Consider the following 142,119-nt stretch of genomic DNA (forward strand, 5'->3'; position numbering starts at 1 on the left):
CAAGCATTCCTGAACATAGTATTTGTTTATTTATATTTAGGAGATTCACTGAAAACAGATGAACAGATGGGATACAAAGAAAGTGAGTGGGAGGGGTCACCCATCCTTCTACTCACTGATCAATAAATACTTTTTATTTATGCAAGAAACAAACAGCATTGTAACAGTGCATGTTAGAAATGACTGGACAGCAGCCAATAAGGAAAAAACTTAAACGCAAGATCCTAAAATTATTATTATTATTATCAACATTGCTGTAAGTTAACAAACCCTGACAAACATCAGCAGTCAGTATTTTCACGTCACTGACAGCAGAAGTTAGGTCCTCTCTGAGTCCTAATGACAAATCATTTTCAGTAACTGTATCAACAACGAACACTTCGGTCGGCCATGTTTGGACCTCCAAAAACAGTTTAAACAAACACATCAGTTTGTGTAAAACTTTGTTAACATCAAAGTAACTTTACAAAGTCTGCAACATCTGCAACTTTAGCTGCCTCAAAACGAAGTTCTATTGATGCAACAGAAACACAATAATGATATAGGCCTGAACGATGTGCCTAAAACAACTCGCATCCATGTTTCAAAGAAAAGTACATAGCAAGTGTCATATAATGAAAACCTCAAGAAAATGATGTTTCTGTCACAACAAAACTCACAGTAATAAACAAATAAAATATTCTTAGAAAGACAAACTGCTTCATTTAAAAGAAATCTGTTGGTTCAAACAAACCTGCCATTTTTAACAATCGTATGTATGACATATAAAAGACAGCACTTTGGAAAGCTGTAGTTAAGTAATTATAGATCGATGTATAATGATATTTATAGAATTAATTCGTTTTTTAATGAAATAAAGCACCCAACAACAAAAACATCTTTTAAAACAAGCAAACAGGAAAGACGAAGTATGTTGACATAACAACTGCATAATGAAGGTTTGTTTACAGCGTTTTTACACTTTCAGGTTGTATTTTCAGTGAGAGTACAGCAGTGACTTTGTATTCCTTCAAATCTTTTTCTGCAAAGTTCACATTATTGCTGTTTCTTTCGGTGGATCCTTTTATGATAATTAAATGCGCCACGAGAAGTGAAGACCTTCCCGCACTGCTCGCAGGAGAAAAGCATGTCTTTTGTGTGGCGGTTCCTGTGCACCTTTAAAGTACCTATTTGAGTGAAACTCTTCCCACACTCCTCACAGCTGTACGGTCTCGTTCCAGTGTGGATGCGTTCATGTACTGTGCACTGAGTCTGTGAACTAAAAGTCTTGTCGCAGTGTCTGCACTTGTATGGTTTTTCTCCAGTGTGAATACGTGTGTGGCGTCTCAGGTCTTGCCTCAAGGTGAATCTTCTCCCACACTGGTCACATCTGTGTGATTTCTCTCCGGTATGCATAACAACATGCCTTCTAAGGTTAGATGATGAAGAGAAATCTTTACCGCACTCCTCACAGGTGAAAATCATTTCTTTTGTGTGGATGTTCTTGTGGACCTTTAAAGTACCTATTTGAGTGAAACTCTTCCCACACTCCTCACAGCTGAACGGTTTCACCCCAGTGTGGATGCGCTGGTGATAGAAAAGACTCGAAGGCCATGAAAAACTTTTCGCGCACTCACTGCAGCTGTAGGGCTTTTCTCCTGTGTGAACCCTCTGATGATTCTTTAATTCTCCTTGGGTCACAAACCCTTTGTCACATTGCTGACAATGGTGCGGTCTCTCTCCAGTGTGATACCGTTGAATGTGAGTCGATAAGTTTCTCAATGAGATAAATTCACTGCCGCACTCCTGGCACATATGTGGTTTTTCTCCACTGTGCGTTTTCTTATGAACATTTAGCGTGCGTACTGTTTTGTATGTTTTCTCACACTGATCACAGCTGTACAGTCTTTCTTCAGTGTGACTTTTTTGATGACTCTTTAGTTGCTTCAGGTTGTGGAAAGCCTTCTGGCATTGCTGACATCTGTGTTTTTTATGCATTTCTTTGCCGGTCTTGTCCTAATTCAACAGAAAAACAAAAACAGATTATAACTCAGGTACTGGCAACATGGTGACACTTCCAGAAGTCAGCAGGGCTCTAGACTAACTTTTTCCCATGGTTGCACTGGTGCGCCAGCACCATTGGCGGAGCGGGGGGTGGCTTACTGGGCTTAAGCCCGGGTTGTTTTTTCAGAAACCCGGGGTCTTTTGGAGTGTGCGACCAACTGTTCGGGTAACAAAAAAAAAAAAATCTCTGCAACTCTCCGTGTGGTCAACAACAGACACACATTTTGCCCCTATCATGGACTAAACGAATCAGAGATAGTCAGGGGCGGGACCTCTCTGATTGGCCATGGTCCAGTTGAAAGTGCAGGTGGAAGAGAGAGGTGAGTAGCTTGAATAAAGCGATATCAATTCATTAACGGATTCCACACAAAGACGTAAACACAGAGTGGACGCATCAGAATCAGCTTTGTCTTTCTTGGCTTTCTCACCCGACGGCCCGTAGACGGACACGCTGTCGGAGCTTAGCGATCCTGATGTGTCCGGTCCGCGCTGTGTTTACGTCTTTTTTGCGCTGATTCTGAGCTGCAGGTTTTGTCTCTCTCCAACCAAAATTTGCAGAGCCAGCAGCAAAAGAAGCAGCAAACTGCGCTTCACATTTGATCAATGTCGTCATGAATTCCCTCTGACTTTTGCTGTTTTGCTTCCGCCACGATAAAAATCACACTTCCTGCACAGCTCTCTCTCTGTGTGTACTTCAGGAACAGTTTCCAGTCTCAAATCTCTGTTTTCTGCATTATTTGTTTGCTTATTACCCACCAGTCTACCGTTGTTTACAGCGCTGTCTTTTTCTTTTTTCACTTCAATGACCTCGGACAAGAAAGCCTAATTTCTGCTGTTCAATACTGAAGAAATTTAAACTTCTTAAAATTATGCAAAATTGCAGAATATTTTTAAGGTTATCTGCTATAAAAAGCCAGACCAGGAAAATCTCCTTCATGTTTTTCTGTGTTTTATTCTCAGTTACTTTCACACAAAGGCATCTGCTGTGATGTTCACAATTCTGATGAAGTCTCATTATAATATTTCTGACTGTCTGAGGCTAAATTGAATCAAATCAGGACTTTGAGAACCGGAATCGAATGGATTATAGAAATCAGTGATGATACCCAGCCCTAGTGAGCAGCCTAGGCCTGACAGAAGTGGATGTAGCTGTGGGTAATAAGAAAAGATGAAAAGAACGATTGATAACTTTTTTGTTAAGTTAAGGCCTGATCTGTCTGAAATTCATAGCCAGTGCTCTGACATGGTGCCATCAATCTTTGAATGCTGAAAAAGCCCAGTGTATCCAGAAAAACACATTATATGCTGCGATAAATGCCCAAGTGTCCCCTCTCCCCACTGCCTTTCAGCAGCATGCAGCAGCAAACAGGTCGTCAGAGGAGCCGAGATGATGATTAAGTTTAACATTTTCTACAATATTGACAAAGCACTTTAAGCACAAGATTGTTAGTTAATAATTTAGAAATTTTATATATTATGCTTTGGATGTTGTTCAATATATTTCTATGCAAATCAAGAGGAATTTCAATACACAGCAGTATATTCACAGTTGAAACCAGATATTTACATACACTTTAGTGAAAAAACATTAAAAAAAAACATAAAAACATTTTTTTACTGTTAAACATCAATTTAGAGTAAACTTTTGTTTTAGATAAATAAATATTGAAATATCTTTTGAATTAGTTAAATGTCAGAATAAAGAGAGACAGAGCTTCTATTTTAATCACTTTCATCATATTTAGGAGTACATATACACTAAGTTTATTGTTAATTAATAAGAAAACTGCAGACGACTCCATTCTGAGCTGAAGAAGCTTCTGATAGGTTTGTAGAGTCCATGTGAGTAAACTGGTGGCACAGCTGTGGATGCATATAAGGCAAAACACAGAGCCTGTTTCTTTGACATGGGAACATCAAGAGATGTCAACCAAAACACCAGGTAAAGGATTGTGGAGCTCCATAAGTGTGGCTCAATTTTGAATACAATTTGGTGCCATTTGCATTTAAGAAATACAGAGTTTCTCTCTTTACTCTTAAAGTTAACAAATGTGTTCAGTTCTGGGTCTGGTTGAATTGGGGTTTAGTCCTCGCGTCTTGATACAGCCCTGATTTTGTTCTGCCTTGCTGCTTAATTAAAAACACTAGTTTAAGGTGTCCTGCATATGTGATATATATTTTCTTCTTATATGAAGCTATTCTTTTTCAAACAAAACTCAAAACACGGCCTAGTAAACCTTAAACTTCACAGCATGCTTTTTCAATCTTTTGTAATGATGATTAACTAACAATCTTGTGAACACAAAGTTCTTTATTTGGAGCACAGATCTACAAGAAAGATAAGTTACTGAAAAAGTGCTCGAGCTTAAAGTGCTTTGGCAATGTTAAACTTAATCATCATCATCTTTGCTGCTACCTGCCGCTGAAAGGCAGTGAGGAGAGGGGACACTTGGGCAGTGCATTTATCACGACATATAATTTTGTTTTTGGATACGCAGTGCTTTTTCAGCGTTCAAAGCTTAATGGCTCCGTGTCAGAGCACTGGCTATGAATTTCAGACAGATCAGGCCTTAACTTAACGAAAAAGTGATCTTTTCATCCTTACCCAGAGCTACATCCACTTCTGTTGGGTGAGAATCGTTACTGATTTCTATAATCCATTCAATTCAGGTTCACAAGGTCCCGATGCGATTCGGTTCAATTTTAAAATCAGACAGTCAGAAGTATTATAGTTCTGATCATTTATCAGTACTGACAGTGTGAGACTTCATCAGAGGTGTGAGCATCACAGCAGATGTCTTTGTGTCAAAGTAACTGAGGACAAAACAAAAAAACATGAAGGAGATTTTCCTGACTTTTTATAGCAGATAACCTTAAAAATATTCTGCAGTAGAACAAAAACTGAAGAAACAGGAAAGGTGAGTAAAAGGTTTCTACTAAACATCTAAAATGCTCGGCTGTGTTTGATCATATATACTTTAAGATCAGTAAATATCCAAATGAAATGCTGTCAAAACAAGTCATCTATGTTTTATTATTCCCAGAAACACTCGTGTCCAAAATGACACCCTTCAGCTAACTGCTGTTTGGAAATCACATTGTTGGCGCAAAATATATTTTATGCTGTCAAACTGTTTCTCTGGCATTTTTCATAGATTTGACTAAAGAAATGAAAACAAATGATGTTTATGGAACATCCCTGTATTACCTCCTTATTTTATGCTTGAATGATTCACAGGCTAGAGTTACACGACTTAAACTGCCATTAGTGTTATTATTTAATTTGTTCTAATCTTTATTTGTCCTGGTTTTAAACTCTTTCCCTGCAGGCACACTGAAAATGGTGTTGGCTATTTTGCCTGGTAAGAGTACTGAGTGTGCAATGTTGTTTAATTAGTGTGTTATTAGTCAGTTATCAGAGACATTACAGAAAGTTTCCCAGATAAAAGTCGAGTGATACTCCTGATTCATTGCTAATCAGTATATGTTACAAACTCTCCATCGTCCAGCCCTACAAACAAGTCTCAGGTCCAGAGCACGCTCCACTGAGAAAAGCTGTTCTGTTATTTATTTCATGTGAAAATACAAATCATGAAGCCACTAATTCTTCAAACTCCAAGTCTAGATTTTGTCTCGCTTCTCTCAGGCTCAGCAAGCAGCAGCGCTTCGTCATGTGGTTTCTTTTCGTACGCTGCCGTGCTTAACTTAGAAAATGCTCCTTTTTTTATTTACAGCAATTATTTCTAGGCACCTTTTCGGGTGAAGCCATCCTGCTGCTTCTGTTCCCTCAGTGGTCCTGACCTCCGCCAACCTTCCTCTCCTCCTCAGGTATGTCACCTCCACCTGTGAGGTGCGAAATAAAAGACGAGACACGGGATTAGTTATTCCTACAGTTCTTGGACAGTGACGCCATTTTTGGGTTTTGTACATCGTTTAGATGAAACGTTAACATGTGACTGAAGTGCAAAGTTACAACTTTTATTTAAGGCGTTTACTTAAACTGTGACATGAGGCGTCTCTCATTGTCAGAGGCTCAGAAGTCACTGGATAGCTGACAGCAGTCTAATGTTGAGGCGAAGCCTGTTCACCTGGTATGTCATGATACAGGCAGCAGGTAAAAACCCTTTGTACTTGTAGCTGTTCACTGTGGTTTTAAACACCCACAGGTCATTTAATCTGGAACGCATCAGCCGGTGAGTCGGTGAACTTGTAGCTTTGTTAGGGAAACCACAGCCTGTAAGCAGTTAACTGCAGCCAGCTTCTAAAAAACACCAGCTAATGTTCCCGCTCCTCTAAGGGTCAGAGGTCACAGCGGCCCACGCGCGCGCGCACACACACACACACACTCGTTTTCATATCTTAGTGAGGACATCTTATTCACATGATGCTAACTGTAACCCTGACACTAAAACCACATTTTGAGCCTCAAAAATAACTTCAAACTCGTGCGGACAGACACGTTGTCCCCGTTAGTGACTGTTGGTCCCCACAAGTATGTTAGCATGACAATTTTCTCCCCCCGGAGCGCTTTTTCCTTACAAACGCGGCACTATTTAACGCGACAGGTTTTTTTTCTTCCACCAGAGAAATAAAAGAACACGTTTCTCGCCTGAGCTGAGTCTGACGTGTGTGTGTGACCGGGGGGACCGGGGGCGCTGAACTTACCTGCGGCTCAGCGCGAGGATGCTCCGCTGAAGTCGATGGATAGTGTATCCTTCCGCGGGGCTGTGAGGCTTCGGAGCGCGCGTGGAAGTTTGTGTCGATGACGAATTTAGCTACGTTAACGGTCTCGCGAGTTGGTCGTACCACGTGACTCATTTAAGAAACTGAAGATTAAAGACTTTTAATGGAAGGACGGAGAATTAGAGCCGCGGTGATACAACTTATTTTAGGAATAACGTGGTTCTACTGAACTCTTCGTCTGGCTGAGATCGCAGTTTTGTTCACTACGTTTTAGGTAAGTTTATAAAGAGTTTTACAAAAAGATGACCTGAAACAGAAATGTTAGAAAGTTTCTCTCAGAAGTGAAAAATAAATTCTGAAGTCTTTTATTCATGCTCGGGGACATTTCGTCCAAACAGACATTCAAATATACGATTGTTATTTTGTATCCAAAAAAACAGAAGAAAATAGGTCAAAATTATTCAACAGGATTGAAAATCTTTTTTAAAAGCTTGAGAAAAAAACTAGATCAGGGGAAAAAGCCTCTTCTTCCTCTTTTCTTGCCACCATAGCTCAGTGGTTTTGTGTTTTTCTAATGGTGTGAGTATTTCTGACAGCCCCGTATCACAGCTCAATGTGAAATAGCCACAATAAACTGGCTTCATCACAGTGAAATCACACACACATGAAAGCATCACACACACCGACAGCATCCTTTGTCATCATTACTGATGGGACCTGTGCAACAGTGTGAGGGACTGGTGTACATATTTACTGAACGGCTGCCAAAACAGTGGAAGAAGTTCACTTCATGCACATCAGCACTAATCAGAAATGTCAGATAATGTAAAACACAATAAATCAGTAACTGTGGGGTTGTTGTTAAAAACAGTTTCAATGTCAGGTTAAACTTTCAAAAATCTATAAAAGGTCTGCAGGGCAGTGGATCTGTGTCTTTTCGTGGTCTGACACCTGAATGCTGAGCTGCTGTGCTTCACCTTTGCAGTAACACCACATCCAGCTGATCGTGGAACATCAAAGAGGACTTGTTGCAGTGGTTTCAACCTGTCACAGCATCCGAGCTGAATTCTCAACTGCTTTACTCACTGATCACAAATCACTCATTGGTTCAAAGTAGAGCAGTTACAGAAGCATCCAGCAGAGGGCAGCAGATGAGGGGGGAGTCACAGACACAGGATCCACACAGCTCATCACTCCGAGCATGTGTGTGAATGTAAAAGCCCCACAAGGGACAAAGTTTGGAAATTAGCAATAGCCATAAACTCTCTGTTGAAATGACAGAGCAGGTAATACCAGGTCCAGGTTTCCCTCTTTCAAATGTAATTGCAAATTAAACAGGAGCTTTAGGATCATGAGCGCAGGGCGATAAATCCCAGTTTAAAATGAAAAACTGCATCTGCAGCCACGTGTTTCTGGATTGTGGCCACTTTTGGAACAGCAGGAAGTTTATAAGAAATAGTTTATAAACATGGTCCTATTATCAGCTCTCAAATTTTGAGCAAGACTCCAAAGATTTTCTTCAACGTCAAAGTGTTAATGTCAATGTCTTCAATGAATCTGAGGCGACTGGTGCATAAGCGGTTAAAGTGGAATTAAAATAACTGCCTAAAACTGCCGAGGTGCTCGCTGAGGCCAGAAATGGTCTCAGAGGAAGAAGAAGCCGTTCTTCAGGAAGGGAATCGGGGAGAAGAGGCTGAGATGTCCCACCATCCACCATCTAATACCATCTGGAAAGAGCCTGCTTGGCAACAGCTTCGTTTTTCAGCTGTGATCCCAAACACACCGCCAGTGCAGTGAAAGCATGGATAGAAAACACTATCATAGGATTGGCCTCCACTCAACAGTGTGGGATCATCATGATAAAGAAAGGCTGCCAACATCCAAAGAAAAGCTTCAAGAAGCCTGTTACTGAAGACTGTGGTGGAGATTATGTCACACATGTGTTCATTTTCCTAGTGCAATACAAAGGGATGAAGATTCAGCCCTGCAGAGCCGATGGTACTTCACTCACACATGAATTATAGTCTTTGTGTGGTGACAGTAAAGGTAACAGTGCTGCAAACACACACACACACACGGACTAATTCCCAATAAGCCAATCAGAGCTGCCCGCTAAAGGCTGCTGTGTGTTATTAAGGCTACACTGCTGACTCAGGAGGATCAGAGGAAAACCAGCACGGCTCTTTCTAATCTGCTCTTCCTCACTTTTCACTACTGCAATCACTACTTTCACACCACTCCTCACACTCTTTCTGTCCCCTTTTTTCCTCCACCATATTTCATCCTTCTCTTTATTTCCTCCTTCCTGTAATGCTGTTATACATTCTTCTGTTTCTCATTTAGCCGTTTCTTTCCTTTCTAATCGCTTCATTGATTAACTCCTCCTTCTGTGACACATTTCACTTCTTCTCCTTCTTTCCTAGCTTCCTGTTTGTCTAACTTGAACTCCTCCGTTGCATCACATTCACTTTTACATGCTGTTTTACGTCTTTGCTCAACACTGAAACAAATATTAAAGTTGTCGAGGTGGAGTTGTATATTTTCATGTGTAACCACATGGTAGTAGTTTCATTCCCCACCTCTGAGTGCAGGCGTACGTAAGACACACAGTATCATCCCTCCTCTAATCTCTTTATCCTGGTCAGGGTGACTGAGGAGACTCGTCTGCTGGACCCTCCGAACGCTCCACTCCTTCCATCCCTCGGTCCCTTTTCTCCTTTTTTCCCTCTAGACTCTAAACCAGTGAGGATTTAAAGGGTCCCAGCTTCCACAGGAGTGCGTTTATGGGAGGTTACTCCTCTGTTTCCATGGAGATGAGTTTGATGGGCTGCTGGTGGATCTAGGCCACATAACCACAGGTGTTGGATTATCAGCTGGTGAGTAAGGAGATAATGGACTGAGGGTAGAAGGCCGCACATTATGCAAGACATTTTTTAAACATCATACACGTTTTCGTTCAATAGAATTGATAACAATAAAAATGGAAACGTGAGGGAACAATGTAGGTTTATTTGGTCCAATGTTGATAGTGGATATGTTGTATACTCATGTGTGTGTGATCTTAATTTACCTGTTGCTTTTGTTTAAACTCTTGGTGACCCCACACTACAGCACAAAAACCTGCGTGTTACCAAAGGGTCTTTATTTACCTGAATCTTCATAAAACGTTACTAATCAGTTCTTAAGAAAGAACCGGTAATAATCTCTAATAAAAACAGTTTATGTTCCCGGGTTCAGGTCCATAAAGCAGCCAGTTTGGCTCCTAGTTAGCCACACATGGCCTACTTAGATGATAAGGTGTCAACAACAAAATCTGTCTTACCCTTATATTGCAAAATATGGCTCATACAGGTGTTGGCACTGCCTCAAAAATGCCATTGAGCTGCCAGCTTTGGATCCTGTGTAGGTCCTATGTGGTTCGACCAGTTAGGGCCAAACAACGCCTGGTAATGAAACGTCTTTCTAAAAACCATCCTTTCCACCCGGGTCTCCTTTAGTCTCATAGTCTTTGTAAAGCTCTAACCGTTAGTAATTATTCATGAAAAGAATGTTTAATAAGCTAAAATAAGACAATTTCGTGTTGTTTAAATACAATTATTTTAATACCATTTTGGGTCAAAGAAAATTTGTCAGACAACTAACTTTGTGCTGCAAACATGGTGCAGCGGGCCTACTAAATGTGGATCACAGAGGGATGCCAGAGGCTAATCAGTTCGGGTACCGATGACCACGTTATTGTCAGGTCTAAAGTTTTTAGCAAGGCTTGTATTTCTTTAGGCCCAGGAAGATTTTTAACATCAGCACTGAACAGCTGGGAAAGCAAACTTGTAATGATGTTGCATAAAGACAGTATTTTATGACATCGTGGTACCCGGTTGGACACATCCAAGTGTTCAAATAAAATGCCATCATGCTAAACTCACCGTGGATATGTCCTGACTGTATGACATTCTGTGTTGCAAAGGTTTCACCAAAATTCATTTTCTTCTCCCTTTCTGGACATAAATTAGCCAAAAGAAAAACATCTCCATGGCCAAGGTAGCACCGTTACTCCCACACCAAGTCTCCAGATTAACTCCACCCTCCATAGTTCTACAAGATATGGACGAGGAGCCAGGTGAAGTCGGTGCACAGGACAGGTGAGTATCATACAAATGTGACTCAAAAACTGTAATGAAAGTGATGATTGTGAGCCACCTGTGAAAAGTGTAGTTCAAGTGTAGCTCAGTGGGTCCTCGAAGAGGTTTTCGAATGGGTTTAAAATGATTCAGGGCCTCTTGCTAAATCTGTGTAGGCCATAGGACAGCAGGTTCATGGACTTATCGGGCTTGGGTACCAGCCAATGGCCTACCAGAGTTATATCCAAACAAACAACAAATAGTAACCTGAAAGACATTTGGACCAAAAATGTATTCACAGACAAATTTTCCAACAGGTTCTGGAGTCCTTTAGAGGATTTAGGTGCCCGTGGGCCTCGTGAAGAGACCCTAATGGACCTTTATCGTGATTCAGAGGCCATTAGCAGCTGCTGTAGTGTCTAAAGTTAAAGTTTCATAATTTCTTGAAGAATGACACCAGTTAGTGGCAACTGTTCAGGGTTATTGATGGATGGGAAGGTTAACGGATCATTTTCTTTGTTTCAGAGCCTCCCAAAAAGCTGGACCGGGGTTTCTCTTCAACGTCAATAACAGCAACAACAATGAAGAAGAGTAAGACACGCACACAGACTAAATACACTTACATGTAAAATGTATTGGCATATATAAACTTATCTCTTATATCCTGCTTTCCTGCAGGGAGGAGAAGAAGAAAAAGAAGAAGGAGAAGAAAGAAAAGAAAGAGAAAAAAGAGAAAAAGGAGTAAATTTGAGTCCATATCCAGATATATAGATTTTCACATAAATCTCAATATATTTCAACTTTAATGAACACTGAAAACTGCTTATTTGTAATTATCTCTCCTAGGAAAGAAAAAAAGGAGAAAAAAGAGAAGAAGGAGAAAAAGCAGAAAGAGAAAGAAGAAAAAGAGAAGGAGAAAGAAAAGGAGAAAGAAAAGGAGAAAGAAAAGGAGAAAGCCAAGGAGGCCCCGTATGTTTAGTTTATCTTCTTAAACAGAAACACTGGCTCTGTCTTGAAAAACTGATTTTATGAATGCTTGTGTAAGGCTGAAGTACACATGTGCTGCAAATACAAATTATATTTGGTTATGTGTTTGCAGTCCCAAGGAGATCACAGTGATTGATCCTGCAGGAAACATGTACTACTACTGGCTGGGTGTGATCACTATCCCTGTCATGTACAACTGGACCCTGATTATAGCCAGGTAACATGAAATCCACACTTTCTTACTAACAATGTGTTTGTGTCAGTGCTCTAAAGGCTTTGGTGCCCACAGCATCAGAAGAACAACAGCTTAATATCAACAATAAGTTCCCAGTGCCGTTAAATAAAAGCCAACAATGCCAGAGAGCTTGGTTACTTAAGTAACTACTGTGCTGAGTGACATGCATGTCCATTTCAGGGCATGTTTCGAGGAGTTGCAGACTGACTACTTGATCTTTTGGTTCCTCCTGGACTTCCTGGCAGATCTCATCTACCTTGGTGACATGGTCTTCAGAACTAGGACCGGTCTGAACACACACACACAGATTGTTGTAGACGTTAATGTAAGCACACAAATATAATGGTACAAACATGTACAAATTTTGAATGCTTATTATGTGATTGCAGGTTACCTGGAGCAGGGTTTGCTGGTGAAGGACGAGCTGAAGTTACGTGAACGGTACATGAAAAGCTTTCAGTTCAAACTGGACCTGGTGTCCATGATTCCCACTGACGTGTTCTACCTTGCCATCGGCGTCACCTACCCCGAGATCCGCCTCAACAAACTCTTCAGGTTTAACAGGTAAACAAGGGTTAATCACTGCTAACCAGTCTTTGGACTAAGTAGGAAGATATTTTTGAATTCCATGAATTTATGAACAACACTTCTTTATAGTTTAACTAAAAGTTGTTGTGATGTTTAACTCAAAGGTACAAATATGAATCTTTTCCTTTTCCTAAAAGTCAGAGATTTGATGATAAAATGAATAAGAATGATTTTCTAAGGATACTGAATACACACATAATGTCACAGAGGTTTTGGACTGTCTAACCCTCACTACTGCTATTCTGCAAACATAACTAAGAATTTCTCAGCAGTGACAAGACTAACCTCCTATCATTTCAGGATGATGGAGTTCTTCCAGCGCACAGAAACCAGGACAAACTACCCCAACGCTCTGCGTATCTCCAACCTCGTCATGTACATCCTCATCATCATCCACTGGAATGCCTGTCTTTACTACTCTTTTTCCAAAGCCATCGGTGGGGTTGTTGGATTCATTCCTTATCTGGATTTAAGCCCCGAGGAAGCCCTGATAAAGGCTGTAACATATTAATCTGTCCTGTCCTTTCAGGTTTCGGTTCTGACAGGTTTGTGTATCCTGACCCGACCGATCCAGAGTTCGGTCGTCTGGTGAGGAAGTATGCCTACAGTATGTACTGGTCCACGTTAACACTCACCACCATTGGAGAAACACCACCACCTGTAGAGAACTCTGAGTACTTCTTCGTCGTCACAGACTTCCTGGTGGGTCCGGCCTAACTTTAGCTTTAGTATATGACTGTGTAGCATGTGGCTAAAAAAGCCCAAGCCTGAGAGCAGATGCGTTGTGGGGGATTTACCTGAAGAGGTTTGGTTGGTTTTGAAAGCTTAAACAGACAGATGGTAAGATGTTAGGCATAATTTGACAATATTTCTTTACTGATACAATACAGAGATTATAAAATAGAAAAATCTGCGTTTGCTTTTATATTATTTATTTAATACTATATAAAACAACAATAAATAGATGTTTATGGATATCCTGTGCTTTTCTACAGGTGGGTGTGTTGATTTTTGCTACCATTGTCGGTAACGTTGGCTCCATGATCACCAACATGAATGCTGCCAGAGCTGACTTTCAGGCTCGCATTGATGCCATCAAACAGTACATGAGTTTCCGAAAGGTCAGTTAGTCTGTGATTTTTATCATAATGGTCCTTTAATAGTATTTGCATCTGAAATAAAATATTTTTTTACATAAATCTAATTGGAAAATCCCATTTGAGTTGCTTCAGCTTGTACATAACACCTGCTTCGCTTTTTTGTCTTTTTTTAATGACAAAAACGACTCTTACTTACCAGAAAACAGATTCTGTATCAATGCACCTGATGATCAGTACACCAGTAATGTAGCCCATCAAAGCACTGCTTGAGCCCTTCCCCCATACTTCTGTTTCCAACCCAGGTAACAAAAGACCTGGAAAAGCGAGTGATCAAGTGGTTTGACTTCCTGTGGACCAATAAGAAAGCAGTAGATGAGAGGGAAGTGTTGAAATACCTCCCTGACAAACTGAGAGCTGAGATCGCCATCAACGTCCACCTGGACACACTGAAGAAGGTCTTTGCACGCTCCTAAGCACCCCTCATAAATACAACAGAAATGTAAAAAGTCTAAGCATGAGGTCTTCTCCTCTGTGTGGTGTGGCAGGTCCGTATCTTTGCGGATTGCGAGGCTGGTCTGTTGGTGGAACTGGTGCTAAAACTACAGCCTCAGGTCTACAGTCCTGGAGACTACATCTGTAAGAAGGGTGATATTGGCAGAGAGATGTACATCATCAAGGAGGGAAAACTAGCTGTCGTTTCTGACGATGGTCTCAAGCAGTTTGTTGTTCTCAGCGACGGAAGCTACTTTGGCGAGATCAGCATTCTTGCTATCAAAGGTAAGCCTTATGACTTTATTAGCAAGCTAATCCTTTCGGTCACAATGGCAGTAACTAATGCTAGAATGATAATGTGCTAATGCTAGAATGATAATGTGCTAATGCTAGAATGATAATGTGCTAATGCTAGAAAACCAAAACCTTTGGACGAACTGTTTAAAAAGATTTTCCCAAATATGTACAAAACTTTAGAATGGGTTTTGCTATTGAGCCAAAGCTGGTTTAATATTTAATAAAAGTACGTTTGTTTCTGCAGAAAACTGGGGAAAAATGAAAATCCCATAAAATGTTATCGATGGATTGGGCGCTGTTTCCTTCTGACTGCTTCTGTTACCTAATCAGCCTCGCGTCTTCTCCAACAGGCAGTAAGGCAGGAAACAGGAGGACAGCTAATATCAGAAGCATCGGTTACTCCGACCTGTTCTGTCTTTCCAAAGACGACCTGATGGAAGCCCTGACAGAATATCCTGATGCTAAAGCTCTGCTCGAGGAGAAAGGAAGGCAGATTCTAATGAAGGATGGGCTGCTGGACCTCGAGGTACAGTCACATTATCTCGTTTAGAAACATTAGCAAACATCTAGTCTACAGAAATAAAAACTTTATTAAAACGAACTCTGTCCTCCAGGTGGCAGCGCAGGGCCCAGACCCCAAAGAGATCGAGGAGAAGGTGGACCGGATGATGAGCACCCTGGACTCCCTGCAGACCCGTTACGCCCGGCTGCTGGCCGAGCACGACGCCACTCACAGCAAGCTCAAACACAGAGTCACCCGGCTGGAGAAGAAGTTGGTGCCCCCACAAGCTGATCCGTCAGGTGAAGCTCCACCCCCAACACCTGAGATAGAGGCAACCAAATAAGAGGAGAAGTAAGGAGAAGACAACAAAGAAGAGGACTGGAGTGTTCGATTTTAGAGCTTGAGTCAGCTTGATGGGTGGAGATCAAGATGTTTGAACCTCAGGTGGAAAGTTGGAGGAGTTTCTGTTAAAGTTTTGAAGACAAATTGGAAAAAAGAGGACAAAATCTGTTTCTTGCATTCAGATTGATGTAACATCCCTTCACATGACATCTTCTAGAGATAAACTTCTCTTCGTAAAGTATCGACCACCTGCTGGATTTGTGATGTCAGCACTTACAACTGGAAGTGGAGCTGACTCCAGATTACACTCAGAGAGCACAAGAAGGACAACTAGGCCTCAAAAGAAACTAATGTGACACCATGTAGTACTGTTTCCATGTTTAAGTTGTAAAACATTGTAACTGTAATGTATATAAATAATGAGCAGTAACTTTTCTGGATGTTACAGAGGTTGTTCATAGTTCAAGCTTTTGCTTTGCAGCAGTGACTCCTAAAGTGCGACGCAGTGCCTCCCAGTGACCCTTGAAAGAACTGCAATGTTCAATTTTGTAATTACAAAAACATTTTTTAAGAGATGATTTAAAAACAGCCATGGGATTTAAATTGCACCTAATATTTTGTCATTTACAGTTCAACTAAAGCAGTGGCTATCACACGGGAAAGGGATTTAAAGCTTTAAGGTGAATTTGGGGTGAGGTACAGATGATTTGAAGATCAGCCCAGTTTGTCCCAGGGAAAAACCCAACATTATTAAATGTGTACATACCAAAAATGGTCATACATATTGGTTTGTGAAGACTTTGCTGTTTTCTACCACAGCATACTATAATCCTTTCTGACTGTAATAAATACTGTCATTTACTAAATAAATATTTTTTATTCATTAAGACTTCAAAGTATCAGCTCCCCCCATAAACACACTGGGAGCATGTTTACTCAGGTCAGAGTGGGAAGTAGGCGCCACACAATCAGAGTTGCCCCCTGCTGGCTATTAGAAAGAATGCAGGTTTAACACTTAAGCGTTGCATCATTTTTCATACTGGGCAGCTGCATCCATCTTCACATATACAGTCTGTGGTTAGCTGCTGCACACCTGAATAAACCCCAGACTCAAAGCATATAATGCTCTCTACATCCATCGCCTTTTTTATGCTGCGACTTGTGCTTTTTAAACTATGCAAAAAATATGAATGATAATTATGTTGAATCTGGAACAAAAAGCTGAAATAAAGATATTTTATAAGAAAATCAGAATGGCTTGTTTCATTTCCAGTGCATTCTCCTCATTATTATTATTATTGTTGATTAAAAGTACATAGAAATGTTGATGAGCTCAGATGGAAACTAATGTAGGTAAATGTGCTGTAGGAAATGTTAATACTACCGCGGAGCACGGGATCGATAAAGTTTGATTTGTTGATCACATTTTTGTATTATTGATCTAAGACCCTAGCCCTAAATGAGCTTTTTATATTGTTAATAAATTAACAACCAAAAAGTAACTAAAGTTGCAGCTGTGCAGTGACACGTATGTGTGTGCGTTTGCGTACACGTGTGCGTGTGTGTGAGGTTGTGGGATATGTAGTTTTACTCCTGGATAAATCGCTAAACAGACGACGTTTGGTTGTGAGAACTACAAGAACCGGCATGCACCGCGTTGCACTACGCATGACAATCAGGCACCTGGCTCCACTGTGCTGAGTGTTGAGGTGTGTTTAGCTCATAACTGCTCATTAAATGAGGTTTTCTGATTGTCTTTGGAGTTAAATATTAACATTCCGGAAGCTTGTGTGGATAATTAGAGTTTGGTGAATGTTGTTTACCGGAAGTGACGCTTGTTTCCGCCTGGTTTTTCTTGGAGTTTGAATGGCAGTTGGGTTGCTGCAGCTAGCCGGCTAGCAGCACTTTTGAAGTGAATTTGGCCTTTAACGTGAGCATGCGCGGTGTAAACGTGTTGCGGTGTATGTGCTCAGGTGCAGCGGTCAGGTGCACGGGCGGAGAGAGACACAGTCCGGCTTCGTGTCGCTGTGACTCAGCGGGACAGCTGGGGTAGTCAGGTAACCGCTAAAGACCCAGCCAGGTGTCAGGTAAAGCTGTCAGGCAGCTGTGAGCACCTGAGGAGGGCAAGCTGAGGCTGCGCAGAGCCTCCGGTGAGGCTGAGGCAGCTCTGAATCACGTATAAAACCCCTCTGCTGCGTGGAAACGTGCCCTAATGCGCAAACCAGGGTCCAGCCAAAAATCTGCTAATTCACCTCTGCAGCATTAAATCCACTAACAAAGGCACGCTGCTGCTGCAGAGACAGATAAACATGAATGAGTGGCAACATCTGCAGACGTCGGGCTCAAAGCTGAACTCCTAAAGTTCCTGAGAGAGGTGATACCTGGTTAAATGCATGCAAGGCCAAAAGTACTGTAATAGTTGAAAATTGTACATATATCAATGCTCTCATTCTATGTCTACACCAGAGACCTCTCAGAACTTCTGTTTTTACTGCTGCAGTGTTTTCATTGGATTTTCTACTCGTTTTCTAAGCTTGTTGATGTATCCTTGAGTATTGGTGTGTGTTTGATGGTACAGAGGAAACTCTTGTGCTGCTGCATCCATACAAAGTCAGGCAGATCAGTGAAAAGTTCTCACCTCAGCCCCAGCTCATTGTTTGTGTCCAAAAAATAACTTTTGAGGATTTGATGAAGCCATCCAGTATTTGCACCCTCAGAGTAAATCCTGGTGGAGGCTGAGTTGTAGTACTGAGAAAATCTCAGAAGGTGCATTGTGGGTAAACTGATAAACTGTGAATCCTTCTTTCAATCATTTCTCACATATGTTGCTCTCTGTAGAGGCAAGAGGCAGTTGCCATGGAGCCCGCCTGGCGACAGCAGGGCCGCGGGCGTGGCCGGAGTCAGGAGGCTCAGGTTGAAAGGTCGCGACCCCTGCAGAGGGAGAGAGAGAGGCCAGGCACTGCTACGGGAAGAGGAGTCAGGACGAAGACGGGCTCTGCGCCTGAACCTCCGCATGGTGATGAAACACTCCATGAACCACCCCTGTCGGCTGTGTGGCTGGTGTGAGTTTATTAATTCTTCCCTGTGGTCCTCAGGTTTGGCTGTCCAATCCAAGTTTGAGGAGATCAGGAAATCCAACCAGGCTGCTGCTCAGCGATTGGTCGAGAGCCACTTCAGCTCCTCCTCTGATGATGAAGACGACAACAGCATCGATGATGGAGACCACAAGGAAGGAAAGAGAGGGAAGATCCTGGCGTCCGCCTTCACCACCTACACCGACCAGACAGGTGAGCAGCCAGGCATTGCCGTGGCAACACCACTGTGAAGATCAACTGGTTAAATTGATTGTTTTACCAGTGTTTTTACCGGGTGTGCAGATGTTTGAAGACAGTAAGGTGAGCCTGGTATGAAGCTGCGCAGATGTTGTGGTATTCCCGCTCACTGTGTGTGTGTGTGTGTGTGTGTGTGTGTGTGTGTGTAGGCGGGGATGCCACTGGCCTGCAGAGGACCGGTCAGTACGTCAGCGACCTGTTTCAGTCCGGAGCGCTCACCTGTCTGATCTGCATCGCCTCGGTGAAGAGGACACAGGCGGTGAGACACGTGCACTTTGATCTCACTTTTATTTTTATTTTTATTCCTATTTATTCTATTTATCCCCTTCGTATATTTTATTTATATTGTCTCTGTATTTATATTTATGTGTGTGTGTGTGTGTGTGTGTGTGTGTGTGTGTATATATATATGTATATATATATATATAGAAAATATTCTGTAACTCTGTAACTTCTGTCGGTGCTGTGCTTTTTTGGAAATCGAATTTCCCAGAGGAACCCACCCGAGGGATTAATAAAGTTCTATCTAATCTCCTGCTGTGTGTTGATTCAGCTTCACTGATCTGACGTCACCTCTCTGGTTTCTGAAGAACATTTAACGACAGCTTGAGGCCGATTTTCTCCTTTTGTCACATTCATAGAAGCAGATCTCACAGAAAGTCAGAAGCATTGTAATCATGTGGTTCTCAGGTTTTTGTGCTTTTTAAAAAGAATTGTTCCATCTTGTCTTTTTCTCTTTAGTTTTTACTTTTTGATTGTATTTATGTAAAAGGTTTAAGTAAGTAGTTGGAAAAAGTAAATATCTTTGAGAGGTGTCTGGGGTCATTTTGGTTACTTCAAGATGTTTCTTTGATAATTTCTCAGACATCCTCTGTGTAAAAGTTAGTGAACTATTTTTGACCCTGGAGACTGTTTGCTTTCATCACTTATTTCCTTCTCTAGTCAACCACTACTAGTAGATAATACTACATTACCCATGAGTCTCAGCTTGTAGTGACTTTTTCCAGTATTTCTACAAACCTGTGAATTTGTGTGATTGGCTGGTTGTAATGTGATGTGCTCTTTACACAGTTTGTTTTAAAGTCTTATAAATATTAAAAGGACCAGAGAGGGAGACCACTTTAGACTGAACTCTGATATCTGGTGTGTGCATCCAGGTGTGGAGCTGCTCCAGCTGTTTCTCCCTCTTCCACCTGCCCTGTATCCAGAAGTGGGCCAAAGACTCGGTCTTCCTCGTCTCCTCAGTCACCGATGAAGACTTTGGTCAGAAGCAGCACCCGTGGCCCTGGTGAGGAACAAAAGCCCTTCCACTACCACTATAGCCCAACGTGATAAATCCATAAACATGGGCGAGGGTTAAATATTATTTGGCATGAGGGTGAATCTTCAGTACAATTACATCATTTTAAATGGAACTAATTACTGATAAGCTGGTAAAATCACACTGATAAAGCTGTCTAACCAGAGAAAAGTTCTGTGTTACATTTGTGTTTAAAATTGATTGTTGGAAATAGTTGGGTTTTTTTGGTTTTCCTCTTTGTGGTTTCTGTTTACTAGCTAAACTTGTCTGTATAATGGACTCGTGTTTTCTAATGTTTCATTTGTTAGTTAATAAAAAATCTCACTTTGAGATTGGGCGGTTGTAAGGAAATAATCATCAGTTAATGCGTCTGATTGTCTCCCCTCAGTCCAAAGTGCCGTGCAGAGTATCCACCCAGTGCCACCCCCAACAGGTACGTTTGATTTCTTTATCCTGTGTGCCCAGTTTTATCGACCCGCCCTTTAGAGTTACCACAGGCCACGCTCAGTGCTAAATCCACTCTGCAAATTCACTTTAACAGTAACATAATCAAGTAGCATTAAAAACAAACATTAAGCGATAATGTGGTCAGATAATTGCATTAAAACAGCACAAACACAGTGCAAAGGTTCAAATCATGGGCTCCAGTTACCTAACAGCTATAGCTGCCTGTGTCATTAAAAGAAAACACACCAATAATAATGCAAACTTTAAGCCTTAATACAATTTAAAGAGGTGAGTTTTTTAAAAAGTAGAGGACCAATAATAGAGCCCTGTGGAACTCCACGAACACTCTGTGAAGCTTCTGCAGGTTGTTTCGGCTGTACAGCTGTTATAAAGGGGGTATGAACAGCTTTCCTGGCTGTAAAGTTGGATATTGTAACATGTCAGCCTGTGGAGAGTGAGTGCTTGAGTTCATGTTTCATCCCCACAGGCTGAAGCAAATATGGCTAAAGTACAGATATTTGATATTTTGACTCAAATGTGTTAAATATAAATGTGAAATGTTGTTTTATTGAAAGTATTAGTGAGAGCTTGCCCCACCGACTCCTAACAGGCTCCAAGAATATGAACACAGACTTTTAAATTCTTTGGTTTTAAGGTTTGACTCTTTCAAATATCTGACGTTCATTCAACACTTTGTCCCTGCTGGAGGTGTTACACGGTCGTTGAATCTATTAATGTCAAAATCCCTACAGAACTTTCATGCGATCATTGTGAGGTGATGCTGCTTAGTGTTCCTGTATCCTCAGTATCGGTTTGTCTTTCCACAGTCTTCTGTTTCATTCAGTTTTCAGTTCTTTCTGGAAACGATTTTATAACTATAATCTTTTTTTTTTATTGATTTTTTTTATTTTATTTATTTATCGCTCTTTTTTTTATTTTATTGATTTTTTTTGTTTCCTGTGTTTAATCAAAGTTTCAAAGTTCCGAGTTAAATCCATCTTGAAGCAGACAGAGAGCAGTAAGCTGTTTAACAGATTCCATGGCTGAACACTGAAGCACTGAAATACACTCTGTTCACTCAGGCCCATGTTAACATTTCCAGCTTTACAGCACAGATAAACATGTTGACATTCTGACACAAAGATGTTTTGGTTCACTTGTTTCAGTTTAAACTATATTAAGGCTGGAAGTTGTTGTTGTTGGGGGCGTGGCCTCTTTGACTGACAGGTGGCTGCTGTTGTTCGTGCTGTTGGTGCCTTTTGGAGCTTTTTGTAATGTGTTGTTAATTATAACAACGGGCCATTTAGGAGTCTGAGCTCCAGTTGTGGGAGGTTATTTGGACGTGAGCTCTGACGAGTGAAGTGTCTGTAACTTGCCACCTGCTGCAGTGTTTATCGCCCCATAGGTTGGAGAGAAAGAGCAAATGTGCATCACTTTGTTGTATCTCATGTGAACGCTGTCCAGCTTCACACAACGCGGCTGTGCTGCTGCTCTCCAGCAGGGGGAGCCACACTCCACACTGTAGTTTCATGCTGTTTGTGCTTCAATCTCAGTATTACTGTTAGAAATGCTTAATTTATATTACATATAGTTTTTTTGTAATTATTTGTCATGGATTCATTTTATTGTCTTTTGAATTTAGGTTTTCAGTTTAGTTTCAGTCACTTTAAAAGTTTAAGCATGTCTCACCTGTGTCTCTTTGTGTCTCTGCTGACTGGGTTCTTCCCAGCTGAGGATTTTCTGTCCTTAATCTTTTATCTCAGTAAATAATCACTAATCAGACTGTGGGAAGTTTTAAACACATCACATGGTACAGGTCGGTGTGTTGAAGGCGCTGAATTAAAAAAATAAATGTTGGCTGTAAACTTCAGAGTTTAAAAGCTTTTGTGTGGTGTGTTCAGGTACACGTGTTACTGTGGGAAGCTTCAGGATCCTCCAGCTGATCCGTGGCTGGTTCCTCACTCGTGCGGCTCCATCTGTCAGAAGGAGCTCAAACCTGCCTGTGGACACACCTGCCTGCTGCTCTGTCACCCCGGTAACCAACCACACACACACACACACACACACACACACACACACACAGAAAGGATAAATGGAGTTATCCTGGAAATCCTTAAAAACTGGGCTTCGTCCCCAGAGGACGAGCAGGTTTACAGTTTTGCATCCTCAGTAGACACATCACACAAACTGCTCTGAGCTGGGAGCGTGGAAATGTTCCTAAAGCTGTGTGTTTCAGGCCCCTGCCCTCCATGTCCAAAGATGGTGTCGGTGTCTTGTCTGTGTGGCAAAGCACAGCCCCTCCCCCGTCGCTGTAGCAACAAGGTGAGCCTCGCCGTCTGCAGGTTTACAGCATGCTGTGGGTGTTGGTGACATGCTCACTGTGTGTTCTCTCTGCAGGCCTGGTCGTGTCAGCAGCCGTGTGGAAAGTTGTTGCTCTGCAAACAGCACACCTGTTCACAGCCGTGTCACACAGGTACACACACAGTCTCTCACACACACACGGAGTCATGTGTGAAGCTTCACTGTGACTCAACACAGTCCCGAGTGAGCTGTCCAAAATGCCCGCCTGAAACCCCCCCCTCTCCTGTGTGTGTCAGAGTGCGCGCCCTGTCCCAGAGTCAGTGTTCAGAAGTGTGTGTGCGGCAGAGAGAAGGCAGAGAGGCCCTGCGCCAGCCCCCGCTGGACCTGCCAGCAGGTGTGTTTGCAGTGTGTCAGCAGCAGCGCACAGCTGGATTTGTGATTGTTTATTGCCAGAATCTGCAGATGTTCCAGACGAGATGTTCTGTGTGGTCTTTGCTCGCTGGGTCAGAAAGTGTAACATGAGTCATTAAAGCTGTGGAGACGGTGTGGTTCGTCTGATGTGTTTAGTTTTATTCTGAGAGCAGGAAGCCCCGCCTCCTCTCACTCACCTGTCTGTCTGTCGCAGGTGTGCGGCGCTCCGCTCTCCTGTGGGAACCACACCTGTGAGGAGGTGTGCTGCGATGGCGACTGTCCTCCATGTCCTCGCTCCATCAGCAGGACGTGTCCATGCGGAAAGACCAGTGAGTGCTCACGCAAACACACACAGGTTTCCACTCCATGCTACTGTTTTCTAAGTGTGTGTGTGTGTGTGTGTGTGTGTGTGTGTGTGTGTGTGTGTGTGTGTGTGTGTAGAGTCGTCTCTGCCGTGTACAGAGGAAGTGCAGCCATGCGGCGACACGTGCGATCGCCGTCTGGCATGTTTGAAGCACACCTGTTCAATGAGGTGTCACCGAGGGAGCTGCGAAACCTGCAGACAGGTCTCTGACACACACACACTGATCACACACACACTGATCACACACACACACACTGATCACACACACGCTGAGCCCCGCTCTGTGTCTCTGCAGGAGGTGGAGAAGGAGTGCAGGTGTGGCCGATACAGGAAGCAGATGCCGTGTCATAAAGAATACCTGTGCGACTCCAAGTGTCCCAAAACCAGGAACTGTCAGAGACACCAGTGCAGGAGGAAGGTCAGTCCACGTTCTCATTAGAAACTATCAGTCTGCACGAACTCACACCTGGCTGCAGGAGATGCTTCACCTGTTTCAGCTCTCACTGGTTAGCATCACATTTGTGAAGTCTGGGCTTCTAGATTATTGAAAAAAAAAAAGATAATCAGGATTATTTTAGTCATTAATGTGGATGAAACAATTCAAATGAAGGCGAGCAGAGCGGCACAGTAACCAGCAGAGGGAGACAGAGAGCTGCAGCCACAGTACACACTGTTAGTAATCCTCCTGGTTCACCTACAGAAACCCTTCAGCAGGTTCCCACACACGACTAGATCGACTCCCAGGATAAAATAAAACTTTCTTTAAGGTTTGTGGTCCTGGATTTAATCCGTATGTGGGAAGCTGAGCCTTGGAGCTTTCATCTTGGCTCCAGATCAACTGAACTCAGCGAATTTGAGTTTTTATGAAGCAGTGAAACAGCACGGCTATAAAGAAAGCAGGTACACTTGATTTATACCACAAAACAAGCAGAGCTGCACAAAGAAATCATCATGTCACCAGTAAAACTCCTACACATGGCCTCTAGGGTACAAACTGTGAGTCTGCACAGGTGGGAATCAGAATAGTGAGGAAGCGATGCAGCAGGCAGGAACAGTTAGACCCAGAGGATGTGTGTGTGTGTGTGGATCGCCCACTCAGTGTGTAGTGTCTCAGATTTGTTCCACTCTGAGTGTGATCACATTAATGTTCCACCAAATCCTCTGATGGTTCCTGCAGTGAAACATCTGGAGCCTCTGGAGTTGTTATCTTCTCGGTGTTAAATAAATGATTTTCCATCAGCTGCGGGGAGGCTGGTTGCATAATGACACACATAAGACCCTTCATACCTCCGCCTTCCTCTTCTCTGGTGGATTAAAGGTCTCGGAGAGAGCGAAGGCGAGCTCAACGCAGGGTTGATGAAACGTCTGAGCAGTGATTGAAGGACCCACTCGCAGAGGGAACCCCACGCTTTCGTCCCGGTGTCTCGCTTTGATCGTGACGGCAACGATGTCTCGTTTTTGTGGCGTAAATGTCACCCTGATGGCATCGGATCAGTTTAATCTGATAGGAAAAGGTTGTCTGACGCCACGTCTGACATGTGACATGATGAGGTTTAATAATCCGCCCGCTGTCAGACCCGTGGGGCCAACCTGCTCAGATGTAAATGGGCGCTTTCAGTCATTTTAATGTTCGCTGTCTCATCCTGTGGCTCAGCCTGTTGTTTGGTACCAACAGCATTTAAATACTTAATGAAGCCCAAACAGCTGCAGATTTTCCCTTTTTATTCTGGCACCGTAAATGTTATTGCACCTGCTCTTTTATAAAACGGTCTCGTTAGCTTTCATTTTCCCATCAAACTCCTCGTTTTATCTCATAAATCTACTTCATCTGTTTGCTTCTCAGCAGTGAGCCCCGCTCTGAAAGCCCACAGTCGCTCTTTGTGTAGTTCAACAGCGTGTTCGTAGAAGTAAGAGATGTTTATGAAGCTGTGGAAGATGGTTAGCAGCAGCTGGTGTCTGCCACCTGAGACCCCTCTACTCCGTCTGACCCAGCAGAGCGTTTATAACGTCAGCGTGAAAATCTCTTTCTCAGTGGAGACGTGACATTTACAGGATTTTAAAGCTGGAAAAATGGATTGTGCCAAACTCCAGTCCAGCTACGTGGGAGTCCCAGTTACATCTGAACTCACCGAGGCAGTCAGAAACCTGCAGCTTCTTCAATGTGCAGAGCTCAAAACGGCCGGTTCTTAAAGTCCCGGCTCCCTGCAGAGGAGCGGCCGTGACGTTAACCTGATCAAATAAACACTGAGTCCACACGCTTCATGACTAACAGAGTGTAGACAGCAAGTACAAAGTAGTCGGCTGATTAATATAACTGTTATTAATCTGGAACATTTGGGGGCGGAGCTCATACGACCTTTGATACATTAAATCACAGGAAGTTCCATTTCCATAATAAAAGCTCCTTATCACCTGACGGAGGCTGCAGGGTGGCGGGGGCCGGCGCTTTCTCTCGTGAGATGACCTTTAGGGTGCAAAACCCAGACGAGCCTGCATCCGCCCTCCACCTCTGTTAGTCCTGTGTGAACAGAGTTACTCGTAGCTGTGTGAAATAACACGACGCGATGACGTCTGTTGCACATGTTTGATGATTTTGGCGCCAAACAGCAGAGCAGGACGAGCTGCGGTCGCCTGTATTAAAGAAGTAGAAGAAGAAGTGCCTCAGAGATAAACCTGTTTCCCACGATGCTTTGTGTTTCAGTGTTGCCCCGGTAACTGTCCCCCCTGCGACCAAAGCTGCGGCCGAACCCTGGGCTGTCGGAACCACAAGTGTCCCTCAGTCTGTCACCAAGGTAAGTAATCTGATTACATTTAGATAGATTACGTGCAGAATCACAGCGGCATTCAAATCAGTTGGAATGAATGGATCAGTGATGATCATTCGTTTGGTAACAGGCTCAGGTTCATAGGTGATAACAGCTGCAGCTCCTCTCGTGTCCACCGGAGGCTCCAGCAGTCAGACTACCTGTGTTAAACGTCACAGCAGAAACAAACACGTTTAGGGGCCAGCAGTAAAGAAAGTTTGAGTCTCTGAGCAGACGTGGACGGACCTGAAACTTCTCAACACACACGTCACATCACATTCCTGTCTGTCAGATAGGCTGTGAAGTGTTGAAGGATTCACAGCTGGATGAAGGTGAGAGGTCAAACCGAGAAGTTCTGGCCTACTTAAGAGACTGTGTGTGTGTGTGTGTGTGTGTGTGTGTGTGTGTGTGTGTATGAGTGTGTGTGTGTGTGCGTGTGCGCTGACATTTCTTCCAGCTGATAGCACAGGAGAAAACACACACTCTCTCGAGTCCTTGATAAAGGGAATTAATGACGATCAGCAGGAAACAGGTCAACTTTCTCCCAAACATTCAGCTCTGTGTGTGTCTGTGTCTGAATAACAGACAGCTTCCTGCGTCTATTGTTCCCTGATTGGGCGATAACAGATAATTTATTCATCCATCCGCCTCTGGATTGGCTGAATAGATTAAAGTCAATTTATTGGTGTGATTGCGTGCTGATTGGCTGCTCTGACCTTTCAAGAGGGAGCAGGGAGAAGGTTGCAGCACTGCCAACGCATTGCCACGCAGATAACAGCTGCCACTGGTGTGTGTGTGTGTGTGTGTGTGTGTGTGTGTGTGTGTGTGTGTGTGTGTGTGTGTGTGTGTGTGTGTGTGTGTGTCCGTCCTCACTCGGTATATTTTGACCTGCAGAGGTGAACTTTGATATTGTGACTGGTGTAACTATGGAAACTATAAAACCACCCCACCCTGTGTTTACTTTTTAACATCACTTCAGTGGGAACGTTGTTTCCCACAGATGTGGATCCTGTTTGTGGTGTTAGGGGAGGACATGTTTTCTTCAGTCAGTGATTAAAGTTTGCAGAGATTTTAATTGCTGATTTCTTTGCAACAAGTAAATAACAGGCCGACATAATCGGCTGCCTCCTTGCTGGACTGCAGGACTCCACCACGCTGCCCTGGTTTCAGGATATTTCAGGACAGCCGGTTTTGTTCGGTGCTCTCGGGACCTTCATTTGGTAGGGGCACAGGTCATCAAGCAGTGACCTCTGACCTGCACTTGGGTAGTTTACGTCAAAGTCAAACCGGCTGGAATGCACCTCCGAGGTTCTTGGCTGCTAAAGGGTTGAGTGGTGCTCGTGGTTTGGGTGGAGTTGCAAGTTTAGATCTTCATGTGTGTCGAGATCTTGAAAAAGTCAAGAGAGGCGCAGAGGGGAAGTGAGGGGTTGGCGTCTGTTCCAGGCTGATGGTTTCTCTGGTTGACCTGCGTTTGTATCCATCAGCTGCACGTGGTGACAGCAGGATGGCTGGGCTCTCCCAGGAAGACACAGGTAACCAGATTCAGCTGGTTGGTTGAGTCTCTCATCCTGCAGAGGAACTCAGTCTCGGACTGCAGCTGGTTGTCTTTGTTCCACTCTGCGGCCTCTGATCGGCTCATGAACCTGTTCTAACCTCTTCACATCAGCCCGAGCAAACTTCGAGCTTCCAGTGCAGAACAAAACTAGCACCACCAGCTGCAGCCCAAGAGGATGTCCCCTTTAAGTTCAGCCTACATTACTTTGTCCATCGATGGCACTACAGATGTTCTCCTGCCCCACAGTCTAAAATAAGCAGAGCTCCTGGTTTGGACGTCTCTCCTTTAGAAGGAAAAGCATCTGCTGTTCAGGCTTTATCTGCACAAGCTGTGAGACACGAGTCTCCCACTCAGTCCTGTCTGTTGCCAAACATTCGGTGTGTTATTTTAATGGAAGTCTTCACAGCAGTGAGTGTCGACTGACGCCGTGCAGGCAGACCTGCCAACGTCTCACAGAGCAGCAGCAGTTTATCTGATTGCTGAACAGGAAAGACTCGTGTTTGTCATGAATGTGTTTGTAGTAATATTACTAAACATATTAGACAAAACCGGATGAGGGAATGCTTTCTGTAATCATCGAGTGGAAGAAGATATATATATCTACGAGCCCCGGCTCAGACACTTCACCTGCCGCCTACTGGTGACGGCCAGAGGGGCCGATGCCGCGATATGGCAGCCTCGCTTATATCTGTGTGGCTTACAGGTGGGCGGTCTGCTCAGCTCAGTGGAGGATTTCTAATAGGAGGATATGATAAACTCTGTTACTGATGATCACGTTCCCCCCGGTTTATCTGAAAATGAGTGCATTTGCCCTTTAATGTCGCCCTCTCTGACTCAGGCAGCTGTTATCCGTGTCCAGAGTCGGTGGAGGTCCGGTGCACGTGCGGCTCGACGGTCCTTGTCGTCCCCTGTGGCCGCGAGAGGACCACCAAACCACCTCGCTGCAAGGAGGCCTGCAGGTAACCACACACACACACGCACACACACACACACGCACACACGCGCACACACACACACACACACACACACACACACACACACACACACACACACACACCTGTGCTTTAGATCCTGAGGGCAAACCTGCAGTGAGGAGGTTAAAAGCGCAGCACTCCTATGTTTTCCTGCAGTCTTAAATAACAGTTCTGCAGTTATGCAACGTCTCCTGAGAGCTTTGATTAAAACGTGCCTGAGAGCCACAGCCGGTTATGCTTTAACTGAGTTTTAATTGTTTTTACTCCCTTATTCGTCGTGCTCTGCTGTAACGAGGCCGATCGTTGACCCGTAATGAGCTGCTCCTGTTGGCTTTGGCTACGGGCAGAGAAGAAAAGCAGGAATCAGAAAGGTCTCACTAAAGTTTCATCTGCTGTCCTCAGGTGTCCTCCGTCCTGCCACCACCCGACCCGAGAGGCTCACCGCTGCCACCCCGGCACCTGCCCCCCCTGCAAGCAGCCCTGCCTGCTGCCGCTGCCCAGCTGCAGCCACACCTGCCCGCAGCCCTGCCACGACGTGGTGCTGGTCAAGTCCCAGCAGGTAAAGGACCACCTCAGGTCCTCTTGTTTCTCTGGGATCTGTGCTGATCCCAGGCTGTGTGATAAGAGAGGAAAATGATGCACAGCCTGCTGACCTCCAACAAAACCACCAAACACTGAGGTGCAGGCAGCAGCTGTGGCTTCAGATGCTTTTACTCTGAAAGCGCTGAGACTATTTTATTTTCCAGATTCTTTGTGTTAAATAGAATCAATCACCAGAATCATTTCAGAGCTTTAAAAGTGAATAAAGTGAATTAAACGAATAAAAAACAACGACTGCTTTACTGGAAAGTAACTAAATACTTTATTACTTCCATTTCCTGTTTCTTATACAGTCAGATTTAGCAGGAAGTTTCACTTTGTGTGACACTGCACGTGTATCGTGGTTTAGATGGTTAGTATGAAATATAATTCATAAATCTGAGTGCGTCTTTAATAATCTGCAGATGTTCTCAGAGTTTTGGTGCTTAAAGCTGATGCTGAAGTACTTTTTATTCAGATCTGGATGCCGTGGACTCGAGCGCATACTTCTGTGTGTTTGCGAGCGCCGTTGTCAAACATCTTATCAACATCACGAGCCCCATAAAGCAGAAAATGTCCCGTTTCCTCTCAGAGAGAAAACACAGGACAAAGTGTTTGTGTTGCTCCACCAACAAGTTTTTTCTCCGTGTGGTTTAGGTTCACTTAGCTGGACCGTGGGAGCAGCCGTCTGAGCCCGCGTTTGTCAAGAAGGCTCTGCCCTGCCCGCCATGCCAAGTCCCCCTACCGACGTAAGACGCACACACGCACACACACACGCGCGCACACACGCACGCACGCACACACACACGCACACACACGCGCACACACACACGCACACACACACACACGCGCACGCACACACACGCACACGCACTTTCTTCTCAATCACAGCAGCAGGTAGACGTGAGCTCTAACACAGAGCAGTCTGCAAAACAGGATTAGTGGTTGTTGAGTTAACACCTATCCTGCTCCAGTCTAGGTCGTACTTTAGATAAGAGGTTAACAGGTATGACATCAGCACCTACTGACCAATCAGATCTATGGAAAATAGCATCACCATTTCTGAGATTGTAGCTGGTCAGAGACGGTTAGGAGGAATCTTACCCTGGTTTTTTCTGTTCGTCAGACTGTTTGAAAACATCTTAATGTCGTACAAGTTTAAACTGGTTATGTTATCCTAAGCAGCATCACACAGACCTAGAGACCTGTCAGGCATCCATGACAACCAGCGGTCGCTCGGGGAAAGCGTATATTCCCGACGTCAATCTCCTTGTGAATGAAAGTTGGAATGACTGGTTGCTGGAGGTTGCTGGACTTTACTGGCCGGTGCTTCAGTCTGTTTAACGACAGCTCTTCATTCACGTCGCTCTATTTCACACATGCTAACTCTTTTAAATGGAGTTTGTAATTGACAACCAGCGTCATGTCACAGTAAAAGAGCCCCGATAACAGAAAGATGTCCTGGATACGGTGAACCTGCTTCATAGTGCATGCTTCCCGCCAACATGTGAACCTGGTCTCAGAAAAGTGTTTTTCCTTTTAGGATTGAGCTGTACGTCCATGAAAGGCAAACATTTGCTGCAGAGCGGTGAAGAAAGCGCGGTCACATGTTTCTGATCAGCATCGCCAAAGAAGCAAACGTGGATCGGTTTACTTTTCAGAACGTTGAACATGTGCAGAACCAGAAAATCAAAGTGTTTCTGTACCGGGGCGAGCGCACAGTGCTTCACATTTCCTTAAATTAGATTTCAATGAATATGTAAAACATGATGTAACGCGCCGGGCTCCCTGCAGACGCCGAACCACGCTTAACCGAGGAGCTGGAGGCCTTTTAAATAATTAAAGTGTTTTCATCATGTGGTGCCCAGAACCCCTAAACACACACAGAAATCACACCCACACACACACTGAGGTGCTTTGGTCCCGTCACGAATCATTAGACCTGAGATTAAAAAACACTCCGCCTGCCAGCTGCCTGCAGCTCAGTGACGCAGTCAACAACCAACATCAGCCATCTGTGTGGGTGTGTGAGAACCGCCGTATCCCCCCTACACACACGCACAGACACACGCACACACACACACGATGTTGAGTCAAACTTCTGCTGGAGCCGGTCGTCCGCGGCTCTCCGTCGGCATGTCGAGGCAAAGCGAACACAAATGAACCGGGGGTCGCACAGAGTCACGTTTTCTAAAAATGTGCCAGAAAGTGATCATGTGATGTGACCAAGCGGCCGTGAATGGTGGGAGTCGATTGAGTTGAAAGAAGCGAAGTGAAAAAGCTGTTTTCACCATCACACAGCGTTTACACGAACTGACCGAGGTGACGTGAGGTCGGCGCGTAATGAGCCAAAGTAAACGATCGTTTAAAAAAGTGATTGAAGTCGGTAAAAACAAAACAGACACATGTTTGAAATTAAGTGGAATAAATGGAGTTTTTCACAGTAGTGACAGGATGTGAGCTGCTAACCGGAATAAAGTTAATGAACGGAGCAGAAGCTGAGGCAGCTGGGAAATATACAAATAACAAGGATGCTCGCAAAAGAAAGGACGGAATAGATGAAGTTTGAAGTGAAAGTAAAAGCATGAGCAGCTGGAAAGTGGGTGATTTTAAATTGATGGGTGATGATATGTTGTTTTACAGTGTGAAAAAAGTATCAGATAAACTAAGTGATGCTGTGGACCAACTGGAAAATATGGAAGTAAATGGGAAGAATGGGAGCGAAGGGACTTTATGTGAGAGAAGTGATGGACTGTGATGTAAAACTGACGAGGCAAGTGTAGATATGGAGGTGAATTAGATGCATGGAAGTCGATGGATAATGTGCAAAGATGTGATAAAAGTTCATTAAAATGTGGAAAGAACAGCATCGGAGCAACTCTGCAAACAAAGCAGCGTGTATCAACACTTTGTCTTCATCTGCGCCGACGGAAAAACAGGAAGCGTTAGATAATCAACCAACAGCCGAGCACATTTCAACCCAACCCCCCGTGATGTTCTGTAAACATTATAAAAGAAAATAAATGCAGTAAAGTCCATTCTGACTTCAGCGCACATTCAAATAAAACAATTCAGCCATTAAAATACTAATTGAACAGTAACGAAGTCAAAATAAGATGACGTATATAAAAAGCCAAACTCAATTTAATTAAGTCAATGATTTTATTTATTTTTGTTTTCCTCCATCACGTCTCTCATCATCCCTCGACCTCCAGCTGCTCCAGCTTCTGACCTTTTCTAAGGTCACTGTCAATCTCTTCGTCCACTGGAAAATATGGAAATAAATCAGCTGAATGGAAGTGAATGGATGCCTGCAACGGGTGGATACGTTTAAGGTTAAAATAAAAAGCAAAGTTAAAGGAAAAAGCCCCAAACGGCTAAAAAATGTTTACGAGAAGTCTGGACTCACAAAAAGCAGAATACTGTGATCGTAAAACCATATCCAAGTTGTTTGTTTAAACAGATACACCTTTTCTTCTTCTTATTATTATTATTATTTAAATCTAATGAAAAATATTCTAAATATTGTAGTGAATTTGGCACCAACACGTCGTCCCAGCAAAAGAGAACAGCTGAGATGTTAGAGACGATCAGCTGCAGGGAGATGTTAGAGATGATCAGGTTGTTTTGCAGCAGGTCAGTGACATGAGTGGGTACGAGAAGAGCATCTTATAGAGGCAGAGCGTCACCGATCGGAGGAAATAAACTGCATCTACAAATTGTGGAAGAATTTCATAAAACTGCACAGACTTTGAGTATCTGATCGTCTGCAAACGAGCGAACGCTGAGTTTGAGTGGTTGCAGTAAACATTTGAAGCCTAACGAGGACACTCGTGTGAATAGTGAGTGGAGGTGAGCGGTGCAGTGAGTCTTTGTTTTTGTCTTTCAGGGCCTGTTTTGGAGAACACGAGGTAAGAGCCAGCCTGGTCACAGCCTCCATCTTCACTCTTCTTCTGTTTCTTTAAACTGTAGTGACGATGATGCGGCTTAACGCTTTCAGCACTTCTTCCTCTCTGGTCATCGACACTGGTTTCCAGCACGAAGGCTCCACGTATCTGTCTTTGTAGATTTATTACTTCCTCCCTGCACTCCTCTTTTTATCTGTGCTACTTTCCCACCGTCCTTCCCCTCCTTAATGTTTTCCTTTCCATCATGTTCCCTCGTTCCAAACGCCGTTTATTATTAGTTTGTCCTTCTGACCTCCTCTTCCTCATTCACTCCTTCCTCCTTCTATTCATCTGCTTTGTCCTTCTCTGTATCTCTCTCGCTCTTTTAAGTCTCTTGCGTTTCATCTCATTTAGTCGTTTGGTATTCAACACACTCGTATACAGGCGCTCGTTCACCTCCAGACGAGGTCATCAGATCTAATGATGGAGGGTCTGTGCTGAACTCTGTTTGTGCTCGGCAGGTCAGCCCGGTGCCGTGTCATCGTCAGGGTCGTTTCTCCTGCAAGCGACCCTGCGGACGACCTCTGACCTGCGGCAACCACTCCTGCAGCAGAGAGTGTCATCTGGTTAACAGCAATCCAGTAAGGACCTTGTTTAGATGTCTGTCAATGAAATCTGATGAAATGATGAATGATGGCACCAACAGAATCCTTTGCACACATCTAAGAAAAGTCCTGCTGAAGGTGGAAACAACAAACACACCACTGAGCACCACTGGACTGTGAAGCAGGAAACTACTGACCCAGCGAGCGTTGGTGGAGCGCTGTAGTTGTATTTCAAATGACACTGGATACTGGTGACGAAAAAGCAGGGCCGTAAGCAGCTGGTTATACACAGCGACCCAAGAGTACGACCTCCCAACAGGAAATGTATTATAGTTTTGTTTTATGTGACAAACTACACGTTTATGATCACCTGACTGTGCGACGGGTGTAGCAGGTGAAGGAGTGCAGTTAAACAGGCCTTTACATTACAGTTAAAATCACTGAGTCTGGTATGAGCTGCTTGGAGCTGCAGCCTGACGGTGGTGATGTTTACAGTTAAATGTAAGTCCCACTGTCTGGGTTACCACTAACACATTCAAGGAATTGCAATCAAGTCCCTGATGAAGGTCAACAGGACTGAAATGTAATTTATTACAAGATTTAGTTACTCTGTTGTTAAAGTGTTAAACACTCATGTTGTACTTTACTGAGAACACGACCTGGACTACAGGATGTAATGCTGCTGCTGGCGGCACCTTGTAGCAATACATTCAATACATTCACACTTAGACTTCATCAGTAACAGTATCTTATTGGAAGAGGCTGAAAATCCCCTTGTTTTTGTTTGCACTAGTAAAGCTACAGTCACCAACAAAACATCATCCAGTATGATCACAAACATCCTGGAAATATTGTGTTTAATTTTGAGTCTCCACTAACAGCCACTATGACACTACCCATTGGATTCTGCCATCGCACAGAAACCTGGTAACTGGTGCTCTAATATTCAAATAAATCCTCAAATTTCACCAAAACTGGAGCTCAGACGTCTTGAACCACCTGTTGGTAAAGTTAAACACAGCAGCCATGTTATTGGTCAGATAAGTGCATTAAAAATGCTCCAATGCGCCGTGGTCACGTCCGGGGACTCCAAATAGCTGATGTCATCATCCACCTGTCAGTTACAGAAGCCAGGCCTTAATAATACAATCTGTAAGCCCAATTAAAATTTAAACAGGTAATTTATAGAGTACAGTTGTTAAATATGAGGCACCTTGTGCTTTTGCAAGCATGTATATATTTTAGTAATTAAAAGGTAGAGGATCGGTAACAGAGCCCTGTGGAACTCCGCGACCTGTGAGAAACTGTGAAGTGTTCTGGTGTTTGTTACTCACAGTAATCCTACTGGTTGCTTCACCTGATCTCATCTCTCTGCAGTGCGAGGTGTGTGAGGAGGGCTGCTCTAAGCCCCGCCCATCCGGCTGCCCTCACTCCTGCCCCCGCCCCTGTCACCCAGGCGCCTGCCCCCCCTGCAGCCAGATGATCCGCCAGCGGTGCCACTGCAAGATCAGCCTGCTCTACGTGGAGTGCACGTCAGTACAAACACATGATTTATCATACCTGAATAAACAAAACCAGTCACTCACTACATGATGTAAACAAAGGCAGAGTGATGGCATGACTGGAAACATGAACGGCCTCGTTTGAAATGACAAAACAAAGCACGATAAAGTCACGACTGCTGTGTAAAGGTGGCAGACTCATCAGAAGCTTTTTCTTCTCTTAACTTCCTCTTTTTAAATCAAAGCGGAGCTTCTTGCTGCATAATTTGAAGCAGAAGGAACAAAAATGCTTGAGACTAACAGGATGGTCGATGTTAATGCGTTTAAAGAGAAGTAATATCAGTGTTTTATATGGAGAGGGAGCCAGCTGTCAGACTGCAATGATGAGTAAGAGCAAGTCTCGCGTCACCCATCGTTCTTTGTTTTGCTTAGAAAATGTGCGACAGTGATTTATTAAAACGTGGAGCTGGATCAGGGGAAGCGACAGGCCCTGTGTCGCGCTCAGACACCGTCCAGCTGCTGCAGATAGCTTTTTAGGTCTGCCACTTCTTCTTTTGTCCTCCACGTGTCCAGTTTCCTTCTTTAAGGACACACTGTGCAGCATGCTGAGATATGCCAAGCTTTCAGCTAATAGCACTTTGGGAATCACCTTGTTGGTACAAAAATCCCATTTGATGTCCGTAAAACTGTTTTATCTTTGGCATTTTTCATAGATTCAACTAAAGGAATGAGAGCGAGTGATGTGTGTTTGTTTTTTAGGGAACAAAGACGCCATTTAAATTTGGTTCTTTGTTAGGTTTTCTGTTATGTGCAGCCGCAGCACTGGAATGATTTACAGATCAGTGGTTTAACAAATAAGAAACATTTCTGGGAAGGAAAAACTGCCTTTAACAGGATGAAACCTCCAGCAGAGCCAGACTCAGGGAGGGGGGCATCTGTGAGAGGTGTGAGGACGAAGGCAAGCTGAGGGAGAGAGCCGGAGATTAATAGAAATGAATAATTCAATGGACAGAGGTGGCAAACACACAGTGAGGAAAGATGAAACACCCGGTGTACACCGAAGGTGCTCTAGTGCTACAGTTCTCTAAGCTCATTAAGATCAGATGTGGCCTGATTATTTAAGACCTTTCATTGCTTCTTTAAACCTGACAACAAAGTGTGGGGTGGTTTAAGACCTGCACAGGACTGTAACTCTGTGGTCTGACTTATTCGTCAATAGAAGATTTATTTGAAGCACTCTTGCCTACCTTCATGTGTAAAATAATGTCTGTATGAGTGGAGGCGTGTTTGTTTAAGAGGAAACTGAAGTCCTTTTTAAAGTCTGGCACATACTCAGACACTTGGCGACTAATCTGGAACTTCTCCCGAGTCTTCGGTGGCCCCGAGGGGCAAAACACAACAACAGAACGAGTGTGAAGTTGTTTTCTGTAGGGCCCAACTCACTTCCAGCTGTGGTTTCCAAACCGTGCCGTGAGGCAAGTCCAGGCTTGTTCCAGCTGGATGTTTTTAACTGCGACATCGAGCTTCACAAGACGTTCTGAACAGTCGGTTCAATTTCAAACTAATTCAGGCTGTGAAAAGAAGGCCCGGCGATGTGTGTGAGGCTGTTTTCTGTTGATATAAACACGTGTGTGGACAAGGTGTTTGAGACCCGCTGGCCTGCACATTAACACGTCTGAAACACGAAGGTCAAAGGTGAGTGCTGCTCAGGTGAGGCCTGGATCAGTGAAGCTGTGTCAGTGAGCAGGCTTTCAAGAGGGCAGCCTGAGAGCGTCGCTGCTCCAGGTGTGTGTCAGAGCCCGTCTGCAGGTACCGACGCTCAGCCAGTGTCACTGTGCAGCAGCATAAACACAGAGGCTCCTTATCTGCTGTGAGCTCCGGGTGATCAGCAGCTCATCACTAATAAAACGTGTGTGAACTAACAGTGTTACTGCTGACCGATCGATCGCTCTCTGCAGGAAGCTGACCGCAGCCGACGAGCAGACCAAGGAGGCCCTGAGCTCCTGCAACAACCAGTGTCCCAAAGAGGTATGAGCGCCGACCCCACTCCATCTGTGGTGTCCTCCCTAAGGGCCCCAGTGCATCATGGGACTAGTTTATCAGCCTTTGAGTGCCATTGAAGTGTGACTGCTCTGGAGGTCCCAGCTCTTTCCATTCTTGCTACGCTCCTTTCCTCTTTTCTTCTTCTTCCCGCCTCCTGTTTTTCTCCCCCCTCCTATCAATCGTCAATAATCGTCAGTGACACAGCAGAAGTAACACAACGCCGTCCGCTCAGCGCCATCGCTCTGATCGCTTTAGCCATGTGGCGCCAGCTGAACACCAACAGTCTCGCTCTCGTGCTTTCCTTTCACCTGGGAGTGATTTAGTGTTTTCATTCTGCGACTTAAACACGCACAAGCACAGTTGAAGTAAAATGTTTGAGCAGTGCGGTGGTTCGTGTGCGTCCTTCTGTCAGAACACTGTTTTCATTCAGCTGTAACTTCAGCTCTGAAGAGCCAAGACACACACACACGCGCGCACACACACGCACACACACAGCAGGAATAACAAACATGGAGCGGCCGCAGCGCTGTGGTGTTTAGACTCTCTTCTTCTGCAGGTTTCAGCCTCTCAGTTCGATTTTCTCTCCGTTCAGTTGGCTGATCTGAAAAATGATTTATCCCAAAATGTTCCCGTGAAGTAAGAAACATAAAGTGTCTAAAGACCCTTCAGGTGTTTATTTCAGCGTGTCGATCGGTGTAACCCTGTGAAGTCCTGAAGCAGTGGATGTGTGTTTTCATAAATCATTACAGAAGAAAAAGAGAACTTTTCTTTTTTTCATATCGTACAGAAGTTAAAGCATGGGGATTTGAGTTTACCTCCACATCAGGTCTTCTAGGAACTCTATGAAGAGTGTTTCCTCTCTGTCTGTGTGTGTCTGTGTGTGTGTGTGTGGGGGGGGGGGGGGGCATCTTTGAGCCTGTAAAGGCCAATAAGACTGCAGCATGCGAGATGAGCCTCCCTGAGGAATTATCATCCTCATTATTTTATTATCTAAGCTTCATCCTGTACAACTTTCATCACCTGATCTGAGCTCCTCCCTGTGCACTGCATTGCTACCAGCACATGTCAGACTGTTGGTCACTGTGTGGCTGCTGCTGCTGTCAGCATTACAAATGTCCAGGTGACACTTGAGGTATCTGGCACAGAGGTGGCGTCTGTGACGCTTTCATGAAAACAAACTCCAGCTGATGGTTCTTAAGCTTCAGTGTTTTCTGTGCTGCTAAGCATCAAAGACGTCAGACGCTGGCTTGGACTTCGCCGGGTTAAAAGAAATAAATTCAGAAGTCGGCTCGTCTCCTCTGGAGATGTTGAAACTCTTCACAATCATTTCAAAACAAAAAAGAAACCACAAAAAAACTTGTTTGAGTTTCAGCCTTTAGTTTATGTGACATTGCTGAGAGTCCGATACAAGCTGCGGTCCAGCTGCTCGGAGCTAAAGACTGATGGTGGTGACGTTTCCTCCACCGTGAAAGGATCAAAGCGACCGTGGGGGCGGAGCCAGTGTTTCATTTCACTGTTCGACGGTTGCTTCATGTTTCTCTTGGACAGAGCTGAAGTTTGCTCTGCCTCGCTACAGCAGCAGCCACAATTAATCTGTGTGTGTGTGTGCGTGTGTGTGCGTGCAGCTGAGCTGTGGCCATCGCTGTAAGCAGGTGTGCCATCCAGGTGTGTGTGAGGAGACGTGTCAGCAGAAGGTGAAGCTCCGGTGTCCCTGCAAGAGAATCAAGAAGGTAAAACCAAAAGTAGCACTCCGCACTGTGGCCACTTTATTAGGAATACCTGTGCAGTGTAAGTGTTGATGATAATGTAACTGTGGACATCTGTCAGGATCAGAAGGGTTGAATCTCTACTAACCATTTCCACACTGCAGGACTCTGACATTAGCTTTGTGTGTGTGTGCGTGTGTGTGTGTGTGTGTGTGTGTGTGTGCGTGCGTGTGTGTGTGTGTGTGTGTGTGTGCGTGTGTGTGTAGGAGGTGCTGTGCTCGCTGTCGCCTCAGTTTGCTGTTGAGTGTGACGACATCTGCAGAGAACAGCAGAAGAAAGTCAGCCAGGTATAAACACACACCTGTACAGACTCTGAGTGGTTCACACCTGGACACACAAACACTGACACTCTGCGTGTGTTTGTGTGTTTAGCTGAAGGAGGCGGAGCAAAGAGCGGCTCAGGAGGAGGAGCAGAGGAAGCTTCAGGTGAGTTTCATGCTGTTCCACCTGCACCACCTTTTAGCTCTGGAGAAGGTTCAGACTTTCAAACGTTCATTTCAACATGTAAAGCTAATAACTGCGAGTGATTAATGACGGTGGATGTTGAATTGATGTGGTCGGAGTCTGTTCAAACTGTGTTATTGTGCAGGAGGAGCTGGAGGCGTTCGAGAAGCGGCAGCAGCGAGGAGGGCGGAGGAACAAGAAGCGGGGTAGAAGGGAGGAGGTGGACGACGAGCGCTCAAAGGCGGCAAGGTGGTGGAGGAGGTGTGCCGCCTTTGTCCTTGTCCCGCTGGGCGGCGCGCTGCTGTCTGCCGCCACCTACTACTACCTGCAGGAGTCGGCCTGAGCAGACGGCGGCGTGCAAGCTTCTGTTTCCTGCCGCCATTCAGACGCTCGCTGCGACTCTTCCCTTGCGAACCTTGTGTTAACCATAGCAGCAGTGGCTTTAGGTTAGGTTGGATGGTTAGAACTTTGAACACAGCGCTGCCTCATGTTTCAGAACAAAAGGAAGTTTCTCCTTTTTCATTCAGTGAAAAGTTTAATTGATTTTTAGTCTGAAAGCAGTGAAGAAAAACGTTAAAATAGCTGCTTTAAGTGTGACTCTGACTAAATTGTTGTGAGAGATGAGCTACGTGTGGTTTGTCACTCCATCACATAAAGTAAGACTTTGTGGCTCTGGAATAATCTGATGTGACACAGTGACCATGGTAACAGGCATGACTGACTCAGGCTGATCAAAACTTATGGGAATGTGATTTTCCCCTCTGCTACCTACCAAATATCTCAATTATGTGAAAAAAGGTCAAATTATTTGGCCTGATCCTGATCCAGTGGTTCCCAAACTAAGCAGCACTGCAGTTTAATAATGTCCCATGAGGTTCCAGTGAGCCAGTCCTTTGTTTATTTGTCTAACATTACAGAAATAAACATGTTTACAATCTGATATAAATATATTTTTGGGTTCTATAGCATAACACATGTACAGAAATGCAGTAACCAACAAGGTAATTGAGAGTATCAAAAACCTGAAACCTGTAAAAATAACCTTCAGTGGAAGAAGGGGGCGGGGCTAAACATTGTTTGTGGAGTTCCACATGGCTCTATCATAGGTCCTCTACTTTTTTCTTCTGGTTTAAATTATATTCTTGTTTTTCAAAGTATGCTGTCTTTACCCCTTCATCACAACTGTAAGGTTGTTGGCTCTTATGATGTCTCACCTGTTTAAAGGGTTGACGTTTGCATTAGTGGGTCGTGGTCTCTGTGGGACCTCTAGGCTGTCTTTATGCTGTTGGAGCCTTTGGAGACTGGGTCTGTTTCGTGGTGGAGGTTTAACTGGGACAGAAATAAAGATTTGGGAACCACTGGGTTGGTCTAGTTTCATCATCAGTTTCATGCACACTGACATGGAGCAGTGTTAGATCAGGCAGGCCATGAAGTCAGCTCATGCCTCACTACACATCAGTGTGGGGCGATATTGAAACTGCATACGTTAGCTTCTGTGTCTAGAAGCTGCTTTGTGCCCACCTGCAGACCAGCTCCTGCTGTCCTGCTGGGTGTCTTCACTGATGTGTGTGCATGCCTGCACAGAAAGCATGCACACGTGAAAACTGAGGTTGTAGTAGAGAGACTGATGCTGCAACAACAACACAGCCTAATGATTCCTGTTTTCATCCTGGTAAACCTCTAATCAACCTTTAATATTCTCCATAATTGTTTTTTAATGTGTTTCAAGTTCAAAATGAAAATAAGAGATGAACATTTTGACGCTTAAGTTGTAGTAATTGATATCTTTGGTTCCCTTTTCCTCATTAATGTACCTTCATTATTCTCCCTAATGTGTAATCTTTATGTTTGTGTAAGTTTAAAGTAGAAAATGAACAACCGGAAGTTTCTGACTGGAAAAATCTGAAATAAATCTAGAGTCATTTTTGTGAGGAATCCATCAGATACTGGAACTCAACTGTCTAATATTCATGCTGAAACGTTTCAATTGTTTTGATTTTGATTTAAAAATGTTCTTTCTTATTTTTCATTCTTTTGTCCTAAAGACTTAAAAAATAAATCGAAATGAAACAAAAACCCCTGTGTTCATTTTCCTAATTGAGCTTTTTTGTAACCTTCAGAATTCTGTTAGGCAGACCACGCCCACTCTTCAAACTAATGCTGAAGTATGAACGCCAGTTCTGCTGTTTCAAAAACATTCCCGTTATAAGGAAGTCAACAGGAAAATGCCTCTTGGCTACTCTGTTGTTCAAAGTCAGATCCACCGCTCGCTCATCACATACGGTGTGAAATCACAGGAAAAACAAACTAATGGGCTGCGTCACCGTGGTTACACCCATTTATGTTTGTATTACGCTTCTCAGAGTAATTAAAACCACCTTCAGCTGCAATATTAAAGCGATGCAAATGTTAAGATATCAAAAATTATGATCTCGTCACATCACAAATATGAGTCTTGAGTACAATAAGTACTGCTGTATATCTTCATCCTACAAGTTTTAGGATTATGACTTTTCAGCATCAAAATAAATGTAAATGTCTTCTGTACACACACTGTACATAAATGATGGACGCTGTGATGTCACTCATTGGTTAATGAAGCCTCAAGCTGCCTTGGGAAGTTGGAGGTGGTGAGAGAGGGACGTCGTGAGGCCAACGATGCGTCGTGCAACGAGCACACTCTCTCTGAACTTCCTGTTTCACTTAGTTTGAGCTGAATACCACAACCGATAAACTTGTGAAATCATTCAGACTTAATCAGGTCACTGAGTAAAGGAGCAGCGTTCAATAAGCACAAGTCTTTCTGTTCTCCAATCAGAAGGTTTGATGCACTTGTGTGCTGGCTTCAGTTCAGAAACAAAAACTATGTCCATCACTTTACACCAACCACCTTCTTTTTTTTGGTTAATGTTCTGACTTCCTGTGAGCCCCTCCTTGCTCGTTTGTAATCCCCCTTGTGTGACCTTTAAAACAAAGTTTCAGGAAACGCCCCTCTCACTGAAGCTTGATCATGGTGAATGTTTACAGAAGGAGGCGCTCCATCCATGGTTAAAAGCATTTCTTCCCCATCTGAGTTTGCAACAGCTGGTGACAAAATCACCACACAACAGATTTATCTGCAACATTGTAGTTACATTATAGAAGATCGTAACTATGACTACGACCATCAAAGTCATCAAAAAAGAAACATTATTACAAGTTAGCATCATGAATACGTTACATGTATGTTGTAAAGGGTGCTGTCAGACTTTTTTTTAGCATTTAAAACATTAAGCGAGCACAGACAGCCTCTGTGGGGTTCCACTCCTCACTGGTGGGTCACAGCTCTGAAAGACTCCTGGAAACGCCCCTGCTGTTGAAACTGGGGCACCTCTTAATACTCTTAATGCACCTGTTTACCTCCATCCTATGATAGTAAACTCCACCCATCTCATACTCTCTATGCTGCTTCTGTTTGTCTCCAGGGCAGACCCATCTCCACCCACCCATCCACCCTCTCCCTGCCACTTCCCCAGGTGGATGCAGATGTAACCAGAGAGTTCAGAGTCTGATTTGTGTTTGTATTCCTGACAGAACTTTCGGAGGTGTCTCGGACCCCGTTGGGGGTACCCCCTGCTGAGGAGCGCACATGTGCGGCAGCAGCTTTGAAGCTGGCGCTCAGGGCGGCACGAGGCTCCAGCCCTGCACCTGAATCCAGGAGCTTTAATCCCACGTTAAGACCTCCTCACGTGGGCACGACCTGAGCTGTGTGACAGTAAACAGCGGAGGGGGAGGAGACGGGGTAGGGGCGGAGCCAGCGTGTCTCGTGCCCGGTTAGTTAGCGGAGCAGCTCGCGGGCAGCAGACAGAGGGATGGTCTCGCGCTCGGCGCTGGGCAGCAGCAGGTCATGTTGTCCGCGCGGCTGGAGACCTGCCCGCGTGTCACCTTCAGCGGAGCGGGAACTGCGGCGGTGAGTGCCCCCCCTCGCTCTCTCTCTCTGTGTCCCCGCTGTCTGCGGAGCTCTCTCTACCTCTGTCCCCGCTTCTGCTGCTGTCCTTGGTGTCCGTCCTCTGTCCTCTCCGCCTCTCTGTGCTGCTGCTGCTGCTGCAGACTCTTCTTATTCTGCAACACTTCAAAGATATTTCAAGGCTTTAATCAGAGAAGCGTCAACAGAAAACTGACGCAAATATGTTTTTATTTCTGTTTTATTTCAGTCAAATCTCATTGAGTCATCTCTGTTTGAAACCTGTCACAGAAATAATTACAGATTTATTTTCTGTTTAAAAAAATCTATCAGCTGCTTACCAAAAAAGGTAAGCAGTAACATAAAAAAATGTTACTGTCACATTTGTGCAAAAGTCAGTGCACTTTTGTCTCCTGCAGTAACATTTACCCGAGGGCACAGGTGTGCTCAGGAGCATGAAGCATGTAGGAAACAGGATGTTGTTCCAGTATCTGACTTTTAATGTCGTGTAGTGATGTAGTGATGTCCGTCTGTGTAGAGTTTTCAGCGAATGTGAGCTCTGATGGTTATAAAACTGCACCCAGCTACACTTTCATTTCTTTATTAATAACTCTGATAAATTTAATTTCTTCTTAATAAACTTCATTTCTTTTCTCAATGACACCTTAGATTTGATCATGTTTGGGTGATTCGTGGATCTCTGTTTATTCATAAAGACTTTGATTTATTTTGATGTAAAATTTAAGAAGTCATATTAATTGTGGCTCCAGCTGAAGCTCCTCGGGTGGCTGACGCGTCTCCGTTTCTACAAGATGATCCAGAAAACAGCTGAAAGTTCACACACACGCTCAGCTCTCAGACCTGATGATGTGCACTCGTTTACCTGCTAAACACGGTCGTCGCCGTCCTCCTAATCAGTACATTTGTGATGTTTCGGAGACTAAATGATTACAAACTTAGTTATTAACAGATAGTTGTAGTGCTGGAAGAATTAGAGCAAGTTTAATAACTACGGCTAATAATTAAAATAATCACGTAGTGATTTACAAAACAAAACAAACAGTTATTATTTTTGACTCTTTTTCTTAAATAAAAACATTATTAAGATTAAGATATAATGATAATGTTGTAGAAAGCTGACATTTAAACTGTGTTTTCTTTATGTTGTGTGACAGTAAACTGGGTGTTTTTGATGATTTAAATATATCAGGCATCAGAAAATATCAGAACCAATAAATATGAACAGTTTTAAGAATTTACTTTATTAACCTCTTAAGCCCAACGCCCCCTGATACGGGGGCAAAATGCAGGAGATCAGGTAGGCTTGGGGCTTAAGAGGTTAATGCCTGAGGATTGTGTGATTTCAGTTTCCCCAAGACATACGAACAGTAACCGACTGAAATAAATAAAATACAAATAAAATTACAAAATATATACAAATAGCTCAATTCTAAATATGTGTTGCAGAGATTAAATATATATGATTCACATCGTACTCCAAGCTGTTGTTATTCTGATCTTAATTTTACTCCTTACTTAATTTTACCCTTCAAAGTAAAAGTCCTCGCCTAAAAGTCCTAAAAGGTGTAAGATGTACATAACGTGCATGTTTGGTTTGTACTTTATTTAACCCAAATAGTGAGCTTCTTGTTATTGTCATGCAATAAAAAGAAAATGATCCAAGCTGCAGCTCTCACACACTCTTTCAGATGCACATGCACGGCAGACGTTGTGGTAATGAATCAGCCAATCAGCACATTAGACAGAGCAGCTCCACAGAGAGAGAGGGTGGTGGAGTGAGCAGTATTTAAGGCGGGGGGCTGCTGTGTGGTGTCAGGTGTCGGCTCGTTGTCATATCTCTTCAAAAATAACTTCGGCGTGTCCAACGGAAACTCTGAGAGGGCAGAAACACCCTGAGCACCCACACCTCTGCTCTCTGTAAAAATAACCTTCAGTGGAAGAAGGGGCGGGGCTAAACAGACAGTATAGAGCCAGAAGCCTCCTCTTTTGTGCTCTAATAACCTGAATCCTGGTGTTTTATGAGTCCTCTGAATGTCTCTCTGTGTCCCACAAAGAATCTGGCTCGAGGACCCCAGGCGAGGATGGGCGGGGAGGCGTGTCCCCACAAGCTGGGCTCCACCAATCACCTTCGGCTTCTCCTCTACATCCTGATTCCCACCGTGAGCCTGCTGGCCGGCCTCCTGCTGCTCGTCCTGGTCCTCACTGGTAGAGACACACACACAAACACACAGTCTGGCTGATGACCTCTGAGGTCAGAGGTGTTCTCAGTGACCTGACAAAGACTCCACCCTTCACTTTCAGTCTGGACACGACCCTGATATCACTCCATCCCCCTCCTTCTCTGTCCTCTAATCTCCACCCGTCCTTTGTCTCTTTCCTCCCTTTTCCCTTCTTTTTCCATCCCATTCACACCATCATTCCTTCTTTTTTATTTGGCTTTTATTTCATTATTTCTCTTTTTACGTTCCTCAGTTTAGTTTCCTCCCTGCTTTCCATCTTTCCCTCCGTCGCTGTTACGTCCTCCTTCTTTCCCCTGAGTCATCCTCCTTCTTCCTTCATCCCTCCTTTCTCTCGATGAAGAGGAGCTACAGAGGGATAAGGGGGGAATGATGGAGGCACGGAGAACAGACTGATGTGTGTAGGAGGAGAAGTGTGCATGTGTGTCACCATGACAGCAGGGAGTCCCTCAGCCAATCAGCATGAGGATCAGACTGAAAGGATTTCAAATATTTACGCAGGTAGTAAAAGAGACGCGGCAGCATCTGTCCATCCAGACCTTCACCATCTTCCTCCTCCTCCCCCAGCTATGGTCTTCACCTCCATCACCTTTTCAGCCTCCCCCCTCATCGTTTCTCTTCCTCCACTGGATTTTCCTTCCTTTCTTTATTTTCTCGTGTCTGCTTTGATGATTCATTTCTTTCTCAAATGTATTCAATTCAGTCTTATTTCTCTCTCTGAACACACACACACACACACACACACACACACACACACACACACACACACACACACACACACACACACACACACACACACACAAATATCACAAACATTGTCTGAATGAATAAACTTTTTTAAAAAATTTGAGAACTTATTTTCATTCTCCTCGCAGTGAGAGCTCCGCTCCTCTTTCTTCTTCGTTGGTTTCTTCTCCCTCTGCAGCTGTTTTTCTTTTGTCTTCTTCGCGACTCATTGCACACAGTGTGTGTGTGTGTGTGTGTGTGTGTGTGTGTGTGTGTGTGTGGCTTCTCTCCCCATTACACACTTAATGGTCTTTGCAGTGCCTCCTGCTTGCCTCCGTCTGTTTTCAGCTTTAATGTGAGGCTGTGAGTGAGGGCCTTCACATTCACTCTTCAGCAGTTTTTATTTCTCAGCCTCTGACTGAACGATGATCCACAGTCACACTGTGTGCACAGCACACCTGGTTCTCACTGCTGGACGGTGTTGTTGAGTCTCCACAAGCAGCAGCAGAAGGTTTCAGAGTGTTCTTCTGAGCTTTATCAAAAGCAGCAGCCCGCAGCCTCACATGTGTCCTCCTCAGGGGCGTGAAGTGAACTTTCTGCTGAGCGCAGCAGGAAACCAATCACACCGACAGCTTTTAGTACTCCTGGTTGTTGCAGATATCTGCTCCTGTATCTGCTGCAGGCGTGGGGGGAAGGAATCAGGCTGTTTTTTTAATCTAATCAACAAATAAAAAATGATAAGTTCAGTTTTAGTCAAATTAAAGTCAGCGTGAGAACATCAGCAGATAAAATCTGGTTAATTCATCTTCACTGCAGAGCTTTTCTCTGGTCCTTCACACCAGCTCACCGTCTGACAACCATATTTGTAGTTCAAGATCTACTGACCAATGATTTTGAAATGGCTCTGCTGCATGCAGGTAAACAGCCTGAGCACAGAGCAAATGAAGGAGGGCTTTCGGTAAATCGCAGTCTGAAAACCATCGACTATCATTTTTGGATCCATCCATCCTATTCAAGTTGTCACAGATCCGGCGGCAGGGTACACCTGGACAGGTCTGTCTGTCCCAGCGCTCCGTTTCTTGATTTCCTTCCTGAATTTTTTGTGGCATTCACTCTGATTAATGGCTCCAGCTGTGGGACTTACACTTTGGCACCAGTTTTATTTATTTATTTAATGGAAGTCAGGCGCCGCTTTGCTCAGTCAAACAGAGACCACTCACGTTCATTTTTGACTTATTGGCTGACCTGAGATCTGTGTCTGTAGGCAGAGCTTCAGTAGCTGTTTATCAGTAGCTATATTATTTATATACAGTGATGAGTGGCCTGTTTCACAGTCATGTGGTGTAGATTTCAGAGATACACTTGGGACTCGTACCCACTGATATTTACAGCACATGCATTCGCCCACCCACTCCCCTCCTTACACTGCAAAAAAACAACCTCCAAGTGCATGACTTATGTACGCAAACATGTTCCTTCACATACGCGAAGACGTCTCTGTCATAAACTGATGTAACAAACGTGCAAAATGAAAATTCCTCGTTTGATTTGTTTGTTGTTTGAGCTGAGAGGAATCTCACACATGTCGGCAGTAATTCGCTGTGTAGTGTTTGAGGGGGTGAAGCCGATGATCTGTCAGTGACTCATTTGTAACATTTATACCAGAAATGCAAATATGAAACCCACGGCTGTGTGTGACAGAAAATATGTAAAAAGATTACCATGGTAACCAGCTCTGTCTGACACGGCTGTGCTGTCTCATTAATAGTTTTTTTTTCTTTGCCAGAAATGTCAGGTTGTTCAAGTTCATAAAGACGGACGCGGCCGGGGACGAAAAACAGTGCTTTAAAAACTCTAAAGTAACAAAGGGAGGAAGAGAGGAAGGGGTGGGGTCCAAAATGCACCCAAACAACAGAGACTCACTGTGAGATCGACACTGTAAGATGTACTGTAACCACACACCAGCAGGGCGAGGGGCAACAAGGAAGTCTGTCAAGGCAATATTCAAGACAGGAAGAGAAAAAAGGCAGGAAGTGAAAACAGAGAAAGCCAAAGAGGACCTGACCTTCAAAATAAAAGAGAAATGAGACTCAAAAGCAGAGAGGGGAACACATTTATCAACTCAAAAGCTTCTTTTCCATTAAGAACTTGGGATTCCTGTCCTTCATTTTGTGGAATTTTCCATTCTCGCCATAACTGAGAGTTTTGCTTCTGGGGTCCTTTATTGATGACACACCTGTGGAAAAGAGTCAGTATGTTCATGGACGTTTAGGTTAAATGTGACCATGCCTGGAGAATACAGAGATTTAGGTTTCTGTGAAAGGAGAGCACTTTTTAGCTTTTATATCTTCTAAATTATTAAATTGTCAAATTATTTCCTTAAAACTATTTGAAATGTGTGACACCACACAGCACTCATTCGTTCATGAACTGAAGCCTTAAAGCCACGCTCATGGACGTTCATGAGCGTGGCTCAGAATCATGCCTGAACCGCCTCCTATGATTGGCTGATACCTGTGTCTTCCTCTGCAGGTATATTTGGCAGCACTCACTTGGACCCCAGCCTCCTCCCCTCACCCAAACCCATCGCCGACAGCAACCCTGGTTACCACAGCAACAGCACAAGTGACCCCTACCCCTCCTCCTCATTCACGGTGGAAACCGTCACGTCTTCACCGCAGAACCGCAGTGAGAGCACACCTGCCGCCACCGGCGTTCCCCCGGTGACCTCTACTCAGGCTCCGCCCACTCAGCCATACACAACGCCCCCTGATTGGCTTGCTTCTGTGACATCGCTGAGCACCGCTTGGCCGAGCAGCACCGCCTCTGCACCCGACACAGGTATCAGGTGTGAGCAGGAAAGATGGAAGCAGCAGGGGGTTGTGGGAAACGTACGCAGCTTTTAAAAGACCTGAGTAATGCCAGGGCTAAGGATGAACTACAAATCCCACAGTCCTCTGCAGTCTGTGTCCTTCCTGCTATCTGTCTGTCTGTTGCTGTTGTTGTGTCCTTTCCCGTCAAACAGTAAAATCTTATTAGGCTCCATTAGTGTCGACTGGACGAGTTGATACCTGAGAGTAGCTGCAGAGGATGAGCTGCATTCAGATCTGCTGTCCTCTACTCTCCTCTGCTGACCTGATGGGCTGAGCGAGAGTGTGTGTGTGCATCTGTGCTGATAAATCGTTTGTTGGGTTGCTATTTTAAAATTCCCCTCGTCTCCGTCTCTCTCTGTTCCTCTGCTGTCCTTCAGTGTCTCTCTGTCTGTTCCCATGTATTAATGTGCAGTCGAGGTGAATGCTAATGAGCCTCAGTCTGTCCTGCGCTCTGATTGGACACTGGACACTCACCAGATTTGGTGGACGTTTGACCTCCTGCCCAGTTCGGCCACCTTGTTAAAAAAGGTCACGCTCTGTGATTAACCGACTCTCTGATGACTTAGATTTCTCCCACTGAAACAACAAGTTAGGCCCTGAAGGTGTCGGTGGTGTCACCTGGCTGTTTGTCCTGCTAATGCTAGCTACAAGTGTCTTATTAAAGCACTGACATTGATACATCCAACTGTGGACAATCCAACCAATTACAGGCGAGGTTTAAACACAGAAAGACCTCAATTTACTGTCATTTGTTATTAGTTATTTGTTATCTTTCTAAGTTATTTGCCCCTAAAAATCTCAGAAGGATGGTCTCACTTATCCTGGAAGGCATTAGTTTGGCCTACTATAAGCATCCATCCATCCAGACGCTCGCTTTGATTATAACCATAGTATTTAAAAATAAACACTGACATTCCATGAAAATCATGCAGGTGAAAAATACCAGTACAGTTTTGGTTAGATCAAACACGTATTAAGCACGGGTGCTCCCATTGGCTTTAGGTCAATCCAACCCACTGGCACAGTCAAAAGAATTCAACAGTTCCTGAATGCAAATGTTTCTGCATAGATTTTTCAGTGATATTAGGGTTATTATGGTAATCCCAAGTAGGGCGTCACATCCAACTCTTGGCAAATAACCCAGAGAAGAAAAGCAAACAGCAAAACAAAACAATAAACAGACAGTAAAAACTCAAATGTCTGATAAAATGTCTGTTTCCTGTAGAGCTCCATCACACTCCCTCACTTTCAACCCAACCTTTGACTGCTGCAGCACCATGCCTGTGATACTGTAATGACCCGAATTTCACTGCTTTCAGGAACCATTGGAATTCTTTCAATTGACCAAATGGTTCAGGAGTTACGGGAGCTACAGGTGTAAAAAATATAAACCACCTGTCTGACAGGTTAGATTTCAGAGGATTCAAATCTGATAACTGTGAGTTTCACCTGCTGGTTTTGGACTCAGTGTTGTTTGCCATCATTTTCACAAGATCAGCAAACTTTAGCCACCAGACGCTGCACGTGCAATTAACTCCAGAGCAGCCATCAAAATTCTCCAGAAGACTCCAACAGAACAAACACAATCCAAGGGACCAGTTCAGGGACTCCAGTTAGCTGAGGTGAAGTCTAGCAGACAGCTAGCAGCAAAGAGTCTGTGACAGCTCTATGAAACAGTGAGGATACTAAGCCAGTAATAACCCATGTTTCTATCTAGAATTAGGTTTTTATGCCACTTCTCTCACACTAAGCACAGCTTCCATCTGGGTAACAAAACACAACAATGACAGTGGTATTGCTCAACGTCCACCAAACACATCACGCCATGGGCAACAATGAAGTGAAATATCACTAATAAAACAAAGATCTGTGAAAACCAAACATGCACCAAAAAGTTGTTGTTGAGAAGCATAAAATATTAGAAACTATAACATAAGCATGTTTTATAACGAGGCTGTAATGACGACAGCAGCCTGCAGGGGCAGCGTTCGGGGTTTGATCCTGGTGACCAGCTGTCTCTGTGCAGGTAGCTGTCAGCTGATCGTGGAGCCTCAGTGTCACATGTTGCCCTACAATCAGACGTGGCTGTCCTCCTCCGTCGCCGTGGTGAAGAGCTCAGAGGTCGACATGTTGCTAAGGTAACAGTTACTTCCACTAAAAGTCATTGAATTATCTACATACAGCTATTTCATACTGCAAAGAAGACAACACAATTAAAGGCATCACCTCAGGTTGTGTCATGTCAGGGTTTCATTGCTTTTAACATTTAAATGATCCAAACGATTCATCAGTGAATCGATGAGTAGATGAGTGTTAGCTGGGCTCCTGGCGGTGACTGAACGCCAGTGTGTGTGTTTCAGGTTCTTCAGCTACCTCAGCAGACTCTCATGCTACAGACACATCATGCTCTTTGGCTGCTCGCTGGCTCTGCCCGAGTGCATCGCAGCTGACGGCGCACACAACAGGTAACACACACACAAACCTACAGTCAGCTGTTTCCATACACAGACCTTACTTGGCCTATTTCACAGCCTCTCCAGTTTCCATATAAGCAGCTCGTTGCTGTGGAGTCGTCAGTGTCGACCTTTCTGGACTTGACCTGGGATTGAAGATTGATTGAAGAGTCTGATGTGAGCTGGAGGGCCGCTCTGACCAGACGACAAACATAAAAAACTAAAAAATATAGAAACTATTTATATTAAGAGAAAGGTGGTGAGAAAAAACAAGTCCTGCTGCACTGTGCAAGCTGTTTATTTGCCGTCTGCTTCTTCTCAATCCACAACATGTCCACCTATTTTAATCTGTCCAGAACTGAAGCTGATGTTTGCTCCTTTACTTGTTACCACAGATTGTCCCTTATATTATCTGTAAGCTTCTTTGCTGTGACTAGAAAAGCAGCCTGAACCCTGAGTGGAACTTTGAGAAGATTGAAATATGGTCTTATCTGTTTCTCAGATATCACAGTCGTCTCTGGACACTCATAAAACTCATAATTAGACAATTAGAGCTCAGTGTTAGGTTGCTGTTTGATCGCAGTGTCAAATGTTCTCATCAGCAACACTATCCAGCTGCTCTGCTGCTCAGGGTGAGGGGAGATCCCAGGGCATTAATAAACCGTCAGCGCGCTGCACGCTCAAACAGGTGGCGCCCTTATTATGTCTCAGTTTCAGCTTTTAGCACAGTGCCAGAGGCTCCAGGTGCAAACTCGGTCCAGAGTGAAACAGCGTTTCTTCTTCCCTGTCCTCGTTCCCTAGCATGCTGCTTTGTTCAAACAGCACGACAGCATGTTGGATTAGTTTCAGCGAATGTCCAGCTGCTGCTGACAACAACCAAACCATAGGAGGAAGCTACAGTCTGATAAGACACAGAATAAAGTGCATCTCTCCAAAGCTGTCAGGTGACCGTCAGGAATGTTGGAGGTACCAAAATGCTCAGGCCTTCTTTAAAAGCCTCACAGTGCCGAGCAGCTTCTTTCAGTTTACCTAAACCTTGAATCTCTAATGCGAATGTTGTCTTTCAGTTCCAGCACATTCAGCAAAGACTGAACTTTGTCTTCCTATAAAACACAAACAAGAACATGAAACTCAGCTGTTCACACAGTAAGTGGGACAGCAGCTGTATGTGTGTATATGGCTAATAATAACACCCTCACACCCTCCAAACTCAGAGGACACACACACACACACACACGCACGCACGCACACACCTTCAGTGTCAGTGGTTTCAACTCCAGACGACCTCTGACAGGAGGATTATGGGACTTTTAATGTTTTAATGATGCTACCAGCTAACTGCTCCCTGACGTCCGCGTATGTGTGTGTGCAGGACGGTCGTGTTGCCCTGTGCGTCTTTCTGCGAGGCAGCGAGAGAAGGCTGCGAGCCAGTCCTACAGATGTTCAACGCCTCCTGGCCTGACTTCCTGCGCTGCTCCCAGTTCAGCAACACCACCTCTGCTTTGTCACCACCGTCATCACCATCATCACCTTCGCCAACAGGTCTCCTCACGTCACCTGCCTGCTACACACCGCGACAGATTAAAGGGAAACCCTGTGAGTACAAACCACACATAAAATCCTTCACTCAAAAACTGGAGCTCAGACCTCAGGGACCGCCAGTTGGAAAAATGAGCCAATCAGCTAATGTATTAGCTCAGATAATGTCATTAAAACATTCTAAAGGCTCCAAACTCAATCCAGAGTCCAGGTCAGGAACTCCAGTTAGCAGCTATCATCCACCTGACCCGTAATAGTACAAACTTTAAGCCTTAAACTTCTTAAAGGTGAATGAAATTTCCACCTGTTGTTATAATCGTTATCTACAGAGACCAGTTTTTGACCTATTTTTGTAGTAAACATGTTAATTTCTCCTATAAAGTTTTAAAATGGGAGTTTGTGGAAATGGACTTAGACAAGAATATGATTCGAATCTGAATAAAAGGTAGAGGACCAATGATAGAGCCTTGAGGAACTCCACAACCTGAAAACAGTCTGTGACGCCCTGTTCTCACAGTTAATCTGCTGGTTACTGCACTGAGTAAAAATGATTTGGGTTTGAACGTTTTCAGGTGAGATCTTGAAGTCACCAGTAAATACAGTTTCCATTTATGCTAGCTATTACGATGCATGTAGCCAAAGTCTTTTTTCCACAAAGTCTCATGTATTCAAACTTGTACAACTTCCCCGTCTGTATATCTGTGAAACTCCGAGCTTCTAATAATGATACTGAGACATTAAAACTGCAGTAAAAACCAACACAGTCACACATTCGTGTCTTCGAACCAGCTTCAAACCACATCGTGCCAGCTTACAAAAACTGAGAGGCACACAACCTAAAGACATGGGAGTTAGCAAAACGTGGACATGATGTCAATTTTCACATCAACGTTGTTCACGAGGCAGTGCGAGTATAGAATGACCCTTACAGGCTTCCTTTACATCTGCATTCATATTTTTTGTCTCGGTCTCTCATTAAGTTATACTTCTGGTCGTGACTGAAAACAGTTTCTCTATTGGCCAAGTGGACATTAGAGGGACTGCAACTTTTTATACGTAATAAATATCGTTGTTGTACATCACTGCTGTACTCTCTCTCTGATTGGTTGGCAGCCGTATGTGGCGGGAAAGATCATTACTTGTGTGCGACTGGGATTTGCATCCCTCAGAAACTGGTGTGCAACGGCCACAACGACTGTGATGACTGGAGTGACGAAACACACTGTGGTGAGCGCACACACACACACACACACACACACACACACACACACTGTATTGTGGTCTGTGTAAATAGCAGGAAACGTTTCAGCCCGTTGTCATGGTGTTCGCAGGTGATTGAGAGGATGACAGTGGTATGGTCGCTCTGTCACAGAAAGGTGGTCGCCATGGTAATATAAAGAATCTATAGGCAGCGACTATCAGAAAGGCAAAAGGGGAGAGAGAGAGAGTTTTGTCTTTGTCTTTTAATGTCTCTCTCCCTCTTTGTGACCCCAGCCTTCTTTTAACCAGCAGAGGTTTATGTGGCTGTAAAAGTCACACATGACAACGAATGAAGGAAGAACGACAAACGGCTATAAAGTGAGAAACCAACACAACAGGAAGAACTGAAGAGGACAGGAGGGAGAGGACGAGAAGATTAAACATGAGACAGTTTAACCAATATTCATCAGGTCTCCTGTGACGCGTTAGTTTGAAGTTCACATCCTTTATTTGGAGTCTTTACCTGTTTCACATTCCCTATGGAAATGTTATAACAGACAAACTGCAGGGGCACGAGAGAGCTGATTTCAAATCTACATCTTCTAGTATTTAGAACTATTTATAATTTTTAGGGTTTTAAGAGGTTAAAGACAAAAGAAAGTGCAAAAGAGGCCAGACTTAACCATTCATAAATGTGAAGAAAAGAAAAAGCAAAATAAAAACAGGGAGCCAGAAACAAAACAAGAGGAAACAAAATAAAGAAATCAGTCGAATGAACCACAGTGCTGCTGAAAAGCTTCAAGATTTGACAAAACAGGTTATTTAAAAGGTTTGTGGATTGTTAAAAAATGTTCCATTACATCTGTCTTCTGTTTTTTTACTCTGTGCTCTCTCAGGAACGTGATTATTATTATGAAGAAAAATAAATATCTAACATGAGATAAAGGAAAGCACGAGGAAAAGTGTAATGAAAAGAAAAAACACATGAAGAAGAAGTGCTGATCATGTCTCTCTCTCTATCAGTGTGTGCAGATGGCGAGTTTCACTGTAACACGGGTCGGTGTCTCTCGCCCGCTCTGGTGTGCGACGGCTATGACGACTGTGGAGACCTGAGTGATGAGCTCAACTGTGGTAAGACCATACACACACACACACACACACACACACACACACACACACACACACACACACACACACACACACACACACACACACACACATCCATCACAGAGTATCACACACTCAGGGTGACGCAGTTTGGCAGCTCGGGATCAGCTGTGAAATCAGAGAGAGGGGAAGTGTGGACCGGGGGAATCCACCACCTGTCCATCTGACACACACAGACACACACACACACAGAGACACATTTTTGTATCTCTGTGAGGACCCACGCTGAAAGCATCACCAGGCTCAGCTGAGATAAACAGTCTGAGATCGAAGCCAGTTATCATTCCTGCACTGAGGCAATGCAACATATCAGTCTAACTGCTAAATTACAGGAACGCCACAAAGCTAAATTCATTAAAAGTGGAGCTGCTCTGCTCATTTTTACCTTTGTATTTCTGTTCTTCATACACTACAGTAGCTTTACATGAGTTCAAAATCAACTTTTTAAAAAGTATTATTTTGGTCCTCTGTGCAGCCAGTCAGTTCATCCTCTGTCTCGAACAAACTTTAGCTCCTCTTTAAAGCCAGCTATCTTCTGATATCCCTCACCAGCAGAAGGATATAACAGTATCTAATCCCTCTCTGGGACACTAAAGATCCAGGATAGGGACAAAAGGGAGCACTTAGAGCATTAAATCAATCAAATTTCCGAGTCTCATCATTTCATATCGTGTCTTTGTATCCCTATCCTTTAAATAAAGGCTTTAACTGTAATGTTAAATGTTAATAGAAGATTAGCTCAGTCCAGACTCTGGAGGTCGTTCATGTTATTTATTTTATCTGAGTGTAGCTAATTGTATGTTTACAGTGTGTGATGTGGCCCGGGAGCACCGGTGTGGTGATGGGCGCTGCGTGTCCAGAGACTGGCTCTGCGATGGGGACCACGACTGTCTGGACAAGAGCGACGAACTCAACTGCTGTGAGTGACAGCTAGCTTAGCTTTGAGACATCAGTCATGTTTATAACTGGTGATTAATCTAAAGTTGTGTTCAAATCGATATTTAATTGATTAGGAAAATAGTAGCCATGGCAACTGCTGACTTTTTCCATAGACAGTGTTGGGAAGGTTACTTTTAAAATGTATTCCGTTACAGAATACAGAATACATGCCCCAAAATGTATTCTGTAACGTATTCCGTTACGTTACTCAATGACGGTAACGTATTCTGAATACTTTGGATTACTTAATATATTATCATGCTTTTTACAACAACGTGAATGTACTATTGCTGTGTGATTTATTACTATTACTGAAGGTCCGCGACTCCGAACTGTAGTAAAGGGACCTCTGACTAATACGGCGGGGTCCCTGTCGGCTCGTAGCCGAGAAATAGCTTTACTTTGTTGTGTGGGTCAACTTTTCTTGCGAGAGACAGAGAGAGGCGTTGAAAGGCTGCTCCAACAGAACTTATTGTTTTCGGAGGAAAACACGAACACGGTGTACAGTCGAGTCTTAATAGCTTACTCACAACTGGGCTCGTCAGGCACTCTTCTTGGCTGCAGTGGTTATTATTATAGTTACATGCTTCCAGCTCCCGTTTTTCCTCGATGACAACTCGTACCTTTCCACTCCCCTTTTTCTCCCTCCTCGCGCTCACAGACCCATAACGTGTATGGCAGTCCATTCTCCCTGCAACACGGACTACACTGCCCATGATGCTACATTCTTTAGAGCTATGCTTGTAGCATTCTGCCTGTTAGCTTAGCACAACAACAACAACAACGAAAAGGCGCTCTCTCACCCAGGAAACACACAGTCGCAGAGAGAGAGAGCGTCGCCCTGTAACCATGGCAACCGTAACGCTGCCGCCTGGAACAACAGAACGTAGCTGTCAAACAAAACCCAAACAGTCCTGACCCGCGACAAAATGAAACAGGGAAGTACCGCAGTGTAATCCATTTATTTCAACAAAGTAACTGTATTCTGAATACCACCTTTTTAAACGGTAACTGTAACGGAATACAGTTACTCATATTTTGTATTTTAAATACGTAACGGCGGTACATGTATTCCGTTACTCCCCAACACTGTCCATAGACAACCACAGAAGGATTTAAACTAAGAAATGAGAGGTTTAACTTCGCTCATAATTTAAACAACTTACTACTTACACTTTGTTTGCTACTGGTTGTTCCCATTTTCACAGCTCACTGAGCTCAGCAAAACTTTCCAGTGGTACACACTGCCCTCTGGTGGTGCTTTCATGTGGTGCACTACCAAAAAACAGCATCTTTGGATCAGTTAAAAGAAAAAAAATGGAACTGCAGCAGGAACAAATGTACATATAGATGAAAGGACTGAATAGTGAATGTGAAGAAAGCTTTAGTCTGCCTCACATGGTTTCCACTCCGAGGGAAACGTGACAACTTGTGAGCGCTCAGCTGATTTACTGCTGTGTCACGTGTTACTATAACTCATCAAAAATGACAGTAAGTGTGTGTGTGTTTGCAGCTTGTAAGAGTCAGGGTCTGCTGGAGTGCAGGAACGGTCAGTGCATTCCTTCCGCGTTTCGCTGCGACGGCGAGGACGACTGCAAAGATGGCAGCGATGAAGACAACTGCACCGTAGACCAGAGTGAGACTCTGTCTGTCATTAGAAGCAAAATCACACTAAAAGAAAGTTCAGACAAACTAACCTTTTGACCATAAAAGCTGTTATAAAAGACAGAAGATCATTCAGATGAACAAACATCTCACACATGACTTGGTAAATCTTAGATCCCTAATGACTAAGATAATAATTCATTTTCAAAGCTAATCACATCCTAATCGTCACCACAAGACAACACTTTTATTCATAAAGCAGCTTTCCTGCACAGAGGCAGATTCTTAAAACTTAAAACAAGTTACAGGAGCCAAACTGTTATATATACTGACTGTTCTTCAAACTAGACACAGTTCATTAGCTATCAGGGCCTTTTTGATTGGTTTGACTCACTTTGTAAAGTCTCACCTTCTGCCTGCATGTCACCCTGTCCCAGCAATCCTCCTCTGTCACACATCTCCAACATCCTATTTCCAGTATTTCCACTATAGCGCCTTACCTGTGTGTGTGTGTGTGTGTGTCCAGGTCAGGGTGGATGTGTTCCCGGTCAGCCCAGCTGTATTGCCACTTCCTGTCAGCCCATGTGTGCTGGCGGCAACGCCGTGTGCGACCCACAAAGCAACAGCAGCTGCAGTGAGTCATCAACAAACTGTCCTCACAAAGATAAATCTGACAATGAGAAGCTTGTCACATTTAACCCTTTATCACCCAAGTATCATACCTGGATTTACTTTTTAATTTTGGCTGTAAAATTACAAAAAACTCATCTTTCAGTTTCCAGTTGAATTTTCTATTTAACCCAAAATGCGGAGTTACAGTAATGAGGTGCACAGATGGTAAAATGCAGGCGGTGATGCCTCTGTGTTCACACAGCAGCATCTTCTGAATCCAATATCCTAATCTGATACTCCTAATCTGATACTGCGAATCGCCCAGTGAAGCTTGTGCCTGGTACATCTGTGAGGCTCCATTAATGCCGACCCATATCCTCATGTTTAGGAACAACATCTGCTTCATCCAGATGATGTTTTTTTGTTTTGTTTTTAAAGATTGTTTCAGCATGATGATGGCAAACAAATCATTTTGCTCATATTTCAAAAGCAGGTCTCTGTAGTAAAAGAGTCTGACTGTTAACCTGTCCTGTCTGCAGGTCAGACCTGCTATTGTCTGAAAACATCTGGAGCTTTATCAGATGAAAAACACAATAAAGGAAGTCCAGAGCTTTGAGCAGCTGGAATTCTGTATGAAGCAGAAACATTTAGCTCCTGAGGAAATGGTCTCATCAGTCCCCACACACTTAAAATCACATTTTCACATATTCCTACATGACTTTAAAAACATTCTGCACTGTGTGTTTCCTTCTTTTTACTTCTTAGCTTTTATTTTGATATTTTAAAGTAATTAGCTTCTAACTTACAGGCTGAAGTTGATTCATGCTTGGATGTATTTTAAACCTAAAAATGGAAGTTAGTCATGTCGTATGCATTATGTGGGTGACAGTGTGTAGGTTTCCCTCTCGTATTAGTCTTCACTCTGCGCTCTGTGTCCCAGCTCGCTGTGAGCCAATCAGCCTGGAGCTGTGTATGAATCTGCCCTACAACCTCACCAGCTTCCCCAACTACCTGGGTCACCTGTCCCAGAGAGAGAGCTCCGTGTCCTGGGAGTCCTCTCTGTTCCCCGCTTTGGTCCAGACCGGCTGCTACCAGTACCTAATGTTCTACGCCTGCACGCTGCTGGTACCAAAGTGTGACCCGGTCAGCCTGCAGAGGGTGCCGCCCTGCAGGTCAGCGCACAGTCAGCTAGTTAATCATCACTTTATTCCTCTGGAAGGTTTCAGATACCTTTCCTCTCTCCTTCTCTCACTCTGTCCTCACCCTCTCGCCCTGCAGGTCGTTGTGTCGTAGTGCAAAGGAGAAGTGTGAGTCGGTGCTCAGCATTGTGGGATTGCAGTGGCCGGAAGACTCAGACTGCAGTCAGTTTCCAGAGGAGGGAGGAAACACAACCTGCCTGCTGCCAGAGGCCGGAGTCGACGGTACACTCCGTTTGTCCCGAAGACGGTCGCTGAAACTTTCTGCTCCTAAAACTAAAATCTTCTGTTCGATGTGTGTTTTCGTGGTGACAGAGTGCTCTCCGAGCCACTTCAAGTGCAGGTCAGGTCGCTGCGTGCTGGCAAGCAAACGCTGTGACGGACACCTGGACTGTGACGACCACAGCGACGAGGACAACTGCGGTGAGTCATGTCAGAGTCATCGAGGCCGCCGCGGCCTCATCGAGACGAATGCTTCAGCAGTTTAGTGCAGCAGGTCATGATCTCACCTTTCTGTCTGTCAGGCTGCTCTGAGCGTGCTCTGTGGGAGTGTCCCGGCAGCACAGTCTGCATTAAAGCCAGCATGATCTGCGATGGGTTCCCAGACTGCCCCCAGCTGGTGGACGAGACCAACTGCTGTAAGACTCCCTGATGTTGATGTTATTATGTTTTGTTCTGCGCTGGGCCAACAATCCCCTTCCTGACTGTATTATTAATGATATCCATTCATATTTCCTCAGCGGTGTGCAGGGATAACGAGCTTTCCTGTAACAACCATCAGTGTGTCCATCGCACTCTGTGGTGTGATGGAAAGAAGCACTGCTCAGACAGCTCCGACGAATGGAACTGTGGTAGGATAGTCCCACTTTTAAAACGTTGGGTTGTTCTTTAATATGTTAACAGGGACACCTGAGTGCAGCTTTGGTCCTTCTACTTTTCATCCTGCAAAATCAATCTCTGTGTCTGCTTATTTATACATTCACTAACTATTGATAATGATGAAACAGCAGAGAGTATTTGTAGTAGGAAGCTGTGTATCATCTGCGTAAAGTGAAGTTCAACATGATAAAGTTGCACAGGGAACATTTATTTACTGGTTTTAAAAAAAGGAATTTCGGACGTGACTTATAAATATTTTACAGTATTTCATCTCTGATGAGTATTTACTATCCAAACATGCGCTGATCTGTTCTCTCTGCAGTGTCTCTGTCCGATCGATTGGGCTCTGTGCTGACGGTGTTTAAGACGGCGGCAGAGTATCAGGTCTGTGCAGATGAGTGGAACGACGAGCTGAGCGAACTGACCTGCAACCAGCTGGGACTAGGGTAAGGTTAGTAACACACGCACACGTTATTAAAGACTTTCTTCACATTCAAATATTTTTATTTATGATGTGGAGAGAAATGAGACGAGTCCCCAAAGTGTGAAGTAAAAACATCCAGTTGGACTTCCTGTCTTGTGTTTCCCCGCCTGGCTAACCAGCTCCTTGATATTCGTTCAGAATCTCACCTCCGACTCCAGCTGCATCATCCCGGACTGCAGCTGACAGGCTCAGACTGTCCTCTGCTCTGAAAATCAGTTTTGAGACGGCTCAGTTACTGCAGTTCAGAACAGTGGAGTTGGAGTCTGCCCTCGGGATGAGAAACTGACTGGAGACACGTTATTCTGAGGGAAACTCTAAATACATACACAAACCATCTAAAAGTAGTTTTTAGACGTGCACTGGAGGCATTGATCTTTGTAGACATTACCCAGAGGAGCTGGAGGTGAAAACAGATGTCTGACTCACAGATGGGCTTTATCCTGTCAGATTTATCCTTGTAAAAGTAATTATTTGTGGATTTATTCTGTGAGAATAGAGCAGGTAATTGTCAGGTGAATTCGGCGTTCTGTCTCGTGCACACTCCACCCAGACAGCTTCACTGACCCAAAGCAAACACATTGTTTCCTGCAGTGTGAGCATTTCTGAGTTTCTGATGGAATAAGCATATTGTGTTTGTCTCTGCAGGGTTCCCTCCTCTGTTTCCAGGGTGCCCGATCAGCCCGGCATCCAAGGCCGTCGACGCTGGTTACACGTCCACCCTGAGTGGCACCAGAGGAACGGTTCTGCTCTGCAGGCCCGGCTGGAAAAGAGAAGGTAAGAAGCTTGTGGTGAGTCGGTCAAAGAGACCAAACTGAGGCTGATTTAATAAGAGGGCCTCAGTCCAGCATTGAGTTTATCTGCCGGTCACTGATGTTAAAAGCTGTCTGCAGTATCTGGGCTGAGCCCATCAGGCAGGAAACAGGACACCTGTTCAGGCAGGATGTTGTCTTACCTGGCTGTTTTGAAGAATCACTGTGAGCTGGTGTCGCGGTGATGTGTTTATAACAGATGTTTCTCTGTCTGTCCTGCAGTCATGCGTGTCACTCCAGGCAGAGAGTTTCAGTCCTGTGTACCAGAGAAGGTAAACCTTCTACTTTTATCCCTTACTTACTGATTTCTCTCAAATCAGTGTGTTTGTAGAAGCATGTTAAAGTGGACGTGTTTAACCTTTCCCTCATAGTCTTGCTCTGGTGGTGGATGCTCATAAAATAATAATGAGGTCAATAATGGTGCGCTAAGGTTTTTTTTCTGCTCTAGCTCTGCATGATGTCACAGAGAGCATCTATATCGTTATCTCTGATGTTCCAGCCATTCAGGGTTTGACTTATAAAGGATGGAGCTAAAAATGCTCGTTTTTAAGGGGCTGCACAAAGGCCCAGTGTGAGATAAAGAAGTGTGATTTTGAAGCTACTGTAGTTGAGTTGAAGAGTCAAACGGAGGTACTTTGTATGAGCAGGAGTAGATCAGCACTGTCACTCCTCCTGCTACCAACAGATGGAGCTCAAATTTAAAAGTTTAATCTCAAAAACTGTCAAAGCAGCCACATTCAGCGCTACAGTCACTTATACACCGTTATGTATGAGGCCCAGCTGTTGATGCTGATCAACAGCTGGACCTGCACTCAAGGTTTCAGTGTAGTTTGGTATTTTGGAGTTCAGACGTCCAGCTGCTGTCTGACTGATGTTGACTGTCAGATTCCAGAGATGGTCACCTTCTGACCAATTATACTGCGTTCTCTGTCACAACCTGCATGTTGTCTGTAGGTTGACTGAAGCAGACATAACAATTATAGATTGTATAAATCACAGCGTGATGCAGAGGCCTCGTCATTTTAAAGCCTTTACCTTATAACTGTATGGCTGCCACCATATTGGAGCCTGAAGTGACGATCTGTTAGTACAATTAACCACACACCAGGTATATCAATATTATTATTATCATCATTATTATTATTATTTATCAGATAATTGCATTAAAAATGCTTCAAAAAGGCTCCAACTGTACAAACACAGCTCAGGAACTCAAGTCGCCGTCCTGCTGTCAGCCAAAGAGGCCACGCCCCCATGAATATAACTTTAATAATTAACATGGCATCAGAGACCAAAGCCGTTTTCTGTATTAGGCTGTAAACATGTTTGTTTCTGGTGTAAAGTGGACATTTAACACGGGAGTCTATGTGGGCTGTTGCCCTTTTGGAGCCTCAAGTGGACGTTGGAGGAACTGCAGGCTGTGAGGTTGCTGGTTGGCTGGCTCATCATAAACAAATCCACTTTGTCTCTTTGTTGCCGTCAGAGTGCGGTCTACGCCAGGCGGTGGGCCTTCACCCTCACAGGAAGAAGCGGATTCTGGGTGGCCGGGTGTCCCGGCGGGGGGCGTGGCCCTGGCAGTGCTCGCTGCAGAGCGGTCAGAGCGGACACGTCTGCGGCTGCGTCCTCATCGCCCGGAAGTGGGCTCTGACAGTCGCGCACTGCTTCGAGGGGTAAGTCTTCAGGATGTGTCGTCAGTGAGCCACATTTTATTTTAACCTCACACACTAACGGTGTGTGTGTGTCACAGGAGAGAGAGTGCAGACCTGTGGAAGGTGGTGCTGGGCATTAACAACCTGGACCACCCAGGAGCTCACAGTCAGAGCCGAGGGGTGCGCTCCATCATCGTACACCCGCGCTACAACCGGGCGGTGGTGGACTACGACATCAGTATAGTGGAGCTGGACTCTGAGGTCAGAGCGTGCTGCTGCACAGGATCGAGTATCAGCTGTAATCGCACTGGACTGATGAGGCGTGTTAATGTTTGCAGATTGAGGAGACGACCTTCGTCAGACCGGTGTGTCTTCCTCAGCCGGGCCAGCTGCCTTTACCCGACTCCTACTGTTACATCACCGGCTGGGGTCACATGGGCAACAGGAGTGAGTACATACACACTTCAGTCTTTGGCCGTATCCCACTCCTAACCTTAGACTAAACTCGCTTTTTGTACTTGCAGCACAAGTAGGCACGCACACATCTTTCAATCATTCGTCTACCAGAGTTTTATTCTCGTCACGTAGAGTCGGTGCATTTAGACTTTGCAGAGTCCTGCTCTCTGTCTTCATCTGCTGGTTGAAAAACATCAGGCCGGCAGCTCTTTTTGAAAGCAGAAAGAACGAGCCGAGTCAGAGAGGCTCTGCTCTCGTTATTCAGATTCACTCTGAGAGAGAGTGGATGTAACTCACTTTCTCATGCTGCTCTGTGCTCAAGCGCTCTAAATCTAGACTCCATCCCCGCGAAAGTTACATAAACTTGAAATCATGCAGCTTGGTTTGAAACTACAAAGCTTTCTCCTGCTTGTAAAGTTGTAACTGATGTTTCATTAAACTCTCAAACTAGTTTCATTCATTTCAGATTAGCTAGCAGTTAAGCAAGAAGACTCTTCGCGTAGCTTACCAAAGATATTGTGTGGATTGAAATGTGACGAGCTCGGAGCGCGTCTGGTCTCACTGTTGCACCCACACGTGTGTCACAGGACCGACGCCGATCCTGGGAATGCTCCAGGCGTGGCCGGGTCGCGTGGCCGGGTCGCGTTCCAGCTCCGATGCAGCTGCTGCAGCTGGTTGTTTCCACTCAGGAAAATATTTGATGTTCCACCAGATACACACCAGCATGTTTCAGAAGGGTCACACAGGTGGCTCCAAAAATAACACCAAGTCTATCGTTTTTATTCTATTTTCACCTCAGTCTCCATAATCATAATCATAATCTGCCTTTTCACTCAATTTAAGTGCTCAAGACGCTTTCTACTCCACGTCTCAATCACCTAATCATGCACTCATGCAGTGATTTTATGTACGCCTAGGCAGCTTTTACATTTACACACTTAGACACCAGTGGATGCATCAGGGGCAACTCGGAGTTCATTTTTATGTCCAAGGACACTTGGAACTAACAAAACGACATAAAAGACGTGCTCTTGTTAGTCGCCAAGAGCGTCCTCCGTGTGAAAACAGCGCTCATTCCTTCTGATCTTTGAGCTTTAACGTCCTGTGAAAGGAAAGCTCAGAGTACTTCGAGAGCCTTAGCGCTCTTATTATATTTAAAGCCTCCTCTTCATCCTGTGTGTTTGTGTGCAGTGCCCTTTAAACTGCAGGAAGGCGAGGTCCGGATCATCTCTCTGTCTCAGTGTCAGTCCTACTTCGACATGAAGACCATCACTCCCAGAATGCTTTGTGCCGGCTATGAAGCTGGAACCGTCGACTCCTGCATGGTAACATCTGCACCAGTCCAGCATGAAGTACCGAGGCCACACAGTTTCTCAGTGTGTGTGTGTTTAACGTGTGTGTTCAGGGTGACAGCGGCGGCCCACTGGTGTGTGAGGAGAGCAGCGGTCGCTGGACGCTGTTCGGCCTGACATCGTGGGGCAGCGTGTGCTTCAGTAAAGTGCTCGGACCCGGGGTTTACAGCAACGTCACGCACTTCACCCCCTGGATCCAACAGCAGATCTACATCCACACATACCTGACCGACTGACACATACGCTCACTCACCTGACACTTCCTGCTCCAAGCTCTCATTCATTCCAGAAGGAAGTGATGTCATCATCAGCCACAACACACGTTCAGTTCCTTAACCTGTGCCTATACTGATAGCCTTCAGACGCTGTGTGAGCAGCAGCTGATGTTGTCGGTGATTGAAAGTTACATCCATACAATCAGTCACTGAACTCTGACCTTATTGTTTTTATTACTCGACACATTCAAACCTACAAACATCACAGAAACAAAAACATAACCTCTGTGACGGTTAACCAACGCTCAGTGCTTCATGCTGGACTTTATACTAAGATACTTTTAAATTATGTAGTTCGAACCAACCATTGAACTTCCTGGGGCTGAAAAAACGACGAAGCATCAAAGACGGCAGTTCCTCTGCTGGGCTTCATCTCAGCTAACTGAAGTCACAGAAAACACCCAGGACACTTTCACTTTTCAATTCAATTTATTTCAGTTCAACTTTATTTATATAGAACCAAATCACAACAACAGATACATCAAGATGCTTTATATTGTAAGGTAAACAGTAAAGTCTGTTTAAACTCTGGTTAAACTCCATCATGAGACATTCAGCAGTGGTTTCATTTCACAGCTTTTTGCTTCTGTCACAAACTACACTATCCTCACACAGACCTAACAACTGCTCAAAGAAGTGTATCCCCAGATCAGCTGGTGAGTGGTTACTGGAGTTGGATGGGTGAAACTGGTTAAAAAGATGCTGCTCAAAACCTCTAGTTTGACCAGTTCAATCAGTCCAAGCCAAACAGATTGCAAAGGTTGCATCGAAGCTTGTCTGCAACTGCTCGCCAAGCAGAAGGAAAACATAGAAGTGTGATGTTTGACGTGCAGTCGGCAAGTAGTTGCAGGTTGGAGGTTGCGAACCAGCCTCCAGCCCTGTGTGAGAGAGGACTTAGAGCAGTAGTTCAAACTCAACATTGTGATGTTCATGTGTATCAGATGGCACATGGTCTGTTTCCAAGAACTCCATAAACTACTTGTTCAAACTTTAAATCAGCATTAAAGCAGAAAAACTCCATTTCACAGTCATTTTCTCCGGCTACTTTGCCGGAAATACTCCTCAAGGTTTCTGAAGAACATTGTCTTAAGGAGGAGCTAAAACAGCTTGTTTCAGACATGGCCCAGTATAAGTTAAAGAAGGATTATTATAAAGTGTGACTCATGCACAGCTACTCTAGAAACATCAAGGAATACAAATATGGAGCTGGAAATGAGCAGGATAGATTCACTTACTTACCTAACTCATTAATCCCTATTTTAAAAATTATTTAATAACAACAATTAACAGATTAATGATAGTTTTGCAGCTGTGATACAAAATTGTGTTTGTGCTAAACATCCTGTAAGCAGAAGCTAAATCTGCTATTTCAGAGAAGATTGAGGACTGTTTCCCGGACTGTAGCTGTGAAACCGAACATTTTAATGATATTAAGGCGTTTAGCGCTGAAGCTGCTAAAACAGACCAGCCGAGCACTCATTTTCCCACAATGCTTCACTCTATAGTGCCTAGCAGTAAAAAAAAAAGAAACAAAACAAAAAAAAATTTGTTACTTGTACAATGTCGTACTGTACGTGTGTGTGTGAGTGTAAGCTGCTGTGTGAGCGTCAGAAAGTGCTTCAAACCACACTGGCAATTTATATCAGGCAACTTTGATGGTCAACATGTAACTTTGTTCTCGCAGCTGCTAGTTACATTTATTTTCTTTCAGACAGAAACCTGTAACTGACCCCCCCGACCCCAGTCGTGCTGTATAATGGCACATGAAGATGTAACACAAGCTTTATTTTTGTATATAGCATACACCGATGTAGTTTTAAGCCGTGTTTATTCATGTTTGTTTACGATAATGAAAAATGTCTTCAGAGGTGAAGTTAGAACAATGCAGATCATTAGCCTTTAAAGTTTCTGGCTTACAGATATATCGTTAGTAACGTAAACAGTTAATAACACGCTTATTATAAATGATAAATCAGGGGACTTGAAGTAAAGTTTTACCCAGTTTTTATCTAAAAGTAACCTAAATGTTCATCAAAGTGGATAAAGCGCAAAAAAGCAAATATTTAAACTGCCTGTGAAGTATAACTTTAACGTATTGCTAATGTGGAAACATTAGTGTTAATCCAAATGTTAACATAAGACATATGAGCTTTATCTCATGTATCAGACGGTCAGACTGTAGTTTAAAGCTAGCAGACTCACTAACACAAACGATTAACTGCCAAATTAGCGCCAGCTAGAGTACGAAGCACAAATGTAGCACAGTATAGAGCGTTTAATGATGTGTTTTCATAGCGTTAGCACTAAGCTACATTAGCTTTTGCTGTGTATTTACAAGCCGTTTAGGTCCAACTGTTCAACAGTAACAGTTTTCACACCGTAGCTGAACTAGAAGGAGGAAAAAAGATATTAAGACTTCATTAAAACTCACAACAGACGGTTTGTTTGCAGTTTACGTGTTCTGACGGCGTTTTTTTAGATGACTCTTCAAACATGGAGAGGGTTGTGGAAAAAAAAGGTTGAATTTTCTTTGTTGCAGTACTCCGAGTGATCACTGGGGTGTTGCCTCTATTTACATACACATGTTTACCACATTTATGCTTTAAGCTAACTGCCTCACACTGAATTCACTGAAATATTAATGGTAACTGTTTTTGTTTGTTTTGTTTGCCTCATATGTGTGACAAAAATACTCACACAGACAGCAAAGAAGCATCAATACAACAGAGTAAAACCCTGACTCATACTGAGGCCTCAGTCACACAGGCCTAGAGACACTCAGCAACCTCTGGTCACAGGGGGAAACGTGTATTCCTCAATCGGCTGGCAAGTGGTTGCTAGCTGTTGCCAGGTGAAATCAGTCACAACAAAGGTGAACCACCAAAAATCTCCACGTGATGGTTGGTTGTTAGCAGTTTGCAGTGACTCCTCCTAATTTGTCTGCAAGACATCTTCTCATTTTTCCCTGGCACACAGTGGTTGCCCGGTGGTTGCCAACCAGTCTCTAGGCCTTGTGACTGGAGCCTTAGACTTCTGGGAGATCTGGTGGAGCTAGTGGACATGCAGGCGGTGATTCCTGTTTTTCTCCACCAGAGGCTCCAAAAGGCTGAATGCTGGTCATAATACACCCTGCAGTTATCTGGGCTTTTGTTTCAGAAAGCAGGTTTAGTGAAAACTCTGAGTTTGTTAAACCTGAGACGTAAGTTTAAAACAAAGGTGGAAATGTTTCACTCATCGTGTCCACTAATGAATAATTGGAGGCTGTGAATTTGTTTCACTTGGCGAGATCAACATTTTAGCACTTCTCCCCATTTTGACTCCCTGTTAACCCAGTGGAAGAGTTGCCCAACGAATTGCCCCGTTGACCTTCTGTGCTGAGGTCGGACTCACATCCAGAACATTCCAAGTTGCTGCTGCTGATGTTGTTTTGTGTGTTTGGTTTTTTAAGAGTATTTTTCTACAGCGTTTTGTATGTCATGCTTCTTACACAGGGCTGTTAGTGTGTGTGTGTGTGTGTGTGTGTGTGTGTGAGCACACAGTCACATGTACGGACTGTGTGTTTGTTTCTTCCTGATTTAGCTGTTATGACTTTGTTATCATGATGATGATGATGAGTAATGTTTGATTATATGGATTCAAATGCTTTATGGACAGACTGTAGCCTTTAATGTTTGTGTAAACAGTGAATATTTGGTTTATATCATCTTGTATCACACTAATAAACTTATACACACACTCTCTCCTCTGTGTGTGTTTGACCTAAAGTGCTCTAAACACAAGTCGTGAAAGGTTTGTCGAGGGTTATGTTTAGATTAAGTAATGTGCGACTGCATATGTGACTCACGGCGTGTCTGCAGAGGCGTCACGTCTCTTTCCACTTCCTCTAGTCCAGAAAAAGAGATAAATAATGGAGATGTTGAGTGTCAGAAGTATCTTTAGATGGAGATTAAATAGAATGTGCTCAGACTGGAGAACTGTGCTCTGGTAATAATAAAAAGCCTTAAAAACACACTGGTTTAGTTAAAGACGAGCACCGTCCCAATAGGCTTGCTACACAAACAGGTGCACATTTTTATCAATTGTGCTTCCTTCAAAAGCTGCCTGGAGTTAGTTGTGTGGGTTGTAGAGGGTCCCTTCCCCAATAAATAAAGACAGAGAAAGTCTGTTAGCTGACAAAGACTGAGCACAGAAACCACACTTCGAGTGCAATTACAGTGTGTGAATGTGTTGCTTTGCTTTGCTCACAAAGTATTTCAAACACAAGATCAGTGCTAACAAATATTCTCTAAAAACCCAGGAGATCATTTAAATCCAAGCAAACTGTCTATGAATAGATGAAACCCACGTCTCCGAGTGTGCTGCAAAGATCCCACCAAGAACAGAGGTGGAAATAACCTGAAGAAGGTACCACAGAAAAAGACGGCAGTGGGGGTGTCATCATTGCTGTCCTGCAGTAAAAAAATATAAACATATGAAGCATTGCTCGTTTACTCGCAGTACCAGCGTTGTCTTTTTCCATTACATGCTTTATAGACTGTATAGATAATGTCTACGACTGAAGTAGGCAGTACTTTGATTTTGCCTGGAAGAGTCGAATAATCCATAAAACCCGTGAGAGCACAACCAATCACAACACACAAATATCGTTTCCATGCATGGATGTTTTCAAACTGAAATGCAAATGCAAAAAATGTAGTATTTTTTTATCAAATATTTGTGTACGCCATATAGATGCGACACTCACAGTGGACTATGTCACAGCAAACAAAGAGCAGAGAGCCAAGAGCGACAAAGGTCCCTGCATTTCCGTTGTTTCTGTCATCGGGTTTAAAACACCAGGACATGACCACAAGTTTAATTCATACATAATAGAATATGCACAGTCATGAATACGCTGGCAGTGGTGCTGGTCACATCGCAGGCGCTACATGGAGTCACTACAACAGTCTAAATGAACAGGTTTGCAGGTCCGGGTCACTGCTGTGTGGATCTGAGCAGAGATGCCCAGACTGTTGACTTACAAGGAAGCACCTCAGCTGGGAGGCATCCACGAGGCATGATAGTCAGGTCCCTGAACCACTTCAGCAGGCTCCTGTGGATGTGGACAGCCTTCAGAGGCAGCTCATACCTGCAACCACAGCTCACAGACAGAGCAGATCGATCAGTAAATCAGAAGCTTTGCATTCACATTCAGGTCTCTCTCGACCACAGATAGTTACAGTGCCCACATTACTGCAGACGCTGCACCGATCCATCCACCAGTCTCCTCCTTTCTCCCTCGCTCACAAACCCCAAGATACTTAAACTCCCTCATTGGGGCAGCATCTTACTCCCAGTCCAGAGTGCTGCTGCCGTCCTGTTGTTCACATCCTCAGTCTGGTAACCGCTGATTCTCCAAGCAAACATCTCAAACAAAACAAAGTAGAACGTCCAAACATCTTGTCTCACTTGGCGAGCATCACAAACAGTATTCGTCACAACTTCCTGACTCTTAAGAAGATAATACCCTGATGGTTTAATAGTTAGTTGCAGAAGCAAACCACTAATCCTCAGATACGGCGTGCGTGCACAGGTGTGGTTTTTGGATCACAAAGCAGTGGTTTCATCGTTTCATCGTGCCTCTCAGCTCTGATTTAACTCCTCACATGAACATTTCAGTTTCTACAAAAAGGTCAAAGCTGGCCGTCACCTCAGCACCTGCACGCGGCGTGTTAACGTCAGGCGTCCAGTGTAAATGCTGCATGTGCGCACACACGGACACACACCTGCTATTATGTGTATGATAATGTTTGTGTCTGCTGCCCTGCAGCCTGGCATTAATACAGAGGACTCAGGGTTACTGCGACCTGTGTTCCCATAATGCCAGGCTTTACCACGCGTGTGTGTCTGTGTGTGACGTCTGTCATTCTGCACAGCGACAAACACAACAGAGTTAAAACCGTCTGTTGTTAACACGCGGCAGACACTCGCTTCCTCCGTCTCTTGTTGCTGCTTGATGACTAAGTCGCCTGCTGCTCTTTGTTCCAGTCACACAACTTTTCATCAGCTCAAGGTAAGAGCCTGAGAAAATGAGAATAATTCAGCTTTTATGGGTACGTGATGGGAAGTGTGTGAGGTTTCAGTGAAGCTGTCAGCTGGGACTGGAGGGAACATTTGTCCTTTGTTTTGGGTTTACGTGGAGATTTCTGTGATGGGCTGAAAAGACCTGAAGTGGAAATGGAGAGTAGTTGGACTATACTGTTTTACTTTTGCTTACGCACAATTAATGAAGCAGTGTGTTGATCAAGTACTGAGGCCAACTATTTATTTTACTTGAAATGCCAATTTTCACATTTTTAAGAGAAAAAACTGCATATTTATATATATGCATATATTGTTTATATATATTATTTAAAAAAATAATTTCTATTAGAAATAAGTTAAAGTTTGCCTGATATGTCTTACTCCTGCATCACTGTATTTCCAGGTAAAACTGCACATTGTATGTAACTTTGCTTTTCTGAAGGCTTCAGTTATTAGTCATGCAGTAGATTAAGAGATTACAGTAAGGGTGGCGTTAAAGATGAAAGATTTCCAAGTGTAAGCTTTTTCTAATCTGCTAAGTCTGGTAATCTATAGTGAGGATTATCAGCATGTTGACAATAACAATCATCAGCTGGCATTAAAACCTTTGAAGAAGTCACTCCGGGTACTTCTTGAGTTTGGACTTCTTTTCAGGTTCTTGGAGAAGTTTCACTGTTTATCCATCCAAGAGGTTTGTTCAGGTCTAAAAGCTGGTGGAGACTCTCAGGTATTTACTCGTTGTTGGAGAGTCACCTTGCAGAGGGTTCAACCCTATAATCATGAGAATCGTTAGGGGTCACAGGGGCCAAGGTGTGAATCAAGGTGTGGGTCACTGAAGTGAATTTCTTATGAGTCGCTGATCGCTCTACAGTCATGTGAGGCATTGAGGCATTAGGAGCACATTGGCTAAGGTGTGAGTGGAGATTAAATTGGATGAGAAGGGATCTCAGGACAGCATTAAGTGGAATTTCTGGTGAAGCAGAGGTGGTGCGTTCACTGTCCACCGCAGTCTTGGGATAGCCTGTCTGCCTGCAAAAAGCTGATGTCAGATGGAGGCGGTGCACAAATGGAGGCCTGTATGTGGACCGACTAGTGTGTGCGTCACTCTTGCTTGCACTGCTGTTGGTCCATTCATCAACCGCAGAGAAGAGCGAAAGGGTTGCAGCGGGCAGATTTGATTGGTAACAACAATGAAAAGTGTCCGTGATTAAAGGTGTTGGTGGGACTAAAGTGCACCTACTTACATGATTACAGGGCGGCTCTGCGAGTCTCTGGACCGCCTGCAATGAGTCCATGAGCCTTTAGAACTGAAATATCCTCTCAGATGAAATGTGGAACATCTTTAATAAAATTTTAAAAAGGTGAATGAAACAAGGATTTAGATGAGGATTTTCTGAATGGTCACACAAAGTAAACTGACACCGTCCATTAAGACGTTTTAAAAAGTTTATTTGGGTGCTCATTTTGTTCATGATTTCCATGACATTTTCACTATTCTTACTTGAATAGACTGATTGGACTTCAATGGCATTTAGCATTAAGGACTTTGTTAGTTTGAAATCAGACTTATTTGAAATATTTAAATGTGGCTCCTCACATATATGAGAAGAAATGCGTGATTGTTTCAGATGATGGATGAAGAGGCCACCAAGCGTTACCTTCGGGTGAGCGACGTTGGGCTGCAGCAGGAACAGGCTGAGGTACCACCGACTGTTCACATCACACAAAACATCCACCTATTAAAACCACACACGTGGAGTCACGTGGCCTACAACTTTATCTTTCCTTCTATTTCTGCTCTGACATGGTAAAGAAAACACAACTGCTCCAGCCATCAAAATAGCCCAGTACGTGTGACCAGTTTGTCATCCAAGACTGGAGATGGTCACTTTAAAGTCTGTTTGAGATAACAAACTGACAGGGTGCTTCTTCTGTACCTGTGAAATCTCTCCCACACCACTGGCAGCTTGAACAGGTGATGTAAGGCAGGATGGATCCACGCTCTGACCCTGCCTGAATGTTGCAACAGAAACTGAGACTCATCAGACCAGGAAATGTTTGTCCAACCGTCTACTGTCCAATTTTGATGAGTCTGTGAATTGTAGCTTTAGTTCTTAGCTCTCTGGAGTGCACCCAGTGCAGACTTCTGTTGACTGTTAGCTTCAAAGTTCAACACGCTGTGCATTCAGAGGCGCTCTTCTGCATGCCTTTGATCTAGCGTTGCCTTCTTGTTAGCTTGAAGCAGTCTGACCTCTGACATCACTGAGGCATTTTCATCCAGAGACTTGAAGACCATTGGATGTTTTCAGATGATTCTCTGTAAACCTTAGAGTTGGCTGTGTGGGAAAAATCCCAACAGATCAGCAGTTTATGAAATACTCTGATAACCAAAGTCTCTTTGAGTTTCAGCAGGTCATCTTGAGTCGTCACCAGTGACTTGCTGATGTAATATTTGCATTCATGAGCAGTTGAACAACTGAATAACTGGCACAAGTTTCCTGACTGACAGTAAAACAAGTGAGTGAGAATAAGGACCAGAGAGACCTGCCTGAGCTGTTGTAGCCTCAAAGCCAGACTTAACTATTAACTATGAATATGGGAATGCAGAGGCCAAAAACCAACAGCCACTCAAAGCAGAGCTAATAAATGACCAGGAGTCATTGACCTGGAACTTGAAATGCTGACGGGCTGATGATCAGATGGATACCTCTGTTCAAGAAAAGAGGGCAGAGGATCTAAGACTATTGATAGTAAATCATAAACCATGTCTGCCATATATGCACTAAACAAACAAACACAATGTGTGACACTTGAAATACAATAGGTTGACAACACTTTGTGTAAAGCAGGATTTCTTACGTATTTCATAGTTTTAATGCAGCGTGTTGATATTTCACTCCTCCACCGTCCACCTCCAGTTGGCCCTTGGCGCTTCAGTAAAGGTCATTTTAACCATGTAAAGTGAATGAAGGCCGGAGCAGTAATGCTATCACATGTCACAGTGGACCAATGTATGGCAACGACAGATCATAAAACAATTAACAGATTTAGAGGTACAGATAAGCTGCTATTTGGTCATAAAAAGTTGTTAAGTTCATGAAATTGGATCACCAAACATTAAACACCCGTGTACTTGTTCGGTTATTCTTAGAAACAAAGTCAGCTTTACGTGCATGGCTGTCTGTCACATTTAAGCTGTAAATCACCCATGTGGCTGCAGAGTGTTTAGAAATCATCAAAGTTCTTCTGAAAACATAAAAGGTTGGATACATCAACTGGAAACCAGCGGACTTTAGACATTAGTGAGGGTCCAGAGCCATAAAATGTCGAATGTTGACATTTTTCATGATCTGTATGTGTGTGTGAGAGGTGGGATAGTGTATCTGCTCGTTTAGTGACTGATGGGATGAAACAATAACTGTTTGTCTAGTAAACAGACAAACAGGAGGAAAACAAACAGGAATAGGTGTGCGTTCCTCTTTGACATGTGCTCACTCAGTCTCACGGTGGAGGCGTGGCCTTCCACAGGTTAGTGGGGCAAATGGGCAGACCAACAACAACCAATACCAGCACACCATAATGAACACACCCCAGTTTCTTGGCTGCGTTATCTGACTTTTAGGAGGTATGTCAGTAAGGAAGCCATCACACGACCCAATCAGAGATTACACCACACAACTACGTCACAATATTCAATAAAGGTTTTTGACCTTGGTAGTCATACAATATAGTAATGAAAAAAATAATCACTGACAAGTTTTTGCAGCACGAGTCCAATTAATGTATGGGAACGCCTCTGCAGATGTTGTACTAACCTGCAGGAATGAGGTGGCTGGCCTTGTACTAGTCAGACTTTTAAAGCATGACTTTACTCAAAAACTGCGAAAGTAACTTTGTGGTATTTGGTTTATAGGTGATATATATGTTGCAGGAAGCTGGATAAGTGGTTTAAATAATGCATGGATTTTTAAGATGTAATACAGAAGAGAGTTGACCCCATATGTTATGAGCTTGTTGGCACCTTCTGATCCTCCAAAGATGAGGCTTGTTATATATCTAAAGGGTGACCATAAATTTTTCCATCAGGGCTTTCCAGCTTTGAAATGACCAGCCTGAGGAGATAAGGCTCACAGAAGTATTGGTGTTTTGCTGTGATTGAATCCTTTATGATCTTTTACTGCCTTTGATTGTCTTTTTGAAATCAGCTTTCAATTATTTTACAGTGCTCTCTGTTTTTGGTGGTTCTTCCATACCAGTTTTATTTCTCTTTACTTTTTTTTTTTGGTTTTCCTATTTCTTTCTGTTCATCTCATCACTTAAATGTTATAATAAAATTATTACTATTTTTAAAAAGATCTCTGAACACGAACAAAGTCCTGCATCTCTAAATCAGCAGTCTTTTGCCAACTTTTAAAGAAAATCTAGGAAGTATTGAGGAAAACATAAAGAGCAAACAGAGTAACTTCTAGGGCCTTAGTAATTCGTCAACCATTGAAATTCACCTGCTTCAAGAGGTTTGGCTGAAGAGGACAAAGGACAAAACCCTACAGCCCATGTCTTTAAACCCATTCTATCTCTCTCTCTCTCTCTCTCTCTCTCTCTCTCACTTTTGTACACATGCACGTTTCTGGTAAAGGTAGGGAGTAAAGTTCAGGCTGGTCAAGAGGACAGAGAGATCACCGTCCTGCCCCGGAGGAAGGCGGAGGAGCCGGAGGAGCCGGACGACACGACCACGGTGAGTGTGATTCACCTCTGAGCTCTGAGAAAGGCCGTCTATTTATAGAAACCATATGCAAGTGTTGGGGCTCTGTAATTTTTAAGGTTTAGACTGAATGTAGGTGGACAGATGAGAACTGCAGCTAACCTCTGGGCAGTGGGCTCTACATGTGAAAATATGTGTAAAACACTTTGGAGTCAGAGTGAAGGAGACCAGCATGCATACAACGAAAAAAAAAAAAAAAAAAGACCAAGCATTGTTGTTATTAAGGCAGTTTCTACCCATTTATTGGGAATTTTCCTTTCCAAATGTTAGAACATAAGAATTCCAAGGACAAAATTCATACAAGACAGTTAATTTGAAGGGTAACACCTTATAGTTACTGAATCTGTGCTCTTTTAGCAACTACAGATGGATCGAATGCAACCTCACTCTAATGAAACCTCAGCAACCTGGTTGTAGTTGAGGGTTTAAAGTTCTCATGAATATTAATGATAATAAAGTTTGTGGTTTAGGCGTTGTGTCCTGTAAGTGCTCAGTCACACAAGTGTAGAGACTGGTTGGCGATGTCCTAGAAACAGTCCGTTGCTAGGGAAAAATGAAAATTCACCATCTGGTTGCTGGAGTTTGCTGGCAGACACTGTTTAACTTATTGCTGAAGACTCAGTAGGTCACTGCGCTGACCGAGAGAAAGGCCGGTATAAAAATGGAAATGAAAAAATGTATATTTCCCAAACAGCTGGTCAGTGGTTGCTAGCTGTCTCTAGGTGAAATAAGTTGCAAGTTGTAGGTTGCAGCAAAAATGAAAACGTTTTTCTTGAAAGACAAATGTTCTACATTTGGCAATAGTTCAGACAAGCTGGCGTCTTCTATGCAAACTACTGGTGTCTGCAGCAATCTGTTGCTGTGACCAAATGAATGATGAATATCAGAAACTGAAAAACATCTAATGAACAGATGAAGACGCCATCATCTGACTCTTCCTGCTGCGCGTCCTGTATCAGTCTGAAGGACAGATGTCCTCGACCTCGGGGAATCATCAACCTGCTCATCACCAAAGGTAACGAACACTCATGATGCCTGTGTGTTTGTATAAGGTAACATCCTCAACTATGTGTCTTCATTAAATACTCTACCTGACCAGCAGCACTGTGTAAATGTGTCCTGTCACACTGAATCTTAATGGGATGTCACATCTGCTTGCAGTGTGTTTGTTTGCTCTGCTGTTCGGAGTCGTCTGGACCATCACGGGAAAAGAGTGTTTACCTGGAGGGAACCTGTTCGGCATCATCATCCTCTTCATCTGTTCCGTGCTGGGAGGGAAGCTGGTGGGAATGATCCAACTGCCCACACTGCCCCCCTTCCCTCCACTGCTTGGTACAGCCCAATCACTCATTCCTTTTATAGTTTAAGCAAGTAGAGCTGGGCGATATGAGATTTTTTCATATCACGATATGTTTTTTTCATTTCAGGCGATAACGATATCTATCACGATATAAGCCAAATAACTATATTTGTAAGATTTAAATGTGCCGTTGCTCACAAGTAAAATGTGAAATAATCAGCAGCTTGTTTTGATTTAAATATTTATTTCCCATAATAAGTTCAACAGGGCAGATGTACTTAAAATGAGGCTTCAGTTTCAGATAAATAAAGGCAAATATTACAAACTACACAAAAGGTAGCCGCTAAAGCATTTAAGTTTCAAAATAGAACTCCTCCTTGAATCGCTACCTTATCATGGTGGAGGGGTTTGTGTGTCCCAGGGATCCCAGGGGCTATGTTGTCTGGGGGCTTTGCCCCCTGGTAGGGTCTCCCATGGCAAATTGGTCCTGGGTGAGGGACCAGACAAAGAGCGATTCAGAAGACCCTTATGAAAAGATTATCGAGGGAACAGTTTACCCTGCCCGGGATAGGGTTACCGGGGCCCCGCCCTGGATCCAGGCCCGGGGAGGGTGCCCGAGGGCGAGCGTCTGGTGGCCGGGCCTTAGTCCATGGGGCCCGGCCGGGCACAGCCCGAAGAGGAGACATGGGCCCATCCTCCCGCAGGCCCACCACCCGCAGGAGGCGCCATAGGGGTCGGGTGCATTGTGTGCTGGGTGGCGGCCAGGAGTGGAGGCCCTGGTGGACTGACCCCCGGCTGCCAAGACTGGCAATAGGGACATGGAATGTCACCTCTCTGGTGGGGAAGGAGCCTGAGTTAGTGCGTGAGGTTGAGAGATACCGGCTAGAAGGTGCTCCACCTGGAGACTCTGTTGTCCTGCTGGGAGACTTCAATGCTCACGTGGGTAACGACAGCGAGACCTGGAGGGGCGTGATTGGGAGGAACGGCCTCCCTGAACTGATCCCGAGCAGTGCTTTGTTATTGGACTTCTGTGCTAATCACAATTTGGCCATAACGAACACCCTGTTCGAACATAAGAGTGTCCATAAGTGCACGTGGCACCAGGACGCTCTAGGCCGTAGGTCGATGATCAATCTTGTAATCGTATCACCAGACCTGCGACCATATGTTCTGGACACTCCGGTAAAGAGAGGGGCTGAGCTGTCAACTGATCACCACCTGGTGGTGAGTTGGATCAGGTGGCGGGGGAGGACGCTGGACAGACCTGGTACACTTAAACGCGTAGTGAGGGTGTGCTGGGAACGTCTAACAGAGGCCCCAGTCCGCGAGATCTTCAACGCACACCTCCGGCAGACCTTCAACAGCATTCTGAGGGAGACTGGGGACATTGAGTCCGAATGGACCATGTTCAGCGTCTCCATTGCCGAAGCTGCTGCATTGAGCTGCGGCCGCAAGGTGGTTGGTGCCTGCCGCGGTGGTAATCCCCGAACCAAATGGTGGACACCAGAGGCCAAGGGAGCCACCAGGCTGAAGAAGGAGTCCTATCGGGCTTGGTTAGCCTGTGGTACTCCGGAGGCAGCCGACAGGTATCGACAGGCCAAGCGGAATGCGGCTCGGGCAGTGGCTGAAGCAAAAATTCGGGTGTGGGAGGAGTTCGGAGAGGCCATGGAAAAAGACTTTCGGACTGCCTCGAAGAGATTCTGGCAAACCATCAGGCGTCTCAGGAGGGGAAAGCGGTGCTCCACCTGCACTGTGTATAGTGCTGGCGGAGCGCTGCTGACGTCGACTGAGAAAATTGCCAGGCGGTGGAAGGAATACTTCGAGGACCTCCTTAATCCTACTGACACGTCTTCCGAGGAGGAAGCAGAGTCTGGGGATGAGGGGAATGACCCGCCAATTTCCGGGGGCGAGGTCACTGAGGCAGTTAAACAACTCCTTGGTGGCAGAGCCCCTGGTGTTGATTAGGTCCGCCCCGAGTTCCTGAAGGCTCTGGACGTTGTAGGGCTGTCCTGGTTGACACGCCTCTGCAATGTTCAGGGGCAGTACCTGTGGACTGGCAGACCGGGGTGGTGGTCCCCATCTTTAAGAAGGAGGACCGGAGGGTGTGTCCCAACTACAGGGGGATCACACTCCTCAGCCTCCCTGGGAAAGTCTATGCCAGGGTGCTGGAAAGGAGAGTTCGTCCGCTAGTCGAACCTCGGATACAGGAGGAACAATGCGGTTTTCGTCCTGGTCGCGGAACACTGGACCAGCTCTTTATCCTCTCCAGGATACTTGAGGGTGCATGGGAGTTTGCCCAACCAGTCTACATGTGTTTTGTGGACTTGGAGAAGGCATTCGACCGTGTCCCTCGGGGTGTCCTGTGGGAGGTGTTGCGGGAGTATGGGGTGTCTGGCCCATTGCTACGGGCCATTCGATCCCTATGCAACCGTTGCAAGAGCTTGGTTCGCATTGCCGGCAATAAGTCGGACTCGTTCCCGGTGGGTGATGGGCTCCGCCAGGGCTGCCCTTTGTCTCCGGTTCTGTTCATAATTTTTATGGACAGGATTTCTAGGCACAGCCAAGTGGCGGAGGGCTTTCGCTTTGGTGGCCTCAGAATCTCATCTCTGATATTTGCGGATGATGTGGTTCTGTTGGCTTCATCGGGTGAGGGCCTCCAGCTCGCACTGGAACGGTTCGCAGCCGAGTGTGAAGCAGTGGGAATGAGGATCAGCACCTCCAAATCTGAGGCCATGGTTCTCAGCCGGAAAAGGGTGGAGTGCCCACTCCGGGACGGGGATGAGTTCCTGCCCCAAGTAGAGGAGTTCAAGTATCTCGGGATCTTGTTCGTGAGTGATGGGAGAAGGGAGCCGGAGATCGACAGACGGATTGGGGCTGCAGCTGCAGTAATGCGGACGCTGCACCGGTCCGTTGTGGTGAAGAGGGAGCTGAGTGTAAAAGCGAAGCTCTCAATTTACCGGTCGATCTACGTCCCTACCCTCACCTATGGCCACGAGCTGTGGGTAGTGACCGAAAGAACGAGATCGCGGATACAAGCGGCAGAAATGAGCTTCCTCCGAAGGGTGGCTGGCCTCTCCCTTAGAGATAGGGTGAGAAGTTCGGCCATCCGGGAGGGGCTCAGAGTAGAGCAGCTGCTGCTCCACATCGAAAGGAGCCAGCTGAGGTGGTTCGGGCATCTGACAAGGATGCCCCCTGGGCGCCTCCTGGGTGAGGTGTTCCAGGCATGTCCCACTGGGAGGAGGCCCTGGGGCAGACCCAGGACACGCTGGAGAGATTATATATCTCGGCTGGCCTGGGAACGCCTTGGTGTTCCCCTGGATAAGCTGGAGGAGGTGGCTGGGGAGAGGGAGGTCTGGGCCTCTTTGCTTAGGCTGCTGCCCCCGCGACCCGGCCTTGGATAAAGCGGATGAAGATGGATGGATGGAATAGAACAAACAAAACAGACTACTAAATTGTCAGGTCCACTTAGAAACAAAATATTAATTCTAAAAATAAATCTTAGCTTATTTTACAGAAGAAGAGACAAAATTGACTAACTTATTTAATATAGCTTTGGAAGCGCTGTCTGAGAGAAATGTTTATATCCAGGGAGTTGGTAACGAGGATTCATTACCTTAATTAGCTGCTTGAATCCTTCATTGTCGACCGTGTTTATTGGTAGCATGTCTTTAGCAAGACAGTAAGCCATGGCATTCGTTATGTTGCTATGTCTCTTAGCTTTTTTGTCATATGGTAAGACGCCGGAGAAAGCCGACTCAATTGATTGCTTCGCAGGGATTCCCCCAGTTGTTTTCGATGATGAATTAGTGCTTTCAGTCAGAGATTGAGCGTGCTCTAGTGGGTGGCACTGCTTCAGGTGATAAAAAAGGTTTGTTGTATTTCCAGACTTTGTGGGAACATGCTTTCGGCACAATTTACAGTGCGCGTTACTGTTTTTTGTCAGACTTGAAATAGCCGAAATACCTCCACACTATGGAACTTCTCTTGCCTTTCCTTTCGACAATCTCTCCGGCATCCGTCATCTGTGTTCTCTTCGGTAACCTTCGGTCACGCTCTCGGTTGATTTTTCTCTAGTCGGCACACTCATTTCCTCCATTACCCGGCCGCTGGCTGCTTTCCAAACAAATACACATGTGCGGCTTGGCACTTGAGCTGTACGTAACAAGTTAGGTGACATGACGCTGCGGCTGTGATTGGTTCGGCTCTGCGCTGCTTAATTTGAATTGGCTATTCATTTTTTATAAGAGAGGAAGAGAGAGAGAGATGAGGTCTATCGCAATAGTTTCATTTTTCTATCGGGAAAAGTTATTTCGCAATACATATCGTTATCGTTTATCGCCCAGCTCTAGTTTATAAAATCTGTGTTAAGAGCCTCTGATGTAGATCTTCCCAGCAGCTATGCTTGTGTGTCTGTGATGTGCTGCAATATGCAGCATAAACAGTAGAGGGTGGTTTGTGCTCTCTCTTGGAGTTCATCCATTCTCCTTGAGTCAATTAAAAGAGAAAATGGTGACATTAGAAGTAAGCAAAAATGCAAAGGTGGAAGCACTGGACCAATCACTGCTTTGAGGAGACGTAGGTCCATTTGATGATGATTTAATAAGACAGTGATTAGGTAGAACTTTATAATACAGCATATGGCTGTAATTCCCCTGGAATTAAATTGATTCTCTGTGTGTTTTATCTGAAATTTTATCTTGGCCATTTGAATAGTGATACACACCAACATAATAAGAAATCAAAAAGGCAAAGCGAATCCCCTTAATAATAAAGCCTGCATCTCTAAAAGTACAGCATAGTGTAAATTACTTAAATATTGATACACTACTTAAAATTACTGTAATTATTTTTTTAATTCCAGTAAAACACGAATTGTTACCCCTTTATTATAACATACTGTATTTGCCAGGAAGCATTTGTAGATAAAAAGAATTTAATTGTAATTTCAGATGCATGTTGAATCATTGTATTTTGCTAGCACAGATTATGTTAGCTGGGGTACTTACAGGTGTGGCAACCATGTAAAAACCTGTGTATGTGTGTGCGTGCGTGTAGGTATGCTGCTGGCGGGTCTGCTATTGCGTAATGTTCCTTACATAACGGACGCCATCTTCATCGACACTCACTGGTCTGCAGCTCTGAGGAACATCGCCTTGTCCATCATCCTGACCAGGGCTGGTCTGGGCCTCAACCCTGAGGTACGTGTACATTTAAATATCAGTCTAAGTTAAGTTGCACACAAAATCAAATGCAGTCTCTTAACTCTGTGTTTGCATGCAGGCTTTAAGTCGACTGAAAGCAGTGTGCGTACGTGTTGCAGTTGGACCCTGTATGGTGGAAGCCTGCATTGTTGCTGTGGTTTCTCACTTCCTGCTGGGTCTGCCATGGGTTTGGGGTTTCATACTGGGGTAAAGTGCACACACACACACACACACACACACACACACACACACACACACACACACACATAGGGATGGGTACCGGTATCCGGTGCCATGATGGCACCGGTTCTGACATAAACGGTAGTAACCAGACCGAAAAGCAGCGCACATTTCGGTGCTTTTTTTTCCTGACCTGTGATACACTTTGAATTCTAGCCAATCATTTTACGTTTCCGAGGATAGTGGGCGGGCCCAGGTACGTAGGTTCTTTTAGAGCAGAGCTACAGATTAAAAATGCCCAAGGCGAAGCGGTCAAAAGTCTGGCTGTACTTCACAGCAAAATATACAAACTCAGCAGCCTGCAACAAGCGCCTTAAGCTGATACTGTGATACTGTCAAAGGAGGTAACACCTCAAATCCGATGAAACACCTGGCGACGCATAGCGTTTTTTTTTTTAAAAGCCGAGAAATGCGCCGTATTTGATAGCTTGCTGTGAGACCTCACACCGAGCACATCTACTGTGGGTGTGGTGCCTGTTATCGGACCCGGAGTTAGCAACATCCCCCAAAAACACAAACAGGAGAGTCCTGGCCCCTAGCCCTGCCAGTGTAGCAGAAATGATGAGGATGATGATGCAGCAGCATCCGTTCTTCTTTGTGTGAGTAGCTTCATGTTGTTCGTGTGTAATTTACGTTGAGTAGGCTAACCACGTTATTACATTAATGCATGTAAGGTGAACTAGCAAACATCATCATAGCTACATGCGGCTGTCTTCTTGTTTGATGGCAGATACTCCCTTCACCCTGGCCAAAAAGGCTAAAATGACCAAAGAAAAAGTGGAAAACCGCTAAACATGAGAAGTTTTTGGACAAAGTTTGTATTTATTCCATTGTTTAAGCACTGCTTCCAGCCAAGAGTGATACCATATATGCACTATAGCTGCAGAAAAGGCTAACATTGTCATCTTTTTACAAAAAGAACAGCTGAACATGGGAGGTTTTTGAATTTTGTGTTCTCTATTATTTAAGCACCGGTTTGAGCACCGTTTAAGCACCAGCACTGTTTCAAAAGTACCGGTTTGGCACCGGTATCGGATAAAACCTAAACGATACCCATCTCTAGACACACACACAGAGCCATTTCTTTCTGTATGACTAGATTCAAAGTAAGTAAAGCGACACTCATTGTGCCTGTGATATTTGTGTTTGTGCAGTTTTGTACTGGCTGCCGTTTCTCCAGCAGTTGTTGTTCCTTCAATGCTGCTTCTGCAGAGAGAAGGATATGGAGTGGAGAAGGTAAATTATCACCCGTTACTATCATCACTACATTTGACTGATGAAAGGTTCATCCTGCCACAAGGGGCAGCGTATGGGTGGAAAAACAGATGAGCCTGAGATGAATCTATAGACATGACACATCATCTGTGTAGGCTTATGCAGAGCAAGTATAAAATAAAAATAACAGCAGAACCACCTGCAGGACTGTAAACATTACATAACAATTGACACCATTAATAAAATCAATATAGGGGCCTCTAGAGATCCTCGAGCTCCATCAACACATTCTCAGTGATTGCTAAGCTTCCTAATCATGCTCTACCCCCTTTACAAGAACCCACAGTGACCTCTAGGAGACCCACAGTGGTCCTTAATACCTCATACAAAGTCACTAAAGCCAGCTTAAGCAACACTTGAAACTTTGATAGGATACTGATTAAGTAGCAATACTCTTCTAAAAGCGTTGTACACCTTATTGGTTTTCACAACAACCCCAATACCTATAATACACCACTAGAATCCCTTCAGCTATTTCTCAAAGCGTTTAATCACTTCAAGTCTATTTAAAGGAAGGGAAAGCATCACCAAAAAGATCTAGGGCTCCTCCAGTAAAGCTCCTCAAACCCAAGAGCTTCCATGGGAGTCAAGAAAGATCAAGTCTTCTGCTCTAATATGAATCTTTAATGTCACTGTGTGTTGTTCTTCAGGGAATCCCCACCCTCCTGATGGCTGCTGGAAGCTTTGATGATATTCTCGCCATAACAGGATTCTCTACTTGTTTGGGAATCGCCTTCTCTACAGGTCAGACAAAATGTTTCTGTCCTGTGCTGTTCAGTTCGTTCTTTTCTAGTCTACATGGTCTCGTTGTGTTTGTCCTGCAGGTTCTACATGGATGAACATACTGAAGGGTCTGCTGGAGGTGGTGGGAGGCATCGTAGCTGGTATGATCCTGGGCATGTTCTTGTACTGCTTCCCCAGCAATGACCAGGTCTGACATTTTTATATTAATATGATTTTTCCTTTTTTAATTGTTCATAAAATGTGTCTTTAATATCTCCTGTCTGATCGCAGGAGGATCTGGTATTGAGGAGGACCCTCATGTTGCTGGGTCTGTCCACATTTTCAGTCTTCTTCAGTCATGTTATAGGTTTTGCTGGAGCTGGAGGTCTCTGTACACTGGTGCTGGCTTTCCTGGCTGCACTGGGCTGGAAGACTGAAAAGGTATCATATATCAGGATCACTTTAACCTGCCTCCTGCCCCTTGGATTTTGTCATGTTTACCCTAAATCAACATGTCTTTTAATGGCTGGCACCATGGAATGTGGTTAATCCAGGTATCTCTAACTTCACAATCAGGCACCAGTAGCAGAAATGGTGGGTCGGTCATGGGATGTATTTCAGCCACTTCTCTTCGGTCTGATTGGAGCTGAGATCACGATTAAAGCACTCAGCCCAAGTACTGTGGGTAAGAACATTATGCTACCAGTATATTTCAGTTAGACTTTGCTCCATTTGTGTCTAGATTTTGTTCTCAGTTACTAGGAGCCCAGTGGGCCCAGTAATCAAAGAGCTTTAACCTGCAGAGCAAAACATTTCACTGCTTGAGGAAATTTAAGATATTGGTTTCCTCTTTGTTGTTGTGTCTATGCCCTTAGGTCTGGGTATGGCCTGCATTCTTATTGGTCTGGTGATCCGTCTACTTGTCACCTTCCTGTTGGTTCATTACGGAGGATTCAGCTTAAAAGAGAAGCTCTTCATTTCTGTGGCCTGGCTGCCTAAAGCTACTGTGCAGGTCTGTGAGTGTGTAATCCTGATATTAGACTGCTAGAAGATATTCATTTTTCAAGAATAGTGTGCCCGACTTTATTAAACCAGAACTAGAAGCACCTCAGACTTATCCGGAAACTTCTGCATAAAGCCTCTAAACACTCCTAAAATGCCACTGGTGGTCAAAACAGCTACTAAGATATCATATAGATTTTTCTTTGTAACCACTGAAATCATTAGATTGTAATGGTGTTGATTAGCTACCTACATGGCTCCTGAATTCTCTTTATTGACTTCGAAAACCTAAATTACTACAATAACCACGCAAAGAAGTTCTAGTTCGCCATTAGTTATGATCTAAAGGCCTTTAGATCTAGATGACTAAGAACTAAAAAAGTACCGTTGTTTCCCTTAAAACCACCTCTGTGATCTTAACGATAAACTCCTTCATTGTTAATCTGCACTTCTCCTGAGCAGTTATTTATGTCTGTATGTGCTAGGCTGCCATTGGCTCCAAGGCATTGGACATGGCGAGGGAGGAAGGGGACGAGGCCTTAATTAAGTTTGGTTTGGACGTGCTAACATTAGCGGTGTTAGCCATCTTGACCACAGCTCCAGTTGGTGCACTGGGTATCGGACTGGCAGGACCACGTCTCCTGGCCCGGCAGGTCAAAGGTCAGCAGGCATACACATCTGCACACTGTGTAGTGGCTTACATCACTGAACAGTGTCAGATGTAGTCATATGTAAACAACATATGTCTTTTCTTCCCCTTTCTAAAAATCCCGACCTCAGCAGAAGAGACGGAAGGTGGAGCTACACCATCTTACCGCAACGGGGTTGTTCAAGAAAAAGACAACGGGACTCTCGAGAGCAAGCTATGAAGCATCTGAGTGGAAAAACTGACTATACAAAACTGTATATACAATATATATATATATATGTCCACACATTATGTAAATCATAAACAGAATTTAGCTGCGGTTCATTTATATAAACTGGCTGTCAATATCTTCTATTTTCTCATATGCTCAGGTTAGAAACTGTAAATGTGCAAATGTTTGTGTAGTGTACTATACTGATATTTATGCATTTTGGTAAAGTGCAATGATTGATTTTACATTACACTCAGATTATGTTATCAGCTCATTAGCAGTGACAGAATCTATATTATGAATTAATTTCTGGCTAGCTAGTGTTAACATAAAGCGTATTTGCCACACCAGGTTTCATTTTCTTACTTCATTTTTTATTTTCTTCTGTTTGTCTGTTGCATAAGTGAAGTACAGCTGAGGTCATTCATCATATGGGGACTGGCAGATAGTTTAGCTAGCATGCTAATCTGATGTGTTGGAGTTTAGATATGGTGGAGTAACAAAGGCAGACTTGATGCTGGAGGTCAGGTCTTTAAACTGACATCACATTCTTTCTGGTGTCAGGTTTGGTTATAAGAAGCTAAAATGTTCATTTTTACTGTTTTGTGTGCTTAAAACATGGTTATTTACAAAAGCGAATATTGGATACAGATTAAGTAATTAATGGCAGTAACAGATAGCTTCATTAAACAGCTTCAAATGTGCAAGTGACTAATCTTAACTGGGTGGGTAATCTATTGTCTAATGACATTTTCAAAGATATATTAATATATTCTTAGATAATATTCATACAAAATAATCTGAATGTTTATCTTTGAGACACACTTCATTACACGCACGGCTGCCAGCCTGGAAGCTTGTATCAGTAATCGTGTAATCATTAAGCATGCTGTAATTGTGTGATGTCCTATTGAGCTTTAATTCAAAGCTCAATAAATATTTATCAATAAAGTTAGAATATTAAAAAAGGTTTCTTTTTTGTATGCATCAAGACTACATGCTATTTACTTAAGTTATGGCAGCTAGTTCCACACAATTCAGTCTTAATTGGTAAACGTAATATAACTAAGGTTTTAGGTTCTGCTGGGATCACATGACGAAGCTATGACACACGTATCTGAACTGATTATGAGCTCACATGGCCACATTCACCACAGATGTCAGTGTGTCATGATTCTTAGGGCACAGTTATCTACAGTACCAGCCTGCACCATGGATCCATGCTTGATCTGATGTGTTTGATTGTCACACTTTGTGTCTGGCCAGTGAGTCTTTTGAGCGTTTACCATTTCTCCTTCACTCTGTGGTTCAACTGATCCAAGTGATTCCACCTAAGATTACGTTGGTGATTGTGAAGGTAAGATCTCCTGATGCTTTTCCTCTCAGCTGGATGTGTGTTTTGGATTTTCTACTGAAAAACTAATGATAGTCCCATGATTGGTATCAAGTTGGCCCTAAATATGAAAAACATGACATGTACTTTAGTTTCTTACTCAAATCCTTGTCCACCAGCTGCTGCCTGAACACACTGAAATTTAATGGATGTGGAATGAGCCTTTTAACAGCCACAAGTTTCAAGCAACTCATCTAGAGCTGGAGTTTTATTTTAACTGTGTAAATGGGCCTAACCCTAATGAGGGATCCATGGCAGCATTGTGTTTCTTTGCAAAAGTATTTGGTTAAAAGAGTGAAGAATTCTAAGTATATAGCCAGCTGTGTGTAGTCAAAAAGCCCACACCCATACAAACCCAGTGATAAAAGTATCCATTGCTTTTACGCAGATTGTTTCGTTTGTTTGTTTGTTTGCTTTTTGAGTAGATGTTGTGAACAGGAAACGAGCAAAAGCCGAGTTAATGCTAAGAAAACAAGCATACTGCAAATTGTGAAAAACAAGTGTTTACAAGTGTAAAAACAACGCAATAATGCCACCTAGAGGAATTTCAACGCAGGAAATATAAACAGTAAATGGCCTGTATTTGTACAGCACTTAACTTAGTCCCTAAGGACCCCAAAGTGCTTTACACATTCAGTCACGCACACATTCACACACTGGTGATGGCAGATACATTGCAGCCACAGCTGCTCTGGGGCGCACTGACAGAGGCGATTTTCAAACAAACCGACTAGAAGATGAAAATACACAGAAGCAGTCTGGTTTCAGTATTAGAGGAAAATCACATTGTTAGGTTCATTTTGATCAATGTTGTCATTGTTGCACTTACACTTGTAAACCTTGCCTTAAACTGCATGTTGAGATATTCTTCTGTTCCTCCCCTACACATCGAAGCAATTGGCTATAGTGTTAAACTGCAGGCACACTCCAATCTAAAGGTTCTGGTTGTCTTCTCTGTAAAGGATGATCATCTGTGCTTGTATGTGGTCAGCCATTAAAGTTAAGCCATATAAAGGGTGAGAGGAGATGACCCTTTGTGATCAGCAGGATGTCACACACACACACACACACACACACACACACACACACACACACACACACACACACACACACACACACACACACACACACACACACATGCTCGCACATGCATAAACATGCACACACACATACACATGCACACAGTGCTTTAACTGTTATGACACACCATTTATGGTTTTACAATGGGGGGTTGTTTCATTTCAACCAGCGGGCCTGCAAGCGCAGACCCAACATTTATGTACCAAAGAAGAAGAAAAAACAAAAAATAAAACAATACCCTAAAATTTTACACCCAAGTTGCTGTGCAGCAAAAGCAGTGTGGAAGAGGACTCCACCACCAGAGAGGTCCCGTGGGTACTGGCTTATCCTCGGTCACTGCAATAAAAAACAAACAAGCAAACGTAGCAAAAACAAGAACCACTGAAATCTCTACTCCAGCAAATCAGTCACTCCGCAAACAGGGCATCAAATAAGCCATTACACCACATATTCAACCAATAAAAGGGATAGGATAGAGGAGGACGAGCATACGGCCACAATTTTTTAATATTTCTGTTATATATTCGTGGGGGGTCTCATGTAATATTGGTACCAAACCATTATCACACAGCTACAACTAATGGGTTTCAGACATTTGTGTTTCCTGCTTCTGCTCGTCACCTTCTGCTCGTGTTGTTGTTTTTGGTGGTGATGTGTATGTACTGTTACAGCGACTGTGTGATTATTGTAAGAATAAACGGTGCTGTGAACCATGAAAAAGCCATCGGGTCTGCTGTGGTGGTGATCTTTGTTTTGTTTTTTATCTTAAGTGCACGCAAACCAGTAAACAAATTAAAACAAATGCTGTTGATGAACTATAATACAAAAATTACAATTAAAATTCTCAACAACAAAAACAATTGGTGAAAATATAATTAATATGTAAACAACTTAACAACCCCCAAAATTAGCAAGTCACGTGACGTGACAGCGCAACACCAAAACATAACGTTGGGGGAGAGGGAGCAAAGTGTGCCTGCTCTCCGCTGACACAGCGACCTGGCTGTTTCGTCTTTGCACAGCGTTGTAAACAAGCAGAACTCAAAGTAAAGGATCGATCTCACCAGGCTAGTATCGATCCGATACCGATGCCGACTTGGTATCGACACTATTGATATTTGCTTTGATGTTTGCCAAAACTCATCAGAACATGTATCTAGTGTAACTTTTTAGATAACATTTGTTACTTTTCAAATTCTATATGTATTAAGTTATGCAGGCTTGTTTGCACAACAAGGCTAAATAATTAAACTTTTCTGAATCGAAATAGTCTGTCGTCGTTTCAGTTGTTTCTGTGATTCACTGAAACATAATTACAAGCACTTCATACGTTTCAAAGGCTTTTATCGACAATTACATGACATGTATGCCAAGAGTCAGTATTTGCCGTGTTGGCCCTTCTTTTTCAGGACCTCTACAATTCGACTGGGCATGCTCTCAATCACTTCTGGGCCAAATCCTGACTGATAGCAACCCATTCTGCCACAATCACTTCTTGGAGTTTGTCAGAATTTATGGGTTTTTGTTTGTCCACCCGCCTCTTGAGGATTGACCGCAAGTTCTCAATGGGATTAACATCTGGGAGTTTCCAGGCCATGGACCCAAAATTTCAACGTTTTGTTCCCCGAGCTACTTAGTTATCACTTTTGCCTTATGGCACGGTGCTCCATCGTGCTGGAAAATCTGTGTCTTACCTCTTACTTTTATTTTTATTTAATTACATCTCTAAAGAGATCTCTGAGCATGAAAAATCTGTAAATCACATTATCATGTTATGTTTATACCTTTTAAGAAGTTGTTGTTGTTGTTTTTTTTAGCTTTTTTTATTTTATTTTATTTTTAGCATTTTTTAAATGTTAACAGCAATTATATGGAGTACATTTTAGGGTCTTAATAATTCTTGACCATGAAATGCACCCACTTTAAGAGGTTTGGCAAGAAGAGGATAAAGGACACCACCTTACTCACAGTCCATGTCTCTAACCCAGTTAGCGCTCTCTCTTACACATGCGCGCGCGCATGCACCTGTTCCTGGTAAAGGTAAAGTTCAGGCTGGTCAAGAGGACAGAGAAATGCCCCGGAGGAAGACGGAGGAGCTGGACGGCACGACCACGGTGAGGGCTTGATGAGTCACCCCTGAAAGGCTATTTATAGAAAACATATGCATGTGTTGGGGTTGTTCTTGCTCCAGACTCTGTGATTATAAAGGTTTAGGCCAAATGCATGTGGACAGATGAGCACTTATAATTTGCACCGATGTTTTTTTGAAATTCTATACGTGAAAAGTGAGCGCGAGAGCCCTCGGTGCGCCTGCTCGCTGCTGAAGTCAAAGTAAACTTTATTGTCATCTCCGCTACATACAGTCCAGTATATAGTGAGACGAGACGACGAGGCTCCAGTTACAGCAGTGCAAGTAAACAAACAATAAATATACACTTTAGGACTCGGGGTAAAGGGATCAATAACAATTTAAAATGTATATTTTATATTTTGTTGATTTAAAGTCTCACACACAACCCGTTTTTAAAGTTTAAAAACAGAGAAAAGAAGAGGAGGAGTGTAGCGACTTCCTCAGTCGCTAGAGGCCGGGGACTGAGCTTGCCTATTTGCCTGACGCGCTGTCAACTTTACGCCATAATGCGAGAGGTGGAATTGCTTGTTTATTAAAGTGCTTGAAAAGTTTACAGAGCAATAAAACATCACAGGCTCTAATGCAACAATTAAGGGGAAACTCGTTGTGCTGCGGTCAACAAAAACTACGGCTACCCAGCCCTCTGTCAAAATCAAACCAGTGAAAGACTAACTGACAACGCCCTCTTAATGTCACCGCTAGCACCCGCGTGACTCCCGTTACACATCACCATAGCAACCAAACAAATGAAAACCCAGTGATCCTTAAAATTCAATACATCTACAGTTTTTTCTGATTGCTTAAGCACATTTTTTGTAACTATTGGCTAATTTTGCAAAACTCTTCACACAAATAAGAAAACCTGTCACCCAATAATCAAAACATTGTAGTTCTCTTGCAAAAGCAAACACAGCTAGATTACAGTTTTTTCTGAATGCTTAAACCCTAACTGTGATTCCTGTAGCACAATCTCTAAAACTATTCAGACTTATACCAAAACCACTCACTGAGTTTGCAAAACTAAAAGCACAAAAACTGCTTTGCACTCAGTTTGCAATTTTGTAACACACACTTTGCAAAACTGTAGGCACAATTCACTGCACAACACTCAATTTCCAAATTTCCAACACACTCCTAGCAAAAGTATACACATGTATGGCTATCATTAACACTAATTTGCCAACTGTCTGGCACACTTTCACATGTGGAAACTTTCTTAGATAATTAGTTCACTTTGCAATCAGCCTAAGCACTATAATACAGGTAAGCTGTGTGTGCGGAGTACAATGGAGGGAGCAGAAAGAGTGAGAAGTAGAGGAGGCCGAGGAAGAGGACGTGGAGGTGAAGAAGTAGGATGAAGAGGACGACAAGGACAAGGAGGAGCAAGAGGAAGACGAGGAGGGGGAGAGGAAGCATGTTCACTGCAGACCACGTAACCCATATAGTCATTATGGCGATTGCAAATAATCCTATACTTGGAAATAAACACTTGTGTTTGTTTTGATGTGTTTGAATAAACACCAGTACTTGAAGTTTGGATCCCTCTATGCTTATGGATCTATGACAGAAGTATGAGCTCAAACTGACATAGCCTACCTTGTGCACAGAGAAAGCAAAAGCCAGATGTGTTTTGTATTCATACCATCAGTGTGCAGTTGGCGCATTGTGTGCTTAGTAGATGATGGCTTGTGTGTACTGTTTGATACGGAAACACCATTTTTACGAAGGTGTGAAGAGTTAATCTAGCTGTGTTCGCTTTTGCAAGAGAACTACAATGTTTTGATGATTGGGTGACAGGTTTTCTTATTTGTGTGAAGAGTTTTGCAAAATTAGCCAATAGTTACAAAAAATGTGCTTAAGCAATCAGAAAAAACTGTAACTCTTCACACCTTCGTAAAAATGGTGTTTCCGTATCAAACAGTACACACAAGCCATCATCTACTAAGCACACAATGCGCCAACTGCACACTGATGGTATGAATACAAAACACATCTGGCTTTTGCTTTCTCTGTGCACAAGGTAGGCTATGTCAGTTTGAGCTCATACTTCTGTCATAGATCCATAAGCATAGAGGGATCCAAACTGGTGTTTATTCAAACACATCAAAACAAACACAAGTGTTTATTTCCAAGCATAGGATTATTTGCAATCGCCATAATGACTATATGGGTTACTTGGTCTGCAGTGAACATGCTTCCTCTGCCCCCAGCATCTGGTCATCTAGCAATTCTGTAAAGTAACAACTTCAGTATTTTTACATCAATGGTATTGGTGTGTTTCTCATTGGCATATGGCAGTGCTACAAATCTTTGTGCAAAGTGACTGTACTCACCGATTCTCATTTCAAAATGTCCTTATGGTACTTGCTACAGTGTAGCGGCTCGAGTTAGGCTGGACCCGTTGGCCAGCTACCCTCAGGGTCATTCCACGGTTGATTACATGGTCCACTATTGTAGCTCTGATGTCATCAGTGATTCTATTTCTTACTCTTCCTACCCTTCCTCTCCCCCCTCCTCATCTTCCTCTCCCCCCTCCTCGTCTTCCTCTTGCTCCTCCTCGTCCTTGTCGTCCTCTTCATCCTACTTCTTCACCTCCACGTCCTCCTCGGCCTCCTCTACTTCTCACTCTTTCTGCTCCCTCCATTGTACTCCGCACACACAGCTTACCTGTATTATAGTGCTTAGGCTGATTGCAAAGTGAACTAATTATCTAAAAAAGTTTTCACATGTGAAAGTGTGTCAGACAGTTGGCAAATTAGTGTTAATGATAGCCATACATGTGTATACTTTTGCTAGGAGTGTGTTGGAAATTTGGTAATTGAGTGTTGTGCAGTGAATTGTGCCTACAGTTTTGCAAAGTGTGTGTTACAAAATTGCAAACTGAGTGCAAAGCAGTTTTTGTGCTTTTAGTTTTGCAAACTCAGTGAGTGGTTTTGCTATAAGTCTGAATAGTTTTAGAAACTGTGCTACAGGAATCACAGTTAGGGTTTAAGCATTCAGAAAAAACTGTAATTATGGCTCCTACAAGGAGAAACGAGCAAAAGATACAGGTAAGCAGATGTGCGATTGGATAATGGCAGGTCATCCTGAAACAATCAGAATACTTTATTAATCCCTAAGGAAATTATGTGGGTTACAGTTACTCCAAGAAGAAATGGTAAAAATAGCAACAGTAACAGACTAAACTCCTAACAATATATACAATAATATAATATTAATTAGTCAATTTTAATTGTTGATTTGTCCTGTTCTCATTGCATGACGAAGTATGATGTCTGTTTAGTAGCCGTTTGCATACTATGCATACTCTCTCTCTCTTCATATGTATGAGGTGTGTGCGTGTGTGTGTGTGTGTGTGTGTGGAGGGGGGGGGCAGAGGGGGTGTTCGCCCAGGGCGCCTAACAGGCTAGGACCATTGGGTGTGTGTGTCTGTGTGAGTGAAAGACAGAGAGGGAGAGCAAGCGACAGATTTTGTGTTATAAGCTTCATGTTATGGATGCACAGTGTGAGCACTCAGGTCGTATCTGAGCATCGGGCCGTATAGTGTGAGACCCTGCATCGTGACCTATGAACTTCTAAACCCTGCGAGTCAATTGTGCAAAAGCAGAGCAGAAGCTGAATAACGCGACTGAAGAAAAAGAAAACTTGCACAGTGTATGCCCAGCTTAAGACATAAAGACTGGTTGGCAATGTTCTGGAAATGATCAATTGCTAAAAAAAAATGTATTTTCCCATCCGGTTGGTGGGTGGTAGCAGGAGGTAGTAACTATGAAACTGGTTGCAAAAGGAAGTAGTTGCTAGCAATCTCTAGCTGAAATTTGTTGCAACTTGTGCTCTTTGTCAGTTGGAAGTTGCAATAAAAAGGCACAACTTTTACTTGAAAGACAAATGTCCGATAATCGGCAATATTTCAGACAAGGTGGAGTCTTCTATGCAAACTGCAGTAATCTGTTGAGATATTTTTTCCCTAGCATTTAGTGGTTGCCATGGCATTACCAGGCAGTATCTAGGCAAGTGTGATCAGGTGATTAAGGTCCAATTATCTAACTTGATCATATGTATTAAATAAAAATCAAAAACAGAAAAAAATAATCTGTGTGTGGACAGATGACGATGCCATCATCTGAGTCACCCTCCTCATGCTGCGCGTCCTGCATCAGTCTGAAGGACAGATGTCCTCGACCTCAGGGACTCGTCAACCTGCTCATCACTAAAGGTAACAAACACTCATAATGTGAGAATTATCAGCCCAAGGACCAGAAGTGGGTCGAGTATCCAAAAATTGTACATTGTAAAAACATCAACAAAATAAGGCAAACCAATTCCAATTTCCAGATTTCAGTTTTTCACAACATAAAGCCTTTTTAATCGGTATCTACAGTAAATAATATAAATATATAAACAATGCAAACCACTTCCAGTGACAATGCTGTATACTTTAACGGAATACAGTTACTCATATTTTGTATTTTAAATAACGGCGGTACATGTATTCCGTTACTCCCCAACACTGACTGTGAATATGTGTACTATCAGAGAAATAGAGAAACTATGAAACTTAACGAGTCTAAAAGATTTCCCGTCTGCTTGCAGTCTGTTTGTTTGCTCTGCTGTTCGGAGTCGTCTGGTCCATCACGGGAAAAGAGTGTTTACCTGGAGGGAACCTGTTCGGCATCATCATCCTCTTCATCTGCTCCGTGCTGGGAGGGAAGCTGGTGGGAATGATCCAGCTGCCCACACTGCCCCCCTTTCCTCCGCTACTTGGTACAGCCCAGTAACTTATTGTGTTGTAGTCTCATCCAGATTAATAGAGGTCATGTAAAACGTAATAAATACTTCCTGTGTTAAATATAGAGCTTACAGTGTAGCACATGCAAGTTCCCAGCATTTATACTCGAGCGCTGTTATGTGCTGCAATTGTGCAGCTAGAACACTAGGGGGTGCTGCGATTTCTCTCTTTGAGAATGATCCATTCTCCATCAATCCAACCACTTGCTTTCAGTCAGTGTTTTGCATTATAAATATGTTCTACTTTCAGGGGTGTATGCAATGTTATGTAGCGGCTTTTGTTTGAAAAACACAAACACAAAAGCTGCCACATATTTTGCTTTTTTTGTAGTTTTACTAAAGTTCTTTTGTAGTCCATTTGAAAGTTGTGGTTGGTGGTTGTGAAAGAAAAAGTCAAGTTCGACTTGGCTCCGTTTTCTCACATGGGCCTCTGCTATTCAGTGTACAATGCTATTTTATTTTCTTATAAGAAGGAAAAGGAGAACAGTCCTCATATGTGACATAAATGGACATTTGAATATTGGAACATCCATGATAAACACCAAAATAATGCATAATAGGAAAGTATAAAGGCAATGTTAATCCACTCTATAATACAGCCTGCATCCCTAACAGTACTTCATGCATACAAACTTTTTCCATTATATTACCTGAAAATCTTCACTGCTTATTATTTCTTCATGTCAGTAAAACTTGAATTGTTGTCCTCTTATCCTATGTACAGTATCTATCAGTAAGTATATGTAGATACTTAGACGTACATTGCGATTTCAAATAAAATACAATTAAATTCCATTTAATTTTAGGGGGATCACACCCTCAGTCACAGGCCATATCACAAAGTGCTACCACACATTATGTTAGTTATGGTCCTTACAACTACAGCATGCCTGTACAAACTTGTGTGTGTGTGCGTGTAGGTATGCTGCTGGCGGGTCTGCTGTTGCGTAATGTTCCTTACATAACAGACGCCATCTTTATTGACACTCACTGGTCTGCAGCTCTGAGGAACATCGCCTTGTCCATCATCCTGACCAGAGCTGGTCTGGGCCTCAACCCTGAGGTGCACGAACAGTCAAATACTGTAGCAGCATACAATTCCTGACATGCTGGTAGTTACACACAGAAAATCAAATGCAGTCTCTTAAATCCTTGTTTGCATGCAGGCTTTAAGTCGACTGAAAGCAGTGTGCGTACGTGTTGCAGTTGGACCCTGTATGGTGGAAGCCTGCATTGGTGCTGTGGTTTCTCACTTCCTGCTGGGTCTGCCATGGGTTTGGGGTTTCATACTGGGGTAATTTGCACACACATACACACACACACACAATGGTCTTAGTCAATACTTTAGTTGACATGTTGGAATCTCTTTAAACAGACTTTAAACAGGTGATTTCTGCATGTTAATTGCAGCTATTTCTTTCTGTATGGCTGATCCAAACTAAGTAAAGTGACACTCACTGTATCTGTGGTGTGTGTGTTTGTGCAGTTTTGTACTGGCTGCCGTTTCTCCAGCAGTTGTTTTTCCTTCAATGCTGCTTCTGCAGAGAGAAGAATATGGAGTGGAGAAGGTAAATTATCACCCGTTACTATCATCACTACATTTGACTGATGAAAGGTTCATCCTGCTAGAAGGGGCAGCATATGGGTGGAAAAAGAGATGAGCCTGAGATGAGTCTATAGAAATGAGAAAACATGTGTGTAGGCTTATGCAGAGCAAGTATAACCTAAAAATAACAGCCATTACAGCAGTTCTAGAGGACTCTAGAACTGCTGTAATGGCTCTAGCTCCATCAACACATTCTGAGCGATTGCTAAGCTTCCTAATTGTGTCCTAGCCCCTTTACAAGGACCCACAGTGACCTCTAGGAGACCCACTGTGGCCCTTAATACCTTCTACAAAGTTACAAGCTTAAGCAGAATCAGAATACTTTATTGATCCCTTATTGATCCCTTATCAATAAGGTATTAGTCACTCATTAGTCACTTATTGATAAATAGCTGGATAAGAAGAAGAGCATGTGCAACAGGTGCAACAGGGGTGTAGCTGTAGCAGCAAACAGTGTGTTAAGTGGATGCGTTGTACAGGGAGATGGCCACAGGCAGGAAAGATTTCCTGTGTCGTTCAGTGGTGCTTTTCGGTAATCTCAGTCTCTCACTGAACGAGCTCCTGTGACTGACCAGCATGTCATGGAGTGGGTGGGAGGTGTTATCTAACATTGTCTTTATCTTGGACAGCATCCGCCTCTCCGACACCACCTTGAGGGAGTCCAGCTCCATCCCCACAACATTGCTGGCCTTACGGATTAGTTTATTAAGTCTGTTGGCATCTGCGACCCTCAGCCTGCTCCCCCAGCATGCAACAGCATAGAGGATCGCACTGGCCACAACAGACTCATAGAAAATCCTCAGCATTTTCTGGCAGATGTTGAAGGACCTCAGTCGCCTCAAAAAATAGAGACGACTCTGGCCCTTCCTGTAAAGTGCTGTGGTGTTTTTAGCCCAGTCCAGTTTATTGTCAATGTGTACTCCAAGGTATTTATAGTCCTCCACAATGTCAACACTGACCCCCTGGATTGAAACGGGGGTCAAGTGTTTCCTGGTCTTCCTGAAGTCCACGATCAGTTCCTTGGTCTTTGCCACGTTGAGCTGTAGATGATTCTGCTCACACCACGTGACAAAGGAGTCGACCACAGCCCGGTACTCTGTCTCATCATCCCTGCTGATGCATCCAACCACCGCAGAGTCATCAGAAAACTTCTGAAGATGGCAGGTCTCTGTGCAGTGGCTGAAGTCTGTGGTGTAGAGGGTGAAGAGGAAGGGGGAGAGGACAGTCCCCTGTGGTGCCCCTGTGTTGCTGATCACCTTGTCAGACACACACTGTGGGAGACGTACATATTGTGGTCTTCCTGTCAGGTAATCAACAATCCAAGACACCAGAGAAGCATCCACCTGCATCGCTGCTAACTTATCACCCAGGAGGGTCGGCCTGATGGTGTTGAAAGCACTGGAAAAGTCAAAAAACATGACCCTCACAGTGCTCGCCGGCTGGTCCAGATGGGTGTAGACACGATTAAGCAGGTAGATGATGGCGTCCTCAGTTCTGAGACAAGGCTGGTAAGCAAACTGAAGGGGATCCAGATGTGGTCTGACTATGGGTCGCAGCTGGTCCAGGATGAGCCTTTCCAGGGTCTTCATGATGTGGGAGGTCAGTGCCATGGGCCTGTAATCCTGGGGGCCACTGGGACGTGGCGTCTTTGGTACAGGGACGAGGCATGATGTCTTTCACAGTACTGGGACCCTCTGCAGACTCAGACTCAGCATGAACAGTTTATGGAAGACTCCACAAAGCTGGGGGGCACAGGTCTTGAGGATGCGGAGACTCACTTTGTCTGGTCCAGCAGACTTGCTTGAGTGGAGTCTCCTCATTTGCATCTGAACCTGGTCTTGAGAGAAAGTGATGGGTGGTGGAGGGGTGTCAGGAGCATCCCTTGAAGCTTTTAATAGGATAGTGATTCAGTAACAATAGCCTTCTAAAGGATTTGTAGACCTTATCAGTTATCCCTCCAAATTAATTCATAAGCTTGTAATACACAAGTACTTTCAGCTACTTAGTAGTAGCTGCTACAGCTACTTCTAAAAGTCTTAAAATACTTGAAGTTTATTTAAATGAAAGCGACACTGCTAATCACCCAAAAGAGCTCAAGGCTCCTTCAGGATTGACTAAATAGTTAAGCTTCACCAACCCAAGAGCTGCCAAAGGATCAAGAACATTTAAAGCTCTAATGTCACTCTGTGTTGTTCTTCAGGGAATCCCCACCCTCCTGATGGCTGCTGGAAGCTTTGATGTTATTCTCGCCATAACAGGATTCTCTACTTGTCTGGGAATCGCCTTCTCTACAGGTCAAAGAAAGTTTTTCTGTTCTGTGCTTTATGGTTTGTGTTTTTTCTAGTCTACATGGTCTCGTTGTGTTTGTCCTGCAGGTTCTACATGGATGAACATACTGAAGGGTCTGCTGGAGGTGGTGGGAGGCATCGTAGCTGGTATGATCCTGGGCATGTTCTTGTACTGCTTCCCCAGCAATGACCAGGTTTGACATTTTTTTATTAATATGATTTTTCCTTTTTTAATTGTTCATAAAATGTGTCTTTAATATCTTCTGTCTGATCGCAGGAGGATCTGGTATTGAGGAGGACCCTCATGTTGCTGGGTCTGTCCATATTTTCAGTCTTCACCTGTAATGTTATAGGTTTTGCTGGAGCTGGAAGTCTCTGTACACTGGTGCTGGCTTTCCTGGCTGCACTGGGCTGGAAGACTGAAAAGGTATCATATATCAGGATCACTTTAACCTGCATCCTGCCCCTTGGATTTTGTCATGTTTACCCTAAATCAACATGTCTTTTAATGGCTGGCACCATGGAATGTGGTTAATCCAGGTATCTCTAACTTCGCAATCAGGCACCAGTAGCAGAAATAGTTGGTCGGTCATGGGATGTATTTCAGCCACTTCTCTTTGGTCTGATTGGAGCTGAGATCACGATTAAAGCACTCAGCCCAAGTACTGTGGGTAAGAACATTATATTAACGACATATTTCAGTTAGACTTTGCTCCATTTGTGTCTAGATTTTGTTCTCAGTTACTAGGAGCCCAGTGGGCCCAGTAATAAAAGAGCTTTAACCTGCAGAGCAAAAAATTTCACGGCTTGAGGAAAGTTAAGATACTGGTTTCCTCTTTGTTGTTGTGTCTATGCCCTTAGGTCTGGGTATGGCCTGCATTCTTATTGGTCTGGTGATCCGTCTACTTGTCACCTTCCTGTTGGTTCATTACGGAGGATTCAACTTAAAAGAGAAGCTCTTCATTTCTGTGGCCTGGCTGCCTAAAGCTACTGTGCAGGTCTGTGAGTGTGTAATCCTGATATTAGACTGCTAGAAGATATTCATTTTTCAAGAATAATGTACCCGACTTTATTAAACCAGAACTAGAAGCACCTCAGACTTATCCGGAAACTTCTGCATAAAGCCTCTAAACACTCCTAAAATGCCACTGGTGGTCAAAACAGCTACTAAGATATCATATAGATTTTTCTTTGTAACCACTGAAATCATTAGATTGTAATGGTGTTGATTAGCTACCTACATGGCTCCTGAATTCTCTTTATTGACTTCGAAAACCTAAATTACTACAATAACCACGCAAAGAAGTTCTAGTTCACCATTAGTTATGATCTAAAGGCTGTTAAGAGAATTTTTATTTTAGTTAAATCATTAAAGTATAATCAAGTAGAAACAAGTATGCCTTATAATCAAGTGTTTATATATTTTCACACGGTAAAGCTTACTGTTGAAAAGAACACAATGTATTCCTTGCTTAAGTGTGTGAGATGTTTGACAAAGACAGGACATATACATGCATTCTTTACTTCAGTGTCTGCGATGTCAGATAAGCATGAATACTGCTGTGTCGTTGTTTTTCAGTTTGTGTGCAGAAGTTAGATAGCTAAGACAATGCCTGAGCTCTCCCCTCTTCAGTTGAAAGAGGAAGTATTATGTAACCCATTTTGCCTTATAAATAAAGCGAGTAAACGGTGCTCGGTGTGTTAGTCTGCTCAGAGACTCTCACCCGTGCGCACGTCTTTGAAACTCTGAGTCGGTCTGCCAGTGTCTCATTTCTCTCTTACTGTGTTTGAACAAATTGTCAACCCTTGACAAAGGCCTTTAGATCTAGATGACTAAGAACTAAAAAAGTACTGTTGTTTCCATTAAAACCACCTCTGTGATCTTAACGATACACTCCTTCATTGTTAATCTGCACTTCTCCTGAGCAGTTATTTATGTCTGTATGTGCTAGGCTGCCATTGGCTCCAAGGCATTGGACATGGCGAGGGAGGAAGGGGACGAGGCCTTAATTAAGTTTGGTTTGGACGTGCTAACATTAGCGGTGTTAGCCATCTTGATCACAGCTCCAGTTGGTGCACTGGGTATCGGACTGGCAGGACCACGTCTCCTGGCCCGGCAGGTCAAAGGTCAGCAGGCATACACATCTACACACTGTGTAGTGGCTTCATAATTTTACTGTTAAATCACTGAATGTCTTTTTTTCCCGACCTCAGCAGAAGAGACGGAAGGTGAAGCTACACCATCTTACCTGTGAGAGTATTACACCATCTTATCCACCTTATACTTCTAATCAAATAATTGTTGAATCATTATACGGCTATAGGCCACATTATGCCTTTGATTAAAGGTTGTGAAATCATTACACTGTTTTATGATGCATTATACTGCTGAGTTATAAGAAATGCTGTTTGTGTAGAATCATGGCCTTCCTTTTCTGATTACAAAGAGAACAGAACATACTGTAGAGTTTTTCTGCCCCATCTCATCAGGAGGAGATAAAACAGGAAGCCAAGGCCGTCACTTAGGCGCTGTAAGATAGAAAGAATGTGAGGGTTTAGGCTTTATGGCCCTGAAGGGAGGGGGAAAAAGCTGTAAGAGTCTTTGTAACTGTTGGACACTTCGAGATGTTGCCAGACACCCTCCTGTGCACATCTCCCGTCTGGACATCGGTAAGGCTCAAAGTGTTGTATGGAATAATGAGAACTGTAAATGGTAAAGGGCTTGTATTTCTGTAGCGCTTTTCTAGTCCCTATGGACCCCAAAGCGCTTTTCGCAACCAGTCATCCACCCATTCACACACTGGTGATGGCAGCTACATTGTAGCCACATCCACCCTGGGGCGCACTGACAGAGGCGAGGCTGCCGGACACTGGCGCCACCGGGCCCTCTGACCACCACCAGTAGGCAACGGGTGAAGTGTCTTGCCCAAGGACACAACGACCAAGACTGTCCAAGCCGGGGCTCGAACCGGCAACTTTCCAATTACAAGGCGAACTCTTGAGCCACGATCGCCAAAGATGAAAGAATTGGGGTATTTAACATACCGCAACGGGGCCGTTCAAGAAAAAGACCGCTTAAAAAACTCCTTATATACAAACTGTATATACAATATATTAGTATGTCCACACATAATATAAATGATAATCAGAGTTTAGCTGCAGTTCATTTATATATACTGGCTGTAGGTTTCTCCTATTGTCTCATATACTCAGGTTAGAAACTGTAAATTTGCAAATGTTCATATTTTTATTAGGCTATTATTAATAAAGCAAATGTGTTAAAAGTACTGATATATTCTGTGTTATAACATTTTACACATTTCAGCTATTTTACAATCCTTTGAAATGAACTCTGTTTGTTAAGTGTCACATGTCTGAGCTACACCGGTCTTAGATATACTGGTGGAAACCTCCATATTTGTATGAAAGATGAGGACTCGTCTGCAAGCACTCGTCCACTCCTGGCCAAGTGGCAGTGAAATGTTTTTACAGGTATTGTTACTACGTCAGTGGTTTTGCTCTGCAAGGGCATCACAAACATGTCCTTTGTAGTGTTGTAAACTATGGTGTGTTGATTTTTATGCAGCATTTGTTTTTGTTAATCCAATTATTAATTTTACATTACACTATAATGTTATCAGCTCATTAGCAGTGACAGTATGTGTTTTATAAACCAATTCCTGGTTAGCTAGTGTCAATATAAGCTAACATATATTTGCCACATCAGATTTAATTTTTTTTACTTCAGTTTTTTCTGTTTTTCTGTTTGTCTGTTGAATAAATGAAGTACAGCTGAGGTCATTCATCATATGGGGAGTGGTAGAGTTTAGCTAGCATGCTAGTCTGATGTGTTGGGTTTTTTTTGGTTATTTTGGTGTGGTGGAGTAATGTAGATAGACTTGATGTTGGAAGTCAGGTCTTTAAAATTACACCACATTCAATAACAAAAAACAAAGCAATCATTTCTGATTTCAGATTTGGTTTGTTATAAAAAGGTATTTTTTTTTACTGTTATATTTGTTTAAAACATGCAAAAAGCAAATAACTAGATACAGATTAAGTAGATTATGGCAGTAACTGATGCTTTTCCTCTCAGAGGCTGGATGTGTGCCTTGGATGTTCTACTGAAAAACCAATGGCAGCACAAACTTGACACTAATCATGGGTCTAAAGATGAAAAACGACATGTACTTGAGTTTGTTACTCAAATCCACCAGCTGCTGCCTGAACACACTGAGATTTAATTATAGAGGACTTTTAAGATCCCCCAAGTCCACCAGTGATAGCAGTATCAATACCTTTTAATGCTGCTTGTTAGTAAAGTGGACGTCAACAGGAAACGAGCAAAAACTGAGCTGCTGTAGGCGTTTCCTCAACTTGACTGGACCAAAGCACTTAAACACCAACCGCTTGATGGAGGCAATGACTGGCAGCTATCAGGTCTTAGAAATAACAGTAGCTTAAGCTAATAGCTAAATCCAAGTGCCAGTATTAATGCAACAAGACTCCCCACCACACCCAGAAGCAAGCAAATAAGTCACTACACTGCTTAATAAACCAATAAAATGGATAGTATAGAGGAGGACGAGAACACCTGTAACTGTTGTAGAGCCTGATTAACACTGCCTGGTTATCTGGCTGAGTGCTGAATGAGCCAGCTGTGCTCTTGGGTGTGCCAGGACAGCCACACAACATCTAAGTGTGTGAAGAGGACTTTTGATTTACATTAAAAAAGTAGAGTCTACTAAATAGATATCGTTTAAAGCACTGCAGCACAGTACCTTTAATACCTACAACATGCTCTAGTTGCTATAATAAAATATCATGGTCCACAACACTGAATGTGTGCTTTAGAGCAGGTAACGCTATAACATTACCTGCTGTTCACCATTCGTGGCCTCCCTGTTTCGTGGATTTTTTGTGTGCAATTTTGCATGTTTTTTTTTAAACAGCGCATAGTGTTCTGCTTCCTCATTGGCTGTAGACCACTGTCAATCAGTCTCGTGCCGTGTCTCCTGTACAGTACAGAATGCATTCAGCTTGTCAAATTCCCATAAATCTTCGATCACTAGCAGTGTGACTCTGAAGTGTTTTACTGTAAGTTTTCCCCCCAACAAACAACAATGTTGACGAAACGTTTTGCAGTCAAAGGAACCTGTGGTAGCACCCAAAAGGCTGAGGAAGATGCTAACCATCGCACAAAAAGTTGGACATCTGGACATGCTAAAGAAAGGTAGAAGTTACTGTATTTTTCAGATTATAAAGTTCGCCGGATTATAAGGCGCATTAAGTGAAACAAAACAGTCAGATAAGTTAAACTTTACTCAGTCATTCTTCTTGCTTCCCCTACTTCGTACGATTGATTCATAAATGTTGCATTCTCTGGCAGCTGCTCTATTCCCATGTTCTGGACCTGAAAACAGGGTTTGATCTTTGGTTTCATTCTATTTCTGGACTAATTTTTCTACGATGGTTTGAACTTTGAGAGTGTTTAAAAGTGTGAAAATATTCATGCCTGTCTGAGAAAAGTGTATAAAGCATGTAGTGAGGGGTATTAAAGTATTAAAACATCTATAATAAGTATAAAATATAAAGCCTGCTACCATCAACACAGGAGCACCTCAGGGATGTGTCCTCTCGCCACTGCTCTACTCCCTCTACACTTCAGACTGTGTGGCCACCCATGGCTCCAACACCATTGTGAAGTTTGCTGACGACACAGTGGTGTTGGGTGCCATCTCCAACAACGATGAGGCGGCCTACATGGATGAAGTGAAGAATCTGGCATCGTGGTGCCAGGACAACCACCTCCAGCTGAACGTCGGCAAGACCAAGGAGCTGGTGGTGGACTTCAGAAGGGGTCAGCACAGAGACTACAAGCCCATTATCATCAATGGAGCTCCAGTGGAGAGGGTGCAGTCCTTCAAGTATCTTGGTGTCCACATCTCCTCAGACCTGACATGGGCTGCCCACATTCAGGTCCAGACCAAAAAGGCTAGGCAGCGCCTGTATCACCTTCGACAACTGAGGAAGTTCAGGGTCTCTCCAAAGATCCTCAGGATTTTCTATACAGGCGCTGTGGAGAGCATCCTCACACAGAACATCACATCGTGGTTTGGGAACAGCTGTGTGAAGGACCAAAAAGCTCTCCAGAGAGTGATCCGTACAGCAGAACGCTGCTGCAGGATTGCTCTCCCCCCGCTTCAGGACACCTACACCAGGAGATGCTGGACTAGAGCAGTGCAGATACTGAAGGACCCGTCCCATCCTGGCAACAAACTGTTCCAACTTCTGCAATCTGGTAGAAGGTTCCGCATCATCTGGGCAAGGACAGAGAGACTCAAGAGGAGCTTCTATCGCCAAGCCATCCGGGCCCTAAACACACACACCCGCCCTCTCACATCATCTATAACTGACTGAGACAGGACTCTCTTCCAGACACTAAACCAAGGCACAATGTACATTTCAAATTCCTTAAATTTTAAATATGTTTATATTGTCTATCCTGTAAAATAGTCAGATGTCTATTCATATTAATGTACAGAATTCACCTGCTTGCTGCTACTACTGCACATTCACCCAATGTACATATTATATATATATATATCAGAATCAGAATCAGAATACTTTATTGATCCCTGGGGGAAATTATTTTTTGTTACAGTGCTCCATTTTAAACCAACATTAAGACAAGACAGACAATACACTAACTAAGAATAGTACAATATATACATATATATACATACATACATACATAAGTCACTTATAAATAAATAGTTGGAAAAGAAACATGTGTAGCTGTAGCAGCAAACAGTGTGTTAAGTGGATGCGTTGTACAGGGAGATGGCCACAGGCAGGAATGATTTCCTGTGTCGTTCAGTGGTGCTTTTCGGTAATCTCAGTCTCTCACTGAACGTGCTCCTGTGACTGACCAACATGTCATGGAGTGGGTGGGAGGTGTTATCCAACATTGTCTTTATCTTGGACAGCATCCGCCTCTCCGACACCACCTTGAGGGAGTCCAGCTCCATCCCCACAACATTGCTGGCCTTACGGATCAGTTTATTAAGTCTGTTGGCATCTGCGACCCTCAGCCTGCTCCCCCAGCATGCAACAGCATAGAGGATCGCACTGGCCACAACAGACTCATAGAAAATCCTCAGCATTTTATATATATATATATAATGTTCTTCCTCTACCCCCCCCCCCCCCCCCCCAAATTTTTGCACATGTCGAGGAGCGTGTCAGGCTACATTTCCCTGTGTGTTATACTTGTATAACTATGCATGTGACAGATAAAGAACCTTGAACCTTGAATGTATGTATACCACAATACATGTGGTTTAAAAAAGCAAAGATGGTAAAATCCCAGAGCTCAGGCATTCGAAACAAGACCTCACAAACCATTTATTTTGCAAACAGTTCGCACCAATCTCAGCACGTTACCACAGGAACCAAAGACCAGGTACAGTCAAGAACAGAGGTGAGAATATTCACGCACATATTTTAAAATATTTTTTCATATATTCTTTGGGATCTCATGTAATATTGGTACCAAACCATTATCACACAGCTACTGGATTTCAGTGCAGATTATAAACCATCCCACACACATACTTGTAGTCTGTAACCCAACCCTGCCACATGCAGATAAACGCTGTGTGTCTCCAGACTTGCAGTGTTGGTCTTAGTCACTGTCTATTACAACAGTGAACATCCAGGATTTGGGCATTGAAACGGGGGTGGAGTACAAATACCTGGGTGTTCACCTCAATAACAAACTGCATTGGTCCACAAACACAAATGCACTCCACAAAAAGGGTCTAAGCCATCTCCACCTGAGCCTGTACGAGCTCGTTCAGCAGTAAACTTTTACACCCACAGTGTAGGATGGAGCGCTACCGCAGGTCATTCTCATCAGCAGCTGTTAGATTAAAGAACACAGTTTAGTTCTGTACAAACAAATTTCAGTTGCTTAAGTATATAGGACTACTTTGTGTCTATATTCCTCTTGCTATAAGAACTATCTAACATCAAAATGTCTAATTTGTGATAATAAAGGTTTATTCTATCCTATTCTATTCTGAACTATTCTAATAAATATCACTTTCAAATATCTCACTCAGATTCACAACCATCCTGAGTTAAACTGAGTTGCATGACAAACACAATGAGACGCGTGTGTTTCCTGTTTCTGCTCGTCACCTCAAACAAAACATCTTCAGTCATAACCACAGTCAGTCAGACAGACACCAGTGGAAAGAAAACCCCCGAAGTGGAACTGTGGTCTTTTATAAATTTTTGCATAAAGGCACCAATATCAGCTTTTGTAGCATTCGCTTTGCAACCATAGTTAATACTTTATGACTGAAATGTGCTGCAAAAAGGTTGAGGTGATATCGCTGTTTCAGGCCATGCATAAATCACAGGTGGTAATGCTCAGGTTGATGAAATAATCAACAAAGCACAAACAATGGGCTTTCCAATTCTACAGGTGTTAATTCTTGACATACTGTGATAAAATACTTGCCACAGTTTGGCACCATGGTGCCAAACTGTGGCAAGCTAGATGTGTGAGTGTGGGTGGAAGACATCTAAAGAGAAAAGTGTTACTGGACAGTAATGGCATGAGTAGCAATTTGTCCAAATGGCCACAAGAAAGAAAGTCAGCCAAGACTTGTAGGCACAAAGAAAGTTTGGATTTATTTAACTGTTTAATGTAAGTTGTTTGTGTTTTCTGCATTCATTTAACCTCAAGAGCTAATTGTTATTTGCTGCAGACCAAGTGAAAGCATGTGTAATGGACATAGCTACCATGACATCATCACTGAGGGAGAGCAGAAACATGCAAGTCCCTGTTAAGTCCATGCATGAAGCCTCGAGCTATATTTACATCACCATCTTGGTAATTTGAACCCACGTGAGGTTGGTTAGGGTGGATCTTACTATCGAAGTGAGAAAACTAGTCCAGAGGGGAAGCTTCAAAGTGTTCAGTGACAGTTCTGTGTATCCAATCATATATTGTATAACAAGACTCTGTTAACAACCAGCTTGGTTCATTTAATTGTACAAAATGAAAAACGTCTCCACATGTCCACCTATCCTGGATCATGTGACAGAGCCAGTGCGAGCTGACTGTGTGTTGAGAGAAGGAGGAACTAAATCACAAACAAAAAGCGAGCCTTTTATTGTGGCGGAACATGAATACAAAAATAAAGCAAAAAGGCAAACAGGGGTAAAACTAAACTGGAAGAACTAAACTATGATAACTGACATGAACATGATTATGAGCAGGAGCATGATGGACGCTACAGGACAAAACAAGGCTTGAAATATGAACATGCCCCAAACAGAATCATGAGAAAATACTAGAACCTGACGTGACTTGAAGGAAGGCAAAAAGACAACCTGATAACCATCTGCTGCTGCATTCTGGGGTGGGTTCAAGAGAGCCAGCTAAGCGATGTAATCTCCCACTTCACGGAATCACATGGCCAGAACAGCATGCCCAGGAGGCATCCTTATTAGATGCCCGATGATCGTTGTGCCAACTTTAACAGTGAAATTGGTTCACTGGGGCCTCCACCATCAACTGCTGCCCAGCAGGGGCACTGTGGTCTGACTCAAGTGGACTTCAGAGGAACTGCAGTTTTTGAAACTTGTGATTTTTGATTACTTGTTGTTACACATGGTTTGAAACTATGAGTAATAAGTGACGACCCCCCCCCCCCCACCACCATCACCACCACACACAGTTTGTCCATGCAGTTGGCTTTTGCCTGTTTGTACTGTTCTGTGTCAAAACAAGCGCTGACCTTTCAAAAATGCAGAGAGAGGATGTGTGTTGTGTGTGTCCGCTCTGTTCACAAACACATTAAGATAGTATAATAGGAAAAAGCTCATCTATGACAAAAGATGCTTTGATTGGAATTAAAAAATGTTAATGAATACCAGAGGTATGCAAGGTAAAGGTTAAAATGTCTCATGTTCTTTTTGGTTTGCTAAAGTCCCCCCCCCCAACAGTATGTGGTTTTTTAACAGGATGTTGTCGCCACTTTTGCTACAAAACGGTCAGTGAAACTGCAGCGTGCAGACGCTATGAAGACAGTTTTGCTTCTGCTCTGTAAGTACTGAACAACAAACCCAAAACTTTTTCATCACAAACAGCATACTATATATACTATACTGTAGCTTAAGAACCACAGAGATGGTTTTGGATTTTTGCTACATGTATTTTGATCTCTTTGTTTACATGGCACACTGAGTTACGTAATTGTGATACTTGGTTATGTTTTATCTGATGTTGCTTAGCACTTTTTTTTATTTTTGTTTTTACGTTTATTTAAGTGTTTGTCTAATAGTATGTTTCGCACAAAGCACTGCAGCAATTTCCTGTTGTAAATCTGCTCAACATTTGGCAATGAACCCTTTTCTGATTCTGATTCTGACTGAGCTTCACCCGTAACTTTGTGTCAAATATAAGTAACACAAATACATAGACTCAAATGTTTGGGAGTTTTCAGAAGCACTCACACACTGTGTGGTTTGACTTTCATTTCAGTGTTGAGCACCTGCCGGACGTCAGCCCACAGTCGTGGTAAGGTTCAGCCCTGTGTGTGTGTGTATGCTAGTGTGAATGTAATGTTAGTAAAAAAATGTGAGCATTTTATTCACCTATACTTTGGAAACACTAGGTTTATAGATGTGAACTCTTCATAGTAAAGTAATTATGGAGTGAATATGTTAAGAAGTTACTGGAAGCTTTTTTCTTTTTAAAAATCCCAAATCTGCTCTTCTGCTTCTTCCAACGGTCTCTGCTCGTCTACTCACGAGGCCAAAGAAACAGAGAAACAGCTGCATGAGTAATTTCTTCTTTAAAACAAAATCAATTTGGAATAATGGAAATGGGAAAATGTCCCAAAATGTTTCACCGATCACCAAACAAAACAAAAAAACGTCCCCTAACCGTATTGATGAAGCATCTTTTATCAAACTAAGCATTGTTATTGTAGCCTTAGCTTAAGCCGCACATTTGTTCCTTGGTAACCACATTCATTTCAGTACACATGGCCAGGTTTTCATCTGGTCTTTAAGTCTGACGTCATTAGTTGTGTCTGGGCCCAAACTCCGCTGCAGGTCCCAAAGTCAAACGATCACTATGGCATTACTGAGAGTTGGAAAACTGTCTAAATGTTTTCATCTGTAATAAAATGATCAGCGTTCTGCTCCACCAGGTGTAACAATTAAGTTTAACATCCAGGCATCCATGAAAGCAGAATTTATCACATTTAACAGAGTTAGAAGTTAGCAGAGACTTAGCGCGCTAGTTTCCATCTAAATATAATATAGCCTGTGCTGACTGAAAGATTTCTTAAACAAATTAAGACGTACAGCTCTGCTCTCACTTCCGACATAAATGAAAACAGGAAACTAAACAGCAGTGATGTTTGTAAGGTTACTGAAGTTGGACTAGCTGGTTTATAATGATAGCTACACAGCTATGTTAGCATGAGATTAGCATAGTGAAGCTGGAGGATGAACACTAACTTTTTTCGTCAGTCAGTTTTTTTCGTTAGTCACTAATATACTGCTGCATGGGCTGGAGTTACATCGTAAGGGTTTAAAAACTGAGCTTTAAAATTAATAGTGGTCATAAAAACCAAGGGAGGCCGAGAGTCAGTGATCACTTTTTTTTTTTTTTTAAGATTAAATAGAACAAGATACAAAGCATTAAAACATGTTAAAAACACAAAAACCTTACTAAATGCAGGGTAGTCTGGGCCCGGAAGCAGGATTCCTCACGGCATCACTTAAAGACTGGATAGATCTTTGGCGCAAAAATGCTATTGCATGCCTGTCAAACTCCAGAAATTTTTATAGATTCAACTAAAGAAATTGGAGCAAATTACAGCTTTTTGCAGCAGGTAACAAAGTGTCTACAGATACATTTTCAAGTTCTTTGTCAAGTTGTCCACCAGTGATCTGTAAGACAACATGTCACACAGCAGATAAATGTCCGATCAGAGCACAAGAACAAATAGCTGCCTTACTTTACTGTTTATTACTGCTGTGGGGCAACATAACACATGAGTTCTGTTAATCACATTTCTTCTGTGTGTGTGTGAAGTGAAGCACACCATCATCAGATCTCTCACACTCACTATGTTAACGACAGCAATTGCAAAGCTCAGTTGTTCCCCTGTTTCACTAACTTGGTAACTCTCTGGGTTTTTGATTAATTCAGTGAGTGCATTTACTCACTTTGGCTAACATCTGGTCTCAAATAATAACCCCTCAGAAACAGCACTCAGCTGAAAAATCAAAATTTGAGCATTTTTATTCAGCAAATGTTCAGAAAGCCCAAAAGAACCACTTGCTTATTTTATTTAGGCCATTGCATGGGAAGGAAACAGGAAGTCAGTCGACTTAGGAGGCACGGCTCTCATTGGTGCAGGTTCAACAGAGAAAGGCGCGTTTTCTTTAGGCCAAAGTTTGCATGAGTTTACATGACACCAGAGTTTGTAGTGGAGGAAGCTTTCTCAGCACGGGGTCGACTGTTCAACTACTGTTCATACGTAGGATGGTACGACAAAAGTTACCCACTTAGCCTCTTTTCTTACACAGAATATAAGGCTAAGAACATTTTTTTGTTTATTGTTGTTACTGCCATTTCTAGCTACTTTTTTTGTGCATCACCTCTGTGATGTAGTTGTGATCCACCCTTCATTTCTTTATACTTTGCTAGGAAAATAGAAATACCCTATAAGAGGAAAGAATTTGTCGAATTCTAAAATGCTTAAAATAAATCCTTTATTATTCTGAGCTGCATTAGATAGTCTTCAGGAACAGTTCTCCAGGCTCCTCGAAGGATCAAAAATCTTATTTGGATGTTGATGACTATGATTCATGGTGTTCCTGATGGCGTGTTTTTCTATCAAGGTGTACTTTTACTGCAGTGGCAGTGTTTGAGCTCATTTCCATGCAGAAAAATCAATCTGCTATCAATCAGATGCTTTTCAGATGGTATTTCATGATAGATGAAAAATCTGATGCTGCTCTTTGACAAGAACGTCAACACCACCAACTGAAGCCCCATAGCACAGATGGCTGTACTCACTATTGCACCTCTCTCCTGACCTCCATACATATTGATGATGATTTAAACCAACGTTTTATCATTTCACATGATCTGTTATGGCTAAAAGTTGTCACTTTCAGTGCAGTTCTTTTGTCAATACCTTTGCCTTTTCTCCCTCTTTCCCTTCTTTAAGAATGGCTTTTATTTTAGCTTCTTTAAGGGTACATGACTAGTTTTTTAGCTAATAGGTATTTGGTGCAAAAAATACTATTTCATGCTGTTCCAATTTTTATTGACTCAACTAAAGAAATTGGAGCAAATTATAGCTTTTAGCAGCAGGTAACAAAGTGTCTACAGATACATTTTTAAATTCTTTGTCAAGTTGTCGGGGTGGCTGTAGCTCAGGTGGCAGAGCAGATCAGCCACTACCCAGAAGGTCGGTAGTTTGATGCCAGGCTGCTCCAGTCTGCATGGCAAATATCTTCAGGCAAGATACTAACCCCATGTTGCTCTCCGATGCATCCATCGGAGTGTGAATGTGTTTGAATGTTAGATACTTAGCACTTAATCTTGGAAGAAGTGCTTGTGTGAATGGGTGTGATTGGGTGAATGAATTAGTTGTATAAAGCACTTTGTGTGCTCAGGCAGAGTAGAAAAGCGCCAGTCTATTTACCATTTGTCTATTATGTGGTGACACAATACTGGGTCATGTCTTAGGTGTTGGAAGGATTCATTACTTAGTGTTTACAACCAAACCAAACAAAAAAAACCCCAAAACAAACATTTATCTGAAAATGGTTCGAGAAATGAGTGCCAAAGGAGCCAATATCCAAGTAAAGTCTTTGATAGACTTTCAGAAAGCCTGGAGAACTGCTGATCAAGACCTCTTTAAAAAAATTAAAAGAAAGTCTTTCTCCTTCAAAGCAAAATATTAAGAAGTGAAATGTGTCTTTGTGTCTAGACACTCAAAAAATGACTGATACTGAAAGGAAAAACCCTACTGTTCTTCTGTTACTGTAAACTGTAAAATTAAACTAAACTAAAACTGTTACTGTTACTGTTCTTCTGTCTCTCTCAGCTTCTTTGAAGGTCATTCCCAACTGGTCTCAGTTTTTTGAGTACGAGAAAATTACTCTCAGCTGTGACGAGATAACCTCTGGTGAATGGACGGTGTGGAGATACACTACAGAAGGGTCAGTTTACCTCTGAAATACCAAAATGCACACAGAACAAATCTGACAGGTTAAAGGAAGACCATTATTAATGTTTCACTCAACTAACAACAAATCCAATATACATTTAATTTCCAGACGCTATTAATCGCCCTTTAGGTGTGTTTCCTTATTTCAGATAATGTTAGTCTGGGTTGTGATTATCTGTTCATACATATTAAGAATCCATAAATCCATCCATATAATAAGAAATATAGTAAAATACAGTTTTATCACTATTCTTATAGTTGTATTCAAAGTTGAATTATCCTTAGGTGATGTTGCTTCTATTTGCATCTTGAGCTAATTATTGCTGCTTAACAAGTTGAAGCTATGAGGACAACCAAACTTTTGATTTTGACATTTTTAGAAACCTAGTCCTTGAGCAGGGAGTCTGTGTAGCACTTATAACTGCAGATAAAGTAAAACTGTGGCACTTCCTGCTGATTTTGAACTTTTGGCCTACTACAGATCACATTGCACGTTTAGTATCAGTTACTACAGTGAACTAGTTTGGTAAAAGGAGAGCCATCTTCATGACAAAAAACAAGAACAAAAACACAGCATCTGACTTAAGACTTAATCTTTTTTACCACTTCACCCTGTTTGGAGAAGTATAGTGATAAAAGCATTAGTAGAGATTTAACTCATCTGTCCGGTAGCCAAAGCCTCTCTTTCATGGCTTTTTTGGAGTTAGATTAACTAATGTTAACTCATGTTAACCCTTCTTTGCCTTAAATTGTTTTCTGAAATTTGGGATGGAACCACCAACCTAATTAGTAAAGCTCCGACTCTACCTGGTGTACCTTCAGCCACCCTGGAAAGCTCCGCCTTTTTAATACTTGGGTTTTAAAGGTCAAACTGGTTACTGGTTACAAACTGTTACAAATGTAACCATGAAAGTTGGTACTGTGTTATTCTTGGGCTGTCAGTCAATGCTGTCAACCTTCACGTATGGCTCATTTACCCTTTTGTTTCAGTATCTTTATTTTTCAGTGATACGACTGCTGTTTCACAGCAGTCGTATCACTTTCAGTGAAAGCAAAGAAAAAGCAGAAGAAAAGAAACAAATCAGCAAGAAAAATGAAGAACAAATTCAAAAGGTCTCGTGACAAACTACTGAAAAACTGATATTTAGTAAGTTGGAATAAGAGCAACAGAACCACTTTGTGAGTGATAAGGATACCAGGAGATATCTGGAAAATGCTATTATATCATGTCCTCGTCCTCGTTTGAGAATGTTCGAATAATTTAGAAACTGTTCAGTGTAACATGGAGAGTTAAATCCAGTCCATTACAGAAATAAATTGTTACTTAATTCATTAATCATTTTAGGAACTGAAATAAATAAATTTCACATGTGTAACTGATTAAAATGTATAATGTGTCCTCAGATTGAAACTGTCTGACTGCACCTCGGGTTGGGGTACTGAGTCTTCCTCTACCTGTGAAATGAAGACAGTCAAGCGTTCTAATTCAGGTGTTTACTGGTGCCAGTCCACACACGGTCACAGCAGTAATGCCATCAACATCGCTGTCAGTGGTAAGCGTCATCAAACTGCATCTCAGCATGACTGTAGGCAAAGCCACATAAATACTTCATCCTTCTGCTTCCTGTTTTAGGACAATACACATACTCAAGGCTTGTTGTGAAATTCAATGTGACTCTTATATGCGTGATTTAGATTTCCTCTCTTCATTGAACCTTTGCAACATGCACAAATAAATCAACACAACTGTAACACTGTTACTATACACGGCAGTGTTTTATAAAATGTGACTGTTTAATTTACCATTAGACTGTTAAAGCTCAAAAAACATATTCCCATCTAAGTGGGATCAAAACAGGGAGACACTATACACGCTAAAAACCATAATACAATAAATAAAAAGCATATGTAACTGTGGAGAGTGTTATACATAAGTCTATATAAAACAGTCTGGCTATACCTCTTGTTGCTCTCCACTTGTATTTAGGAGAGGCTGAGCAACACAAGCGTCTTCCTTTTTCTGTTTTCCTAACAAAACATGAACATGGAAACACCACAAAGGAGAAAGAAAAAAAGAACTAATAACATACAGTGCATTTGTTTCTTTGCACTGAACCAGTTGCTCAAGCATTTGACATTTTCAGACGACAGGGCAGCGCTTCTTCTGAACAACATGGCCAGAAAGTGAAAATAACCTCTCACATGGTATGGATGTGGCAAGTGCTGCCACGTACTTGCGTTTAAGGTACCATCTCAGTGCTTGAGCCACACACTTCTCAATACAGTCCTCCTCTTCATCAGATGAATACTGTGATGCAAGCGTGAGAGCTGATCTTTTCTTAGATGGCTCATATGGCTCAAGAGTTGGGAGTTCGCCTTGTAATCGGAAGGTTGCCGGTTCGAGCCCCGGCTTGGACAGTCTTGGTCATTGTGTCCTTGGGCAAGACACTTCACCCGTTGCCTACTGGTGGTGGTCAGAGGGCCCGGTGGCGCCAGTGTCCGGCAGCCTCGCCTCTGTCAGTGCGCCCCAGGGTAGCTTGCCATCACCAGTGTGTGAATGAATGGGTGGATGACTGGATATGTAAAGCGCTTTGGGGTCCTTAGGGACTAGTAAAGCGCTATATAAATACAGGCCATTTACCATTTACCATATGTTGCTGGTTGTTCAGGCTATGCAGGCCTCTCCCTCAGCAATGCACTGATCAAGCGCCACACCTCAGCCCTGTCAGGTCTGCTAAGAAACCTAGGATCCAGTGCTGTCGCAACCCTGAGCCACATGACGCCAGTTTCTTCCTTGTGCTTCTCCATTTTTGCTTTGAAGGTCTCCTTGAACTTAACCATGTAAGCTGGGTCATCCTCAGAGACCTCCATCACTCGCGACAGGTGACACATCGCTGGCAGCACCACTGAACCAGGAAACAAACTTCTCCCCTCCCAAAAGTTCAGATATATACCTGCAGTTTTAGAGAAACACACTTCATTAAGAATTTGTTACATTCATTTGTATAAGGTTAAAAAGGCCTTTGACCTTTCTGCATTTTGCCAATGCAAGGTTAAATTGACTGTTCTGTGTGATGGCTCGATGAAGGCTGTGTGCGACGCAAGGCATGTGCTCAAATGGCAGCTGCCTGGCTGCTAACCATGTTGTGTGCACTGTCACTGGTCAGCGTGCTGACTTTATGTTCAATTCCCCACTGTCTAGCTAAATGCTTAAAGTGCACGCCGCACGTGTCAGTGAAGTGCCTCTCCTCCGTCTTCATAACAGTCAAAGCATGCGAGTGAAGTTCCCTCTGTGGTGAAAAAATAATGTGCTGTTATTCCAGGGTATATGGTAAATGGTCTGTATTTGTATAGCACTTTTCTAGTCCCTAAGGACCCCAAAGCACTTTACACAACCAGTCATCCACACATTCACACACTGGTGATGGCAAGCAGCCACAGCCACCCTGGGGCGCACTGACAGAGGCGAGGCTGCTGGACACTGGCGCCACCGGGCCCTCTGACCACCACCAGGAGGCAACGGGTGAAGTGTCTTGCCCAAGGACACAACGACCGAGACTGTCCAAGCCGGGGCTCGAACTGGCAACCTTCCGATTACAAGGCGAACTCCCAACTCTTGAGTCACGATCGCGGTATGATTACTTGGAGAAGTCCAATAGTCTCCAGTGAGAGCAACCGTGTTGGTCTGCCCCAAAGCCTCCTCGACTTTGGTTTTCTCATCTTCATACAAGTTGTGTATCTTGGTTACAGTGGTGGCTCTCGAAGGCAATTCATACGTGCAGTCGCAAATTATTTCAAGTAGCCCCTCATCCTCCACAATGATAATTGGCCTCCATGCTGTAGCCACCCATTTTGCTGTGGCTGTTGAAAATTTGTTGGTTGTAGAATTGTCCAGACGTCTCCTTTGAAAACTATCCAGCGTGGTCTGCCTTTGGCGAGAGGGAGGAGGTCTCTCTGTGTTAGCTATGTGCTTGGTTAGCAAGTGGTATTTGAGACTGGATGTACTATGGTGATAACTCAGTTCACATCGACAGTAAATTCAAATTCAATTTACTTTGTTTTTGTCAAGAAAACCATCTGGCATTGCATGGCAAAATTGAACTTGCTGTTCAAAAGACCTTTTCCTTTATCTATTTCTGCTCAAATCTACAACTGCTGCGTTGCTTCCTGATTTCTGAAAAAAGGGGGCGGGCCAAAGATCACAGGCTGTTAATTCTGTGTCAAAAAAAATAAATAAAGCTGTTTAAATGTTTTTGCATTTATGCATTATTATCACATCAACATTGACATTTGTGTGTTCCCCTCTTGCCCCTGCGGGCGATCTATCCTTCAAGCTCAGGTCCTCTACCAGAGGCCTGGGAGCTTGAGGGTCCTGTGTTGTGTTATGGCGTTCCATGTATGCCCTGCCTGCTAGCATCTTGCACCCTGCTGTAATGTGCTGGATTGTCTCAGGGGCATCATAGGAATATATAAATGTATTATATACCCAAAGCAAAAGCCCAGGAGGGGGAGTGGCAGCAATCTTTCACTCCAGCTAATTAATGAATTAAGACCCAAATTTTTAATTCATTTTTTGAAAGCCGGTCAATAATAATAATAATAATCATCATCATCATCATCATCATCATCATCATCATCATCATCATCATCATCATCAACTGTCTCTGAACGTCTCCAAGAAAATAGTAACCTATTTTCTTGGAGACGTTCAGAGACAGTTGATTTTCTTACCACCATTGTTCTAGGTCAGTCACTGCTTCCCTCTAGGCTGTCTCATCACCTGAAGTCAAGCAACAACATTTTTTGCCTTTCTGTTGGTTTAGAGAACCCAGTCATCCTGCAGATTCCTGCTGCCCCTGTGGTGGAGGGAGATAACATCACTCTGCTCTGTAGAACAAAGAATCCCTCCAACAAATCAGCTGATTTCTTTAAAGATGGTATCTTCATCAAAAAGGAAAATGCACGTCACATGACCATCTACCAAGCATCAAAGGCTCATCAAGGTTCCTACAAATGCAGCATTGGTGGTCGTGATTCACCATCCAGCTGGCTGCTGATACAAGGTAAAGAACGAAGAATCAAGTCAACCGTAGATCTAAACATTTTAGAGGTGTCTAACAGATGGAAAAACAAAACAACACAATTGGTGGTTTGTACAAACTCTTATTATAATCTCGAGCTACCAGAAACCTCCTTACATTTTAAAATCAAGCGACTGAATAAGAGCAGCTGAAGCTGAAGTTACTCAGGACTGGAGAACATCTGATAACCATCGGTCACTAGGGAAAAATATGCTGGGTGAGGTCACTCACTCAAAAAACCTGTGATCCCTTTGGCTGCTGGAGTATTATTTGTGTGCTTTTCATTTCAGATTAGTTTAGTTTTTGTCCAAGAAAAAAAGTGAAAAGCAATCAAAGGGTCATCTTAAGGTTGTGCAGTTTTTTACCATCTTGAATGCAGCTGAACAAATTTTTAAACATACTGATGTAAAGTCTGCTTCTGTCCCCAGATGATGCTGACCCCCCAACTCTCACACCGTCTCCCAACACAGCTCAGCTGTTTGAGTATAAGAGCCTGAACCTGAACTGTGGTGTTCAAGGATGGACAGTAAAGAGGTTCACAACATTTGCTGAAGACCTGTCCAGTTGTCAAGCATGGGGGCAAGTCGTTTCCCATGGCTGCGTCCTTCCTACGACCAAGCAGCCTGACAGCGCGGTTTATTGGTGCGAGTCTGCTACACAGCAGCGGAGCAACTCAGTCAACATCACTGTTCATGGTATGTTCAGTAAAAAAACCCTTTAGAAACAGAAACTCTTCAAATTTTCTAAGAATGAGGGACGACTAAAAGTAAACATAATTGTCCCAACAACTGCAAGTTGTTGTAAAAGAACCAAGAGACAGATGCAGATACAATTGAAGGGTGCATGTGTGTGGGAGGGGGGCATGAAACCTTGAGAAACTAACCTTTTTCTGAACCAGCTGAAGGGAAATCATTGTGAATGTCTTGTAACCATTGCGTGGCAGGCAGGAAGTGTAACCCAAAGCAGTACTCGCAGCTTTTATTAGCTGTTTTCTACTGAGGAAGAAAAACAACTGACTGTCAGGATTATAGGACCCAAACGCAGGACTCTGTACGATGAATACAGCACTTTTATTTACAGTGCAACAAATAGTCATGACCCGATAAATCCCATGCGTGATCCTGATGAGTGTGCGTCCCCGATTCCCATGCTGTGTCTTCTCCCAGTGTCCGTGGTCCTAGTTTCCGCTCCCTGCGTGTCTACGTGCAACATGCTTGCTTGTCCTCTCATTTACACAAATCTCCTGGAAAATCACAGAGGAACGAGGGAAAGGGAAGCAGGTGGATGACGGCTGACACTTGCACGGTTGGACCTGAGACCCTACTTCTGTTGGGATTTACACTCCTGGGAAAGTTTGCAACTCTCTTGAATGTTGTTTACTTGTGAGTTATCTTCCTTACTGAAGAATGATGGACTTTATCTCCGAGCAGGTCGAGATACTCCGGTAATCCTGCAGAGTCCCGTCCTCCCCATGATGAAGGGAGATAATGTTACTCTGCTCTGTGAAACAAAGAACACTCAGTCCACCCTCCCAGCAACTTTCTACAAAGATAACTCTATTGTTGGTACTGAGCCTAGAGGTCACATGATCATCTATAATGTCACCAAGTCTCATGAAGGCATCTACAAGTGTAACATGAGTGTGGGAGAGTCTCCATCCAGCTGGCTGTTCATTATAGGTAAAACAGGATGACTGAAGGCTTTGAAAGTCCAAAGAATCAAGTGACTGTCATCTTTTTTAAATTTATTTTCTTTATTTACTGAACCAGCTGTGCTTGTTTGTTTCTAGATCCTGATGCTCCCGCCTCACATTCAGATTCAGACAAAAACCTGTCTTCTCTGGGAATGCTGCGCCACATCTTGGTGTACTTTCCATATATAATCTCTACATTCCTCATGGTCTCTATATATCGTGGGTCTACAGGTAACATTATTATGTTCAAATATCACCCATCCATCCATTTAGTTAAATCCTGTGTTTATCCGTTCCTGTTTCCATTATCATCTATGTTTTGTCCTTTGTCCGTCTGCTGCCCAGCTGTGCTCCCAGGTGTTTCCACTCGTTCCTAATCACCTCCAGTGTATTTATAGTCTGTGTCTGCTGCTGTTCTTTGTCGCGTCCTCCCTCATTATGCGTGTAGTCTCTGTCTAGTTTGTTTTATTTGCTATTACAAATAAACGCTATGATTTATAGTCATCCTCTGTCTCTGGAAGTAGTGCATTCTGGATCCACTGGCTAGCAAACTGTGGTTTGTGACCAAGGTTGGATTCTTCTGCCTGATTTCTGGTGGTGTAGAAGTAGACAGTCTCCATAGGGATGAGGTTTTGGGGGGATGGCAGGAATAGAGAAGCTGCAGAGAGGCAGATAACACTGCAAGGAAAACAAGAAGTGTGCATATATCAAGGGCCATTAGGTTCAAAATGAGAATTGAATCTAAAAGAATTACTTTTGATATGTTCTCTTTGTTAAACAATCAGTGAGATGTGGGCTGTCAGTTTTTGGTCATTTGCATTGTTTCACACAATTAATGCCCACTATACACTTAACAGGAAGAAGCTCACATCAAAGAACAATGTCTCCACCCACTGAGGAAGATGAAGACCATCCGTATGATGATGCTATGGCTGATGTCACCACTGAGCATAGTTTCTAATAAAATCTTTGTCATCTTGTTTCCTAAACATTTTGCACTTTTCAGAACAAAATACTTGTTTCATGTAAATGTTTTTCTGGTTTACATTTTGTTTTCAATGTTTTTTTTTATATAAATAAAGATTAAAAGCTATTTTTACAGCTGACTGGTATTCTTTAAAAGCATTGTCCTGACAGCGGGAATTATCAGTGTTAGAGATAAACTTCTATTTTTATTTGTTTGAATGTGCCCTGATTGGAACATTTAAATGTCACCTTAGGCCTCTGTTGTGTTAGACTGGGGATGAAGATTCACAGTGAGCAGAACTACTCTTGGTGATGTGCTGCCACCTGCTGTCTGCTTTCTGTCAGTGCTCAGGCTGTCCATCCCTGAGACTGTGGAGCTACAGCAGGGAACTAAAGCCAAGTGATTAAAGCCCAGAAAATTTACTAAACCAGTTTTATTCAACTTAACACCTGAAAGAAACCTTAAAGTGACAGCTAAAGAAAACCAAATATTTCTGCACTTTTTTTCTGATGCTGACAAATGTTAAGTGCTGTTTAAATGATTCAGTGTTAGAATTTTAAATCTAAAACAGCCAAACATTGCTGCCTATTTCAGCTGTCAGAGGTTGCGAAGCGGGGTACACCCTGTGACAGGTCCTCAGTTTGTCACAGAGCAAACACAGAACTATTAATGTTTATTTACAAGATCAATTTAAAATCAACTTGAATTGGAATATTTCTAACATTTTGAGTTATTTTCCAGTGTTAGAAAATCAGCACTGCTCAGTGTTAGCCATTGTTAATCTTCAAAACTGACTAGATTACTTTTAAACATATAACACTGTCAAAAGTGTTAATTTAACACTCAACAGTGTTGTATTTAACACTCAGAGGTGTGGACCCATATAGAGACTCTCTAGTGTTAATTTAACACTGGAGATTTTGCTGTGTGGCACTGTAACCTGATTGGCTACAGTAAGAACATAAACTCATGCTATCTGTTTGGGCGTATGTTTGTGTTGACTTGAGCCTCATATTGATCTCCAATCTCAGTAAAAACCTGTGTTGTTTATGAAGGCCTGGGTTGTAAGGCAGTGGTCTCACTGGTCTCAACTGAATATGAAAGGCAGAAGAGGCCAGCTTTGCCAGCAACACCCTGTAGGAGGTGCTCTAGTAGAAGAACTCCAGGAAAATGAAAAAACAACTGAAGGATGATGATGCAGCTGGTGTTGGTGGTTTTGATAAACAGAGTAACAAGTGCACTTAAAATTAAAGTTAATGTCAAAGTGCAATTAAAAACAGCAATATTTTAAAACAAAAACAAGCCAAAAGGACTGAAGTCCAGCACAGACAGGTCAGAAATCATCTGTCTTGTTGGTGCTTTTGGCAGATTTCAGCCTGTAAATATTGCCAAATATCAATGATGTGACTAAATACGAGATCATCTAAGTAAAGAAATGCACACACATGAAGTATGTAATAAACACACATCTTCAAGACACGTTACTGTCTCTGTTTATAGCAGTGAAGACAAACAGGAAATAAGTCAAAGCGCTGGTTAGCAGTTTGGTTACTGTGTTTTTCCTCATCAACGGCGATACTGTTAAACTGAGAGGACGTATAGGCACAAGCAGCTTTTCCTGCTCACCGAAAACTGGAAAAACACAGGTGAGTCCTGCCGGTTCCTCATCCTCAAATCATCTGTATTTCTACTGATTTCATACTTAACTTAAAAGATGACTTTTAGTAGCTCCTGCCACAGGAAAGAGAAGCACTTCACACAGCTACATCAGGACCACAGCCTCCTTCTGCCAGTGTTCAAGATTCAGTATATATAAGATAAGATAAGATAAGATAAGATAAGACTTTATTGATCCCAGAATCGTCTCGTATTCATAGAAAATATTACGTGTTTCGTCTTGAGGTGAAAAGAAATGCAGTTTGTCCCGGACTTCAGCTACAATGAAAAAGACACACAGCTGGAGTTATTCTGTGTATTTGCTGCACAGCTGCCTCTTCTTCTCTCATCCTCTCACCCTTCCTCTCCTGTTTCTACTTCAATCATGAAACTGATCAATGATCAGCTGATCGGCTCTCTTGTTTGTTTATCGCCCACTTTGCGTCAGAAAGAAGAAACCAGCAGATGTAGCGCTAAACAGCAGCACGTTTAAGCTTGATCAGCTGTTGTTAGAATTTATTTAATATTAATTTCTAGTATCAGCTGATGTTTGCTGGAGCCACAATTGTTAGATTTATATGGTTGATTGTCATTTATGCTTAGAAATATTTACTCATATATGCTTAGAGTTTTATAATCAATTGCATATTGATAGAGGTTTGATCCTTAGCAGTCTGTAAAGACTCTGTGTGCCTTCCAGAGTGTTCATACAGTGGGGCAAAAAAGTATTTAGTCAGCCACCGATTGTGCAAGTTCCCCCACTTAAAATGATGACAGAGGTCAGTAATTTGCACCAGAGGTACACTTCAACTGTGAGAGACAGAATGTGAAAAAAAAATCCATGAATTCACATGGTAGGATTTGTAAAGAATTTATTCGTAAATCAGGGTGGAAAATAAGTATTTGGTCACCTCAAACATGGAAAATCTCTGGCTCTCACAGACCTGTAACATCTTCTGTAAGAAGCTTTTCTGTCCCCCACTCGTTACCTGTATGAATGGCACCTGTTTGAACTCATCATCTGTATAAAAGACACCTGTCCACAGCCTCAAACAGTCAGACTCCAAACTCCGCCATGGCCAAGACCAAAGAGCTTTCGAAGGACACCAGGAAAAGTATTGTAGACCTGCACCAGACTGGGAAGAGTGAATCTACAATAGGCAAGCAGCTTGGTGTGAAAAAATCAACTGTGGGAGCAATCATCAGAAAATGGAAGACATACAAGACCACTGATAATCTCCCACGATCTGGGGCTCCACGCAAGATCTCATCCCGTGGGGTCAAAATGATGATGAGAACGGTGAGCAAAGATCCCAGAACCACACGGGGGGACCTGGTGAATGACCTGCAGAGAGCTGGGACCAAAGTAACAAAGGTCACCATCAGTAACACACTACAACGGCAGGGAATCAAATCCCGCAGTGCCAGACGTGTTCCGCTGCTGAAGCCAGTGCATGTCCAGGCCCGTCTGAAGTTTGCCAGAGAGCACATGGATGATGCAGCAGAGGATTGGGAGAATGTCATGTGGTCAGATGAAACCAAAGTAGAACTTTTTGGTATAAACTCAACTCGTCGTGTTTGGAGGAAGACGAATACTGAGTTGCATCCCAAGAACACCATACCTACTGTGAAGCATGGGGGTGGAAACATCATGCTATGGGGCTGTTTTTCTGCCAAGGGGACAGGACGACTGATCCGTGTTAAGGACAGAATGAATGGGGCCATGTATCATGAGATTTTGAGCCAAAACCTCCTTCCATCAGTGAGAACTTTGAAGATGAAACGAGGCTGGGTCTTCCAACATGACAATGATCCAAAACACACCGCCCGGGCAACAAAGGAGTGGCTCCGTAAGAAGCATTTGAAAGTCCTGGAGTGGCCTAGCCAGTCTCCAGACCTCAACCCCATAGAAAATCTGTGGCGGGAGTTGAAAGTCCGTGTTGCTCGGCGACAGCCCCAAAACATCACTGCTCTCGAGAAGATCTGCATGGAGGAATGGGCCAAAATACCAGCTACTGTGTGTGCAAACCTGGTAAAGACCTATAGTAAACGTTTGACCTCTGTTATTGCCAACAAAGGTCATGTTACAAAGTATTGAGTTGTATTTTTGTTATTGACCAAATACTTATTTTCCACCCTGATTTACGAATAAATTCTTTACAAATCCTACCATGTGGATTCATGGATTTTTTTTTTCACATTCTGTCTCTCACAGTTGAAGTGTACCTCTGGTGCAAATTACTGACCTCTGTCATCATTTTAGGTGGGGGAACTTGCACAATCGGTGGCTGACTAAATACTGGATGCTAACTGCTGACAGTTCAATGTCTTTGGTACAGCGCTGTTCCTTCACAGTGATGTGCCCAGGTTACACCATCGCTCACTGATGTACATTGGCAGTCCCCCACCTCTCCTCTTACCACTCTCCATTGCATTCCTCTAACCAGTTGAAAGCCATCCAGAGTTATGACAGAGTCCGGTGTGTGGTCCGTGAGCCATGTCTCAGGGATCAGTAGGAGGCTGCTCTGCTGGTACTCCCACTACAGTCTGGTTAGTGCAATTAGCTCTTCCATCTTGTTGGGTAAAGATCTTACATTACCCATGAGAATGGATTGAATGCTTGGTTTGTACCGTCTCCTTCTTTCCCGTTACTTCACTCCAGCCCTGCATCCCCTCCTCCGACGCCGTAATTTCTTCGCAATCTTGGGTTGCTCCTCCGGGAGCACCTGTTGCCCAGTAGCTGCTCCCTACTGTAAACAATGGGGTGGCTTAGAGGTTCTCCAGAAGTGGTGGTGAAAAGTCCCAAAAAGAGTAGAAGGCATGCTACTACTCTCATGAAAATTTGTGGGTCAATGTCCAGTTGCACTTCAAATAAAACACGACCAAGAGTGTCGGGGAGAAAAGTGTAAAACACAAGAAAAAAAATCAATCAAGTTATGGTAATGTGATAGTATAAGTGACTGCTTTAATCTACATGTGCCGTCATTTTTGTATCAAGTGAAAGCTTTCTGAGGATTAAATACAATAATCATCCTCAAACACATAAATTAACTTTGATCAGATGAAAGAAGGTTGGTCTTGAAGAACCTCTGTGATTTGTATTTATTTTTCAGCCACAGAAGCATGATTGACTCAACAAATATGACTTCACCTCTCAACCACACGCATGATCTTTTTATCCCATCAGTCAACCCTTTCTTTATGCTGGTCTACAGTCTGCTGTTTCTGGTACGGTTAAAATTTTCAGCTTGCGCCCTGTTAGAACCTGAATGTTTGAAAGTCCTGTCCTCTTCATCCTCTCGGTGTCTCTTCAGGTGGGTTTACTCCTCAATGGCTTCATCCTAAAGTTTTACTTTCACCAAGTTCGGCAGCAGGCCTCAAACAGCTTGATGGTCTACCTGAAGCACCTGACAGCTGCTGACTTCCTGCTCTGCCTCTCTCTGCCATTGCGGATAATCCACTATGCCAGCAGCTCTGGCATTGTTTACATACTCCACTGCAGCATTGGAGCTACTTCCCTGTACCTCAACATGTACGCCAGCATCCTGTTCATGGGGTACATCGCTGTTAACAGGTAAGGAACCTTTACTGAGTATCATTTGCAGTTCACAAGAATGTTAAAACCAGATTATTGGGTTATTTACAAACTCTTCAGTCCTAGCAACAACACGAATATTTATTTTCACCGTATAGTGACTTCTGCATATTTGGCACCACTGTGACTTTTTTTGGTGAAGTTTGTTTTACCACATTTTCTCTTCTCTCTGCAGATATCTGAAGATCGTCCATCCTTCAGGAACTCACATCCTGCAGACAGTACGAACTGCCCACGTCGTCTCCACGGTCACCTGGGTTTTTCTTCTGGCTCAAACAATTGCCTACAACATTATGTTCTTCATCACTCACAATCCTCTGGCCTCTGACCGCTGCTACTGTGGGCCCCTCTTCAGTACGTCATTCAGCGTCCTTCATAAAACATTTCAAATCAGCTGCACCATCATCTTCCTCTTGGTCTTCATATCCCTGGTCTTCTTCTACTACAGCACCTCCCGCAAGGTGTTGCAGGCACAGCAGAGGCAGCTGGCCTCCTCTAGCTCTGAGAAGCTGGTGAAATCTTGCAGAAACATGTTGGTGCTGGTCAGCATCTTCTGTGTTTGTTTTGTGCCCTATCACCTGGTTCGTGTTCCCTATAGTTTTTTCTGGAATAACTCTGTGGGTGGGGTGTTATACTACCTGAAGGAGGCTGCCACCATGGTGTCAGTTTTTAATGTCTGTCTGGACCCTCTTGTTTACTTTTTCATCTGTAAGACTTTTCGGGCTCAGGTGAGAAAGATGTCCAGGAGAGTCAACGATCCAACAAAGAGAAGGGGAGAGAGCATCAAGAGCAACAAGGCAAACCAGTGAGCTGTAAAGTAAAGAGTTTCTGCTGAGTTCAGAGGTCAATATGAGGCTCAACTCAGCAATTCATTTGGAGGCGATGACATCATGTTATTTAAAAAAAATATATTTTCAATAAATTTGAAACAATTTAAAGGAAACCTTTTCCATCCTACCATCAACAGCTATTTTGTTTGTAATATTTTAGAGGTGAAAAGAAAACAAATGAATCAATCTTGAATGAGGCTGTAACATGTGTTGTGGAGAATTTAACAATAACCTGCAACACACCCAGTGAGCTTGATTTGAAGTGGGTTTAATAAACACATTGCAATGTGGAGAAAGCCCTTACATCTTATAAACAGAGACACAGACAGAGAACATTCCACAACTCATATGTTGGCCTCTCACGGGGGGGCTATACCTCCTCCCTCACAGAGAGAATTATGACCTTGTTTTCTGCTTGGCCGCCACCTAAGGATTTACATCCCTGATAAGCAGGAGTCCCACTATCTGTTTAACCTCTCCCATTACAATGGCCTCACTGTGTTTACATTCCACATGCATGCAAACTAGCTACAGGAGTGCTCTTACTATAGTAAAGTGAGAAAGTGATATTACTATAACTAATGTGATATGATTCAATATGTGATTAATACATGAGAAAAGAAATCTTCCACCACACATGACAAAACGTGAACCACTCCGGACACTCTCTGGATGCGCCGTGAGAACTGAACCTCTCTCCTGCATGCGTGGCTTAGTTTTTAACCTTTCATCTTTCATTTGCTTTTCCAAAATGTAGTCAAAATTGATAAATGATCACCTTGTTGTTCTTTACTGTTTGTATGAGAGTAAAATGAGCGTTGTTCTTTGTGACCTGGATTATGTCGTTAATCTGTGTCACACAGACTGACATTAACTCTGTGGTCATAGCGTCCTGTTTCTGATGCGACTACAGGTTCTCAAGTTTTACTGCAGGGCGGTTACCTTTAACACACACACACACACACACACACACACACACACACACACACACACACACACACACACACACACACACACACACACACTAAATCTTAAACTATGAGGAGTTTAATGGAAATGTGACAGTATTTAAGTTGCGAGATTCAAGTTTCATGAATCATCCTGACATGTTGACCAGTTCTTATATTCATCTTGTTGCTTCAGCATGTTTTGAAGCATCACCTTGTAAACTCTCTGGTTTACATGGTTTCACAGCCGCAGTCTACATGAAGAGAAGAAAGATATATGAGCTATATCAAAATATGAGCTATTCATCAGCACTTCTAGCTATTGCAACAATAATATAATGTTTGCAGCTGTATATGACTAATTATCGGTCACATTTTCTTTAGATATTGTAAAAAATAATCTAAAGGTTTTTAAATTGTGTGTAAAGATTTTTTTTATTTATGTGTACATTAACAACGTGACATGTGAAACTGAGACACTGATATAAATATAAATGTCTTAAATTCAGTTCCAACATTGCAACAAACCAAACTTTTTAAAAATTCAGGTCTCAGATTTATTCTGCATAGACCTCAGGCTCCACAGACATGGATACACTGGAGGCACAGATAACCCTGAACAATATGACCACTGGGCTTCTGTATGTTTTATATTTTTTGTATGTTTGTATGTTGCCCATGACTAACACATCAGCTACTTCCTCCTACTGTTTCCACTGAGCTAACAGCGGAGGCTACAGTCAGATTTCTCAAGACAAAACTAATAATAGAGTGTGTATAGTTGTGGGAAAGTGTGTGTCTGTCCTGTACGTTTGTGTGTGTGTTAACGTTCAGTGTGAGCACAGGAAGCAGTTTGAAAGTCTAAGACCTCGAGTGTCATCAAGGAGGCAAAATTCACAGCCTTCATGTGGTTTGATGCTCTTTTCTGATTGGCTGTTGTTTAAGTGAAGAACTTTTTGAGCTGCTCAGTTGGGTTTGTACTGTACTCTTTAAGAGTGTGTTATGAATAGCACAAGGCCTGCATGTCACATAAACTAAATGCTTCCTGGATTTTGTTTTTCACATTAAAAGTTTATTGCCACCACTTCACTTGCAACACTTATGTGAAAGCAAGATGGTGATCTTTCACCATGATGGTACATCTTTCACCATCTTACAATGCTTGATTGCAACCATTCCCCAACTCTCTGTGAATGGTACTCATGGCCATTGATCAGTGGGTTTTGGTCAGTGGTTGTTGATCAATGGTCATGAGAATTTGCATAATTATGATTAAGGAACTGACCTCCCAGCCCATTGTTCCTACAGGCTGGTTTCAGTCATTATGCAAATGTACTGTTTATAAGATTCGGGAAACCTGCAGTCAGCTGAGACTGAAGAAGTCACTTGGATGTGTGACGAAACGTTTCTCCCACAAACCGCTACGTCCAGATGAACAGAATCAACTTTTTGGAGACATAAGAGATAACCTTTTGTTTTCTGGTATCCCAGAGTTTGCTGGAGAGCATGCGGAAACCCCTCCTGTCCCTCCTCCCGCTCCATCACACCACCACACTTGCAGAGGATTGCAAGTTTGTCACTGAGGTACAGGGGAGGCATTCCTCCTCTGTAACCTTCTGGCCACATGTGCCTTAATTTTAGTCCCCAGTCTACACATCCACTGTAGCAAAGTATGTGTCAGCGTGAATTACTTTACCCAGCAGCCTTGGTAAGGTCATAGGACTCATGGGACTCCTGAGTTAGCGAGCCTGACTTAGTTCCTGGGCTGACAATGCAGAAGAGAGCTGCTGGGACGGAAAGCAAATAGCCCATCCTGTGTTTGTTGTGAATGGTGTGCATCACATAAACCTGAGTTAATGTTACATGTGTAAGATGTGGCTGTAGCTCAGGAAGCAGAGCAGGTCTCCTACTGATTGGAAGATGTCTGTGAAGGTTCTCAGTCATCCAGGTCATCGTAGTCTAAGGAGCTTGGAAAGAAAAGCGTCTGGACTCCTTTAAGTTGCTTGAAGACGTTTCACTTCTCATCCGAGGAGCTTCTTCAGTTCTAAGGTCAAATGGCGGAGAGTCCCAGATATAAACCTAGTGGGAGTATCCCCCCATAGAGGGACAAAAGGACCCCCTCATGATCCTCTACCTAATCACATGAGCCAAGGTATGAAAGCAGGTGTGGGTCACAATCAGCAAAGGTTTCGGGTGAGCTCATTGTGAAACCTGGCCCCACCCTATCATGTGATTTCCTGAGGTCAGATGGCCCAGGATGTGAGTGGGCGTTAAGGCGTCTGGGAAGGAAACTCAAACCTGGATTATAGATGGCAGACAGTTGGTGTCGTAAACCCCCGCCTCTGTTCAAAGATGGTCGCTCACAGTGGACATAGATGGCTTCTTTCACTCCTCTTTCAAACCATCTGTCCTCTCTGTCCAAAATGTGAACATTGGCATCCTCGAAAGAGTGTCCTTTATCCTTAAGATGCAGATGGACTGCTGAGTCTTGTCCTGTGGAGGTGGCTCTTCTGTGTTGTGCCATGAGCTTGTGAAGTGGCTGTTTGGTCTCTCCGATGTAGAGGTCTGGGCATTCCTCGCTGCACTGTACAGCATACACCACATTGTTAAGTTTGTGTTTTGGCGTTTTGTCTTTTGGGTGAACCAGTTTTTGTCCGAGTATGTTGCTGGGTCTGAAATGCACCGGGATGTCATGCTTGGAGAAAACTCCCCTGAGTTTCTCTGATACACCGGCTACATAGGGGATGACAATGTTGTTGCGTCTTTCTTTCTTATCCTTCCTCGCTGGTGTCTGATCTTCTTTTCTGTGCCTCTTTGCTGACTTTATAAACGCCCAATTAGGATAACCACATGTTTTGAGTGCTTCCTTTACATGTGTGTGTTCCTTCTTTTTCCCTTCAGGCTTAAAGGGAACATGTTCTGCCCGGTGGTGTAGGGTCCTGATTACTCCAAGTTTGGCAAAGGAGCTTGCAAAGAAAAGCGCCTGGACTTCTTTAAGTTACTTGAAGACGTTTCACCTCTCATCCGAGAAGCTTCTTCAGTTCTAAGGTCAATCCGCAGCGTTAATGTGCGCAGTGAAGGATTCCACTTCTTGTGTCTTGATTTTGACCCAGGTGTCGTCCACATATCTGTACCAGTGGCTGGGTACTCTTCCTTTGAAAGAGCCAAGAGCCTTTCTTTCCACTTCCTCCATGTAAAGGTTGGCTACAATAGGTGACACGGGGGAGCCCATGGCACAGCCATGTTTTTGTCTGTAAAAGCCTTCGTTGTACTTGAAATATGTAGTGGTGAGGCAGAGGTCTAACAGTGTGCAGATCTGATCGGTGTGAAGTTGGTCCTGTCCTCCAAGGAGCTGTCTTCTTGTAGTCGTTTTCTGACAGTCTCCACTGCCTCCATGGTGGGTATGCAGGTGAAGAGAGAGACTACATCAAAGGACACCATGGTTTCATCTGGAGCCAGGGTAAGTTCTGGACCTTGTCGGTGAAGTCGGTGGAGATCTTGATGTGGTGTGTTCCCCACAAGAGGTGCAAGGATGGTAGCAAGGTGTTGTAAGTGGCTGAGTTTATGCTACTGACAATGAGTCTGAATGGGACCCCTTCTTTGTGGATCTAAGTCCGAAAATGCAGGGTATGGCATCCCCTGGGTAAAGGCAGTGATATGTAAGGCGGTCAATGATTTTGTCCTTTTCAAAGTCTTGAAGGCAAGCTATAACTTTCTTTTTGTAGCTGCTTGTGGGGTGGAGCTTTAAGGCTTTGTAAGTATTGTTGTCACTGAGGAGAGTAGTGATCTTACTGTGGTAATCCGTAGTGTTTAGGACCACAGTGAACCTTCCCTTATCCGCTGGTAGTATAGTGATGTTGTGGTCTTTGCTCAGGGAAGCGACGGCCTTCTTTTCTCGTATTGTGAGGTTGGACGGAGCGACTTTGGCGCTGGAGAGGGTGGCCGAGACTTTCATCCTGATTTGCTCTGCTTCTGTCTGTGATAATTTATTAATCCGTATGGCAGTTTCTGTGGCTGTGATGAGGTCCACTATGGGCAACTGTTGCAGAGAAATGGCAAAACTGAGTCCTTTGGCTAACACTTTCTTTTCAGGTTCAGTGAGGTACCAGTCTTAAAAGTTCTTTACCCATTTCTCCTGACTGTCTTCAGGTGTGTTTTCTTCTCCGAGTTGTGTAGGTTCAGAATCAGGAGTGAGTGTTTTTGAAAGCAAGATGTGAAATTTCTTGTGTTGTCTTTCTTTTCCTTTAGCGTGTTGGGCCCGCTGAGCCTTGTCCACAAACTTGTCATCGGGGGTCCTTTTGTCCCTCTTTGGGGGGAAACTCCCACTGAGTTTAAATCGGGAACTCTCCGCCATTTGACCTTAGAACTGAAGAAGCTTCTCGGATGAGAGGTAAAACGTCTTCAAGCAACTTAAAGGAGTCCAGACGCTATTCTTTCCAAGCTCCTTAGACTACGATGACCTGGATGACTGAGAAACTTCACAGACATATTGCCGTACATTTTGGGAGGAACACCCTTCAACTGGTGCGGGAGTATGAAAGGGAATCAAGAAAACAAGCGGATTATAGGAACCATCTCCGTTTCAACCTAAGATGCAGACAAAGCAGAGTTGTTACTAAGAGCTTGTGCCTTGGATCCACTGTCAGGGGATACAGAGCAGACTTGATTCTACAGAGAGCTTCTAAGTGAAAGGATAAGACAGGTCCATTTCACTATAGATGTCCTCCAGATCAAGATCAGCCAGACTCTGCAGGAACTGGAAACCCTTCTTTCCTATGTATTATGTATATGTATTAAATGTACAGTGAACAAACAAGCTGATGAGTAAGATGGCCAAAGGAATGTTAAGCTGCATTACAGAGTGACAGCTGCTGGTAAGAATGACCTGCAGTAGCATTCCTTCCTACACTGTGGGTGTAAAAGTCTACTGCTGAACGAACTGCTCAGTGCTCGTACAGTCTCATGCAAGAGGTGGGAGGCATTGTCCATGATGGATGTTAGCTTAGACAACATCCTGTCCTCCCCAACCTGCTCAACGGACTTCAGCGGACAGTTTGGGATAGAACTGGCCCTCCTGACCAGTTTGTTTAATTTTCAAGACTTGTGCAGTGAGGCATGGGGTCCCTCAGGGCTCCGTAATTGGACCATTGCTGTTTTCTATGTACCTGCTGCCTCTTGGTATCCTTTTATGTTCTTTTAATTAACCTTTTATTATTACGCTGATGACCTGCAGCTTTATGTTCCTTTAACCATTAGAAATCGTGCTGAAGTCTCTAAACTAGAATTTTGTTTATCTGCAATTAAGAGCTGGTTATCGGATAATTTCTTGCTCCTAAATACTGATAAGAGAGAGTTGATGGTCATTGGGCCACACAAATTTCAGCACTTGTCCCAAAATTTCATCTTGAAAATTGATGACAGTGCCATAAATTGCTGGAACAAAACTTGGGTGTGTGGTTCGACATGGTGCTCTCCTTTAAATCTCATGTAAAAGAGATAACAAAGACCACCTTTTATCATTTGAGGAACATCGCCAGAATCAGACACTGCAGAGGTTCTTGTCCATGCATTTGTGTCTTGCCGTATTGATTATTGCAATACTCTTCTTTCTGGCCTACCAAAGAAAAGTTTTAGCGGTCTACAGATGGTGCAAAATGCAGCTACTCGCATTTTAACAAGAACTGAGAAATTTGAGCCCTGTTCTGAGATCTCAGCTTTGGCTACCTTGTTAGGTTCGAGCAGATTTTAAGGTCCTGCTGCTCACCTACAAGGCTTTAAACTGATTGGCTTTACACCTTTATGTTCCATCTCGTGCTCTACGATCTCAGGACTCTGGCCTTCTAAAAGTTCATTAAACTTTATTGTAACACCTACTAAAACACCTAAAAATTGGAGAGCGTGCTTTTTCTTTTCGTGCCCCGTTTCTGTGGAACCACGATCGCCCCACTATAAAAATAAAACTATAAAGACACTAAAGTGGTAGGAAACTATTTTGTGCAACTTTTTTGTATTTGCAGTTTTGAGGGGTAAGCCTCTTAAATTTCTCTAACTAGAAATATATGTTAAAAAAACAAAAAACAGTTTTAATTTTTTTGTAATTTCTTGCACTTTTTTTGCAATTTATGTAATTACTATGCACTTAATGCATACAAATTATTAAAATTTGGGCTATAATGGTTGTATTAATTTATAGCAACTTGAAATGCTCCCAAAAATGGCTCTACAGCATCTAAAAATAAAATATAAGCTCTGGCGGACTTGGTTCTCTGGTAGGTCTTAAAGGGTTAAGGCTGTAAGACTATTTGGATGCATCACATAGAAAGTACCCTGAGACAACTGTCATGAATTAAATGACAGAAATTGTCAGCAAACACCCCTTAGAAGAGGCCATGTATCAAAATTGCAACTCAAAGAGAGTTTTAGTAGAGTTCAACAAACTGAATTGATTAAACACAACAAAGTATGAAGATGGGTTCTTTCAAAGAGGAACCTCAATGAAAACGTTTTTCTTTTCAGCTCCAGAAACATGGTTGACCTAAAAAACATGACTTCACCTCTGCACCAGACATTGTTGTTGAGAAAACATCAGCCAAACCTTTCTTTGTTCTGAGACAGAACAGTCTACTGTTTTGTGGTAAGTTTCAGATCTTCAGATTAGATCTCCAGATTGTGTTATGTGCATGGTGCATGTAGCAAAAAAATCTCTCATCAGCAGGTGTCAAGCAGCTTGATGGTCTACTTGAAGAACCTGATAGCTTCTGAGTACTAACTGATCAGATAAGAAGAAGACATGTCTATTTTGAAAACAGGTCATTGCCCCTGTTTAGCAGTGAAGAGAAACAGGAAATAAGAGTGCTGGTTGGCAGTGTGATTGCTATGCTTCCAGATGTACAGTGACCAGGGTTTTAATAGTTTTGCAATTTTCATTAGTTTTTATTTTTATTTAGTTTTGACTTCAGATTTTCGATTTTATATCAGTTTTAATTCGTTTTTACCAATTGTTTGCTAGTTTAGTTTAGTTTTTATTTTTTTTGAAAATCCTTAGTTTCAGTTTAGTTTTGATTAGTTTCAGTTATAGTTTTAGTTGTGTTTGCAATAATTAAGTGTAACAAAATCCCAGTTTCATCATATCAGTCATGCTCTTCTGCTTATGCTTGGGTATGTTGCTATTCCAGCTACCATACCCTGCACCCTGGACAGGTCGCCTGTCTGTCGCAGGACTAACACGCAGAGACAGACAACTCACATTCCCACCTATGGGTTCTTTAAATAAATAAATAAATAAATAAATAAATAAATAAATAAAGACAGATGAACAACCATTGATACCAGACAACTATAAAATGTATATCTTGGCCCCAATGAGACTATTAACTCTTGCAGCACCAGGTGTTCAAAATTTTGGTTCAAGTGAATTGATAAATTTTTTGAAGGCAATTGACTCACACAGTTATGTAGATATCCCAGTCCTGTTGTCTTGGGGTGCATCACGCTGCCTTGCCTAGGGTTAGCGTGTGTTTCTGGGGATGAGGGTTGAGTGTGCTCCCTTACCTTCTCAAGGTAAGCTAGGTTAGCCTTCTTGTGTGAGCTTTTCAGAATCAGAATCAGAAAGGGTTTTATTGCCAAATGTTGAGCAGGTTTACAACATTAGGAAATTGCTGCCGTGCTTCAGTGCAAACATACTGTTATAAATACTGTCATAAATTACGCTTAAATAGACATGAAAATAAAAATAAGAATAAGAATTAAAAGTGCTAAGTAGGTAGATATATATACATGAGTTCAGGTGGTGATCAGTGCCAAACATGGAATGATTCAGTGAACACAGCGTAGGGTCATGTGTTAGTGGTGGGAACAGTCATACGGTTATTGTTCATGTGTCCAACAGCAGAGGGGAAGAAACTGTTCTTATGGCGAGAGGTTCAGGTGCGAATGGACTGGAGCCTCCTGCCTGAGGGGAGCAGGTCAAACAGACTGTGTCCAGGGTGAGAAGGGTCAGCTGAGATCCGAGCTGCACGCCCCAGTGTCCTGGAGGTGTACAGGTCCTGCAGAGATGGGAGTCTGCAGCCAATCACCTTCTCAGCAGAGCGCACAACACGCTGCAGTCTCTGTTTGTCCCTGATAGTGGCTCCAGCGTACCACACGGTGATGGAGGAGGTGAGGATGGACTCGATGATTGCAGTGTAGAACTGCATCATCGTCCGTGTTGTCAGGTTGAATTTCTTCAGCTGCCTCAGCAAGTACATCCTCTGCTGGGCTTTCTTAATGACGGAGGTGATGGTGGGCTCCCACTTCAGGTCCTGGGTGATGGTGGTACCCAGGAAGCGGAATGAGTCCACAGAGGTGATGGGGGTGTCAGACAGGATGATGGGGGGGAGTGGGGCTGTGTGCTTCCTGAAGTCCACAATAATCTCCACTGTCTTCTGGGCATTCAGCACCAGGTTGTTGTGGCTGCACCAGGACACCAGACGTTCAACCTCCCTCCTGTAGGCAGACTCATCCCCGTCCGAGATGAGTCCAATAACGGTGGTGTCATCTGCAAACTTGATTAGCTTGACAGACTGGTGGGTGGAGATGCAGCAGTTGGTGTACAGGGAGAAGAGCAGAGGAGAAAGAGCACAGCCCTGAGGGGAGCCGGTGCTGATGGTCCGGGAGTCCGAGACATTCTTTCCCAGCCTCACATGCTGCTTCCTGTCCGTCAGGAAGTCAGTGATCCACCGGCAGATGGGATCAGGCACATTCATCTGGGAAAGCTTGCCTTGGAGATGGTCTGGAAGTGCACTTTTCAAGTGCACTTTAAGGTTTGTGGGATTTTTTTCCCTTTAGAAATGTCCCTCATAATTTGTCTCTTTCCACTACAAGACACTTGCTTTATCCAAAACACAGTCATATTCAAAGTAATCCCAAATTGGACTCTGGCGCTTCCTCCCGACTTTTCCTGACATGATTCTGCGCGTGGACGGAGCAGCAACACAGACGACTCGACTAACGTACTGCCACCTGCTGGCATAATGAGACACAGCAAGAAATAAATCTGGAAACTAAACTTCATTTTCACCTTTGACTATTGTATGACACGCACACATCAATGAAAACTAAACACATTTTTGCTATAAATTCAGTTAATTTTAGTTAGTTTTGTGAACACTCATTACAGTTTTAGTTAGTTTTCCTTTTTTGTTTTTATTTTTATTTCCGTTAACGAAAATGTTTTTTCACTTCTAGTTTTCGTTATTTCGTTAGTTTTCGTTAACGATAATAACCTTGACAGTGACACTGTAAAATTGAGAGGACATAACCACCCAAGTTGCCTTTTCTTTTCAATGAAAACTGGAGAATCACAGGTGAGTATTGATGGTTGCATATCTTCAAATATCTTGTACTTCTGCTAAATTCATCTATTCAGCTCATCTATTCAATTCAACTATTTCAGCTCCTGATATGGGGAAATGTAACAGTAAATGTTTTCAGGTAAATGCCCTCCTTGATTATCCACTCCAGGAGGGGGCCTAACAGTACATCTTTCACTATCTTACAATGCTGTGATTGCAGCCATTCCCCAACTCTCTGGGAATTGTACTCATGGCCATTAACCAGTGGGCTTTGATCAGTGGTTGTTGATCAATAGTCATGACAATTTGGACATTAATGATCAAGGAACTGACCTTAGAGCCCATTGCTTATTCAGTAATGGTAGTCTCAGTCATTATGCAAATGTACTGTTTATAAGGTTGGAGAAACCTGCAGTCACCTGTAGAGATGGGTATCGAAACCCGGTTCTTGCTGAGAACCGGTTCCCACTGTTTCAATTACTTGGAATTGTTTGCCATTTTTGCAAACGATTCCCTTATCGATTCCAGTCGCCCCGAATGACGTCACCACGTTGCGGAGCGTCATGTACCTGACAGGAAAGATGGCGGCTCAAACGCTCAAAAGTTTGATTATACTTTACGAGAACGGATGACAAGAGGGCAACTTGCAATACTTGCAAAGTAGATATTTCATTTATTGGAGGAAACACTACGAATATGCAAAAGCATTTGCTCACAAAACATGTGATGACCTTAAATGAATGTCGTGTTTTTAATTCCGCTCCGGACTCGTGAATCTCAACAGCAGCAGCGGTAACGTTTGCACGTCTTCTCCTGTTAATGTGGCAGGTAAATAATCAACTAACAGTGCATATTATGTTAGCGCGATCTGCCTTATTACAAAACCTGCCATTACTGTGCATTTAGTGACCATGATGAGAGAGACAGAGTCTGGCTGGCTCAGATGCTGGCAGTTCTCGCTGCAGTCTACCGGTAGCGTCTCCTTTCAGGCCAGGATAGACGAATGTCACCGAGCAGTGACTAAGTTTGTGGTAAAAGGCTTGAACCCATTTGCCACAGCAGATGTCCCCCTGATTTTCGATAAGTGAATGTGTTTAATTGTAGGCAGGGACATTACTGGATGTTCTGGTGTAATTGCTACAGAATAATTTATGTTATACTTTGTTATTGCTACAGAAGAATATTTATTTTATTATTTTACATTTACAATTTTTTTTCCTGGGGACCCTGTGACACCCCATTGAAGAGCCGTAGGCTGTGGATCTCTTAAGATCTCACTGCTGGGTTTGCAAGGCCATGTTACTCCTAAATTTATATCTTGTTCAAAGAGAAGATATAAAACAAAGTTCTAAGATAATCGACCTTAGTATTCTCCTTTTTTAAAAAGAATCGATAAAGAATCGAAACGTTAAACAGAATTGAAAATAGAATCGGAATCGTGAAAATCTTATCAATACCCATCCCTAGTCACCTGAGACTGAAGAAGTCACTTGGAAGAGTTATGAAACTTTTCTCCCACTGAAAATGCTGCGTTCAGATGAACACAATCAACCTTTTGGGATCTACTTACCTGCATGACTGAGTATGCATCAAGACATCTTGTTTAGGATTTTATTACCATATTTTTCTGACCATAAGCAGCACCGTCGATGAATGGGTCTGCTTTCATCAAGGCTTATTAACCTCCTAGGACATGCTGTCCACATATGTGGACATCACATTTTGGGTGGTCTATACCAAAATACTAAATTTTGCTCTACAAGGGAAACAAAACAGTCAGTCAGTCAAACTTTACTCAACTCATTCTTCTTGCTTCTTGCTTCCTCCCCTTCTGTACCATTGATTCATTAATGTTGAACTCTCTCACAGCTGCTCTATTCCCATGTAGTGGCATCTTCACTGTGTTTATGTTTGCTAGTGATTGTCATGGTCCTGGGTCGAGCGACCCAGTGTTTGAGTTTATGCATCTTTTGTATTTATTTGTGCCTTAGCTTAGTTCACCTAGTTAATTTCTAGATTACTGTGTAGTCCTGTTTCTTAGTTGTTTATGTCATCTCCCCCTGTACTAAGTCTCCCTGGTTCATGCGTCATGTCTGTGTGGTTATGTTTGGTTCATGTCTAGTCTCCATGTTTCCTGTTTTACTTTGAAAGTCTGTATTCAATGTCAGTATATGTAGTTTTCACTCTCCCTGTCCTGTCATTAGGTTCATGTGTATCAGCTGTTCCCCCTCATGTGTCTCCACTTCCCCTGATCACCTCATGTGTGTATTTAGTCCTCAGTCTTGCTGTGTTCAGTGTCGCGTCGTCTGTGTTATCTCCCCTACCCCTCGTCATAGTTTCCCAGCCATAGTTTGTATTTTGTTTAGTCATAGTCTAAATCTCAGTAGAGTCATAGTTTCCCAGTCTATGTTCAGGTCTTCCCTCAATTACTTGGTTGTTTTTTTCCATGAGTTTTTGGCCCTAAATAAAGGCTCGCCTTTTGTTAAGTCCAGTTTTGTGTCCTCACCTCTGTTTGCTCTTGGGTCCTCTACTCACTCCACACGGTCCGCCCCGGCGGTCCATGACAGTGATCACGTAGCACATCATTATATACCAGCTAGTCCAACTTCAGTAACCCTACAAACGTCACAGCTGATTATCCATCCATTCGCTTCTGCTTATCCTTTTCAGGGTCGCAGGGGGTGCTGGAGCCTATCCCAGCTGTCATAGGGCGAGAGGTGGGGTTGACCCTGGACAGGTCGCCAGTCTGTTGCAGGGCTAATGTCACGGGGTGGAAAGGGACAAGTTATCCAAGTTTTTTTTACTGTGCATGTTTTTGTTGTGTTTTATCTTTTTAATGTTTTAATATTGTACATTGGGTTATTTTTATGAGTTTTACTGCATGTTTTAATGGTATTTATTTGGTGACTTG

General features: G+C 43.2%; 8 protein-coding genes across 12 annotated transcripts; 7 read left to right on the forward strand and 1 right to left on the reverse strand.

The window, feature by feature from the left end:
* Positions 1–26: 26 nt before the first annotated feature.
* Positions 27–5,898, reverse strand: LOC308410946 (uncharacterized protein). Its single transcript, XM_080904617.1, has 2 exons — positions 5,795–5,898; positions 27–1,995 (listed from the first exon to the last, which is right to left on the reverse strand). The coding sequence occupies exons 1-2, from the start codon at positions 5,810–5,812 to the stop codon at positions 1,036–1,038; spliced, it is 978 nt and encodes a 325-aa protein (XP_080760743.1). The 5' UTR covers positions 5,813–5,898; the 3' UTR covers positions 27–1,035.
* Positions 5,899–9,438: 3,540 nt separating this feature from the next.
* On the forward strand, positions 9,439–16,484 carry cnga1b (cyclic nucleotide gated channel subunit alpha 1b). The gene is made up of 15 exons (XM_080904696.1): positions 9,439–9,602; positions 10,737–10,865; positions 11,370–11,435; positions 11,523–11,585; positions 11,691–11,813; positions 11,944–12,048; positions 12,247–12,353; positions 12,456–12,630; positions 12,955–13,091; positions 13,184–13,356; positions 13,650–13,775; positions 14,057–14,209; positions 14,300–14,531; positions 14,894–15,069; positions 15,158–16,484. Exons 2-15 carry the CDS (start codon positions 10,756–10,758, stop codon positions 15,386–15,388), a joined length of 1,977 nt encoding a protein of 658 aa, XP_080760822.1. The 5' UTR covers positions 9,439–9,602; positions 10,737–10,755; the 3' UTR covers positions 15,389–16,484.
* A 551-nt stretch (positions 16,485–17,035) lies between these two features.
* nfxl1 (nuclear transcription factor, X-box binding-like 1) lies at positions 17,036–41,764 on the forward strand. Of its 3 annotated transcripts, none has more exons than XM_080904562.1 (25): positions 17,036–17,096; positions 18,226–18,403; positions 18,483–18,674; positions 18,869–18,978; positions 19,877–20,007; positions 20,408–20,452; positions 22,368–22,501; positions 22,703–22,788; positions 22,864–22,939; positions 23,064–23,161; positions 23,393–23,507; positions 23,620–23,744; positions 23,838–23,960; positions 26,244–26,334; positions 28,740–28,860; positions 29,278–29,434; positions 30,112–30,203; positions 33,344–33,365; positions 33,863–33,982; positions 35,324–35,478; positions 37,407–37,476; positions 39,117–39,221; positions 39,464–39,544; positions 39,630–39,683; positions 39,847–41,764. In XM_080904562.1, exons 2-25 carry the CDS (start codon positions 18,244–18,246, stop codon positions 40,042–40,044), a joined length of 2,661 nt encoding a protein of 886 aa, XP_080760688.1. In that variant the 5' UTR covers positions 17,036–17,096; positions 18,226–18,243; the 3' UTR covers positions 40,045–41,764. The 3 variants fall into 3 exon arrangements, with proteins under 3 accessions (XP_080760688.1, XP_080760687.1, XP_080760689.1); XM_080904561.1 differs by lacking the exon at positions 17,036–17,096 and adding an exon at positions 17,153–17,761; XM_080904563.1 differs by lacking the exon at positions 17,036–17,096 and adding an exon at positions 17,153–17,444.
* A 1,772-nt stretch (positions 41,765–43,536) lies between these two features.
* On the forward strand, positions 43,537–69,848 carry corin (corin, serine peptidase). Its single transcript, XM_080898751.1, has 24 exons — positions 43,537–43,650; positions 45,720–45,870; positions 49,161–49,469; positions 51,528–51,639; positions 51,862–51,966; positions 53,327–53,550; positions 54,607–54,720; positions 55,717–55,824; positions 56,669–56,779; positions 58,313–58,435; positions 58,931–59,038; positions 59,957–60,188; positions 60,295–60,437; positions 60,528–60,635; positions 60,737–60,850; positions 60,953–61,063; positions 61,414–61,537; positions 62,221–62,349; positions 62,607–62,656; positions 63,868–64,054; positions 64,132–64,294; positions 64,372–64,480; positions 65,681–65,814; positions 65,895–69,848. Exons 1-24 carry the CDS (start codon positions 43,588–43,590, stop codon positions 66,075–66,077), a joined length of 3,315 nt encoding a protein of 1,104 aa, XP_080754877.1. The 5' UTR covers positions 43,537–43,587; the 3' UTR covers positions 66,078–69,848.
* Positions 69,849–72,122: 2,274 nt separating this feature from the next.
* Positions 72,123–88,450, forward strand: LOC308402560 (sodium/hydrogen exchanger 9B2-like). Of its 2 annotated transcripts, none has more exons than XM_080891498.1 (15): positions 72,123–72,168; positions 73,808–73,879; positions 76,816–76,914; positions 77,854–77,956; positions 78,103–78,273; positions 83,297–83,439; positions 83,522–83,649; positions 84,837–84,918; positions 85,608–85,701; positions 85,782–85,888; positions 85,972–86,121; positions 86,257–86,365; positions 86,556–86,692; positions 87,168–87,342; positions 87,463–88,450. In XM_080891498.1, exons 2-15 carry the CDS (start codon positions 73,808–73,810, stop codon positions 87,549–87,551), a joined length of 1,659 nt encoding a protein of 552 aa, XP_080747624.1. In that variant the 5' UTR covers positions 72,123–72,168; the 3' UTR covers positions 87,552–88,450. The 2 variants fall into 2 exon arrangements, with proteins under 2 accessions (XP_080747624.1, XP_080747625.1); XM_080891499.1 differs by having other exon boundaries at positions 87,466–88,450.
* A 3,562-nt stretch (positions 88,451–92,012) lies between these two features.
* LOC308402574 (sodium/hydrogen exchanger 9B2-like) lies at positions 92,013–104,569 on the forward strand. 2 transcript variants are annotated; one of them, XM_080891522.1, is made up of 13 exons: positions 92,013–92,129; positions 96,254–96,362; positions 96,740–96,910; positions 97,855–97,997; positions 98,101–98,228; positions 98,421–98,502; positions 100,741–100,834; positions 100,916–101,022; positions 101,106–101,255; positions 101,391–101,499; positions 101,690–101,826; positions 102,781–102,955; positions 103,043–104,569. In XM_080891522.1, the coding sequence occupies exons 1-13, from the start codon at positions 92,088–92,090 to the stop codon at positions 103,081–103,083; spliced, it is 1,488 nt and encodes a 495-aa protein (XP_080747648.1). In that variant the 5' UTR covers positions 92,013–92,087; the 3' UTR covers positions 103,084–104,569. The 2 variants fall into 2 exon arrangements, with proteins under 2 accessions (XP_080747648.1, XP_080747649.1); XM_080891523.1 differs by having other exon boundaries at positions 103,046–104,569.
* A 6,340-nt stretch (positions 104,570–110,909) lies between these two features.
* Positions 110,910–122,849, forward strand: LOC308392776 (Fc receptor-like protein 4). The gene is made up of 9 exons (XM_080875990.1): positions 110,910–110,951; positions 111,390–111,425; positions 114,985–115,099; positions 116,512–116,660; positions 119,931–120,170; positions 120,617–120,883; positions 121,619–121,867; positions 121,978–122,112; positions 122,739–122,849. The coding sequence occupies exons 1-9, from the start codon at positions 110,927–110,929 to the stop codon at positions 122,840–122,842; spliced, it is 1,320 nt and encodes a 439-aa protein (XP_080732116.1). The 5' UTR covers positions 110,910–110,926; the 3' UTR covers positions 122,843–122,849.
* Positions 122,850–127,627: 4,778 nt separating this feature from the next.
* LOC308402691 (P2Y purinoceptor 14-like) lies at positions 127,628–128,908 on the forward strand (the record flags this gene model as incomplete). The annotated part of the gene is made up of 3 exons (XM_080891726.1): positions 127,628–127,732; positions 127,819–128,078; positions 128,275–128,908. The coding sequence occupies 3 exons, from the start codon at positions 127,628–127,630 to the stop codon at positions 128,906–128,908; spliced, it is 999 nt and encodes a 332-aa protein (XP_080747852.1).
* Positions 128,909–142,119: the final 13,211 nt, after the last annotated feature.

The sequence above is a fragment of the Rhamphochromis sp. 'chilingali' genome (genome assembly GCF_963969265.1).
Source record: "Rhamphochromis sp. 'chilingali' genome assembly, chromosome: 1".
Taxonomy (NCBI): Eukaryota; Metazoa; Chordata; class Actinopteri; order Cichliformes; family Cichlidae; genus Rhamphochromis; species Rhamphochromis sp. 'chilingali'.

Bases quoted from the DNA above. Each gene is read 5' to 3' on its own strand.
- cnga1b (XM_080904696.1), top strand. From the start codon at position 10,756: ATGGCCAAGGTAGCACCGTTACTCCCACACCAAGTCTCCAGATTAACT. The intron at 10,866-11,369 runs GTGAGTATCATA...TCTTTGTTTCAG, and splicing joins GAAGTCGGTGCACAGGACAG to AGCCTCCCAAAAAGCTGGAC. The intron at 13,357-13,649 runs GTGGGTCCGGCC...GCTTTTCTACAG, and splicing joins TCGTCGTCACAGACTTCCTG to GTGGGTGTGTTGATTTTTGC.
- nfxl1 (XM_080904562.1), top strand. From the start codon at position 18,244: ATGGAGCCCGCCTGGCGACAGCAGGGCCGCGGGCGTGGCCGGAGTCAG. The intron at 23,162-23,392 runs GTGTGTTTGCAG...TGTCTGTCGCAG, and splicing joins CCCGCTGGACCTGCCAGCAG to GTGTGCGGCGCTCCGCTCTC. The intron at 29,435-30,111 runs GTAAAGGACCAC...CGTGTGGTTTAG, and splicing joins TGCTGGTCAAGTCCCAGCAG to GTTCACTTAGCTGGACCGTG.
- corin (XM_080898751.1), top strand. From the start codon at position 43,588: ATGTTGTCCGCGCGGCTGGAGACCTGCCCGCGTGTCACCTTCAGCGGA. The intron at 51,967-53,326 runs GTAACACACACA...GTGTGTGTGCAG, and splicing joins GCTGACGGCGCACACAACAG to GACGGTCGTGTTGCCCTGTG. The intron at 60,851-60,952 runs GTAAGACTCCCT...ATATTTCCTCAG, and splicing joins GGTGGACGAGACCAACTGCT to CGGTGTGCAGGGATAACGAG.
- LOC308402560 (XM_080891498.1), top strand. From the start codon at position 73,808: ATGATGGATGAAGAGGCCACCAAGCGTTACCTTCGGGTGAGCGACGTT. The intron at 78,274-83,296 runs GTACAGCCCAAT...GCGTGCGTGTAG, and splicing joins CCCCTTCCCTCCACTGCTTG to GTATGCTGCTGGCGGGTCTG. The intron at 85,702-85,781 runs GTCAGACAAAAT...TTTGTCCTGCAG, and splicing joins GGGAATCGCCTTCTCTACAG to GTTCTACATGGATGAACATA.
- LOC308402574 (XM_080891522.1), top strand. From the start codon at position 92,088: ATGCCCCGGAGGAAGACGGAGGAGCTGGACGGCACGACCACG. The intron at 92,130-96,253 runs GTGAGGGCTTGA...GTGTGTGGACAG, and splicing joins AGCTGGACGGCACGACCACG to ATGACGATGCCATCATCTGA. The intron at 97,998-98,100 runs GTGCACGAACAG...GTTTGCATGCAG, and splicing joins GTCTGGGCCTCAACCCTGAG to GCTTTAAGTCGACTGAAAGC.
- LOC308392776 (XM_080875990.1), top strand. From the start codon at position 110,927: ATGAAGACAGTTTTGCTTCTGCTCT. The intron at 111,426-114,984 runs GTAAGGTTCAGC...TGTCTCTCTCAG, and splicing joins GACGTCAGCCCACAGTCGTG to CTTCTTTGAAGGTCATTCCC. The intron at 116,661-119,930 runs GTAAGCGTCATC...CTGTTGGTTTAG, and splicing joins CATCAACATCGCTGTCAGTG to AGAACCCAGTCATCCTGCAG.